The following is a 143,874-nucleotide window of genomic DNA, read 5'->3' as shown; positions in this document are numbered from 1 at the left end:
TCATATGAAACCATTTTACTGTAGCATTTTTGAGATATGGGACATTATTACATTTTAACGGGGTTTATTGACCCCATTTCTAATAAGTAGAAAAAAACAATGATCAGTTCTTATTCAGGACGTCCCATATTATATGCACACCTCATATGAAACCATTTTACTGTACCATTTTTGAGATAAAGGACATTATTACACTTTACAGGGGTATACTGACCCCATTTCAAATAAGTAGAAAAAAACAATGATCATCTCTTATTCAGGACATCCCATATTATATGCACACCTCATATGAAACCATTTTACTGTAGCATTTTTGAGATATGGGTCACTATTACACTTTAGAGGGGTATATTGACCCCATTTCTAATAAGTAGAAAAAACAATGATCAGTTCTTATTCAGGACGCCCCATATTATATGCACACCTCATATGAAACCATTTTACTGTACCATTTTTGAGATATGGGACATTATTACATTTTAACGGTGTTTATTGACCCCATTTCTAATAAGTAGAAAAAAACAATGATCATTTCTCATTCAGGACGTCCCATACTATATGCACACCTCATATGAAACCATTTTACTGTAGCATTTTTGAGATATGGGTCACTATTACACTTTAGAGGGGTATATTGACCCCATTTCTAATAAGTAGAAAAAAACAATGATCAGTTCTTATTCAGGAGGTCCCATATTATATGCACACCTCATATGAAACCATTTTACTGTACCATTTTTGAGATAAAGGACATTATTACACTTTACAGGGGTATACTGACCCCATTTCTAATAAGTAGAAAAAAACAATGATCAGTTCTTATTCAGGACGTCCCATATTATATGCACACCTCATATGAAACCATTTTACTGTAGCATTTTTGAGATATGGGTCACTATTACACTTTAGAGGGGTATATTGACCCCATTTCTAATAAGTAGAAAAAAACAATGATCAGTTCTTATTCAGGACGTCCCATATTATATGCACACCTCATATGAAACCATTTTACTGTACCATTTTTGAGATATGGGACATTATTACATTTTAACGGGGTTTATTGACCCCATTTCTAATAAGTAGAAAAAAACAATGATCATTTCTCATTCAGGACGTCCCATACTATATGCACACCTCATATGAAACCATTTTACTGTAGCATTTTTGAGATATGGGTCACTATTACACTTTAGAGGGGTATATTGACCCCATTTCTAATAAGTAGAAAAAAACAATGATCAGTTCTTATTCAGGAGGTCCCATATTATATGCACACCTCATATGAAACCATTTTACTGTACCATTTTTGAGATAAAGGACATTATTACACTTTACAGGGGTATACTGACCCCATTTCTAATAAGTAGAAAAAAACAATGATAATCTCTTATTCAGGACATCCCATATTATATGCACACCTCATATGAAACCATTTTACTGTAGCAGTTTTGAGATATGGGACATTATTACATTTTAACGGGGTTTATTGGCCCCATTTCTAATAAGTAGAAAAAAACAATGATCATTTCTCATTCAGGACGTCCCATACTATATGCACACCTCATATGAAACCATTTTACTGTAGCATTTTTGAGATATGGGTCATTATTACACTTTAGAGGGGTATGAAAAACCCATTTCTAATAAGTAGAAAAAAACAATGATCAGTTCTCATTCAGGACGTCCCATACTATATGCACACCTCATATGAAACCATTTTACTGTAGCATTTTTGAGATATGGGTCATTATTACACTTTAGAGGGGTATAAAAAACCCATTTCTAATAAGTAGAAAAAAACAATGATCAGTTCTCATTCAGGACGTCCCATACTATATGCACACCTCATATGAAACCATTTTACTGTAGCATTTTTGAGATATGGGTCATTATTAAATTTTAAAGGGGTATATTGACCCCATTTCTAATAAGTAGAAAAAAACAATGATCATCTCTTATTCAGGACGTCCCATACTATATACACACCTCATATGAAACCATTTTACTGTACCATTTTTGAGATATGGGTCATTATTACACTTTAGATGGGTATATTGACTCCATTTCTAATAAGTAGAAGAAAACAATGATCATCTCTTATTCAGGACGTCCCATATTATATACACACCTCATATGAAACCATTTTACTGTAGCGTTTTTGAGATATGGGTCATTATTACATTTTAAAGGGGTATATTGACCCCATTTCTAATAAGTAGAAAAAAACAATGATCAGTTCTTATTCAGGACGTCCCATACTATATGCACACCTCATATGAAACCATTTTACTGTAGCATTTTTGAGATATGGGTCACTATTACACTTTAGAGGGGTATATTGACCCCATTTCTAATAAGTAGAAAAAAACAATGATCAGTTCTTATTCAGGACGTCCCATATTATATGCACACCTCATATGAAACCATTTTACTGTACCATTTTTGAGATATGGGACATTATTACATTTTAACGGGGTTTATTGACCCCATTTCTAATAAGTAGAAAAAAACAATGATCATTTCTCATTCAGGACGTCCCATACTATATGCACACCTCATATGAAACCATTTTACTGTAGCATTTTTGAGATATGGGTCACTATTACACTTTAGAGGGGTATATTGACCCCATTTCTAATAAGTAGAAAAAAACAATGATCAGTTCTTATTCAGGAGGTCCCATATTATATGCACACCTCATATGAAACCATTTTACTGTACCATTTTTGAGATAAAGGACATTATTACACTTTACAGGGGTATACTGACCCCATTTCTAATAAGTAGAAAAAAACAATGATAATCTCTTATTCAGGACATCCCATATTATATGCACACCTCATATGAAACCATTTTACTGTAGCAGTTTTGAGATATGGGACATTATTACATTTTAACGGGGTTTATTGGCCCCATTTCTAATAAGTAGAAAAAAACAATGATCATTTCTCATTCAGGACGTCCCATACTATATGCACACCTCATATGAAACCATTTTACTGTAGCATTTTTGAGATATGGGTCATTATTACACTTTAGAGGGGTATGAAAAACCCATTTCTAATAAGTAGAAAAAAACAATGATCAGTTCTCATTCAGGACGTCCCATACTATATGCACACCTCATATGAAACCATTTTACTGTAGCATTTTTGAGATATGGGTCATTATTACACTTTAGAGGGGTATAAAAAACCCATTTCTAATAAGTAGAAAAAAACAATGATCAGTTCTCATTCAGGACGTCCCATACTATATGCACACCTCATATGAAACCATTTTACTGTAGCATTTTTGAGATATGGGTCATTATTAAATTTTAAAGGGGTATATTGACCCCATTTCTAATAAGTAGAAAAAAACAATGATCATCTCTTATTCAGGACGTCCCATACTATATACACACCTCATATGAAACCATTTTACTGTACCATTTTTGAGATATGGGTCATTATTACACTTTAGATGGGTATATTGACTCCATTTCTAATAAGTAGAAGAAAACAATGATCATCTCTTATTCAGGACGTCCCATATTATATACACACCTCATATGAAACCATTTTACTGTAGCGTTTTTGAGATATGGGTCATTATTACATTTTAAAGGGGTATATTGACCCCATTTCTAATAAGTAGAAAAAAACAATGATCAGTTCTTATTCAGGACGTCCCATACTATATGCATACCTCATATGAAACCATTTTACTGTAGCATTCTTGAGATATGGGTCATTATTACACTTTAGAGGGGTATAAAAAACCCATTTCTAATAAGTAGAAAAAAACAATGATCAGTTCTTATTCAGGACGTCCCATATTATATGCACACCTCATATGAAACCATTTTACTGTACCATTTTTGAGATAAAGGACATTATTACACTTTACAGGGGTATACTGACCCCATTTCAAATAAGTAGAAAAAAACAATGATCATCTCTTATTCAGGACATCCCATATTATATGCACACCTCATATGAAACCATTTTACTGTAGCATTTTTGAGATATGGGTCACTATTACACTTTAGAGGGGTATATTGACCCCATTTCTAATAAGTAGAAAAAAACAATGATCAGTTCTTATTCAGGACGTCCCATACTATATGCACACCTCATATGAAACCATTTTACTGTAGCATTTTTGAGATATGGGTCATTATTACATTTTAAAGGGGTATATTGACCCCATTTCTAATAAGTAGAAAAAAACAATGATCAGTTCTTATTCAGGACGTCCCATACTATATGCACACCTCATATGAAACCATTTTACTGTACCATTTTTTAGATATGGGTCATTATTACACTTTAGAGGGGTATAAAAAACCCATTTCTAATAAGTAGAAAAAAACAATGATCAGTTCTTATTCAGGAGGTCCCATACTATATGCACACCTCATTTGAAACCATTTTACTGTACCATTTTTGAGATATGGGTCATTATTACACTTTAGAGGGGTATAAAAAACCTATTTCTAATAAGTAGAAAAAAACAATGATCAGTTCTCATTCAGGACGTCCCATACTATATGCACACCTCATATGAAACCATTTTACTGTAGCATTTTTGAGATATGGGTCATTATTACACTTTAGAAGGGTATATTGACTCCATTTCTAATAAGTAGAAAAAAACAATGATCATCTCTTATTCAGGACGTCCCATATTATATGCACACCTCATATGAAACCATTTTACTGTAGCATTTTTGAGATATGGGTCATTATTACATTTTAGAGGGGTATATTGACCCCATTTCTAATAAGTAGAAAAAAACAATGATCAGTTCTTATTCAGGACGTCCCATATTATATGCACACCTCATATGAAACCATTTTACTGTACCATTTTTGAGATAAAGGACATTATTACACTTTAGAGGGGTATATTGACCCCATTTCTAATAAGTAGATAAAACAATGATCATCTCTTATTCAGGACGTCCCATATTATATGCACACCTCATATGAAACCATTTTACTGTAGCGTTTTTGAGATAAAGGACATTATTACACTTTAGAGGGGTATATTGACCCCATTTCTAATAAGTAGAAAAAAACAATGATCATCTCTTATTCAGGACGTCCCATATTATATGCACACCTCATTTGAAACCATTTTACTGTAGCATTTTTGAGATATGGGTCACTATTACACTTTAGAGGGGTATATTGACCCCATTTCTAACAAGTAGAAAAAAACAATGATCAGTTCTTATTCAGGACGTCCCATATTATATGCACACCTCATATGAAACCATTTTACTGTACCATTTTTGAGATAAAGGACATTATTACACTTTAGAGGGGTATATTGACCCCATTTCTAATAAGTAGAAAAAAACAATGATCATCTCTTATTCAGGACGTCCCATATTATATGCACACCTCATTTGAAACCATTTTACTGTAGCATTTTTGAGATATGGGTCACTATTACACTTTAGAGGGGTATATTGACCCCATTTCTAATAAGTAGAAAAAAACAATGATCAGTTCTTATTCAGGACGTCCCATATTATATGCACACCTCATTTGAAACCATTTTACTGTAGCATTTTTGAGATATGGGTCACTATTACACTTTAGAGGGGTATATTGACCCCATTTCTAATAATTAGAAAAAAACAATGATCAGTTCTTATTCAGGACGTCCCATATTATATGCACACCTCATTTGAAACCATTTTACTGTAGCATTTTTGAGATATGGGTCACTATTACACTTTAGAGGGGTATGAAAAACCCATTTCTAATAAGTAGAAAAAAACAATGATCAGTTCTTATTCAGGACGTCCCATATTATATGCACACCTCATATGAAACCATTTTACTGTACCATTTTTGAGATAAAGGACATTATTACACTTTACAGGGGTATACTGACCCCATTTCTAATAAGTAGAAAAAAACAATGATCAGTTCTTATTCAGGACGTCCCATATTATATGCACACCTCATATGAAACCATTTTACTGTAGCATTTTTGAGATATGGGACATTATTACATTTTAACGGGGTTTATTGACCCCATTTCTAATAAGTAGAAAAAAACAATGATCAGTTCTTATTCAGGACGTCCCATATTATATGCACACCTCATATGAAACCATTTTACTGTACCATTTTTGAGATAAAGGACATTATTACACTTTACAGGGGTATACTGACCCCATTTCAAATAAGTAGAAAAAAACAATGATCATCTCTTATTCAGGACATCCCATATTATATGCACACCTCATATGAAACCATTTTACTGTAGCATTTTTGAGATATGGGTCACTATTACACTTTAGAGGGGTATATTGACCCCATTTCTAATAAGTAGAAAAAAACAATGATCAGTTCTTATTCAGGAGGTCCCATATTATATGCACACCTCATATGAAACCATTTTACTGTACCATTTTTGAGATAAAGGACATTATTACACTTTACAGGGGTATACTGACCCCATTTCTAATAAGTAGAAAAAAACAATGATAATCTCTTATTCAGGACATCCCATATTATATGCACACCTCATATGAAACCATTTTACTGTAGCAGTTTTGAGATATGGGACATTATTACATTTTAACGGGGTTTATTGGCCCCATTTCTAATAAGTAGAAAAAAACAATGATCATTTCTCATTCAGGACGTCCCATACTATATGCACACCTCATATGAAACCATTTTACTGTAGCATTTTTGAGATATGGGTCATTATTACACTTTAGAGGGGTATGAAAAACCCATTTCTAATAAGTAGAAAAAAACAATGATCAGTTCTCATTCAGGACGTCCCATACTATATGCACACCTCATATGAAACCATTTTACTGTAGCATTTTTGAGATATGGGTCATTATTAAATTTTAAAGGGGTATATTGACCCCATTTCTAATAAGTAGAAAAAAACAATGATCATCTCTTATTCAGGACGTCCCATACTATATACACACCTCATATGAAACCATTTTACTGTACCATTTTTGAGATATGGGTCATTATTACACTTTAGATGGGTATATTGACTCCATTTCTAATAAGTAGAAGAAAACAATGATCATCTCTTATTCAGGACGTCCCATATTATATACACACCTCATATGAAACCATTTTACTGTAGCGTTTTTGAGATATGGGTCATTATTACATTTTAAAGGGGTATATTGACCCCATTTCTAATAAGTAGAAAAAAACAATGATCAGTTCTTATTCAGGACGTCCCATACTATATGCATACCTCATATGAAACCATTTTACTGTAGCATTCTTGAGATATGGGTCATTATTACACTTTAGAGGGGTATAAAAAACCCATTTCTAATAAGTAGAAAAAAACAATGATCAGTTCTTATTCAGGACGTCCCATATTATATGCACACCTCATATGAAACCATTTTACTGTACCATTTTTGAGATAAAGGACATTATTACACTTTACAGGGGTATACTGACCCCATTTCAAATAAGTAGAAAAAAACAATGATCATCTCTTATTCAGGACATCCCATATTATATGCACACCTCATATGAAACCATTTTACTGTAGCATTTTTGAGATATGGGTCACTATTACACTTTAGAGGGGTATATTGACCCCATTTCTAATAAGTAGAAAAAAACAATGATCAGTTCTTATTCAGGACGTCCCATACTATATGCACACCTCATATGAAACCATTTTACTGTAGCATTTTTGAGATATGGGTCATTATTACATTTTAAAGGGGTATATTGACCCCATTTCTAATAAGTAGAAAAAAACAATGATCAGTTCTTATTCAGGACGTCCCATACTATATGCACACCTCATATGAAACCATTTTACTGTACCATTTTTTAGATATGGGTCATTATTACACTTTAGAGGGGTATAAAAAACCCATTTCTAATAAGTAGAAAAAAACAATGATCAGTTCTTATTCAGGAGGTCCCATACTATATGCACACCTCATTTGAAACCATTTTACTGTACCATTTTTGAGATATGGGTCATTATTACACTTTAGAGGGGTATAAAAAACCCATTTCTAATAAGTAGAAAAAAACAATGATCAGTTCTCATTCAGGACGTCCCATACTATATGCACACCTCATATGAAACCATTTTACTGTAGCATTTTTGAGATATGGGTCATTATTACACTTTAGAAGGGTATATTGACTCCATTTCTAATAAGTAGAAAAAAACAATGATCATCTCTTATTCAGGACGTCCCATATTATATGCACACCTCATATGAAACCATTTTACTGTAGCATTTTTGAGATATGGGTCATTATTACATTTTAGAGGGGTATATTGACCCCATTTCTAATAAGTAGAAAAAAACAATGATCAGTTCTTATTCAGGACGTCCCATATTATATGCACACCTCATATGAAACCATTTTACTGTACCATTTTTGAGATAAAGGACATTATTACACTTTAGAGGGGTATATTGACCCCATTTCTAATAAGTAGATAAAACAATGATCATCTCTTATTCAGGACGTCCCATATTATATGCACACCTCATATGAAACCATTTTACTGTAGCGTTTTTGAGATAAAGGACATTATTACACTTTAGAGGGGTATATTGACCCCATTTCTAATAAGTAGAAAAAAACAATGATCATCTCTTATTCAGGACGTCCCATATTATATGCACACCTCATTTGAAACCATTTTACTGTAGCATTTTTGAGATATGGGTCACTATTACACTTTAGAGGGGTATATTGACCCCATTTCTAACAAGTAGAAAAAAACAATGATCAGTTCTTATTCAGGACGTCCCATATTATATGCACACCTCATATGAAACCATTTTACTGTACCATTTTTGAGATAAAGGACATTATTACACTTTAGAGGGGTATATTGACCCCATTTCTAATAAGTAGAAAAAAACAATGATCATCTCTTATTCAGGACGTCCCATATTATATGCACACCTCATTTGAAACCATTTTACTGTAGCATTTTTGAGATATGGGTCACTATTACACTTTAGAGGGGTATATTGACCCCATTTCTAATAATTAGAAAAAAACAATGATCAGTTCTTATTCAGGACGTCCCATATTATATGCACACCTCATTTGAAACCATTTTACTGTAGCATTTTTGAGATATGGGTCACTATTACACTTTAGAGGGGTATGAAAAACCCATTTCTAATAAGTAGAAAAAAACAATGATCAGTTCTTATTCAGGACGTCCCATATTATATGCACACCTCATATGAAACCATTTTACTGTACCATTTTTGAGATAAAGGACATTATTACACTTTACAGGGGTATACTGACCCCATTTCTAATAAGTAGAAAAAAACAATGATCAGTTCTTATTCAGGACGTCCCATATTATATGCACACCTCATATGAAACCATTTTACTGTAGCATTTTTGAGATATGGGACATTATTACATTTTAACGGGGTTTATTGACCCCATTTCTAATAAGTAGAAAAAAACAATGATCAGTTCTTATTCAGGACGTCCCATATTATATGCACACCTCATATGAAACCATTTTACTGTACCATTTTTGAGATAAAGGACATTATTACACTTTACAGGGGTATACTGACCCCATTTCAAATAAGTAGAAAAAAACAATGATCATCTCTTATTCAGGACATCCCATATTATATGCACACCTCATATGAAACCATTTTACTGTAGCATTTTTGAGATATGGGTCACTATTACACTTTAGAGGGGTATATTGACCCCATTTCTAATAAGTAGAAAAAACAATGATCAGTTCTTATTCAGGACGTCCCATATTATATGCAAACCTCATATGAAACCATTTTACTGTACCATTTTTGAGATATGGGACATTATTACATTTTAACGGTGTTTATTGACCCCATTTCTAATAAGTAGAAAAAAACAATGATCATTTCTCATTCAGGACGTCCCATACTATATGCACACCTCATATGAAACCATTTTACTGTAGCATTTTTGAGATATGGGTCACTATTACACTTTAGAGGGGTATATTGACCCCATTTCTAATAAGTAGAAAAAAACAATGATCAGTTCTTATTCAGGAGGTCCCATATTATATGCACACCTCATATGAAACCATTTTACTGTACCATTTTTGAGATAAAGGACATTATTACACTTTACAGGGGTATACTGACCCCATTTCTAATAAGTAGAAAAAAACAATGATCAGTTCTTATTCAGGACGTCCCATATTATATGCACACCTCATATGAAACCATTTTACTGTAGCATTTTTGAGATATGGGTCACTATTACACTTTAGAGGGGTATATTGACCCCATTTCTAATAAGTAGAAAAAAACAATGATCAGTTCTTATTCAGGACGTCCCATATTATATGCACACCTCATATGAAACCATTTTACTGTACCATTTTTGAGATATGGGACATTATTACATTTTAACGGGGTTTATTGACCCCATTTCTAATAAGTAGAAAAAAACAATGATCAGTTCTTATTCAGGAGGTCCCATATTATATGCACACCTCATATGAAACCATTTTACTGTAGCATTTTTGAGATATGGGTCATTATTACACTTTAGAGGGGTATGAAAAACCCATTTCTAATAAGTAGAAAAAAACAATGATCAGTTCTCATTCAGGACGTCCCATACTATATGCACACCTCATATGAAACCATTTTACTGTAGCATTTTTGAGATATGGGTCATTATTACACTTTAGAGGGGTATAAAAAACCCATTTCTAATAAGTAGAAAAAAACAATGATCAGTTCTCATTCAGGACGTCCCATACTATATGCACACCTCATATGAAACCATTTTACTGTAGCATTTTTGAGATATGGGTCATTATTAAATTTTAAAGGGGTATATTGACCCCATTTCTAATAAGTAGAAAAAAACAATGATCATCTCTTATTCAGGACGTCCCATACTATATACACACCTCATATGAAACCATTTTACTGTACCATTTTTGAGATATGGGTCATTATTACACTTTAGATGGGTATATTGACTCCATTTCTAATAAGTAGAAGAAAACAATGATCATCTCTTATTCAGGACGTCCCATATTATATACACACCTCATATGAAACCATTTTACTGTAGCGTTTTTGAGATATGGGTCATTATTACATTTTAAAGGGGTATATTGACCCCATTTCTAATAAGTAGAAAAAAACAATGATCAGTTCTTATTCAGGACGTCCCATACTATATGCATACCTCATATGAAACCATTTTACTGTAGCATTCTTGAGATATGGGTCATTATTACACTTTAGAGGGGTATAAAAAACCCATTTCTAATAAGTAGAAAAAAACAATGATCAGTTCTTATTCAGGACGTCCCATATTATATGCACACCTCATATGAAACCATTTTACTGTACCATTTTTGAGATAAAGGACATTATTACACTTTACAGGGGTATACTGACCCCATTTCAAATAAGTAGAAAAAAACAATGATCATCTCTTATTCAGGACATCCCATATTATATGCACACCTCATATGAAACCATTTTACTGTAGCATTTTTGAGATATGGGTCACTATTACACTTTAGAGGGGTATATTGACCCCATTTCTAATAAGTAGAAAAAAACAATGATCAGTTCTTATTCAGGACGTCCCATACTATATGCACACCTCATATGAAACCATTTTACTGTAGCATTTTTGAGATATGGGACATTATTACATTTTAACGGGGTTTATTGACCCCATTTCTAATAAGTAGAAAAAAACAATGATCATTTCTCATTCAGGACGTCCCATACTATATGCACACCTCATATGAAACCATTTTACTGTAGCATTTTTGAGATATGGGTCACTATTACACTTTAGAGGGGTATATTGACCCCATTTCTAATAAGTAGAAAAAAACAATGATCAGTTCTTATTCAGGACGTCCCATATTATATGCACACCTCATATGAAACCATTTTACTGTACCATTTTTGAGATAAAGGACATTATTACACTTTACAGGGGTATACTGACCCCATTTCAAATAAGTAGAAAAAAACAATGATCATCTCTTATTCAGGACATCCCATATTATATGCACACCTCATATGAAACCATTTTACTGTAGCATTTTTTAGATATGGGTCACTATTACACTTTAGAGGGGTATATTGACCCCATTTCTAATAAGTAGAAAAAAACAATGATCAGTTCTTATTCAGGACGTCCCATATTATATGCACACCTCATATGAAACCATTTTACTGTAGCATTTTTTAGATATGGGTCACTATTACACTTTAGAGGGGTATATTGACCCCATTTCTAATAAGTAGAAAAAAACAATGATCAGTTCTTATTCAGGACGTCCCATATTATATGCACACCTCATATGAAACCATTTTACTGTACCATTTTTGAGATAAAGGACATTATTACACTTTACAGGGGTATACTGACCCCATTTCTAATAAGTAGAAAAAAACAATGATCATCTCTTATTCAGGACATCCCATATTATATGCACACCTCATATGAAACCATTTTACTGTAGCATTTTTGAGATATGGGACATTATTACATTTTAACGGGGTTTATTGGCCCCATTTCTAATAAGTAGAAAAAAACAATGATCATTTCTCATTCAGGACGTCCCATACTATATGCACACCTCATATGAAACCATTTTACTGTACCATTTTTGAGATATGGGTCATTATTACACTTTAGATGGTTATATTGACTCCATTTCTAATAAGTAGAAGAAAACAATGATCATCTCTTATTCAGGACGTCCCATATTATATACACACCTCATATGAAACCATTTTACTGTACCATTTTTGAGATATGGGTCATTATTACACTTTAGATGGGTATATTGACTCCATTTCTAATAAGTAGAAGAAAACAATGATCATCTCTTATTCAGGACGTCCCATATTATATACACACCTCATATGAAACCATTTTACTGTAGCATTTTTGAGATATGGGTCATTATTACATTTTAAAGGGGTATATTGACCCCATTTCTAATAAGTAGAAAAAAACAATGATCAGTTCTTATTCAGGACGTCCCATATTATATGCACACCTCATATGAAACCATTTTACTGTACCATTTCTGAGATATGGGTCATTATTACACTTTAGAGGGGTATAAAAAACCCATTTCTAATAAGTAGAAAAAAACAATGATCAGTTCTTATTCAGGAGGTCCCATACTATATGCACACCTCATTTGAAACCATTTTACTGTACCATTTTTGAGATATGGGTCATTATTACACTTTAGAGGGGTATACTGACCCCATTTCAAATAAGTAGAAAAAAACAATGATCAGTTCTCATTCAGGACCTCCCATACTATATGCATACCTCATATGAAACCATTTTACTGTAGCATTCTTGAGATATGGGTCATTATTACACTTTAGAGGGGTATAAAAAACCCATTTCTAATAAGTAGAAAAAAACAATGATCAGTTCTTATTCAGGACGTCCCATATTATATGCACACCTCATATGAAACCATTTTACTGTACCATTTTTGAGATAAAGGACATTATTACACTTTACAGGGGTATACTGACCCCATTTCTAATAAGTAGAAAAAAACAATGATCAGTTCTTATTCAGGACGTCCCATATTATATGCACACCTCATATGAAACCATTTTACTGTAGCATTTTTGAGATATGGGACATTATTACATTTTAACGGGGTTTATTGACCCCATTTCTAATAAGTAGAAAAAAACAATGATCAGTTCTTATTCAGGACGTCCCATATTATATGCACACCTCATATGAAACCATTTTACTGTACCATTTTTGAGATAAAGGACATTATTACACTTTACAGGGGTATACTGACCCCATTTCAAATAAGTAGAAAAAAACAATGATCATCTCTTATTCAGGACATCCCATATTATATGCACACCTCATATGAAACCATTTTACTGTAGCATTTTTGAGATATGGGTCACTATTACACTTTAGAGGGGTATATTGACCCCATTTCTAATAAGTAGAAAAAACAATGATCAGTTCTTATTCAGGACGTCCCATATTATATGCACACCTCATATGAAACCATTTTACTGTACCATTTTTGAGATATGGGACATTATTACATTTTAACGGTGTTTATTGACCCCATTTCTAATAAGTAGAAAAAAACAATGATCATTTCTCATTCAGGACGTCCCATACTATATGCACACCTCATATGAAACCATTTTACTGTAGCATTTTTGAGATATGGGTCACTATTACACTTTAGAGGGGTATATTGACCCCATTTCTAATAAGTAGAAAAAAACAATGATCAGTTCTTATTCAGGAGGTCCCATATTATATGCACACCTCATATGAAACCATTTTACTGTACCATTTTTGAGATAAAGGACATTATTACACTTTACAGGGGTATACTGACCCCATTTCTAATAAGTAGAAAAAAACAATGATCAGTTCTTATTCAGGACGTCCCATATTATATGCACACCTCATATGAAACCATTTTACTGTAGCATTTTTGAGATATGGGTCACTATTACACTTTAGAGGGGTATATTGACCCCATTTCTAATAAGTAGAAAAAAACAATGATCAGTTCTTATTCAGGACGTCCCATATTATATGCACACCTCATATGAAACCATTTTACTGTACCATTTTTGAGATATGGGACATTATTACATTTTAACGGGGTTTATTGACCCCATTTCTAATAAGTAGAAAAAAACAATGATCATTTCTCATTCAGGACGTCCCATACTATATGCACACCTCATATGAAACCATTTTACTGTAGCATTTTTGAGATATGGGTCACTATTACACTTTAGAGGGGTATATTGACCCCATTTCTAATAAGTAGAAAAAAACAATGATCAGTTCTTATTCAGGAGGTCCCATATTATATGCACACCTCATATGAAACCATTTTACTGTACCATTTTTGAGATAAAGGACATTATTACACTTTACAGGGGTATACTGACCCCATTTCTAATAAGTAGAAAAAAACAATGATAATCTCTTATTCAGGACATCCCATATTATATGCACACCTCATATGAAACCATTTTACTGTAGCAGTTTTGAGATATGGGACATTATTACATTTTAACGGGGTTTATTGGCCCCATTTCTAATAAGTAGAAAAAAACAATGATCATTTCTCATTCAGGACGTCCCATACTATATGCACACCTCATATGAAACCATTTTACTGTAGCATTTTTGAGATATGGGTCATTATTACACTTTAGAGGGGTATGAAAAACCCATTTCTAATAAGTAGAAAAAAACAATGATCAGTTCTCATTCAGGACGTCCCATACTATATGCACACCTCATATGAAACCATTTTACTGTAGCATTTTTGAGATATGGGTCATTATTACACTTTAGAGGGGTATAAAAAACCCATTTCTAATAAGTAGAAAAAAACAATGATCAGTTCTCATTCAGGACGTCCCATACTATATGCACACCTCATATGAAACCATTTTACTGTAGCATTTTTGAGATATGGGTCATTATTAAATTTTAAAGGGGTATATTGACCCCATTTCTAATAAGTAGAAAAAAACAATGATCATCTCTTATTCAGGACGTCCCATACTATATACACACCTCATATGAAACCATTTTACTGTACCATTTTTGAGATATGGGTCATTATTACACTTTAGATGGGTATATTGACTCCATTTCTAATAAGTAGAAGAAAACAATGATCATCTCTTATTCAGGACGTCCCATATTATATACACACCTCATATGAAACCATTTTACTGTAGCGTTTTTGAGATATGGGTCATTATTACATTTTAAAGGGGTATATTGACCCCATTTCTAATAAGTAGAAAAAAACAATGATCAGTTCTTATTCAGGACGTCCCATACTATATGCATACCTCATATGAAACCATTTTACTGTAGCATTCTTGAGATATGGGTCATTATTACACTTTAGAGGGGTATAAAAAACCCATTTCTAATAAGTAGAAAAAAACAATGATCAGTTCTTATTCAGGACGTCCCATATTATATGCACACCTCATATGAAACCATTTTACTGTACCATTTTTGAGATAAAGGACATTATTACACTTTACAGGGGTATACTGACCCCATTTCAAATAAGTAGAAAAAAACAATGATCATCTCTTATTCAGGACATCCCATATTATATGCACACCTCATATGAAACCATTTTACTGTAGCATTTTTGAGATATGGGTCACTATTACACTTTAGAGGGGTATATTGACCCCATTTCTAATAAGTAGAAAAAAACAATGATCAGTTCTTATTCAGGACGTCCCATACTATATGCACACCTCATATGAAACCATTTTACTGTAGCATTTTTGAGATATGGGTCATTATTACATTTTAAAGGGGTATATTGACCCCATTTCTAATAAGTAGAAAAAAACAATGATCAGTTCTTATTCAGGACGTCCCATACTATATGCACACCTCATATGAAACCATTTTACTGTACCATTTTTTAGATATGGGTCATTATTACACTTTAGAGGGGTATAAAAAACCCATTTCTAATAAGTAGAAAAAAACAATGATCAGTTCTTATTCAGGAGGTCCCATACTATATGCACACCTCATTTGAAACCATTTTACTGTACCATTTTTGAGATATGGGTCATTATTACACTTTAGAGGGGTATAAAAAACCCATTTCTAATAAGTAGAAAAAAACAATGATCAGTTCTCATTCAGGACGTCCCATACTATATGCACACCTCATATGAAACCATTTTACTGTAGCATTTTTGAGATATGGGTCATTATTACACTTTAGAAGGGTATATTGACTCCATTTCTAATAAGTAGAAAAAAACAATGATCATCTCTTATTCAGGACGTCCCATATTATATGCACACCTCATATGAAACCATTTTACTGTAGCATTTTTGAGATATGGGTCATTATTACATTTTAGAGGGGTATATTGACCCCATTTCTAATAAGTAGAAAAAAACAATGATCAGTTCTTATTCAGGACGTCCCATATTATATGCACATCTCATATGAAACCATTTTACTGTACCATTTTTGAGATAAAGGACATTATTACACTTTAGAGGGGTATATTGACCCCATTTCTAATAAGTAGATAAAACAATGATCATCTCTTATTCAGGACGTCCCATATTATATGCACACCTCATATGAAACCATTTTACTGTAGCGTTTTTGAGATAAAGGACATTATTACACTTTAGAGGGGTATATTGACCCCATTTCTAATAAGTAGAAAAAAACAATGATCATCTCTTATTCAGGACGTCCCATATTATATGCACACCTCATTTGAAACCATTTTACTGTAGCATTTTTGAGATATGGGTCACTATTACACTTTAGAGGGGTATATTGACCCCATTTCTAACAAGTAGAAAAAAACAATGATCAGTTCTTATTCAGGACGTCCCATATTATATGCACACCTCATATGAAACCATTTTACTGTACCATTTTTGAGATAAAGGACATTATTACACTTTAGAGGGGTATATTGACCCCATTTCTAATAATTAGAAAAAAACAATGATCAGTTCTTATTCAGGACGTCCCATATTATATGCACACCTCATTTGAAACCATTTTACTGTAGCATTTTTGAGATATGGGTCACTATTACACTTTAGAGGGGTATGAAAAACCCATTTCTAATAAGTAGAAAAAAACAATGATCAGTTCTTATTCAGGACGTCCCATATTATATGCACACCTCATATGAAACCATTTTACTGTACCATTTTTGAGATAAAGGACATTATTACACTTTACAGGGGTATACTGACCCCATTTCTAATAAGTAGAAAAAAACAATGATCAGTTCTTATTCAGGACGTCCCATATTATATGCACACCTCATATGAAACCATTTTACTGTAGCATTTTTGAGATATGGGACATTATTACATTTTAACGGGGTTTATTGACCCCATTTCTAATAAGTAGAAAAAAACAATGATCAGTTCTTATTCAGGACGTCCCATATTATATGCACACCTCATATGAAACCATTTTACTGTACCATTTTTGAGATAAAGGACATTATTACACTTTACAGGGGTATACTGACCCCATTTCAAATAAGTAGAAAAAAACAATGATCATCTCTTATTCAGGACATCCCATATTATATGCACACCTCATATGAAACCATTTTACTGTAGCATTTTTGAGATATGGGTCACTATTACACTTTAGAGGGGTATATTGACCCCATTTCTAATAAGTAGAAAAAACAATGATCAGTTCTTATTCAGGACGTCCCATATTATATGCACACCTCATATGAAACCATTTTACTGTACCAATTTTGAGATATGGGACATTATTACATTTTAACGGTGTTTATTGACCCCATTTCTAATAAGTAGAAAAAAACAATGATCATTTCTCATTCAGGACGTCCCATACTATATGCACACCTCATATGAAACCATTTTACTGTAGCATTTTTGAGATATGGGTCACTATTACACTTTAGAGGGGTATATTGACCCCATTTCTAATAAGTAGAAAAAAACAATGATCAGTTCTTATTCAGGAGGTCCCATATTATATGCACACCTCATATGAAACCATTTTACTGTACCATTTTTGAGATAAAGGACATTATTACACTTTACAGGGGTATACTGACCCCATTTCTAATAAGTAGAAAAAAACAATGATCAGTTCTTATTCAGGACGTCCCATATTATATGCACACCTCATATGAAACCATTTTACTGTAGCATTTTTGAGATATGGGTCACTATTACACTTTAGAGGGGTATATTGACCCCATTTCTAATAAGTAGAAAAAAACAATGATCAGTTCTTATTCAGGACGTCCCATATTATATGCACACCTCATATGAAACCATTTTACTGTACCATTTTTGAGATATGGGACATTATTACATTTTAACGGGGTTTATTGACCCCATTTCTAATAAGTAGAAAAAAACAATGATCATTTCTCATTCAGGACGTCCCATACTATATGCACACCTCATATGAAACCATTTTACTGTAGCATTTTTGAGATATGGGTCACTATTACACTTTAGAGGGGTATATTGACCCCATTTCTAATAAGTAGAAAAAAACAATGATCAGTTCTTATTCAGTAGGTCCCATATTATATGCACACCTCATATGAAACCATTTTACTGTACCATTTTTGAGATAAAGGACATTATTACACTTTACAGGGGTATACTGACCCCATTTCTAATAAGTAGAAAAAAACAATGATAATCTCTTATTCAGGACATCCCATATTATATGCACACCTCATATGAAACCATTTTACTGTAGCAGTTTTGAGATATGGGACATTATTACATTTTAACGGGGTTTATTGGCCCCATTTCTAATAAGTAGAAAAAAACAATGATCATTTCTCATTCAGGACGTCCCATACTATATGCACACCTCATATGAAACCATTTTACTGTAGCATTTTTGAGATATGGGTCATTATTACACTTTAGAGGGGTATGAAAAACCCATTTCTAATAAGTAGAAAAAAACAATGATCAGTTCTCATTCAGGACGTCCCATACTATATGCACACCTCATATGAAACCATTTTACTGTAGCATTTTTGAGATATGGGTCATTATTACACTTTAGAGGGGTATAAAAAACCCATTTCTAATAAGTAGAAAAAAACAATGATCAGTTCTCATTCAGGACGTCCCATACTATATGCACACCTCATATGAAACCATTTTACTGTAGCATTTTTGAGATATGGGTCATTATTAAATTTTAAAGGGGTATATTGACCCCATTTCTAATAAGTAGAAAAAAACAATGATCATCTCTTATTCAGGACGTCCCATACTATATACACACCTCATATGAAACCATTTTACTGTACCATTTTTGAGATATGGGTCATTATTACACTTTAGATGGGTATATTGACTCCATTTCTAATAAGTAGAAGAAAACAATGATCATCTCTTATTCAGGACGTCCCATATTATATACACACCTCATATGAAACCATTTTACTGTAGCGTTTTTGAGATATGGGTCATTATTACATTTTAAAGGGGTATATTGACCCCATTTCTAATAAGTAGAAAAAAACAATGATCAGTTCTTATTCAGGACGTCCCATACTATATGCATACCTCATATGAAACCATTTTACTGTAGCATTCTTGAGATATGGGTCATTATTACACTTTAGAGGGGTATAAAAAACCCATTTCTAATAAGTAGAAAAAAACAATGATCAGTTCTTATTCAGGACGTCCCATATTATATGCACACCTCATATGAAACCATTTTACTGTACCATTTTTGAGATAAAGGACATTATTACACTTTACAGGGGTATACTGACCCCATTTCAAATAAGTAGAAAAAAACAATGATCATCTCTTATTCAGGACATCCCATATTATATGCACACCTCATATGAAACCATTTTACTGTAGCATTTTTGAGATATGGGTCACTATTACACTTTAGAGGGGTATATTGACCCCATTTCTAATAAGTAGAAAAAAACAATGATCAGTTCTTATTCAGGACGTCCCATACTATATGCACACCTCATATGAAACCATTTTACTGTAGCATTTTTGAGATATGGGACATTATTACATTTTAACGGGGTTTATTGACCCCATTTCTAATAAGTAGAAAAAAACAATGATCATTTCTCATTCAGGACGTCCCATACTATATGCACACCTCATATGAAACCATTTTACTGTAGCATTTTTGAGATATGGGTCACTATTACACTTTAGAGGGGTATATTGACCCCATTTCTAATAAGTAGAAAAAAACAATGATCAGTTCTTATTCAGGACGTCCCATATTATATGCACACCTCATATGAAACCATTTTACTGTACCATTTTTGAGATAAAGGACATTATTACACTTTACAGGGGTATACTGACCCCATTTCAAATAAGTAGAAAAAAACAATGATCATCTCTTATTCAGGACATCCCATATTATATGCACACCTCATATGAAACCATTTTACTGTAGCATTTTTTAGATATGGGTCACTATTACACTTTAGAGGGGTATATTGACCCCATTTCTAATAAGTAGAAAAAAACAATGATCAGTTCTTATTCAGGACGTCCCATATTATATGCACACCTCATATGAAACCATTTTACTGTAGCATTTTTTAGATATGGGTCACTATTACACTTTAGAGGGGTATATTGACCCCATTTCTAATAAGTAGAAAAAAACAATGATCAGTTCTTATTCAGGACGTCCCATATTATATGCACACCTCATATGAAACCATTTTACTGTACCATTTTTGAGATAAAGGACATTATTACACTTTACAGGGGTATACTGACCCCATTTCTAATAAGTAGAAAAAAACAATGATCATCTCTTATTCAGGACATCCCATATTATATGCACACCTCATATGAAACCATTTTACTGTAGCATTTTTGAGATATGGGACATTATTACATTTTAACGGGGTTTATTGGCCCCATTTCTAATAAGTAGAAAAAAACAATGATCATTTCTCATTCAGGACGTCCCATACTATATGCACACCTCATATGAAACCATTTTACTGTACCATTTTTGAGATATGGGTCATTATTACACTTTAGATGGTTATATTGACTCCATTTCTAATAAGTAGAAGAAAACAATGATCATCTCTTATTCAGGACGTCCCATATTATATACACACCTCATATGAAACCATTTTACTGTACCATTTTTGAGATATGGGTCATTATTACACTTTAGATGGGTATATTGACTCCATTTCTAATAAGTAGAAGAAAACAATGATCATCTCTTATTCAGGACGTCCCATATTATATACACACCTCATATGAAACCATTTTACTGTAGCATTTTTGAGATATGGGTCATTATTACATTTTAAAGGGGTATATTGACCCCATTTCTAATAAGTAGAAAAAAACAATGATCAGTTCTTATTCAGGACGTCCCATATTATATGCACACCTCATATGAAACCATTTTACTGTACCATTTCTGAGATATGGGTCATTATTACACTTTAGAGGGGTATAAAAAAACCCATTTCTAATAAGTAGAAAAAAACAATGATCAGTTCTTATTCAGGAGGTCCCATACTATATGCACACCTCATTTGAAACCATTTTACTGTACCATTTTTGAGATATGGGTCATTATTACACTTTAGAGGGGTATACTGACCCCATTTCAAATAAGTAGAAAAAAACAATGATCAGTTCTCATTCAGGACCTCCCATACTATATGCATACCTCATATGAAACCATTTTACTGTAGCATTCTTGAGATATGGGTCATTATTACACTTTAGAGGGGTATAAAAAACCCATTTCTAATAAGTAGAAAAAAACAATGATCAGTTCTTATTCAGGACGTCCCATATTATATGCACACCTCATATGAAACCATTTTACTGTAACATTTTTGAGATAAAGGACATTATTACACTTTACAGGGGTATACTGACCCCATTTCAAATAAGTAGAAAAAAACAATGATCATCTCTTATTCAGGACATCCCATATTATATGCACACCTCATATGAAACCATTTTACTGTAGCATTTTTGAGATATGGGTCACTATTACACTTTAGAGGGGTATATTGACCCCATTTCTAATAAGTAGAAAAAAACAATGATCAGTTCTTATTCAGGACGTCCCATATTATATGCACACCTCATATGAAACCATTTTACTGTACCATTTTTGAGATATGGGACATTATTACATTTTAACGGGGTTTATTGACCCCATTTCTAATAAGTAGAAAAAAACAATGATCATTTCTCGTTCAGGACGTCCCATACTATATGCACACCTCATATGAAACCATTTTACTGTAGCATTTTTGAGATATGGGTCACTATTACACTTTAGAGGGGTATATTGACCCCATTTCTAATAAGTAGAAAAAAACAATGATCATTTCTCATTCAGGACGTCCCATACTATATGCACACCTCATATGAAACCATTTTACTGTAGCATTTTTGAGATATGGGTCACTATTACACTTTAGAGGGGTATATTGACCCCATTTCTAATAAGTAGAAAAAAACAATGATCATTTCTCATTCAGGACGTCCCATACTATATGCACACCTCATATGAAACCATTTTACTGTAGCATTCTTGAGATATGGGTCATTATTACACTTTAGAGGGGTATAAAAAACCCATTTCTAATAAGTAGAAAAAAACAATGATCAGTTCTTATTCAGGACGTCCCATATTATATGCACACCTCATATGAAACCATTTTACTGTACCATTTTTGAGATAAAGGACATTATTACACTTTACAGGGGTATACTGACCCCATTTCAAATAAGTAGAAAAAAACAATGATCATCTCTTATTCAGGACATCCCATATTATATGCACACCTCATATGAAACCATTTTACTGTAGCATTTTTGAGATATGGGTCACTATTACACTTTAGAGGGGTATATTGACCCCATTTCTAATAAGTAGAAAAAAACAATGATCAGTTCTTATTCAGGACGTCCCATATTATATGCACACCTCATATGAAACCATTTTACTGTACCATTTTTGAGATATGGGACATTATTACATTTTTACGGGGTTTATTGACCCCATTTCTAATAAGTAGAAAAAAAAACAATGATCATTTCTCATTCAGGACGTCCCATACTATATGCACACCTCATATGAAACCATTTTACTGTAGCATTTTTGAGATATGGGTCACTATTACACTTTAGAGGGGTATATTGACCCCATTTCTAATAAGTAGAAAAAAACAATGATCATTTCTCATTCAGGACGTCCCATACTATATGCACACCTCATATGAAACCATTTTACTGTAGCATTTTTGAGATATGGGTCATTATTACACTTTAGAGGGGTATGAAAAACCCATTTCTAATAAGTAGAAAAAAACAATGATCAGTTCTCATTCAGGATGTCCCATACTATATGCACACCTCATATGAAACAATTTTACTGTAGCATTTTTGAGATATGGGTCATTATTACACTTTAGAGGGGTTTATTGACCCCATTTCTAATAAGTAGAAAAAAACAATGATCAGTTCTTATTCAGGACGTCCCATACTATATGCACACCTCATATGAAACCATTTTACTGTACCATTTTTGAGATATGGGTCATTATTACACTTTAGAGGGGTATAAAAAACCCATTTCTAATAAGTAGAAAAAAACAATGATCAGTTCTTATTCAGGACGTCCCGTACTATATGCACACCTCATATGAAACCATTTTACTGTAGCATTTTTGAGATATGGGTCATTATTAAATTTTAAAGGGGTATATTGACCCCATTTCTAATAAGTAGAAAAAAACAATGATCATCTCTTATTCAGGACGTCCCATACTATATGCACACCTCATATGAAACCATTTTACTGTACCATTTTTGAGATATGGGTCATTATTACACTTTAGATGGGTATATTGACTCCATTTCTAATAAGTAGAAGAAAACAATGATCATCTCTTATTCAGGACGTCCCATATTATATACACACCTCATATGAAACCATTTTACTGTACCATTTTTGAGATGTGGGTCATTATTACACTTTAGATGGGTATATTGACTCCATTTCTAATAAGTAGAAGAAAACAAAGATCATCTCTTATTCAGGACGTCCCATATTATATACACACCTCATATGAAACCATTTTACTGTAGCATTTTTGAGATATGGGTCATTATTACATTTTAAAGGGGTATATTGACCCCATTTCTAATAAGTAGAAAAAAACAATGATCAGTTCTTATTCAGGACGTCCCATATTATATGCACACCTCATATGAAACCATTTTACTGTACCATTTCTGAGATATGGGTCATTATTACACTTTAGAGGGGTATAAAAAACCCATTTCTAATAAGTAGAAAAAAACAATGATCAGTTCTTATTCAGGAGGTCCCATACTATATGCACACCTCATTTGAAACCATTTTACTATACCATTTTTGAGATATGGATCATTATTACACTTTAGAGGGGTATACTGACCCCATTTCAAATAAGTAGAAAAAAACAATGATCAGTTCTCATTCAGGACCTCCCATACTATATGCATACCTCATATGAAACCATTTTACTGTAGCATTCTTGAGATATGGGTCATTATTACACTTTAGAGGGGTATAAAAAACCCATTTCTAATAAGTAGAAAAAAACAATGATCAGTTCTTATTCAGGACGTCCCATATTATATGCACACCTCATATGAAACCATTTTACTGTACCATTTTTGAGATAAAGGACATTATTACACTTTACAGGGGTATACTGACCCCATTTCAAATAAGTCGAAAAAAACAATGATCATCTCTTATTCAGGACATCCCATATTATATGCACACCTCATATGAAACCATTTTACTGTAGCATTTTTGAGATATGGGTCACTATTACACTTTAGAGGGGTATATTGACCCCATTTCTAATAAGTAGAAAAAAACAATGATCAGTTCTTATTCAGGACGTCCCATACTATATGCACACCTCATATGAAACCATTTTACTGTAGCATTTTTGAGATATGGGACATTATTACATTTTAACGGGGTTTATTGACCCCATTTCTAATAAGTAGAAAAAAACAATGATCATTTCTCATTCAGGACGTCCCATACTATATGCACACCTCATATGAAACCATTTTACTGTAGCATTTTTGAGATATGGGTCACTATTACACTTTAGAGGGGTATATTGACCCCATTTCTAATAAGTAGAAAAAAACAATGATCAGTTCTTATTCAGGACGTCCCATATTATATGCACACCTCATATGAAACCATTTTACTGTACCATTTTTGAGATAAAGGACATTATTACACTTTACAGGGGTATACTGACCCCATTTCAAATAAGTAGAAAAAAACAATGATCATCTCTTATTCAGGACATCCCATATTATATGCACACCTCATATGAAACCATTTTACTGTAGCATTTTTGAGATATGGGTCACTATTACACTTTAGAGGGGTATATTGACCCCATTTCTAATAAGTAGAAAAAAACAATGATCAGTTCTTATTCAGGACGTCCCATATTATATGCACACCTCATATGAAACCATTTTACTGTACCATTTTTGAGATATGGGACATTATTACATTTTAACAGGGTTTATTGACCCCATTTCTAATAAGTAGAAAAAAACAATGATCATTTCTCATTCAGGACGTCCCATACTATATGCACACCTCATATGAAACCATTTTACTGTAGCATTTTTGAGATATGGGTCACTATTACACTTTAGAGGGGTATATTGACCCCATTTCTAATAAGTAGAAAAAAACAATGATCATTTCTCATTCAGGACGTCCCATACTATATGCACACCTCATATGAAACCATTTTACTGTAGCATTTTTGAGATATGGGTCATTATTACACTTTAGAGGGGTATGAAAAACCCATTTCTAATAAGTAGAAAAAAACAATGATCAGTTCTCATTCAGGACGTCCCATACTATATGCACACCTCATATGAAACAATTTTACTGTAGCATTTTTGAGATATGGGTCATTATTACACTTTAGAGGGGTTTATTGACCCCATTTCTAATAAGTAGAAAAAAACAATGATCAGTTCTTATTCAGGACGTCCCATACTATATGCACACCTCATATGAAACCATTTTACTGTACCATTTTTGAGATATGGGTCATTATTACACTTTAGAGGGGTATAAAAAACCCATTTCTAATAAGTAGAAAAAAACAATGATCAGTTCTCATTCAGGACGTCCCGTACTATATGCACACCTCATATGAAACCATTTTACTGTAGCATTTTTGAGATATGGGTCATTATTAAATTTTAAAGGGGTATATTGACCCCATTTCTAATAAGTAGAAAAAAACAATGATCATCTCTTATTCAGGATGTCCCATACTATATACACACCTCATATGAAACCATTTTACTGTAGCATTTTTGAGATATGGGTCATTATTACACTTTAGATGGGTATATTGACTCCATTTCTAATAAGTAGAAGAAAACAATGATCATCTCTTATTCAGGACGTCCCATATTATATACACACCTCATATGAAACCATTTTACTGTAGCATTTTTGAGATATGGGTCATTATTACATTTTAAAGGGGTATATTGACCCCATTTCTAATAAGTAGAAAAAAACAATGATCAGCTCTTATTCAGGACGTCCCATATTATATGCACACCTCATTTGAAACCATTTTACTGTACCATTTTTGAGATATGGGTCATTATTACACTTTAGAGGGGTATAAAAAACCCATTTCTAATAAGTAGAAAAAAACAATGATCAGTTCTCATTCAGGACGTCCCATACTATATGCACACCTCATATGAAACCATTTTACTGTAGCATTTTTGAGATATGGGTCATTATTACACTTTAGAGGGGTTTATTGACCCCATTTTTAATAAGTAGAAAAAAACAATGATCAGTTCTTATTCAGGACGTCCCATACTATATGCACACCTCATATGAAACCATTTTACTGTACCATTTTTGAGATATGGGTCATTATTACACTTTAGAGGGGTATAAAAAACCCATTTCTAATAAGTAGAAAAAAACAATGATCAGTTCTCATTCAGGACGTCCCATACTATATGCACACCTCATATGAAACCATTTTACTGTAGCATTTTTGAGATATGGGTCATTATTAAATTTTAAAGGGGTATATTGACCCCATTTCTAATAAGTAGAAAAAAACAATGATCATCTCTTATTCAGGACGTCCCATACTATATACACACCTCATATGAAACCATTTTACTGTACCATTTTTGAGATATGGGTCATTATTACACTTTAGATGGGTATATTGACTCCATTTCTAATAAGTAGAAGAAAACAATGATCATCTCTTATTCAGGACGTCCCATATTATATACACACCTCATATGAAACCATTTTACTGTAGCGTTTTTGAGATATGGGTCATTATTACATTTTAAAGGGGTATATTGACCCCATTTCTAATAAGTAGAAAAAAACAATGATCAGTTCTTATTCAGGACGTCCCATATTATATGCACACCTCATATGAAACCATTTTACTGTACCATTTTTGAGATATGGGTCATTGTTACACTTTAGAGGGGTATAAAAAATCCATTTCTAATAAGTAGAAAAAAACAATGATCAGTTCTTATTCAGGAGGTCCCATACTATATGCACACCTCATTTGAAACCATTTTACTGTACCATTTTTGAGATATGGGTCATTATTACACTTTAGAGGGGTATAAAAACCCCATTTCTAATAAGTAGAAAAAAACAATGATCAGTTCTCATTCAAGACGTCCCATACTATATGCACACCTCATATGAAACCATTTTACTGTAGCATTTTTGAGATATGGGTCATTATTACACTTTAGAGGGGTTTATTGACCCCATTTTTAATAAGTAGAAAAAAACAATGATCAGTTCTTATTCAGGACGTCCCATACTATATGCACACCTCATATGAAACCATTTTACTGTACCATTTTTGAGATATGGGTCATTATTACACTTTAGAGGGGTATAAAAAACCCATTTCTAATAAGTAGAAAAAAACAATGATCAGTTCTCATTCAGGACGTCCCATACTATATGCACACCTCATATGAAACCATTTTACTGTAGCATTTTTGAGATATGGGTCATTATTAAATTTTAAAGGGGTATATTGACCCCATTTCTAATAAGTAGAAAAAAACAATGATCATCTCTTATTCAGGACGTCCCATACTATATACACACCTCATATGAAACCATTTTACTGTACCATTTTTGAGATATGGGTCATTATTACACTTTAGATGGGTATATTGACTCCATTTCTAATAAGTAGAAGAAAACAATGATCATCTCTTATTCAGGACGTCCCATATTATATACACACCTCATATGAAACCATTTTACTGTAGCGTTTTTGAGATATGGGTCATTATTACATTTTAAAGGGGTATATTGACCCCATTTCTAATAAGTAGAAAAAAACAATGATCAGTTCTTATTCAGGACGTCCCATATTATATGCACACCTCATATGAAACCATTTTACTGTACCATTTTTGAGATATGGGTCATTGTTACACTTTAGAGGGGTATAAAAAACCCATTTCTAATAAGTAGAAAAAAACAATGATCAGTTCTCATTCAGGACCTCCCATACTACATGCATACCTCATATGAAACCATTTTACTGTAGCATTCTTGAGATATGGGTCATTATTACACTTTAGAGGGGTATAAAAAACCCATTTCTAATAAGTAGAAAAAAACAATGATCAGTTCTTATTCAGGACGTCCCATATTATATGCACACCTCATATGAAACCATTTTACTGTAGCATTTTTGAGATATGGGACATTATTACATTTTAACGGGGTTTATTGGCCCCATTTCTAATAAGTAGAAAAAAACAATGATCATTTCTCATTCAGGACGTCCCATACTATATGCACACCTCATATGAAACCATTTTACTGTAGCATTTTTGAGATATGGGTCATTATTACACTTTAGAGGGGTATGAAAAACCCATTTCTAATAAGTAGAAAAAAACAATGATCAGTTCTCATTCAGGACCTCCCATACTACATGCATACCTCATATGAAACCATTTTACTGTAGCATTCTTGAGATATGGGTCATTATTACACTTTAGAGGGGTATAAAAAACCCATTTCTAATAAGTAGAAAAAAACAATGATCAGTTCTTATTCAGGACGTCCCATATTATATGCACACCTCATATGAAACCATTTTACTGTAGCATTTTTGAGATATGGGACATTATTACATTTTAACGGGGTTTATTGGCCCCATTTCTAATAAGTAGAAAAAAACAATGATCATTTCTCATTCAGGACGTCCCATACTATATGCACACCTCATATGAAACCATTTTACTGTAGCATTTTTGAGATATGGGTCATTATTACACTTTAGAGGGGTATGAAAAACCCATTTCTAATAAGTAGAAAAAAACAATGATCAGTTCTCATTCAGGACGTCCCATACTATATGCACACCTCATATGAAACAATTTTACTGTAGCATTTTTGAGATATGGGTCATTATTACACTTTAGATGGGTATATTGACTCCATTTCTAATAAGTAGAAGAAAACAATGATCATCTCTTATTCAGGACGTCCCATATTATATACACACCTCATATGAAACCATTTTACTGTAGCATTTTTGAGATATGGGTCATTATTACATTTTAAAGGGGTATATTGACCCCATTTCTAATAAGTAGAAAAAAACAATGATCAGTTCTTATTCAGGACGTCCCATATTATATGCACACCTCATTTGAAACCATTTTACTGTACCATTTTTGAGATATGGGTCATTATTACACTTTAGAGGGGTATAAAAAACCCATTTCTAATAAGTAGAAAAAAACAATGATCAGTTCTCATTCAGGACGTCCCATACTATATGCACACCTCATATGAAACCATTTTACTGTAGCATTTTTGAGATATGGGTCATTATTACACTTTAGAGGGGTTTATTGACCCCATTTTTAATAAGTAGAAAAAAACAATGATCAGTTCTTATTCAGGACGTCCCATACTATATGCACACCTCATATGAAACCATTTTACTGTACCATTTTTGAGATATGGGTCATTATTACACTTTAGAGGGGTATAAAAAACCCATTTCTAATAAGTAGAAAAAAACAATGATCAGTTCTCATTCAGGACGTCCCATACTATATGCACACCTCATATGAAACCATTTTACTGTAGCATTTTTGAGATATGGGTCATTATTAAATTTTAAAGGGGTATATTGACCCCATTTCTAATAAGTAGAAAAAAACAATGATCATCTCTTATTCAGGACGTCCCATACTATATACACACCTCATATGAAACCATTTTACTGTACCATTTTTGAGATATGGGTCATTATTACACTTTAGATGGGTATATTGACTCCATTTCTAATAAGTAGAAGAAAACAATGATCATCTCTTATTCAGGACGTCCCATATTATATACACACCTCATATGAAACCATTTTACTGTAGCGTTTTTGAGATATGGGTCATTATTACATTTTAAAGGGGTATATTGACCCCATTTCTAATAAGTAGAAAAAAACAATGATCAGTTCTTATTCAGGACGTCCCATATTATATGCACACCTCATATGAAACCATTTTACTGTACCATTTTTGAGATATGGGTCATTGTTACACTTTAGAGGGGTATAAAAAATCCATTTCTAATAAGTAGAAAAAAACAATGATCAGTTCTTATTCAGGAGGTCCCATACTATATGCACACCTCATTTGAAACCATTTTACTGTACCATTTTTGAGATATGGGTCATTATTACACTTTAGAGGGGTATAAAAACCCCATTTCTAATAAGTAGAAAAAAACAATGATCAGTTCTCATTCAAGACGTCCCATACTATATGCACACCTCATATGAAACCATTTTACTGTAGCATTTTTGAGATATGGGTCATTATTACACTTTAGAGGGGTTTATTGACCCCATTTTTAATAAGTAGAAAAAAACAATGATCAGTTCTTATTCAGGACGTCCCATACTATATGCACACCTCATATGAAACCATTTTACTGTACCATTTTTGAGATATGGGTCATTATTACACTTTAGAGGGGTATAAAAAACCCATTTCTAATAAGTAGAAAAAAACAATGATCAGTTCTCATTCAGGACGTCCCATACTATATGCACACCTCATATGAAACCATTTTACTGTAGCATTTTTGAGATATGGGTCATTATTAAATTTTAAAGGGGTATATTGACCCCATTTCTAATAAGTAGAAAAAAACAATGATCATCTCTTATTCAGGACGTCCCATACTATATACACACCTCATATGAAACCATTTTACTGTACCATTTTTGAGATATGGGTCATTATTACACTTTAGATGGGTATATTGACTCCATTTCTAATAAGTAGAAGAAAACAATGATCATCTCTTATTCAGGACGTCCCATATTATATACACACCTCATATGAAACCATTTTACTGTAGCGTTTTTGAGATATGGGTCATTATTACATTTTAAAGGGGTATATTGACCCCATTTCTAATAAGTAGAAAAAAACAATGATCAGTTCTTATTCAGGACGTCCCATATTATATGCACACCTCATATGAAACCATTTTACTGTACCATTTTTGAGATATGGGTCATTGTTACACTTTAGAGGGGTATAAAAAACCCATTTCTAATAAGTAGAAAAAAACAATGATCAGTTCTCATTCAGGACCTCCCATACTACATGCATACCTCATATGAAACCATTTTACTGTAGCATTCTTGAGATATGGGTCATTATTACACTTTAGAGGGGTATAAAAAACCCATTTCTAATAAGTAGAAAAAAACAATGATCAGTTCTTATTCAGGACGTCCCATATTATATGCACACCTCATATGAAACCATTTTACTGTAGCATTTTTGAGATATGGGACATTATTACATTTTAACGGGGTTTATTGGCCCCATTTCTAATAAGTAGAAAAAAACAATGATCATTTCTCATTCAGGACGTCCCATACTATATGCACACCTCATATGAAACCATTTTACTGTAGCATTTTTGAGATATGGGTCATTATTACACTTTAGAGGGGTATGAAAAACCCATTTCTAATAAGTAGAAAAAAACAATGATCAGTTCTCATTCAGGACCTCCCATACTACATGCATACCTCATATGAAACCATTTTACTGTAGCATTCTTGAGATATGGGTCATTATTACACTTTAGAGGGGTATAAAAAACCCATTTCTAATAAGTAGAAAAAAACAATGATCAGTTCTTATTCAGGACGTCCCATATTATATGCACACCTCATATGAAACCATTTTACTGTAGCATTTTTGAGATATGGGACATTATTACATTTTAACGGGGTTTATTGGCCCCATTTCTAATAAGTAGAAAAAAACAATGATCATTTCTCATTCAGGACGTCCCATACTATATGCACACCTCATATGAAACCATTTTACTGTAGCATTTTTGAGATATGGGTCATTATTACACTTTAGAGGGGTATGAAAAACCCATTTCTAATAAGTAGAAAAAAACAATGATCAGTTCTCATTCAGGACGTCCCATACTATATGCACACCTCATATGAAACAATTTTACTGTAGCATTTTTGAGATATGGGTCATTATTACACTTTAGAGGGGTTTATTGACCCCATTTCTAATAAGTAGAAAAAAACAATGATCAGTTCTTATTCAGGACGTCCCATACTATATGCACACCTCATATGAAACCATTTTACTGTACCATTTTTGAGATATGGGTCATTATTACACTTTAGAGGGGTATAAAAAACCCATTTCTAATAAGTAGAAAAAAACAATGATCAGTTCTCATTCAGGACGTCCCATACTATATGCACACCTCATATGAAACCATTTTACTGTAGCATTTTTGAGATATGGGTCATTATTAAATTTTAAAGGGGTATATTGACCCCATTTCTAATTAGTAGAAGAAAACAATGATCATCTCTTATTCAGGACGTCCCATATTATATACACACCTCATATGAAACCATTTTACTGTACCATTTTTGAGATATGGGTCATTATTACACTTTAGATGGGTATATTGACTCCATTTCTAATAAGTAGAAGAAAACAATGATCATCTCTTATTCAGGACGTCCCATATTATATGCACACCTCATATGAAACCATTTTACTGTACCATTTTTGAGATATGGGTCATTATTACACTTTAGATGGGTATATTGACTCCATTTCTAATAAGTAGAAGAAAACAATGATCATCTCTTATTCAGGACGTCCCATATTATATACACACCTCATATGAAACCATTTTACTGTACCATTTTTGAGATATGGGTCATTATTACACTTTAGATGGGTATATTGACTCCATTTCTAATAAGTAGAAGAAAACAATGATCATCTCTTATTCAGGACGTCCCATATTATATACACACCTCATATGAAACCATTTTACTGTACCATATTTGAGATATGGGTCATTATTACACTTTAGATGGGTATATTGACTCCATTTCTAATAAGTAGAAGAAAACAATGATCATCTCTTATTCAGGACGTCCCATATTATATACACACCTCATATGAAACCATTTTACTGTACCATTTTTGAGATATGGGTCATTATTACACTTTAGATGGGTATATTGACTCCATTTCTAATAAGTAGAAAAAAACAATGATCATCTCTTATTCAGGACGTCCCATACTATATACACACCTCATATGAAACCATTTTACTGTACCATTTTTGAGATATGGGTCATTATTACACTTTAGATGGGTATATTGACTCCATTTCTAATAAGTAGAAGAAAACAATGATCATCTCTTATTCAGGACGTCCCATATTATATGCACACCTCATATGAAACCATTTTACTGTACCATTTTTGAGATATGGGTCATTATTACACTTTAGAGGGGTTTATTGACCCCATTTCTAATAAGTAGAAAAAAACAATGATCAGTTCTTATTCAGGACGTCCCATATTATATGCACACCTCATATGAAACCATTTTACTGTAGCATTTTTGAGATATGGGACATTATTACACTTTAGAGGGTATTATTGACCCCATTTCTAATAAGTAGAAAAAAAAAACAATGATCAGTTCTTATTCAGGACGTCCCATACTATATGCACACCTCATATGAAACCATTTTACTGTAGCATTTTTGAGATATGGGTCATTATTACACTTTAGAGGGGTATAAAAAACCCATTTCTAATAAGTAGAAAAAAACAATGATCAGTTCTCATTCATGACGTCCCATACTATATGCACACCACATATGAAACCATTTTACTGTAGCATTTTTGATATATGGGTCATTATTACACTTTAGATGGGAGTATTGACCCCATTTCTAATAAGTAGAAAAAAACAATGATCAGTTCTCATTCATGACGTCCCATACTATATGCACACCACATATGAAACCATTTTACTGTAGCATTTTTGATATATGGGACATTATTACATTTTAACGGGGTTTATTGGCCCCATTTCTAATAAGTAGAAAAAAACAATGATCAGTTCTTATTCAGGACGTCCCATATTATATGCACACCTCATATGAAACCATTTTACTGTAGCATTTTTGAGATATGGGTCATTATTACACTTTAGAGGGGTGTATTGACCCCATTTCTAATAAGTAGAAAAAAACAATGATCAGTTCTTATTCAGGACGTCCCATACTATATGCACACCTCATATGAAACTATTTTACTGTACCATTTTGGAGATATGGGACATTAATACATTTTAACAGGGTATGTAGACTCCATTTCTAATAAGTAGAAAAAAACGTCTCAGGTTATGTATGTAACCCTAGTTCCCTGAAGGGAACGAGACGCTGCGTTGAAATGCTTTGGGAACGCCTCCAGCGTGACCACGCTCTGAATCATGTGTGCAATCAGTCCAATGGAATCGTGGGACGTCACCAGCGTGATGATGTCACCGACCAGGAAGCTTAAAAGCAAGTGCGGATAGAACAGCATCAGCTTCTGGAAGTAGCAAGCGCTGCAGGGAATGCCGGAAGTATAGCCTCGAGACGCAGCGTCTCATTCCCTTCAGGGAACTAGGGTTACATACGTAACCTGAGACGTTCCCTTCCAGGTAACTTCGAGCTGCGTCGAAACGCTTTGGGAACGAGAATGCCCACGCCGCCATACTGGAGAAGTGTCCCTGCCAATTAGGGCGAGAGAACGAAGGAGCCAGGAGAGGCTCGGAAATCTAGGCCATAGAACCTAGCGAATATTAGGCCTCAACCTCAGCGCACCGTGGAGGAAATGTGTAACCAGGGGGTTTCTGCCCACTGAGGAGCCACCAAGAGCGGCGTGGTAAGCAGAAATGGCTGCCACGTAGACCTTCAAGGTGGAGTGGGTCAACCAGGTGGAGAGACAGCCCTGTAAGAACTCCAGTACTGTACCAACTGGGCAGTTAACTGGGTCAAACTGGCGGTCTCCGCACCATGAAGTGAAGAGTCTCCAGTTCAGGGCATACAGTTTCCTCATGGAGGCAGCTCTGGACTGGAGGATGGTCTCAACAACCTCAGTTGGGAGACCGGAAGCTACAAGTTGTGCCCCCTCAGGGTCCAAACCCATAGTTTCCATAGCTCCGGGCGGGGGTGAATGATGTCGCCTCCCGCCTGTGAGAGGAGATCTGTCCTGACAGGAATCCCCCAGAGGGAGCCGTCTAGGAGGAAAATCAGGTCTGAGAACCAAACTCGACCCGGCCAGTACGGGGCAACTAAAAGAAGTCAAACCCCGTCCCGGCGCACTCTCGCCAGAACTCCCGGGACAGAGCGATCGGGGAAAAAGCGTACAGATGTAGCCTCGGCCATGTCTGTACCATGGCATCCAGCCCCAAGGGAGCTGGATGACTCAGAGAGAACCAGAGGGGACATTGCGCATTCTTGTGAGTTGCGAAGAGGTCCACCTGAGCCTGGCCAAAGATTCTCCAGATCTGCTTCACCACTAAGGGGTGAAGCATCCATTCACCGGGCCTCGGCCCCTGCCTCGAAAGGACGTCTGCTCCCACATTGAGATGCCCAGGGATGTGAACTGCTCTCAGCGAGAGGAGTTTCCCCGGGGACCACACAAGTATCTGGTGCGACCGCTTGTACAAGGGGCGCAAACGCAGACCTCCTTGGTGGTTGATGTAAGAGACCACCGCTATGTTGTCAGTGTGCACCAACACATGGTGATCTCTTAGGTCTGGGAGAAAGTGTAACAGAGCCTGAAACACGGCCAACATCTCCAGGCAATTGATGTGCGAAGTGAGATGATGGCCCCTCCACAGACCACGGGCCACTCATGACCGCTCCCCAGCCAGTGAGGGATGCATCCATCGCAAACGTGACATGGCGGCAAGGAGCTCCCAACACCGGGCCCTGATTCAGAAACCAAGGTTTCCTCCACATGTCTAAGGCACGAAAGCATAGCCATGTGACCTTGATCATGCAAAACCGGTTTCCCCTCGGGGAGAACCCCTTGGTTTTGAGCCACCACTGAAGGGGTCTCATGTACAGCAGGCCAAAAGGAATTATGTTAGACGCAGCTGCCATCAGACCCAGCAGTTTCTGGAACCGCTTTACAGTGAGTGACCGGCCTTCTATGACTTTCGCGACTTCTGTGAGGATTGACTCGACACGAGCAGGAGAAAAACGTGCCTGCATCGTGGAGGAATCCCACACCACGCCTAGATAAGTGGTTCTCTGTAATGGAGAAATCACACTCTTCTTGGCGTTTAGTCTTAACCCCAGCACTTTCATGTGTGACAGAACAACATCTCAATGTTGAACCGCCATCTGATCGGACTGGGCCAAAATCAGCCAGTCGTCGATGTAGTTGAGTATGCGGATGCCCTGGAGTCTCAGAGGAGCCAGAGCTGCATCCACACACTTCGTGAAAGTGCGGGGTGAGAGTGCAAGGCCGAAAGGAAGAACCCGATATTGGTATGCTTCACCCCTGAAAGCAAACCTCAAGAACTTCCTGTGTTCGGGAAGGATGGATTTGTGAAAATATTCGTCCTTCAGATCTATTGTCACAAACCAGTCCTCGGACCTGATTTGAGACACAACCTGCTTGACCGTAAGCATACTGAACTTGAGGCGCATGACTGTACGGTTCAGCAAGTGTAGATCTAAGATTGGCCTGAGGCCCCTATCCTTCTTGGGAACAATGAAGTACCGGCTGTAGAACCCGGCATCTCGCTCGAGAAGAGGGACCACCTCGATGGCCTCCTTCCTCAGGAGGGTGTTTACTTCTTGTTCCTTAACCAGAGCCTGCTCGTGACCCACAAGTGTGGGAAAAACTTAGCTGAAGCGCGTAGGAGGGGCACCGAACTGAATAGGGTAGCCCTTTTCTACAGTCTGCAGGACCCAATGAGAGACATTCGGCAGAAGTTTCCACGCTGCCAGAAAGTCTACTAAGGGAATCAGCCTCTCGAGGCTGACCTCTGGTGTTAGAGGAACAGTTAACTCGGGGTCCTGAAGCAGCAGACCGGCAGGAACACACCCAGTTAGCAGATGTCGGGCGGTGACTGAGAGGTATGCTCGCTGGGGACCGCTGCGCCCTGAAGCACCAGAGGTGGCAGGGTTGGCAAAGCGATCCCCTGGGGACACTGAGGAGATATGGGCACCATATTATGAGGTGTTAACCGCTCTTCCCCAGAGGGGACTGTCCCCATCGGCCCTCCATAATGGTCAGGGCTTTTTGGCCGAACTCTTCTTAGCCTGCAAGACCACCCTCAGGTCAGTCTTGGGCTTAGAAGAGCCCGGCCTAGAGCGTCGACGTGGCCCTCAGTCCTTACCACTGGGGGGAGCATGAGAGGCGACGCTCTGCTTTTGGGCCTTCCTGTATGAGGAGCTAGATTGCGGTGAGGGCTGCTGAACATCAGCAGCCCCCTGAGCTGGAGCAAGGCGAGGGAGGAACCGCTGAAACGCCGCTGCTTGTCGTCGCGCCTCCTGGTGTCTGTCGACGATTGTATCGACAGCGCCAATGAACAGACCCGAAGGCACGAGCGGGGCGTCCATGTGGAAGACCCTGTCCTTTTCTTTGATGCTGGACAGGGTCAGCCACAGGTGCCTCTCCGCAGCTACCACAGCTACCATAGACCTGCCGATGGCACGGGCGGTCTCATTGGTGGCGCGGAGAGACAAATCAGCGGTTCTACGGAGCTCGGCGATGTCATCAGGCCATGCCCCCTCGCCTTCAATTAGCTCCTTGAGCAGGTCGGCTTGGTAAGCCTGCAACACACCCATAGTGTGGAGGCACGCACCAGCCTGATCTGCTGCCGCATACCCCTTGCCCAACAGAGCCAACGTGGTCTTAAGCGGTCTGGAGGGCAAGGTCGGAGTCTTCAAAGACGATGCCGCACCGGGGGACAGATAGCTCGCAAGCATCTGTTCCACCCGGGGCATCGCTTTGTATGCGAGCTCTGAAAACCCGCCACGTTGGTGTAATGAGCGGCGGACAGGCTGAAGAGACGCGCAGAGAAAGGTTTTCCCCATGACCTCGACACCTCGGTGTGGAGGTCAGGGAAAAACGGAAGACTCGGGCATGGAGGTGGTGGCCGAGACCGCAGAAAGCGCTCATCCAATTTGCTTCTCTGCAGTTCGGCCTGTCTCTCGGTCGGCCACTCCAGATTTAGAGTAGCCACGGCGCGAGTGACCACCTCCAGCAGCTCCTCATACTGGGGAGAATGAGGGGGTGAATCCTCATCGACGCCCTCCACATCCACCTCCTCGGAGGTGGATAGAAGGAGCACCGCGTCCTATCTCCGGGGGTAAGAATCCGCTGAGCGGGCTTCCGATCCCAGAGAGCGGGCAGCGGATCTGGCTGGTGAGGCAGAAGATAGGGACTCGCCCGTCTCCATACCCTCAGCCAGATCCAATTGCGATCCCCACGAGTGCAAAGAGAGCCTTACGGGAGCGGAGCAAACACAAAGGCATGCGCTCACAATGCGGGCAACCAGCCCCCTCGAGGGCTGATGCCGCATGCTCCACTCCCATGCAGACAACACACAAGCTGTGTGTATCCTCACCTGTGATGAAACGAGAGCAAGGAGGGACACACCGCTTGTAATGTTGCTGCTTATTTTCACCCTTCTTAGACATTTTGACAGACAGACAAACAATCACTCTCAAAAAGAAAGTTGTGCAAACTGGCACGAAAAATGGAGAATGACATGCACACAGAGCGCTTGCTGAAAACAGAAAGCTGACGCTGTTCTATCCAGACGTGCTTTTAAGCTTCCTGGTCGGTGACGTCAAGACCAGAGAGGGCAGTCCAAATAGTAACCAATAAACAAGGCAAAGAAACAAGGCAAACAAAACAAAACCATGGCAAATCTATGACAAGAAACCAAGTTGTGAAAATAACAAAAACAAGGCAAGGAAATCTGAAAAATGTTGAGTAGATTCCACACAGCAGAACAATGCTTTGCACTCTCTGTTTGGTAATGGCTTCGTTTTATGGCCACCAAACAGGAAGTAACCAACGAGGCAGCAGAGGGAGCAGCAACAATCAGTTCATGGGTGAGGGCTCCCTCTGCTGCCTTTTGGCATTACAATATCCCATAAAAATATAAAGAATTAATCTTCTATACATATTTCTAAGGAAAACGCTTTACTGTATAATTTTTAAGGAGCATTCAGTTATTGACGTGGGAGGGCTGTTGTTCCCACGTCTGGCCCAGGGAAGGCAGCAGAGCTTGAATCAAACACAGGGAACGCTGTTGTTTCCATGTCTGGCCAGAGAAGACCATAAATCCAGAGTCAATGCCAGGGTGTTGTTCCTAAATGCAGTTTAGGGAGGCCTCCAGCCCAGAGCCTGTTCCAGCCAAGGAACCCAGAATTTTCAGTTTTTTAGGGGGCTACATGACCAAGACTGCTCCCCCATGGCCCACCATGGCCTCTTCAGTTGCCTGCTCTGCCATGGCTCCCTGAGCTGCCTGCTTTGCCAAGGCTCCTACCCTCCCACCCCTTGATTGTATGTGGTGCAAAAACGCGTCTTTTGGAAGAGGGTCGATATGTCATACCTCCTGAAAGGCAATATGTCATGCCTCCCGTGCCATTGGACGGTCTATGGCAGCAATGGTGGCAGCGGAGAGGCACCTGTGGTTGACCCTATCTGGCATGAAAGAGAACTACAGGGTATCTTCCTACAGGATGCCCTGCTTGTGCCTTCTGGCCTGTTTGGCTATGCAGTCGATTATGTCATCAGCAGGTACCAGGAGGCACGAAAGCAAGCGGTGGCTTTTCATTGGTATCTTCCTCACCGCATCATAGCTGTGGCTGCTGGGCATGAACAGCCCCTCCCGTGTACCAGCTCCTCTTACCACGAAGCACAAACAGTAATCGTCGCTATTTGGGCCCCTCCACAGCGGGATAGAAACCAGCGGCGCTCTTAGCCAGGGGCTTCTAATGTGAGGCCTGACCTGACGGTCATGCTTCAGTCAAGGAAGTCCACAGCTAAGCGGTCCTGACTATTTCTCAGGACAACTGAGGGCAGCCCCTATTGGGGACTAGTGGATAGCACCGCATTCCACGGTGTCCATCTTCCCCCAATGCCCTCAGGTGATCAGTCTGCTACCCCTGCCAGGGCTACAGGGCACGGTGGTCTCCTGTGAGTCAAAAACTTTTTCCACCTGCTTGCATATTGGAGCCAAGGGGCTCGCCATCCCTATGGGGGTCCCTAGAGCAGTTAGTTCAGAAATATCCTGCCGGTCAGTGGTTACAGGATACCAAGCTAGCAGTTCAGGCAACATCAGAGACCAGCCTCGAGAGGCTGGTTCCCTTAGTAGACTATTTAGCAGCTTGGAAACTACTGCCAACCGTGTCTGTGTGGGTTCTGCATACTGTAGAGAAATAAAATTAGATCCAATTAGGCGATCCACCACCACCTTTCCACGGGGTCTTTCCCACCAAGAAAAGTGTGCTATCTCCATTACAGAGGACCACTTATCTAGGTGAGGTGTGGGATTTGACCATGATGCAGACACATCTGTCACCTGCTCGAATCGAGTCGATCCTCACTGCAGTCACGAGAGTCAGAGAAGGTCAGTCACTTGTTGTAAAAGAGTTTAAAAAACTATTGGGTCTGATGGCAGCTGCGTCCAATGTGATACCTTTTGGCCTGCTGCACATGAGGCCCCTACAGTGGTGGCTCAAGACCAAGGGGTTCTCCTCTAGGGGAAACCTGCTTCCAATGATCAAGGTCACGCAGGGATGCCTACGTGCTTTAGACATGTGGAGGAAACCTTGGTTCTTGTCTCAGGGCCCGGTGCTGGGAGCTCCTTGTCGCCGTGTGACACTAGAGACAGATGCGTCCCTCACCGGTTGGTGAACGGTCATGAGTGGCTGGTCAGCCCGTAGTCTGTGAAGTGGTTGCCATCTCGCATGGCCTATCAATTGTCAAAAGAGATGCTGGCCATGTTTCAATCAGTGAGACACTTCGTCCCGGACCTAAGAGATTGCCATGTGTTGGTGCGCACTGACAACACAGCAGTGGTCTACTACATCAACCACCAGAGAGGTCTAAGTTCGCGCCCCTTGAACAAGCTGGCGCAGCAGATACTTGTGTGGTCCCTGGACAAACTCGTTTTAGCTGAAAGCAATACACATTCCTGGGCATCTCAATTTGGGAGCAGACATCCTGTTGAGGCAGGGGCTGAGGCACGGGGAATGGATGCTTCACCCTAAGGTGGTGAAGCAAATTTGGAGAGTGTTTTTTGACCAAGCTCAGGTGAACCTCTTTGGAACTCGGGAGACATCGCAATGTCCCCTCTGGTACTCTGGTACACAGGAGTTCTGGAGAGAGTTTGCCCAGATGGGGAACATCTACTCCTAGTAGCCCCGTACTGGCCTGGGCCAAGTTTGATTCTCTGACCTGATTTCCCTTCTCGGCGGCTCTCCATGGGAGATTCCTGTCAGGAGGGATCTCCTCTAACAGATGGGGGCACCATTCTCCACCCCCGCCCGGAGCTGTAAAAAATGTGGGAAGACTCATAGTGTATGGTCTCTCAACTTGGGCTGTTGAGACCATCCTCCAGTCCAGAGCTCCCTGAGAAAAGTGTACACCCTGAGGTGGAGTCTCTTCTCTTCATGGTGTGCAGACCCCAAGTTAGGCCCACTACAGTCAGTACAGTTGTACAGTGGACTTCATGCAGGCTCATTTTGTTCACAGGGATTTCCCACTCCACTTTGAAGCTGCTCGTAGCGGCAATCCTGGCCTAACACACCCCTCTTGGTGGCTTCTAAGTGGGCAAAAATCCCCTGGTTACACACTTTCTCAGTGGTGTGCTGAGGCTGAGGTCTCCTTAGCCTTGTCTTACCTAAAGAGAGTGGGGGACCTGCAGGCCCTTTCCGTGGCCCCTTCCTATCTTGACATTGCGCCTAGTATGGCCTAATTTTTTCTTTACCCTAGAGCAGGATATGTACCCAAAGTCTCTACCTCTACACCACAGCCCATCATGCTTCAGGCATTCTGTCCTCCTCCCTTTACAGATCCAGACCATCAGAAGCTTAATGTGCCCAGTCCGAGCACTGGACACCTATGTCCACAGAGCTGCCCTTGGGCGTAGGTCGGACCAGTGGCTAGTATGTTACGGTAAACCCAAGAGAGAGTTTGCCGGCTTCCAAACAAACTCTGAGCAGATGGATTATAGATGCTGTTTATGAGTCCTCTGGTCTCCCCTTACCTTTGGGGGTCAAGGCTCACTCTACTTGCGCTATGGCTGCTTACAAAACTGCTCTTTCGGGTGTCCCAATTCAGGACATCTGCAACGCAGCGAGATGGTCCACGCCCCTCACCTTCATCAGGTTCTATGACCTAGACCTCCATGCCACTCCTGGCGCCTTTATTCTCTTGTCCTAGCTAATCCTAGGCAGGGATTTGGAATTCTGGAGACATGTGCATCTCGTTCCCCATATCGTTTTTGGATGGAGACTATGCATCTCGAACAATACTTCCTGAATCCCTGCTAGCGCTCGTGTCAGTCTCCGAAAATAACGCTGTTTTTCTCTCGCACATGCTTTTATTGCTTCCTGACTGCTTTCGTCACCAGCCTATGATGTCAATCCCTTCTATTGAACAGTTTACAGGTATATCAGAGCGTGGTCGTTCCCCATAGACTTTTTACCCCTCTAAAGTGTAATAATGTCCCGTATCTCAAAAATGCTACAGTAAAATGGTTTCATATGAGGTGTGCATATAGTATGGGACGTCCTGAATAAGAACTGATCATTGTTTTTTTTCTACTTATTAGAAATGGGGTCAATACACCCCTCTAAAGTGTAATAATGACCCATATCTCAAAAATGCTACAGTAAAATGGTTTCATATGAGTTGTGCATATAATATGGGATGTCCTGAATAAGAACTGATCATTGTTTTTTTCTACTTATTAGAAATGGGGTCAATAAACCCCTCTAAAGTGTAATAATGACCCATATCTCAAGAATGCTACAGTAAAATGGTTTCATATGAGGTATGCATGTAGTATGGGAGGTCCTGAATGAGAACTGATCATTGTTTTTTTCTACTTATTAGAAATGGGTTTTTTATACCCCTCTAAAGTGTAACAATGACCCATATCTCAAAAATGGTACAGTAAAATGGTTTCATATGAGGTGTGCATATAATATGGGACGTCCTGAATAAGAACTGATCATTGTTTTTTTCTACTTATTAGAAATGGGGTCAATATACCCCTTTAAAATGTAATAATGACCCATATCTCAAACACGCTACAGTAAAATGGTTTCATATGAGGTGTGTATATAATATGGGACGTCCTGAATAAGAGATGATCATTGTTTTCTTCTACTTATTAGAAATGGAGTCAATATACCCATCTAAAGTGTAATAATGACCCATATCTCAAAAATGGTACAGTAAAATGGTTTCATATGAGGTGTGTATATAGTATGGGACGTCCTGAATAAGAGATGATCATTGTTTTTTTCTACTTATTAGAAATGGGGTCAATATACCCCTTTAAAATTTAATAATGACCCATATCTCAAAAATGCTACAGTAAAATGGTTTCATATGAGGTGTGCATATAGTATGGGACGTCCTGAATGAGAACTGATCATTGTTTTTTTCTACTTATTAGAAATGGGTTTTTTATACCCCTCTAAAGTGTAATAATGACCCATATCTCAAAAATGGTACAGTAAAATGGTTTCATATGAGGTGTGCATATAGTATGGGACGTCCTGAATAAGAACTGATCATTGTTTTTTTTCTACTTATTAAAAATGGGGTCAATAAACCCCTCTAAAGTGTAATAATGACCCATATCTCAAAAATGCTACAGTAAAATGGTTTCATATGAGGCGTGCATATAGTATGGGACGTCCTGAATGAGAACTGATCATTGTTTTTTTCTACTTATTAGAAATGGGTTTTTTATACCCCTCTAAAGTGTAATAATGACCCATATCTCAAAAATGGTACAGTAAAATGGTTTCAAATGAGGTGTGCATATAGTATGGGACCTCCTGAATAAGAACTGATCATTGTTTTTTTCTACTTATTAGAAATGGGTTTTTTATACCCCTCTAAAGTGTAATAATGACCCATATCTAAAAAATGGTACAGTAAAATGGTTTCATATGAGGTGTGCATATAATATGGGACGTCCTGAATAAGAACTGATCATTTTTTTTTTCTACTTATTAGAAATGGGGTCAATATACCCCTTTAAAATGTAATAATGACCCATATCTCAAAAATGCTACAGTAAAATGGTTTCATATGAGGTGTGTATATAATATGGGACGTCCTGAATAAGAGATGATCATTGTTTTCTTCTACTTATTAGAAATGGAGTCAATATACCCATCTAAAGTGTAATAATGACCCATATCTCAAAAATGGTACAGTAAAATGGTTTCATATGAGGTGTGTATATAGTATGGGACGTCCTGAATAAGAGATGATCATTGTTTTTTTCTACTTATTAGAAATGGGGTCAATATACCCCTTTAAAATTTAATAATGACCCATATCTCAAAAATGCTACAGTAAAATGGTTTCATATGAGGTGTGCATATAGTATGGGACGTCCTGAATGAGAACTGATCATTGTTTTTTTCTACTTATTAGAAATGGGTTTTTTATACCCCTCTAAAGTGTAATAATGACCCATATCTCAAAAGTGGTACAGTAAAATGGTTTCATATGAGGTGTTCATATAGTATGGGACGTCCTGAATAAGAACTGATCATTGTTTTTTTTTCTACTTATTAGAAATGGGGTCAATAAACCCCTCTAAAGTGTAATAATGACCCATATCTCAAAAATGCTACAGTAAAATTGTTTCATATGAGGTGTGCATATAGTATGGGACGTCCTGAATGAGAACTGATCATTGTTTTTTTCTACTTATTAGAAATGGGTTTTTCATACCCCTCTAAAGTGTAATAATGACCCATATCTCAAAAATGCTACAGTAAAATGGTTTCATATGAGGTGTGCATATAATATGGGATGTCCTGAATAAGAGATGATCATTGTTTTTTTCTACTTATTTGAAATGGGGTCAGTATACCCCTGTAAAGTGTAATAATGTCCTTTATCTCAAAAATGGTACAGTAAAATGGTTTCATATGAGGTGTGCATATAATATGGGACGTCCTGAATAAGAACTGATCATTGTTTTTTTCTACTTATTAGAAATGGGGTCAATAAACCCCGTTAAAATGTAATAATGTCCCATATCTCAAAAATGCTACAGTAAAATGGTTTCATATGAGGTGTGCATATAATATGGGACGTCCTGAATAAGAACTGATCATTGTTTTTTTCTACTTATTAGAAATGGGGTCAGTATACCCCTGTAAAGTGTAATAATGTCCTTTATCTCAAAAATGGTACAGTAAAATGGTTTCATATGAGGTGTGCATATAATATGGGACGTCCTGAATAAGAACTGATCATTGTTTTTTTCTACTTATTAGAAATGGGTTTTTCATACCCCTCTAAAGTGTAATAGTGACCCATATCTCAAAAATGCTACAGTAAAATGGTTTCAAATGAGGTGTGCATATAGTATGGGACGTCCTGAATAAGAACTGATCATTGTTTTTTTCTACTTATTAGAAATGAGGTCAATATACCCCTTTAAAGTCTAATACTGTCCCATATCAGAAAAGAACCATCAAAGACACCAATAAATAACACGGATATTAAAGCAGAAATGCAAATAAATAAGTAAGTAAAAATTCACGAGTATTTTGTAGTATTATTTCTCAGTCCTGGGCGTCTAAATGAAAAGCGCTCTGCAAGCGCGTTCTCTCTGGGCTGTTTCTGAAACTACCGTAATGACTGTAATATGCGCGCACTTTTAAAGTCAATCGCGGCTGGCTTGACCGTGTTTTTCTGAACCGCGGCTGGCTTTACCGCAGTGAATTACACCCGCCTATGCCTGGCCGATCCTTTTTAGATCTAGATTTATGAGGCCGACGTTCTGTTCACGGGCCGACGTCGGCCCGACGTATGTGTGCTGTCTGGGTATACACACATTCCATATTTAGACATTTATGTATTTATGTTTACATTTGTTCTTTAAAGGTTTGTTGATCACTTTTAGAACTATATGTTTTTCCCAAAACAAATTAGCCACAGTAATCAATTCGGAACTTTTTAAAACAATGAAAACATGGTTAAATTTCGTATGGGGAATAGGGATGGGAAGATTCCCCGATTCACTCGGTGCATCGGTTTAAAATGTTAACGATGCAATTCATCGGTTTAAAAAGTGCGCATCGGATACAAATTGGCATTTGTGTCGCGATGCATCGTTTCTAACATATCTGCATCTGTAAATCCCGATTTATATCTTTATAATTATTAGTAGACATACAATACTTTTATTATTTAGAAAGTAGAAAATATTGTTAGATTGTTTTCTCCCCTCTGAACTGTTTCGCAAGCACGTCTCCCTTCACTGCTGCGTGAACGACGTAGACTATCACAACACTACAGAGACCGGGGCGTGTCCAGAAAGTCACATAGAGCAGGGATTCTCAACCGGTGGCCCGCGAGATGGCTTAAAATTAATTTAAATTTTATCCTAAAATGGTTTAAAGCACGGCCTCTTTCGTGTTCTGTGATTGATTGCTTTGGACTCGGCGCAGCAAGTCTCATCGCATACAGACTGAACGGCGGCTCAAAACTTTCAACCGCGGCACGCAAACATCATCAGAGACCTGCAAGGGACTGTTTTTTTGGTCCGCTCCTGCAGAAATGTATGTTATTATGTCCCACTCCCACCTGCAAAAGCCTACATAAAAGTAACCTATACCCCCGCGGAAAAACGGGTCTCTACTTCATCTCTTGACTGCATGAAACAAACCCTCGCACTAATGTGAAAGTAAAGACGATCAGAGTAATAGTAACAATGACACTCTTGCATATCGGATTTTAGGTACGCATAAGTCCGCTGTTGATTCATAAACTAGTCATACTTTCGGGGCTCTGATCCATAGTGTTTTTGTGTGAAATTTCAAAATATTTGCATAGTTCTCAAAATGAATGTCTTGTGGGTGTTTTATAATGGATGCTCACCCATAGAGGTGGATCTTGTGAGGGTCAGTGGTGTTTATGCACATATGAGCACCAGCATCAACATATATAGAATGTATTTGCTGTATTTTTCATTTGTATGTTCATTTTATGATGGAAACAAACAGTAGATATTCAGTCAGTCCAGTTCAAATGGACAGGTTTAGTGAGTGGTATTTTGGCATCTCCCTGTTGTTCTGTTTGGCAGGTTCACTTACTTTAGAAAAAGTACTCTGTAGTTGTTTAGAATGTCTGAATTAAAGAATTCAGGAGCTTTAAATCTGTCTAATATATATACATAATCAAAAAGTCTTGGTTTTACTTGGTTAATAAATAATCAAACTGATTCAATGGCACCGCATCCTCTTTCACATCATCACATAAACTTGATCTAATTAGTTAGTGCTGAGTTATCGCATCGTATCGTGATATCGGTGTGAATCGTATCGTATTGCATCGCAATATGTCACAAATGTATCGTTAATATATCGGATCGGATACTTTGTATCGAGATGCGTATCGGATCGGCATTATACCTTAGATGTCCAACCCTAATGGGGAAACAATACACCACAATCAACCTCGTAGAGTTATTACTGTATTAATTTCTCAGTGATCTTTTTTTGAAATGGGAGTAATATGACAGACAATATTCACGATGTAAAGCAGAGGTGTTTTGAACAGAGTCAAATTCTCTTACACAGCTTTACACAAACACTAATATAAAATCAGTCTTAATTTTAAAGTTTGTGTATAGTTCATGTTACTAATAAAGTTACTAATGTGTTCAAGTTCAAGTTACTAATAAAATCAATAACACTAGTATTCAGGGGCAGAAATTGAATAATTCATTGTAAAATTGCATGAAAGCGCATGAAAAAGGAAACCAATGTGAAAACAGCACTGAGAAACACATGACAAGACTCAGCGCAGAGGAACAACAAAGCTCAGACTTAAGTCCAAATCCAAGATTATGTACCCCAACTCTAACGGTGCTACAAAGCACCTTCTCAGAATACAGGGTGGGCCATTCATATGGATACACCTTAATAAAATGGTAATGGTTTGGTGATATTAATGTCTTGTTTGTGGCACATTAGTATATATGAGGGGGCAAACTTTTCAAGATTCGTTAAAACCAAGCACGCCATTGTTTTTCTTGTGAAATTCCCAATAAGTTTGACGTGGCACATGACCCTCTTCCTATTGAAAACAAAAAAACTAAAGTTGGATCCAAGATGTCCCACTTCAAAATGGCCAGCATGGTCACCACCCATCTTGAAAAGTTTGCAGGAAGACTGGTTTGTTTTCAACATAATTCTACAGGGTGGGCCATTTATATGGATACACCTTAATAAAATGGTAATGGTTGGTGATATTAATGTCTTGTTTGTGGCACATTAGTATACGTGAGGGGGCAAACTTTTCAAGATACGTTAAAACCAAGCACGCCATTGTTTTTCTTGCAAAATTCCCAATAAGTTGGATGTGTCACATGACCCTCTTCCTATTGAAAACAAAAAAACTAAAGTTGGATCCAAGATGGCCCACTTCAAAATGGCCAGCATGGTCACCACCCATCTTGAAAAGTTTGCAGGAAGACTGGTGTGTTTTCAACAGGATTCTACTTCTACAGGGTGGGCCATTTATTTGGATACACCTTAATAAAATGGGAATGGTTGGTGATATTAACGTCCTGTTTGTGGCACATTAGTATTTGTGAGGGGGCAAACTTTTCAAGATGGGCGGTGACCATGCTGGCCATTTTGAAGTCGGCCATCTTGGATCCAACTTTTTTTTTTCAATAGGAAGAGGGTCATGTGACATATCAAACTTATTGGGAATTTCACAAGAAAAACAATGGTGTGCTTGGTGTTACCGTATCTTGAAAAGTTTGCCCCTAATGTGCCACAAACAGGACGATAATATCACCAACCATTCCCATTTTATTAAGATGTATCCATATAAATGGCCCACCCTGTAGAATCTGGTTGAACCAGTCTCCTGTTTTTAAGATATGCAGTGCATTTTTTTCATGTGCTTGTTAAGGTTTCCTTTTTGAGTAAAAGTTTTTCCACACTGTTTACAGGTGTAAGGCTTCTCTCGAGTGTGAACTCTCATGTGCACTTCGAGGTATCCATATTGGCCGAAACTCTTTCCACACTCAGGACAGGAGTAAGGCTTTTCTCCAGTGTGAACCCTCATATGCTTGGTAAGGTATCCTTTTTGGTGGAAACTTTTTCCACACTGTTGGCAGACGTAACACTTCTTCTCAGTGTGGATTCTCATGTGTCTTTTAAGGAATCCTTTTTTAATGAAGCTAACGCCACACAATTGGCAGGTAAAATTATCTGTAATGTGAACTCTCATGTGAACTTCAAGGCCTCCTTTTTGAATGAATCTCTTTCCACACTGTTTGCAGATGTAAGGCTTGTCTCCAGTGTGAATTCTTATGTGTTTGTTGAGGCCCGCTTTTTGAGTAAAACTCTTTCCACACTGTTGGCAGGTGAATGGGCACTCCCCAGTGTGAACTCTCATGTGCCCTTTAAGGCTTACTTTTTGAGTGAAACTCTTTCCACACACTTGACAGGTGAACAGGCTCTTCCTTGTGTGAACTATCATGTGGTTACTAAGGTTTACTTTTGTACAGAATATTTTCCCACACTGTTGGCAGGAGAAAGGCATCCCTTCAGTGTGAACCCTCATGTGCCTGTGAAAGTTTCCTTCATGGTTGAAACTCTTTCCACAATGTTGGCAGGTGTAAGGCTTGTCTCCAGTGTGAATTCTCATGTGTCTGTTGAGGCTAACTTTTTGAGTAAAACTCTTTCCACACTGTTGGCAGGTGAATGGGCACTCCAAAGTGTGAGTTCTTATGTGCATGGTAAGGTCTCCTTTTCCATTGAAACTTTTTCCACACTGTTGGCAGGTAAAAGGCTTCTCTCTAGTGTGAATTCTCTTGTGGACTTCAAGGTTTCTTTTCCGTGTTAAAGTCTCTTTAGTCTGTTGCCAACTGAAAGATTCTTCTCCAGTTATAAAATCATGATGAGTCTCATATTGTTCTTTCTCTTCTGTTTTATTCGGTACTATGCACTCCTCTTTTAGCGGCATGAGGTCTATGGTGAAAAAAGGTAAATAAAAGTTAGCCCAGTTAAATAGCTCAGAAACAGACGTCAAAACATTTACCAACATGTGTGCTAAAAAAATCCAGAAAAATGCATTTATATAGTATTAAAAATAAGTATTTGATCCCCTATCAATCAGCAAGATTTCTGGCTCCCAGGTGTCTTTTTTAAAAGGGAGTGCTCCTAATCTCAGTTCGTAACCTGTATATCATGTGCACTAATTGCAAATTACATCACCTGTCCTAGTTTCATTTAACCCTCTCTTTATAAGTCGGTTTGTGTTTAGTCTTTGTTGTGCAATTTTAATGTTATGTTGGATTTGAGTTCACCTGTGTAGCGTCTGGACCAATCAGACACACTTATTTATTACATTTAACAAATAATCCTTAAAACCAATAAGCCAACTTTAGGTTGGCGTTCTTGAAACAACCCCCAATGTGACCAACATTAAGGCAACTGGCCCTTAAGGGCAACTGATAACACCAGTTTTACGATCCAAAGGAATGCAGCAACTATACCAATCTTAGTACACATGCAAAGTACCTTGCTCTCAGACAAAGAGTCATAAAAGCCCACATTATTTCAAAACCTCCCGCTTAGAATTTCAGCCTCTCTAATTGGTCAGGCCCATCCTGAGTGGTCTTACTCTTCACAGACATAGAAGGGATCACACACAGCTCCGCCTTCGCTCTTCTAAAAATCTTGATTGCTGCCTGTGTGGAGGGCCTCCCCTGAGCCCATGCGTCGGGCCCAGAGGGGGGCCTCAACATATAGAGCTGCGTGGACTCCCCCCAGCCTGGGAAGTCTCTGGATCCCCATCTCTCAACTGCGGCCTGCGGTTCCTCAGAACTGCTCACTCGGGAGAGAGGACTCTCTCAACCAGAATAGAGTCAAGAACAACCTCGGAGTACTTCAGCCATCAAATGGAACCATCCAGGACTTCTTCAGAGGCTCCACGAGACTCTCGGTCGAATGCAAGTATCGTTTCTTCCACTAAACAGATGTTTTGTGTAAGCTATCGTATGCTGTGCTTTGCGTTAGAAACTGATGGTTCTTTCAGATGGTCAACTCAGCCTCACACCCCTTTTCTTGTAATCTTCTAGCTATCCTTATCTTTCCCTGTAACGTGTATGAGTGATGGTATGTTTGTTTGTTTAGATTAGTTATGTCTTAAGGCGGCCGTACACGGTGCGAATTCGGACAGTCGGAAGACCGTATGGTCACGCACACGTCACAAGTGACTTTTTTTTACGGACGCAGTGGTACACGGCACGATTTTAAAACCTGCCGATTTCCGAGGCAATCACATTCTGAGAGGAAGGCTGTGTATAATAAACTGTGTATGTAATGTTCAATACAACTGCTCTCTGTCTATCTCATAACTGCATATAAAAATTATGAGCTTTGACACTTTGCTACACATGCAGGAACCGTGTGATCACCATTGCGTGTGTACACTCGTTGCAAACTTGACAAAACTTCACCTCTACAGCAGTGCTAACAAGCATATGCATTAAAGACACTAGAACTGCAATGCTACAGCAACGTAGTATTATGCACGTCGAGGGTGTTAGTTGGCCACCACTATAGCTAGCAATAGCTGTAGCAAACAATAGGTGATCGATCACCGATCGATACCTCATACAGCGCTCGCTGTTCTTGCCAAAGTTCAGCGAGTTTATCCTCTGTGGCGCTGTCATGTTCATCTTCTTCTGTGGTTTTCTTTAGCTTCTGATTGGTCATTTGCAGTTTGCTCAACAAATCAGCTCGTTCAACAGCACACATGTCACGTCTTCAGTCGGACAGCTCCCGAAGTTTTTTGACATGTTTAAAAATGATAGTGAGGTCGTGAAGTGCTCGTAAAGCACTCTTGCTCGTCTCGTAAGTTGTCATACACCATACGAGCCCCAACCATACGAGAAGAGGCGATTCCCTCCGATAACCACAAAAATCGCATGCGAGCTCGTACGACCTCAAAAATCGCACCGTGTATGCCCGCCTGTAGTCTTAAGTAAATAAAACTCTTGTGCACAAATTACATGAGTCTCTGATTCTTCCTTGCAAATAAATGTCCCTTTATGATTTCCGATCAAGCTAAATGCTCTTATGCATTAATACTGTATGAATGTTATTTTTCTGTGGCCAAGAAAATATCATTGCTTAGAGTTGATATAAAATTACCCTGAATGTTCGCTAGACGAACAGATTAATTGATGGTGATTTGATTCCGCTACAGTTACTACTGGCGGCCGATATAAATAATAGTAATTATTTATATACATTTCCTTTTTGAGCTAAATTCGTTACACCTGCCTTCCCTGTCTGGATTTCCCTGTGTAAATTTTATTAACAAACTTTCGTTGAATCCTCGTCTCCATGCTTTTCACATATGCATCTGTGACAGATCGCAACCTGCAAATTTAGCAGCTTGTTTTCCCCCACGTTATGGATCTCATCTCCATTAATGTTATTCCAAGAAGGGGCAACACCATCCTACATGAAAAAAACATTTTCATCTTTCAGTGGGGCAGGGACCTGGAGGTCTATGTTGAGGAGTTCCTTAACGCCTGCACCATGCTAGCAGCGACAACGTCTGCCTGATGGAAGAATTTGGGTGTGGGCTGGACAATGAACTCTGCTTTGCCTTACCTGACTGGATCCTTCAGCACTACATCAACCAAGTCATGTGATCACGCGGGTTGGTGTACAAAGTAGGCGAAGCAGAGGAAGAGGACAACCTCGTCTAGTTACACCTATCAGATGTCTCGCAGCAAGACCCACAGCCAAGCATCACCCAAACTCGTGGAGCCCGAGCCCCCACTTCAGACAGAGCCAGTGTCAATGAGAGCGACAGCGCTAAAGATCGCTAGAGCACCTGAGCCAAGCCAGTCCAACCAGGTGCTGCCACAATCCCTGCGACGGTGGATGTTTCATTGGGGCTTGAGGGTGCTCAGGATAGTAAAACCTGGACCTGGGTCATTTAGATTTGGAACAAAATTTGACTGATTTCACTGAGGATATACAAATTGAACTTCCTGCCTACCCCGAAGAATCTATCTGTTCCCACCCACCCTCGCTCAGTTGTCTCTGTCCAGCAGCCCTGCTGCTTCAGCTCTAACATCCCTGTGTCCTGACAGCCCCTCAACCCACCATCTATGCGGTGGGCTTACCACGGGTGTCTGCCAGTCTCCACCAGCTCTGGCAGGCTCCAATATCACACTGGCTCCGCGTTGGTCAGTCGTCGTCCCGCCATCGCCTCAGGACTCCACTCCTCCGGCTGCACCTTGTCGCTCTGTCCCACCCGCTCAGTTGGGCTGCTCTCTTCCTCCGGCTCCACCTTTGTTTTCTGTTGCACAAGCTCTACCACGGACATCCGAATCTCCACCTCGGTCGCCAGGGCTCTGTCTTGGCCCTCTGGATTCTCTGTATTGTCCAGGATCATGGGCTCTACCGCCACCTGTTCTGCCTCCGTTGGTCAGCCCCATGGAGTCATCAGCCCTTCCTCCACCATGGCTCCTCCCTCCTTCGGCTCCGCCGTGGGCTACCATCATGGCTACGGCTTGGGTCTCGCCTGACTCCTCCTGCTCTGGGTCCCTTCTGTTTTCCCCATGGTTCCTCCCTTCGTCCAAAACAATCTGGAACACACTCATCGTCCTCCTCTCGGGGGTCTGTCCTCTGCCGAAGTTTCCTCCTTCATAGACTTTATGTGTTAATTTCTTTTTTACGGCACGAGGTTGCGCCTCCCGAGAGGGGGAGTAATGTCACGCCCCTATGGACTGTCTGTGTTGGTTTTGCCCATTGTCCCAACCCCTCTGTTGCCCATATTTGGTCCTTCCTGTTCCTGTGCTCATCATGTGCACTAATTGCAAATTACTATCACCTGTCATATTGTCATTAAGCCTGTTTATATAAGTTGGTTTGTGTTTAGTCTTTGTTGTGCAATCCTAATGCTATGTCGAATGTTTGTTCACCTGCCTTTCTGTCTCTGTGCATTTTTATATATGCATACATGATCATTTCTAATCTTTTTATTTATGAAATAAAGAGAATACTTCATGGTATCATGACTCTTCAGCTGGTTAGTATTGTTTTGGACTGATAATTTCTTTGTCAGTGGGTAAAAAAATCAGCAGGGGATCAAATAATTTTTTTCCCACTGTATACTGTGTATGATTATTTGCAAATTGCCTTTCCTTTTCCACAGAAGCGAGGGGCAAAGTGAGCAGTGCTCATTATTCATTTAATATAGTCAGTGGCTCCAATACTGCTCTAAACTGTAGAAATGGTAAAATGGTGCCACAGTTTTCATTAGTATGTATTGCATGTTTGAAACCCTCATGCCATTACAAAAATTTTCATTTTTGGGTGGACTATCCAGATAATGAGCCAGTTGAAGAATGTTTGTTGAATTAATTATGACTGACAGAATTAAACCTTTCTGAAAAAGCCACTTTTGTGTTGTGTATTCAATACCCATTGCTAAAATAATAAACTTTTAAATATTTATTTAGAGCATTTAGGGTTTATTGATAAGTAATTATTTGTGATTCATTCAATCAAATCATGTAATAATTTTTATTACAGAACAATTCACTGACAGCCCTACTCAATATCATCCCTTTATCCACTCCCTGGTAAGATGATCACTAAACTTTAATTATAAATTTTTTTTTTTTTTTTTGGAGAATTGTAACATTTATAATGAGAAAAATAAAGCGATATAAAGTGCCATATTTAACATGTTACTTTTTTCTTCTATTTTACAAGTATTTCTCAAGCTGAAATTGTATTAAATTTAAAAAGTTTACATTTAAATCATACTAAGTGCATTAAGTAATAAAGATACTTTCCTCAAGTATCTAACACCCCTGGACATGCTTCAAAATTATCATCGAGCTTGGCTTTTTAATAAGGATCAAATGAGAATTAAAACCAACCTGTTTGTTCCACAGTATCTTCATGTTTGACCGTGTACGTTTCTTCAATTTTCAGGTCTTCGCTCTCCTCCTTAATAAATGCCATCTTTATAATAGTGTGTGGATCTCAGCAGGAATTATCTGGACAACAATTAACAAAGACAAATCAATCCAAAGTAAATCTCAGTGTTGGATCTCAATCAGCTCCCTAGTTCAGTAGTCGGCTCACTGGTAAGGGACAGCTAACAATTTTTAGTTTCCAGAACGTTTCCCATTGGTGAGCCAAGAAAGTTTTCTTTACGTAACTAGAACGTTCCCTTTAGGTTAGGGAAACGCTCTGGGAACGTTAGTTTTTGGTTCCCAGAATGTTCCCAAAAACGTTCCCTATTGGCGAGCCAGTAAAGTTTTCTTTACGTAACTAGAATGTTCCCTTAAGTTTAGGGAAACGTTCTGGGAATGTTACAACGTTCCCAAGAATGTTCCCTATTGGTGAGCCAGGAAAGTTTTCTTAACGTAACTAGAACGCTCCCTTTAGGTTAGGGAAATATTCTGGGAACATTAGTTTTTGGTTCCCAGAATGTTCCCTATTGGTTAGCCAGAAAAGTTTTCTTTACGTAACTAGAACGCTCCCTTTAGGTTAGGGAAACATTCTTGGAACGTTAGTTTTTGATTCCCAGAACGTTCACAAGAACGTTTCCTATTGGTGAACCAGAAAGTTTTCTTTACATAACTAGAACGTTCCCTTTAGGTTAGGGAAACGTTCTGGGAATTTAGTTTTTGGTTCCCAGAACGTTCACAAGAACGTTTCCTATTGGTGAGCCATAAAAGTTTTCTTTACATAACTAAAACGTTCTCACAGGCAACACAGGGTCACAAGTTCACACAGGCAACACAGGGTTACAAGTTCACACAGGCAACACAGGGTCACAAGTTCACACAGGCAACACAGGGTCACAAGTTAACACAGGCAAATTCAAAGAATCATAGACTGAAGCTACCTTATGCAACAGTGTAAAGAGGGGCTAGTACATATACCAGTGTGGTTGAATAGCTCGCTGTGATTGCATCTGCTATAATACTATGTGCAGTCTATTACATATAGGTTGAAATCCTGTGTCGAGCTTTTTAGCTATTTCATTTTTGCAATCAAATATTAGCAGACACCCATTATATAAAGGTGCTACACAATGTGTTATTTGCAGGCCTAAATATCTAAATATATTTGTAAATTAAAGTAGTACATAAGGCAAGGTAAAAGGTTAGTAAGGTAAAAACACACTCCGAAAATTGATCTAAGTTTGTAACTAGAGGGATTTCTCATTAAAAAACATACCTTGGGCCTAATTGGTACCACATTGAGTAATGGTGAAAAAGAAAACAATGTTTTCCTTTAAAAAATTATAAGATATCTTTACAAAGACATGCATGAAGCTTAAATATATTGTGGACTAAGCATCATAGTAATTTTTTAATTGTGCCCACTTTAAGAAATGCTTTTTTTTTTTTTTTTCTTCATTCAAGAGAAGCTTGTGTTTGCGGCACTGTATAAGCCTATCTTTACAAAAAAAAGTGAATTTAGTGATTTTATTACACAATTGGGGCTAACTCAACATTGCCAAATGTGTCAGGGAACTAACAAATCACTGAATTGGTTAAAATCATAATTTGCGTAAAATATGTTTTTCCCTTGGCCTTTTCTATTTGACTTTAAAGCTGAAAGTGGGCTTAATGGGTACATTTACCCCAGCATTTACATGCAGCTTGTTGTCTATAGAAAAGGCTATATTTTATATATTGTTTACTTAAAAAAAATAAATTAAAAATATATTAAAAAAAAACAGCTATCGAACCCAAATCACAATTTAACACGTTTACAAAGTAACATCCCAGATAGCAGACCAACACTGAATCGACATTGAATCAATGCTAATGCATCAATCATATTATCATTGAATCAATGTTGAAATTTAACATTGTTTTTTCATCAGTTTTGCACCCTGAAATAATGTTACTTCAATGATGAAAAATCGATCAAGATGGTCATTAAATCAACATTTCTTCAACTTAAATTAAATCACTTATTTAACATTGAATTAACATAGAAACATTATCAAATCAATCATGCTTTTACTTTTTTCAATCAGAGAACATGCATGACTGTAATTAATATGGTTTTGAATCAATAAGTCACTCAAAGTAAACAACATCCTTCAGTTTACATGCAAATGTGTTTATTTTTGCCCCACACTGTTTGAACAAGAAAATAACATTGAATTCAGGTAAAACAAATTATTTAAAAAAATCAAAACAACAAAAAACTTTGTGGTAACTTAAAAAGATATAGGCCCTGATTCGCAGACAGGGCTTAGCTTAAATCAGGACTAGACCTTAGTTAAATTAGGCTATTTAAACAGCTTTTATAAAATGCAAGGGAAAAACACATTACTAGTGTGCATCTGAGACAAAGCAATGGCAATGGCATTTAAATATCTGTCAGAGTAAGTTATTTTCAGTTAAGAGAGCTTAAACATGAGTTTAGTTTGGGACTAGCCTTGTGAAATGGGGGACAGAGCTTAAAATACAATGTACATACAGGATATGATAAAATGAAAGACAAAGTGGCCTTAATACATGGAACAGTTAATTCTGAATTTATAAAACAAATGCCAGGAGAAGAGCCTGTAAAAACTGACAGCATATAACAAATGCAACCTGCATCTGCAAAATGGAAGTAAATGGAAATTAAAACCATCAAAGCTAGAAACACTAAAATACCACAGACTGAGACATTACCAGTTTGCTGTTCAGGTCTTGAAGTTTGAAGTTTTTCCATGGATTGAAGCTACTTTTCTTATTAAAAAAAGATGTCCTTCATTAAACAGTCTGATAAACTTAGGGCTTTCCACAATAAGGCAATGTCCCCAAGCCATACAGGACCACAATGGAGCCAATGTTGCACTGTCACAGAAATGATGATATCTGAGGCCTTCCTTTTCTCAGCTTTCACTTGTTGTAAGGCATCTAAAGTATAAAAACAAACAGGATGTTAAAACTGCATAATGTTGTAAAACATTTGATTAGTAGTGTGCAACTGAAAGAAGGTGGGTCCTAAATATTTGGAAATGTGACTTAATGTACTACAAAATTATGTGCAAATTGTAATTAGAATTTAATATGGCAGATGAGTGCGCTTAAAATAAATATTTTTTTTCTCCAAAGTTAAGATCTATTGAAAACATAATTGTGGTGTATTGAGATAATGTGTATGGTGATTACTTGATTACTTGGTTTATGTCTGGTTTTCATTGGTTCCTTGTTTAGGAGCCAGTATATAAGTCACGTGATGTATTGCTGTGATGACGCGTGTATTCACTTAAGTAAAGTGTGCTTGATGGCATTTTGTTGGTGGTTTTGCCTCGTTAATACATAACATAAATTGGCGACGAGGAAACATTATGTGAAGGAACATGGCACAAATTGGAAGACTGGATGAATATAAACCAGAAAATGAATCCTGGTCTGCATATATTGAACGAGTGGAACTGTTCATGATTGCTAATGATGTAGATGAGGCGAAGCAAGTGGCGACTCTGCTTAGTGCTATGGGAGCTTCCACTTATGGATTGCTACGGAATTTGGTTCAACCTTTAAAGCCGAAGGATAAAACATTTAAAGAAATCGTTGATATCCTACAAGCCCATTTTGAGCCCAAGCCGTTGATAATAGCTGAACGCTTCCGATTTCAGCGTTGTGTGCAAAAGCCCCATGAAACTGTGTCCCAGTATGTTGCTGAACTTAAACAGTGTGCGTCGAAATGTGATTTTGGTGCAAGTTTGGATGAAGCTTTACGTGATCGCTTTGTGAGCGGAATTCAAAGTGAAGCATGCCAACGAAGATTGCTTTCTGAAGACGCTCTTACGTTTGCACGAGCATTTGAAATTGCTCTTAGCATGGAAACAGCTGCCCGGGACACGCTTCAGCTGAGGAAAACGGAGGATTCAGCGGCAACTGTGCATAAGGTAAATGAAAAAACTACTCACCACCAAAGATATACATGCTATCGTTGTAAAGGAAGAAATCATAGTGCCCAGGAATGTTATTTTAAAAATTCGAAATGCCATAATTGTGGAAAGATGGGTCATGTAAAGAAAGCATGCAGAGTTAAAGAGAAGTCACATGTGAATAAATCCGCTGGGCCACAGAACAAGCATAAAGTTACAGCTTATATGTATGCTGAAGAGCCAGAACTGGAGATGTTCTCGGTGTTAAGTGATATTGAGAAACAGACATTCCGAGCGAATTTTACTGTGAATCAGCAAGATTTATTGATGGAAGTCGACACAGGAGCTGCTGTGAGCATTATTTCGCAAGAAATGTACAAGCAGTCATTTGCTCATTTACCACTGGAGGGAGCTCACGTAAAGCTAAAGACGTACACAGGTGAAAACATTCCAGTTTTGGGCCAACTCACTGTTATTGTGCAATACGAAGATCAAGTAAATAAGTTACCGCTGATCGTAGTGGAAGGGAATGGACCAAATTTGTGTGGTAGGAACTGGCTCCAGAAAATTAAGTTGAATTTGAAAGAAATTCGATATGTGAATCAAATGAGACAGCCCAGGTCTATCCAGGAGGTGCTTGAAAAGTATGATGAAGTTTTCAAAAATGAGTTGGGCACTTTGAAGGATATTAAAGCTAACATTTCAGTGAAACCGGATGTGCCACCAAAGTTTTATAAAAGTCGTCCACTACCTTTTACCATGAAAGAACGGGTGGAGAAGGAAATTGATCGATTGGAGAAGGCAAAAATTATATCTCCAGTAACGTATAGTGAGTGGGCTGCTCCAGTTGTCCCTGTAATTAAAAAAGATTCAACAATTCGTTTATGTGGAGACTATAAGGTCACTGTCAATCAAGCTGCCAACACTGAAGTGTATCCTCTACCACGAATGGAGGACATTTTAGCCACTCTAAGTGGAGGCAAGGTATTCTCCAAGATTGATCTAGCTCAGGCTTATCAGCAGGTCTTGTTGGATGATGACTCCAAGAGATATACAACAATTAACACACACAAGGGACTTTATGTCTATAATCGTCTGGCATTCGGCATCAGTTCGGCCCCTTCTATTTTTCAACGGATAATGGAACAACTGATGAAGGATCTGAAAGTTGTTGTCTATTTGGATGATTTGTTGATCGTGGGTAAAGATGAGGAAGAACATCTAGTAACTCTCTGTCAAGTTCTGCAGCGTCTACAAGACTCTGGATTAAGAGTGAAGAAATGTAAGTGTGAATGGGGTCAGACACAAATCGAATATCTGGGTCATGTGATAGATGGAAGAGGAGTGTACCCAACTAAGGACAAAGTGAGGGCTATTCAGGATGCACCAGCACCTTCAAATGTGAAAGAGCTGCGAGCCTTTTTAGGCCTGGTAAATTATTATGGACGTTTTGTACCACACCAGAGCACTGTGTTGGCACCACTATATAGGCTGTTAAAAGAGCAAGTGGTTTGGCAATGGGGGAAGAAAGAACAAAGTGCTTTCAATAAGTGTAAAGAACTGTTGACCAGTGATAAAGTGTTAGTACACTATGATCCACAGTTACCTCTGACTTTAGCATGTGATGCTTCAGCTTATGGAATTGGCGCAGTGTTGCAGCATACAATGCCAAATGGTGAGGAGCATCCTATTGCTTATGCTTCACGTACATTGTCCCCTGCTGAAAAGAAATATTCACAGATTGAGAAGGAAGCACTGAGCATCATTTATGGAGTTAAGAAATTCCATCAATATCTGTGGGGAAGGTCGTTTAATTTGATGACTGATCATAAACCTTTAGTGACCTTGTTTGGTGAACATAAGCATTTCCCAATGATGGCTGCTGCTCGCATTCAGCGATGGGCTTTAATCTTGTCAGCATATGATTACCACATTCGTTACCGTAAGGCAGAAGATCACGGAAATGCTGACGGCTTGTCACGAATTCCTTTACCTGAAATCACAGATGTGGGCACAGAAGCCATTTCAGCGCATATCAACACCCTCCTGATGAATCACCTTCAAGAGGCACCTCTAAATGCATCACAGATTGCCAGAGCAACTAGAACAGACCAAAAGCTTCCTAAAGTTTTCAAGTATGTAATGGAAGATTGGCCAAGTAAAGTGTCTGAAGATTTGAAGATTGAAGATTTGATTTTTATGCTAAAAGAGATGAATTGTCAATGGAACAGGGATGTGTGTTATGGGGCACACGAGTGATCGTACCCATCAAATTTCAGAAAGCTGTGTTGCGTGAACTTCATTCAGGACACCCTGGCATTGTTAAAATGAAAGCCCTGGCACGCAAATATGTATGGTGGCCAAAAATTGATATGGATGTAGAGGGAAGTTGTAAAGAATGTGAAATCTGTCAGCAAGAACAACGAATGCCGACTCAAGTCCCTCTTCATCCATGGGAATTTCCGGGTGAGTGCTGGAGACGGTTGCATGTAGATTTTGTTGGACCTTTCCTGAGTAATATGTTCATGATCGTAGTGGATGCTTATTCCAAATGGTTGGAAGTCTTCCGTATGCCACAGATTACGTCTCAAGCTACAATTACCAGATTGAAGAGAGTGTTTTCTGCATATGGATTACCTGAACAAATGGTGACTGATAATGCAACTACTTTTACTTCTGATGAATTTCAAAGATTTGTGAAGCAGAATGGCATTTTCCATACTACCAGTGCACCTAGACATCCAGCCACCAATGGATTGGCAGAGAGATATGTCCAAACATTTAAGCTGGGCATGAAAAAATTGAAGAATGAACAAATGTGCATTGATGATAAAATATCTTTGTTTTTATTGCGCTATCGTACCACCCCAAATTGTACTACAGGTCAGTCACCATCTGATTTATTTCTGAAAAGACATGTCCGCACCAGATTGGATTTCCTAAAACCAAACATTCATGAAGCTGTTCGCAGAAAACAGTATTTGCAAAAAAATCAACATGATTATCAGGCACAAGAAAGATCCTTTGCTGTGGATGATGCTGTTTTCTTGCGCAGCACAGTGGGAGGAGATCCAAAGTGGTTATCTGGAGTGGTGGTACAGCAGACTGGACCTGTGTCGTACAAGGTGTGTGATCCAGTATCGACCACTGTGTACAGACGACATGGTGATCAATTGAGACCACGTCATTCTTCCTCAGAGGCTTATGATGATCAATTAAAGTTGCGTAGCTCATTACCGACTCAGAAGCCTGAAAAGGAGAAGCCTGAAACTGGCAGCCCAGATTCAGGGTTAGATGGAACATCAACAGCTGTATGTGAGCCTGAATCATCAGTTGAACCACCTGAATACTTGGCAAGTCCGGTGGGTCTGCGGCGTTCTAAACGGACTATTAAAGTACCACAACGTTTCAGAGATTGAGTAGAAATTAATGTTTTTATTAATGAAGTTAATGTGGTGTTAATTTAAATGGGGAAGGTGATGTGGTGTATTGAGATAATGTGTATGGTGATTACTTGATTACTTGGTTTATGTCTGGTTTTCATTGGTTCCTTGTTTAGGAGCCAGTATATAAGTCACGTGATGTATTTCTGTGATGACGCATGTATTCACCTGAGTAAAGTGTGCTTGATGGCATTTTGTTGGTGGTTTTGCCTCGTTAATACATAACAATAATTAAGGCTTTTCTCATTAAAGTTAAGATATTTAAGACTCTTAATGGATTTAAATTTGATCAAACTAAATTTAGGACAAAAGGACCCATGTGGACCCTGACTTACCATGCACACCCTGGAGCCTGGTGTCTGTAAATAGAGTTTTTTTTTGTTCACGCTGATCTTTCAGTCTTCTACTGCCCAGTTCATCCGAGAAGCCGGCTCACAGCATCCTGACACGTGCCTGCAACAGCAAAACAGCCGACCTAAAAGGGTGTCAGGAACATATTTGCACAAAAAAAAAACATGGAGAGGTTACAAATAATTGTCATGGGAATGTATATATATATTTTTTATTAAGTTATAAAACATTAAAAACAGTATTCACTTGGTAGATGCGTATTGAATGAAAAACTTGCTTTTGTCAATAAATAAACAAATAGAATAAAAATAAATTAATCTTAAAATGTAAATTACCATCACACATCTGGCATCTTCACATTAAAGAGTCCACTCTGGTAGCTGCCATCTCTTGAAGCCTCAGACACTGGTTCAGCCAGTTCTTCAGTCCTGATGTGAGCAAAGCTGTGAAATGTCCTTCTGATGAGCCTATAAAAAGGAAAAAAATGGAGGGTGAAAAACACTGTTATTAGGTTAAGCAAATTCGTTTTGTGACATACTGACTTAAGGTGTTAAAAAAAACCTAAAGTATTAACGTTATATCAAACTAATATATAAAAATATATTAAATTAAATAATCAAATGTATTAAACTAATTACATAAAAATTTAGAAAAATCAAACAATGCAAGGTTTCCCCTATTTATCAGTCAAAGAAGGAGCTGAGAGAAATTAAAATTAGGTCGGTAGGACGAATAAGAAATTTGTAAACATATTTATTAACGTACATTAAAATTTTCCATTCATATATTTTTTCAGGATAGAATGTCAAAATCGCGATCAGTCTGCTTGTGCTGTCACATAGTGTTGAAACACAAACATTTAAACAACACTCTCATTATTGTATCTGGTAGAGGTTGGTGGAAAAACAAACCGAAATGTAATATATTTAACAAAAATTCTTACCTGGCCGGTCGTTGGTCCGGACGGCGCGCGTTCATGTGACTCATCGCAGACTCGCACTCACTCGGACTTGTCCAGATAAAAACACACAAGTTGTAAGGAAGATGAATAGTGAAATACACGCGAAATGAAATAAAGTCCATGTAACGGTAACTTACTTCTTTTCTCTGAGGTGAATCAATAAACATCTGTCAACTGTCGTCAAATAAAGGGAACTCTCTGTAACAAAAGTAAATGAAGTTACACGGATTATTTTATTATTATTTCTAAGCGTTATATTTTATGTCAATTTTTAGAAATATTTTATTACTTACCTCTAATAAAACAGTTTGACGTTGCCTCGTCTGCGTCCGTTTCGCATTTGAAATCTTGAATACCGCGCTTTGATTTGATTGGCGGTTGGCAGCCAGCTTTAAGTTGCATTACTGCCACCTAATGGATTGGATTGTGGCGCATAAAAAACCCTCTGAATTCTCTCTATTAACCTGTATTCTTAGGTGATTCATTAAATGTATGCAAATTCTATATGATTTGAATCATAATTATAAAGAATATAAAATCATAAATCATATAAATAATTATAATTTAAATATTTAATTATAATTTGAAAGTACTTTGCTTTAAAAAAAAATAAAAAATAATTTAATATCAAATATATATCTGGATGACCACAATAATTATAAAGACATTCATTGGAGCATTTATTCATTATCAGTCTCTGGCTGAATGTGCTCCTCTAGCTATAGCCAAAAACAGCTAGCTAATGAACACATTATTAGCAGCAGTAATAGTAGTAGTATGTTTTTAATGATTAAATGCAACAACTACTACTGTTACTGCTGCTAATAATATCCTGCTGGTTTATCTGACTTCTATCTAATGGTAACAGTTCTATGTTAATCTACACACTCTGCAAACAGTTTTATTTGTTTATTTATTGGTGCTGCTAGTGGTGATGAGTTCACAAAATTAACAGAATTTATTGTTTGATGTGCTCAATACATTTCAGGAAAATGTGCCAAGTATTGAATGAGGGATTGACAGTCTAAGTTCCACTAGTGAAATGCTGACCAAAAATCAACATTGATTCAATATTTTTTATTTCAACACAGAAAAGCATTGAATTATCAACATTGATCCAATATTATTTAGCACTGATTTTTCAACCTCAACCAAAATGATGATTCTGATGGAATTTCAACATTGAATCAATGTCACCTTGCTATCTGGGATACATATAAGCAGACTAGAATTTATGTTACATTTCATTCGCTACAATCAAGAAATCAAGTCTAATGTTTCCAAAGTATTTATAGTAGAAAAACTGCAAAAAACAACCTGAAATAATGTCAAGTTTTATATTAATCAAATGAGAGCTTGTCTATTAAGAAAATATATCATGTTTTTACTATAGTAAATATAGTTTAACAGTAGCGTTTTCTAATTAAACAACAGTAGCCTCACATTTACAATTGTCAGTGACTCCATGAAATGTACTTTAACATCATAAAACCATAACATGTAATATACTTTCAGTACAATATTCGAAATTAGTGATTCGAAACAGACAAATGATTCAATTGACTCGGAGTTTCTGATAAAATGATTCTTGATTCTGATACTCGCTCAAAATAACCTGCATACACGTTAGATAAGGCATAACAATGTTCCGGTCAATGTTAATGAATCAACTTCATATCGTTCGTAAAACTACAAAACAGACTCGACTGGTTGCATTGATGTAAACACTGTAAATGTTTAAAAACACCAACCTTTCTTCAGCAGAATCACAACAGATCCAGTGGAGCAGCGCAGGCGTGTGACGTCACATGGCCACTCCAAAATAAAAGTCCCATTCATTCGGCTATACACATACATGTTGGCTAGAACCATTTCTAACCATTTATTAATACAAAAATCATGTAGAACATTTTTTTTTTCAAAAACAACAAATTAACCATAGTTTTAAAACAAATAAAACCAAAAACATGGTTACTATAATTAAACGGTAGCCACAAATTAACCATAGTTTAACCATGATTACAGCTGGAGATAACAGCTGGAGAGCTAAGCACAGAGGCTGCCATCTGCGGGGCCATCTTGATTTGAAGTGTTATAAATGTGCATTAAAAAAAACAGAATAATATTAATAGATTTACAATGTTAATAGCTTTTGAAATGCATCATTATATGGGTACGAAATTATATTCTATATACAACATTTCTATTATGTGTGTTTGTAATTCTAGAGAGAAGTGCACCAATGGACTTTTATTTGCTCTGGTGATGTGACGTCATAAAGATGTGCTCCTCATCTGTTGTGATTCATGTGAAGAAAGGTTTGTGGTTTTAATGTTTTTTATTCTTTGGACATTGTTGCATCAATAAAGCGTTTTTACAAGCTATGTAAAATAAATGTGATGCTTTATTTAGTGTTAGTGAAAACGTAGCCTTTCAGTAACAGAGAAGGTGCATCTCAGTTCGCTATCAAATTCCTATTTAAGCATTTATAAACCATTTGATTAAGGATTTAAATATATCTGTATTTTAAAGTCTTTTAAAAAGTGTTTAAAAGGACGATATCAACAGTTACTTTCACTTTCATTAATGACGACAGTAGGTTGCCAGATCCCGGTTCTGCACATCACAGATAGCACTCTTTCATTAAACAGACGTCTGATGTGCGTGTTAATATGGAAGACATATTTATTGTTCATCCAGAATATATACGCTGAAAATTTCCAACCATTTCAGCTAAAACGTTAAACTTTCACCTGTAAAAGGAGTCAAGAAAAAAAAAGGTATATTGTTCTTTAAATTAGTATTATTGGACATAAAAATGACCAAACATTTTTTTTACATCACTGCTTGTATAATCGATTTTAATAACTGGAAATGCATCAACATATGGGTACGAAATTCGATTTTATATACAACATTTCTATGTGTTTGTGATTTTGGAGAAGGGTGTACGAATGGGACTTTTAATTTGCTCTGGTGATGTGACGCCATAAAGACGCGCCCCGCTCTTCATCTGTTGTGATTCATCTGAAGAAAGGTTTGTAGTTTTCTGTTTTTAATTAATGCCAACTGTTAGATCAATTAAAGCGTTTTTACACGATATACAAAATAAATGCAGTATTCTTGAATGTAATAGTGTAATGTTTTATTTAGTGTTATTTAAATAAAGCGTTATAGCCTTCAGTAACAGAGAAGGTGCGTCTCATTTCTCTCTCTATATCATGAATCAATCGTGTGATGATAAGAAGTGATGAGAGAAACTGAGAATCCGATTCATTTGAATCAAATCATTTGTGAAATGATTCAGTGATTCGATTCAGCGGCACGCGGACTACAAACGACTACAACAAACACAAACGAGTGAATCACAACCGAGAATGGGTTCATGAAAGGGTAATATATTAGATATGATGTATAAATAATTACTAAATGTAAATTAACAATAGCCTACCTAAATGTAAACGGCTGTGTAATTTGTATATATTTATAATCAAGTCTATTAACTCTCACTTTGACTGTCTAAATCTTAGATTTAGTTTGCTTTGATTTTTCTTTCTATTAATTATTCTCATCTTAAACAGGACAGAGTGTTCAAACACAGAAAAACTCCTGGAGATTCAACAGAGATCCATGTGACACTTTTATAAAGATGGCGTTTATTAAAGAGGAGAGAGAAGACATGAAGATTGAAGAAACATTCAGAGTCAAACATGAAGATACTGAGGAACAAAGAAAGATGGAGTTTATTAAAGAGGAGAATGAAGACATGAAGATTGAGGAAACATTCAAAGTCAAACATGAAGATACTGAGGAACAAAGAAAGATGGATTTTATTAAAGAGGAGAGTGAAGACATGAAGATTGAAGAAACATTCAGAGTCAAACATGAAGATACTGAGGAACAAACAGGTTGGTTTTTTATTCTCAAAGCTGAAATGAATTGTTTTTGTGAATAATGTCACACAAGTGTAAAAATGTTTTGACATTTGACAGAAGTGTTGAGACCACATGACAAATACTAACGCTGCTTTCACACTGGCCATATGTTATTATAGCATCATGTACTTAAGTTGTAACAATAATATGGAATTAGCCTAAACAATATTTGAAAGTTAGTTTATTTTTGTAAAATTAAACCCAATATCTGCTTCTAATATTAAAAACATTTGATTTCTAGCACTTCAAGCAAACCTTGAAATGTGAGTAATATTTGGCTACTGCATGCTGTCTACATTTGTTCATTTAAAGGTATTTGGTAATCAAATAAAACGCCAGTGGACACTAAAGCTACATCTTAATTAATTCCCATACAACTGAAAAGTATTTGTTTAAACATTTTCTCTGTCCACACCACTGATCTATATAATGACTGGATTGCTCATTGCGTTCTAAACTGCCGTTAGGCAGTGAAGCCACCGGAAGTGTTCGATCCGCCATCTTACTATTCCCTACCTGCAGAGAGCGCCATTGAGTCACATGTAAATTGCTGACCTAAAATCACCCAATTTGAAGCGTATCTTTCATACATGATTAGTTTTTAGGATATGTGTATGTAAATTCATTTTTACTTAAGATGTTTTCTGGAATGTTTATGGTCTTTTCAGGCTGGATAAGCGATATATTGAAATCGTTCAGGTGGGTGTGTCAGCTGCGTACTTACAGAGATATATCTGGTATTAGTATCTGAAATTGATTTGATTATACAGTAAATAATACAATACAAATCTCTGTTACTATATTGCTCATTGTATTGAAATTCAAATCTATGAAATAAAGCTTTTGTCTTTCCGTACCATTTGTAGTCAGTGGTATATTCTCCGAGTTGTGTATTTTTAATGTGCCTGATTGAGCAACATCTATTTCAGACTCTTCAGATAAGCAAATTCTGTAATGATTTACTAACATTACCGTTTCCATCTGAGTAAAATGCTGTGTATGTTGAATTAATTATTAATTTAACGAACAAAGCATTACCTGCTTCGAAATGAATACTGTTAAGTATTTTTGAAACATGCAGTTAGTCTACTGTACGAATATAAACAACAAAACGACATAAACCGTGAATAACTGTACTAAGATCGTCCGATGTTTATGTTTAACTATGTATGTGACTGTAATGTAGGCTATGAACGTACATTTTTAATAAGCAGAGGGAATTCCCAACAGTAAACAAATAACCGTTTACATGCTTAGGGTGTTTGCATTGTGAAAATGTACAGTGAGACTTCAGATATAAAAACGTTGACTTGTTATGCGATGTTTTCTCAATGAAATATTATAATTTCCTATTTACTCAATAGAATGTATGCGAATACTAGGGAATACTAATATGGCGGCGCGGTGGCTTCACTTTTATGACGTCATGAGCAATCCAGTTCTCTATTATAGATCAGTGGTCCGCACTAGTGTTGTCAAGCATTTTCCAAAAGTTTCTCATCCACACTGAAATGTCAGAAAATGTTAAATTCGCCTTACTGCGAATGCGTAAAAACTCATAAAAGCTCACTGAGACTGTACAAGTGGAACCGATTATATATTTTCCTGCAATTCTTCTCGTGAGATCATTTATTTTTAGTAAAATATCTATTTTTGGTTATTTTTAGAACAAGACCATGTAGGCCATACAGAAAAACTGTACAAAATAAGGGGAAAATGTAAATGCTGTAAATATAAAGCACAAAAAGAAACAAAAACAAACATATAGGTTAAATTTAGATGCATTTATGTGAGGTGTTGATTGTAATGTCTAAGTTGTACACCTTTATATCTTATATAAAGTAGTTTTTTTTTTTTCCAAAAAGAAGGGGAAAATTAGGAAGAACATAAACTTCTCTCTCTTTCAACTCGCTCCCTTTTTTAGTGGAGTGATCCACACAGCCGATTTAGCACGTTTTACGCCGGATGCCCTTCCTGCCGCAACCCATCCCTGAGAGTGCATTAACTCATGCAACCCCAGTGCTGGGACACACTCACTCAGTCAGGAAAGAAGATAAAACAAAATATATAAAATAAATAGATAAAGAGAGGAAATATAGAAAATAATTCAAATTATATTAATACAATCAGGTGAATAAATTGATGACCGCTCATCAGGAGCATCAGAGTGGAGCATAGTTATAAAGGCGGTACTGTATTTTAACACTAGAATGATATAAACTGTGAGGTGATGGAAGGGGTATGTAAACAAAATGCTGTGCTTTGGCATTTGATTAACTGTACCCCACATTTTTAAAGTGACATTAAAAAAAGCAAGTACTTCTGACCAGCCAAATTTACTTTTAGTATAAAAACCCTTAAATGTGAGTAAACTGTCAAATGACATCAAGTTAACAAACATTTTGTGGTCCAAACTTACTGCATCCACTCCAACTTTCGTGGCCGATTCTGATTTTTCAGAAAGTGTGACTTGCCGATTCAGATTTTTGCCAATTCAGAAAAAAAAAAAAAAACTGTAATCAAAGCATATACAAAAATATTTTCTTCAGTTATAAATAAAATATTACTAACAAAAATGTACTCTTCTTCAATGAATTTTGTTATTGAAGAATTTTTTAAACATTAATTACAGGATCGTCTCACAACAATAACTGTAATAACAGGTAGAAATAACAATGCCAGTACTAAATGCTATTATTTGAGCATTAATGGCACATTTTTCTTTATAAAGATAAGCATTTCTGCCTTGTCAACAGTTAATCCAGCGGTACTACACTTCGGAGCGTTCATTCACATATTTGCCAATACATACAGCGTCTTTACACACAGATGAAATTTCACGTCTCGCACGCTTTAATGACCTTCAAATAGAACATATACGCTCGCTGTGAACTATTAGATTGAAGTGAGCATATACAGTATGTTTAATTTGAAGCTGTGTGTGAAGACGCTGTATGCGGTGACGTATCGCAAATATGTGAATGAATGTTCTGAAGTGTAGTAAACTTCAACTGATTTCCCCTGCTCAGAGAGTAGGGAGCAATGTGCAGTCGTGGCCAAAAGTTTTGAGAATTACATAAATATTGGAAATTGGAAAAGTTGCTGCTTAAGTTTTTATAATAGCAATTTGCATATACTCCAGAATGTTATGAAGAGTGATCAGATGAATTGCATAGTCCTTCTTCGCCATGAAAATTAACCTAATCCCGAAAAAAACCTTTCCACTGCATTGTTAAGAAGGCTTCTGGGCGTCCAAGAAAGTCCAGCAAGCCCCAGGATGGTCTCCTAAAGAGGATTCAGCTGTGGGATCGGAGTGCCACCAGTGCAGAGCTTGCTCAGGAATGGCAGCAGGCAGGTGTGAGCGCATCTGTGCGCACAGTGAGGCCAAGACTTTTGGAAGATGGCCTGGTGTCAAGAAGGGCAGCAAAGAAGCCACTTCTCTCCAAAAAAAACATCAGGGACAGATTGATCTTCTGCAAAAAGTATGGCGAACGGACTGCTGAGGACTGTGGCAAAGACATATTCTCAGATGAAGCCTCTTTCCGATTGTTTGGGGCATCTGGAAAAAGGCTTGTCCGGAGAAGAAAAGGTGAGCGCTACCATCAGTCCTGTGTCATGCCAACAGTAAAGCATCCTGAGACCATTCATGTGTGGGGTTGCTTCTCATCCAAGGGAGTGGGCTCACTCACAATTTTGCCCGAAAACACAGCCATGAATAAAGAATGGTACCAAAACACCCTCCAACAGCAACTTCTTCCAACAATCCAACAACAGTTTGGTGAAGAACAATGCATTTTCCAGTTAGTTGAGAGCATGCCCAGTCGAATTGCAGAGGTCCTGAAAAAGAAAGGCCGACACTGCAAATACTGACTCTTTGCATAAATGTCATGTAAGTAAGGGATAATGTACAGGCAGCCGGTAGTTATCGCAGAAATAAGCCCCGACAGTGTGATCAGGGTCTTGTATCACACTGAAGGGGCTTATTTCGCGATAACTACAGGCTGCCTGTACATTATCCCGCTTATTCCACGGCTACTTGCCACATGAGGAAAAAAACTGGACATGAATATGAATTTGAAACCTTTTATTGGCATATTTGTTTTAAATTAACATTTTTATCCTTCCCCGAAACAATATAGTACCTCGTGACTAACTTTCAAACTATGTAAGTTAGTAAGACAATTTAAATAGTTTAATGTCTAAATTTTCCATTGTTAATTGTGGTTGTCCAGTGTTTGTCACAAGATGGCGCCAAACGGTAATCTTTGTTGGCACGGAGGGATTTTAAACATACAAGTAGTACCGGCTATGCGTTATTACTTTGGAGCGGTGATTATTTGAAAAGAACGAACCTGCAAATGTCTCAACTGACCAATCAGAATCAAGCATTCCAAAGAGCCGTGTAATAATTGTCGATAAAAGCCTTTGATTATATTTCAGTACATCACAGAAACAACTGAAACAAAGATCTAAAAGCAGTTTAGCAGCAAACTTTGTGAAAACTAATATTTGTGTCATTCTCAAAACTTTTGGCCACGACTGTACACTATTCAGGGACCATGTCAATCGGAACACAGTTCATTCAAGGAGCTTACTTCTAATGAGTTGGTCATCTGAATCAGGTGTGTTAGCTAAGAGAGATGCATATTCAGCTGAGTGATGGTGTTTTAAGTGTCTTGTTAGATTTGTTGTTCCGAACGTTTTTGTGGTTGTTTCCCCACTTTATTATTTGACTACGGTCACGATCCGGGCCGATCATGCAAAAAATTGGCCGATTTCGATCACTAGCCAGTCAATTGGTGCATCTCTACTCTATACTTGTGTTTGATAAGATTGCTTCATTTACATAAGCACAGTGCTAACAGTCAGATATTCAAGACTTAGTTCACCCAAAAATGAAAATCAAAAATACGGTGACCCATACTCGAAATTGGTGCTCTGCATTTAACCCATCCAAGTGCACACACACAGCAGTGAGAAGTGAACAAACACAATTAGGTTTCCGGTGCCTTATTTAAGGGCACCTCAGTCATGGTATAGACCTTTTTCCTGAGAAAACGATGAGCGCCGCCATTACGAATTCTAACGTCAGATTGAATGCTTTTCTGTTCCGGTTTCCATAGGAACCCATTCAAATAGCGTCCATGTGTTTTTAATGTAGCTACCTTCCGCTGCTTCGTGTCGTCTACACACTCATTAAAGTGAGGCACTGACAAATGACGGTCATTGCAACATTGCCAAGTGATGGCGCTATGGAGCCATGTGCTTTTTAAAAACATTTTAATAGGTTTAACATTAGTTTATTAGCTCGGAATATACCCTAATTTGACTAGAAACAATGCAGACCGGAAATGCAAAGCATTCTTTCAGTTAAGAGTCGGACTTACTTCTGTGTTCAGGAAAAAGGTATATAGATGGTAGAAAGAGCACTGTTCGTTAAAAATCCCCACCTTCAATTCCTGCTGGTGCGAGAATCAAACCAGCGACCTTCGGGTTACAAGCCCGACTCTCTAACCATTAGACAGGTGTGTTAAATAAGAGACATGCAAAACTTGTAGAGCAGGGGATTAACTTGTATTGGTCTCTTTCTGCTTTAGACCTGATGCTGCTGAAAGAGGAAAGTGAAGAACTAAATGAAATAGAAGACAAATATCAGTACAAGAAACATGATTTCACTGGAGAAAATGTGTTTGGTTGCTCACAAACTAAAGAGACTACACAAAAGAGAGCTCAAAAGAAAGGATCTAGAAGTAATTTCATCTGCCAACAGTGTGGAACAATTTTCACAAATAAAGAAAGCCTTGAAATCCATTTAAGAATTCACACTGGAGAGAAGCCTTACACCTGCCATCAGTGTGGAAAGAATTTCTCTCAACAGAGAAACCTCAAAGCCCACATGAGCGCTCACACTGGAAGGAGAGATTTCAGCTGCCAACAATGTACCAAACGTTTCACAAGAAGAGGAACTCTTAATAGGCACAACAGAATTCACACTGGAGAGAAACCTTACACCTGCTCTCAATGTGGACTAAGTTTCACTCAAAATGGAACCCTTAGCAGACACATGAGAATTCACACCGGAGAAAAGCCTTACACCTGCAAACTGTGTGGAAATAGTTACAATCAAAAAGGAGCCCTTATAACCCACATGAGAATCCATAACGGAGTCAAGCCTTACACCTGCCAACATTGTGGAAAGAGTTTCTCCCTAAAGAGAAATCTTGAAGCCCACATGAAAATTCACACTGGAGAGAAACCTTACACCTGCCCTCAATGTGGACTAAGTTTCACTCAGAAAGGAAGCCTTAACAGACATGAGAATTCACACTGGAGAAAAGCCTTACACCTGCAAACTGTAGAGATAGTTTCAATCAAAAAGGAGCCCTTATAACCCACATGAGAATCCATACTGGAGAGAAGCCTTACACCTGCAAACTGTGGAAATAGTTGACCCATACTCAAAATTGAACTCATCCAAGGGCACCTCAGTCATGGTATTGAAAGTGTAAAGAGTGCTGTTCGTTCACAATCCCCACCTTCAATTCCTGCCGGTGTGGGAATCGAACAACGACCTTCAGGTTACAAGCCCAACTCTCTTACCATCTTAGGCCATGACTGCCTCATTAGAATTCACACAAGATAGAAGCCTTAAAGGGTTAGTTCACCCAAAAACAAAGACCTTCATTCATCTTCAAAACACAATTTAAAATATTGCTGACGAAATCCCAGAGGTCTCTGACTCTCTCATAAACAGCAAGGGTTCTACCACGATCAAGACACAGAAAAGTACTTAGTAGTCCATGTGACATCAATGGTCCAACTGTAATTGTACAAAAACTTTATTCTAATATTTTCATCTCTACTGCGTCACTTGTGGATGCAAGTTGATGAGAGTCCCACGATGCGCGTGGCAGCACCAGCACTGACCCAGATCCAGCATTATGATGAGGAACATGTTACATGTGGAGAGACTCATGCTGTATAAAAGCTATTGAAATCTAATGATTTGCATCAGTGGCACCACACAAATGTGTCTGAGTATACTTGTGAAAGTGCATCGACAAGTGATGCATTAGAGACGAAAATGTGGAATAAAGTCTTTATTTTAGTTTTATTTGCACAAAAAATTATTCTCGTAGCTTCCTAAAATTACAGTTGAACCACTGATTTCCCATGAACTACTTTGTCGATCGTCTTGGTACTTTTCTGGGCTTTTAACGTGGTAGTACCCTTGCTGTCTATGGGAGAGTCTGAGACATCTTAAAATATATCTTAAAATGTGTTCCAAAGATGAAAGAAAGTCTTACAGGTTTAAAACAATATGAGGGTGAGTAATTAATGACAGAATTTTAATTTTTGGGTGAACTAAACCTTTAAGCCTATATTATACTTTTGGCACATTTGAAGAAGTTTGTCGCATCCCGTACCAACACAATCCTTCTTTAAAACAATATAAAGGCAGCCAAATGTGCAATAATTGCTGGAGGGAAATTGCTCAGAGTTTGGACAAAGAAAAAAAGTGTGATAATGCGATTCAGAGTTATGCTTTTTGAGAATGAATGTAGTATTTGTTTTCCTAATGTTGTGTTAAATGTCCTGTGACTGTATGTTTGTTCAGTTGGCCCTATGAAAGTTTTTTTTTTTTTTTTTTTTTTTTTTTTCAAAATTGTTTTTTTTTCTGTTAAATTTTTTATTGACTGCTTTTAAATTTTTTTATGGTTAAATAAAATTGTATCAATAAAAAAAAATATGGCTAATTAATTAAAATCATGAAAATCTATACTATTTAACATTAATTTATTAAAGGTTTAACAAAAATTACATGTTAAGAGCCCTATGAAATGTACTTTTTTCTTGGTTAATTAAATAATTCTAATTCTTTGAATGCATACAAATGGCTTTCATTTACTCTTACAATAGGTTTGTTTTGTTTGTTTTTTTCCTCAGAAATTCTGCATTGTGTATTTACATTTTTCTATTTATCAAATAAAGGCATAAAATTAATTAATCATTTAATTAATTAAATTTGGCAAGTAATGGGGATTTAGTATTCAAATTAAAACCTGAAAGAAATATTGTGACTGTGCCTAAGTTTTATTAATTTGTCAATGGTAGTAGTATTAGTATAATGTACATTTTAAATATTAGTAATATACAGTATGTCACAAAAATGAGTACACACCTCACATTTCAGCCACCATTTTAGTATATCTTCTCAAGGGACAATACTATAGAAATGAATATTTATTATATTTTAGAGTAGTCTATGCACAGCTTGTATAGCAGTATAGATTGAAAATGAACATACAACCATTATTGTTAAAATAGCTGGCAAGTGAGTACACCTTAAGTAAACTTGTCCAAAGTGTCAATATTTTGTGTTAGCACCATTGTTATATGGCAGTGCCTTAATCATCCTGGGCGTGGAATTGACCAGAGCTGCTGGACATTAGACATTTACATTTACATTTAGGCATTTGGCAGACATATGGTGCTTGTCCACTTTCTGCTTGAGGATGCCCCTCAGCTGCTTAGGTTCAGGTCTGGAGACATACTTGGCCACCCCATCACCCCAGACCATGATGCACCACCACTATGCTTGACTGTAGGCAAGACACAATTTTCTTGGTACTCCTCACCAGGTCATCGCCACACATGCTGGACACCATCTGAGCCAAACAAGTTCATCTTAGTCTCATCAGAAAACAGGACATGGTTCTAGTAATTTATGCTCTTGGACAGGTTGTCTTCAACAAACTCTTTGTGGGCTTTCTTGTGAGCCAGCTTCAGATGAGGCTTCCTTCTGGGACGACGCCTATGTATATTGTGTGAGCACTGACAAGCTGACTTTCTACTTCTGCAACCTTTAATGCAATGCTGGCAGCACTCATGCATCTGTTTTTTGAAGCCAAGTTCTGCACCTGACGCACAGAACGAGTGCTCAGCTTCGTTGATCTACCCTTGCAAGGCATGTTCCGAATGAAACCCATCTTTGAAAACCTCTGTATGACCCTGACCAGTGTAGTGTAACTTGGTTTCAGGGTGTTACTGAACCTTTAATAGCCTTGGCCATCTTTGTGGAGAGCAACATTTCTAATTCTGTAATTCTCAGAGAGTTCTGCCATGAGGTACTTTTACCTGCTCTAGTACAAGATACACAACTTTGTATTGTCCTGTCAAGCAGACAAAAACAGAAACATGATGAATAGGACATGTAGCTTTGCATGGTTAAACAACATACTGCTGCACTCAAAAAAATAGCACTTTGGTTGAACATGATTTAATCATGGACAGTGTTTCCATGTGATTCCACCACATTATCTTAACAACAATGGATGATATTAAACCAACTTGAAAAATTTGTTTTCATTTAACATGAACGGATTACATTCACTAAACATGATCTAAATACTAATTTTTAACTTGAATTAATGGTTTTTATTGAACAGAAGTTAAAGTTAATGATATAATTAGTGATTAATTAAGTGATGATTGATCATTATTGAAGACACCTGATGTTAATAAGCAGAATCACCAAATGAGAAAATCACATTTTTTAGGAAACCATTACAGTGGTCAGTGTTTGCATTAGTTGGGGTCTTGAGTTTAACGTTTGTAAAAGCAGATTTTGTTTGGCTGCTGTAGCAGTGTTATAACAGCCAGACACACCAGACTAAAGGCAATCATGTTTTCAAGAAATGTTTGTGAAGTAATAGACCATGGGTTTTATCACTGGTTACATAAACTCTATAATTGAGAGTCGCATATATAGTCAGACAGATATGTAAAAAAAAAAAAAAAAAAAAAATAGTTTTATTAAGACACACAAACATGAAGAATCAGTGTGAGAATCACAACAATGGTGACCATCAGAAAAAGTGTGTTGTAGCCAATCAGAACTCATCCATGATTCCCATCATGCATTGCGGCATGAATAAATTATGGGCTGAATTGTCTTCATAATTTATTTTATTCTTACTATTTTCATTTGTTTTTGTTGTTTTTATGTGACTTTTTAATAACTTGTTTTGTGATGTTCAGAGTTGATATGTTTATCTGAATACATCATTTGTCACCGTTGCTGAGATTCATACGCTGGTTCTTGATGTCTGTGTGTGTCTAAACAAACAAGTTTTAATTTGTGAGAAATTCTTCCAAAGTATATTTTAACAATAGATGGAGAGTATTGTTTGTTGTGGACTCATGAGACTAAATATTTACAACAGTTATTTGACTGAACACTTTTAGAAACTTATCTCTGAGTTACAGTTCCTTTAATGGAAAATAACTCAGAGATTTGACTCTAAATTGAGTTCAATGATTCAGGTCAAGCAATGATTACATTAAACCATAACCATCATGGTTATGAGAGACCAACTAATGCAAACCCTAGAACTAAACGGGAGGACCTGGTCAGTGACCTGAAGAGAGCTGGGACCACAGTCTCATCGGTTACCATTAGTAACACACTACACCGTCATGGATTGTAATCCTGCAGCGTGTGCAAGGTCTCCCTGTTCAAGTCAGCACATGTCCAGGCCCGTCTGAAGTTTGCCAAAGACCATCTGTATGATCCTGGAGTAGGCATGGGAGAAGGTCATGTGGACAGATGAGACCAAAATATAATTCTTTGGTATAAACTCCACATGCCGTGTTTGGAGGAAGAAGAAGGATAAGTACAATCCAAAGAACACCATCCCAATTTTCATCCCCTGATGACTTGTGGTCTTGGCTTGTCTGGTTGTTTTCTCCCAAACAAAGCAGCCCAGCAAGATCTAATGTTAAAGATGTAAGGGTCAAGAGACCAACTAATGCAAACACTGACCACTGTAATGGTTTCTTAAAATTTTTTAGATTTTCTCCTTTGGGGATTCTGCTTGTTAACATCAGGTGTCTTCAATAATGATCAATCATCACTTAACTAATTACTAATTATCTCATTAACTTTAACTTCTGTTCAATAAAAAACATTAATTCAAGTTAAAAATTAGTTTTTAGATCATGTTTAGTGAATGTAATCCGTTCATGTTAAATGAACACAAATTTTTCAAGTTGGTTTAATATCATCCATTGTTGTTAAGATAATGTGATAATGATAATACTCAGGTTCAGTTGTTAATGCTGGGTTTTTTTTGCGTGTATAAAATTAATACTTAGAAAACCAATGTAGGTATTTTTAATGGATCACAGTGTAGCAAATTTAGCTCAAAAGGAAAATATATATAAATAATTACAATTAATTATGATTAATTACAATTATTTATATCAACCGTCAGTAGTAACTGTAACAGGATTAACTCGCCATCGACTAATCCATTCGTCCAGCGAACATTTGAGTAATTTCAAATCAATTTCATATTGGCCACAGACAAATAACATTCTTACAGTATTAATGCATTAGAGCATGTAGCTTAATCTTAAATCGTAAAGGGACATCAATTTGCAAGGCAGAATCAGAGACTCACGTAATTTGCGCAGAAGAGTTTTATTATCTAAGGACTAACACATAACTAGTCTAAACGAACACGTACAGACGCAAATCACACATACATGGTATCTAGGAAGGGTGAGAGGTGATGGCTAGAAACAGACAAGGAAAGGGGTATGAGGCTGAGTTGACCATCTGAAAGAACCATCAGTTTCTATCTCAAAGCACAGTATACAATAGCTTACACAAAACCTCTGTTTAGTGGAAGGAACGATACTTGCATTTGACTTAGCTGTTAAACAAGAGTCTTGTGAAGCCTCTGAAGTAGTTCTGGATGGTTCCATTTGATGACGAGGTTGCAATTTCTTGAAACTCTGTTGTGGTTAGGAGAGTCCTCTCTCCTGAGTAAGCAGTTCTGAAGGACTACAGACCAGAATTCAGAGATGGGGGTACAGGGACGGCCAGGAGTAAAGAGAGAGAAGTGTCTGATCATTGACATTTCCATGATGATAAGTTCCAGGGTTGAGGGCAACAAACTCCAGCGGTATCAGTCTGACTTTGTGTAGTCGAGAGCCATCTTCCCAGGTTGGGGAGACCACACACGGCTCTGTATGTTGAGGCCCGCTCTGGGTCATGTGAGTTCTCTCACACAGACAGCAATCAAGATTTTTCAGAAGAGACAGACAGAACTGTGGAGGAGCCTTTTAAAGTCTAGGAAGAGTCACGCCTCTCAGGATGGACTTGACCAATGAAAAAGGCTGAATTTACAAACGGGAGGTTGTAAATAATGTGGGTTTTATGACCATTTGTCTGAAAGCATGGTTCGAATGGTTGTGGCATTTTATATTTGGATTAAAGTACGAACACACATGGCATTCTATGAGGAGGTGGCATTCACCAAAGTGTGCATCATTAAATGAGCATTAGTTTGATAGGAGACACATAGTTATAGGTAGGTCACATTGACTAGTGCTTCACGCATTAAGCATACATACAATAAAAAAATACAATTCCAAAGACATTATACAAGATAGTTATAGTACACACAATGACCTAAAGGATTTGTGTGTTCATTCAAAGAAGTTTTCCTATGAATTAGGGACGAGTCCATTTCTATGAGCATAAAGTCTTTCCTATAGGAAAGAATAGGAAAAGTTTTTCTGCCTGCATTTCTTTGTGTCGTAAAACTGGTGTCATCAGATGGTTGCCCTGGTGACTGAGCTCCTTTTGGATGTTAGTCGCTTTCAAGGGTTGTTTCCAGAATTCCAACATATACCTGGCTTGTTGGTTTTAAAGATTATTTGTTATAAGTAACAAATAATAGTGTGTCTGATTGGTCAAAACATTACAACAGCCACATAATTTTAATTTAAAGTTAATCAGAAAAATAATCATAACACAACTTCACCTGTTTATGTATATTGCTAAATAAATAAAAAATAAATAATACATTTTTATTATTATTATTTATTATTATAATCATGAGTTTCATGTTGGCTTATACAATTAAATAATAGCCTATATAATACAGTTTTGTTTCAAGCCTATGTATTTTGTGCGATAGGTGAAATTATTAACGGAAACAGCTATGCAACAATTGCATTTTTTAGGGATATCATCATCCAGCACAGTTTTTTTGGTAAAAAGCCAGTTGGATGGAGACAGCAAATTTTACAGTTTTTTAATGCATATTCTCTTTGTCAATAACAAAACATTGCAAAAAACTGGATGGAAACTTGCCCATTGGGCGACAGAGTTGTTGTCAGCTTAGTGTTAGCAGTAGTGTGTGACCCACTGTTGCGGATCATTTACATTGTGTCACGTAGTGTGAAAAGCACAATGACCTAATGACAGACAGGATGTCATGTAGTCTGAACAGCACAGTTTTTTCGCCGATTAAGTCGTAGGTATGCCTCAACTGTGAGAGACAAAATCTCAAAAAAAAGAAAAAAAAAAAAAAAGAAAATCACATTGTATGATTTTTAAATAATTAATTTCCCTTTTATTGCATGAAATAAGTATTTGATCACCTACCAACTAGCAAGAATTCTATCTCTCACAGACCTGTTAGTTTGTCTTTAAGAAGCCCTCCTATCCTCCACTCATTACCTGTAGTAATTGCATCTGTTTGAACTTGTTACCTGTATAAAAGACACCTGTCCACACACTCAATCAGACTCCAACCTCTCCACTATGGGCAAGACCAAAGAGCTGTCTAAGGACACTAGGGACAATCAATGATCCTGAGAAAGGTGAGGGATCACCCTAGAACTAAACGGGAGGACCTGGTCAGTGACCTGAAGAGAGCTGGGACCACAGTCTCATCGGTTACCATTAGTAACACACTACACCGTCATGGATTGTAATCCTGCAGCGTGTGCAAGGTCTCCCTGTTCAAGTCAGCACATGTCCAGGCCCGTCTGAAGTTTGCCAAAGACCATCTGTATGATCCTGGAGTAGGCATGGGAGAAGGTCATGTGGACAGATGAGACCAAAATATAATTCTTTGGTATAAACTCCACATGCCGTGTTTGGAGGAAGAAGAAGGATAAGTACAATCCAAAGAACACCATCCCAACTGTGAAGCATGGGGGAGGAAACATCATGCTTTGGGGGTGTTTTTCTGCAAAGTGGACAGGACGACCGCACCGTATTGAGGGGAGGATGGATGGGGCCATGTATCACAAGATTTTGGGCAACAACAACCTTCCCTCAGTAAGGGCCTGTTGCCCAAGCTACAGTCCCAAAACCTGAAAGATCTGCAGAAGACCTGTATGGAGGAGTGGGACAAAATCCCCGCTGCAGTGTGTGCAAACCTGGTCAAGAACTACAGAAAACATCTGACCTCTGTAACTGTAAACCAAATACTAAGTTCTATTTTTCTAGTGTATCATAGACGTGTTTCATGCAATAAAATGGAACTTAATTATTTAAAAATTAAACAATGTGACTGGATTTGTTTTAGATTCTGTCTCTCACAGTTGAGGTGTACCTATATTGAAAATTACAGATTTTACCATTATTTGTAAATGGGAAAACTTGAAAAATCGGCAGTGTATTAAATACTTATTTGCCCCACTGTACTTGTTGAAATTCATGCCAGACTTGTTAGCCCACTATTTCTTGGCACAAGTGGACAGTTCAGTAAGAAGGAACTTTTACGTACACACAACATAACTCACTTGAGAATTTATATTTAATATTTGTCACGGTTTCAGTCAATAATTTCAGCCTTCAAATTATTTTTGCTATTTCAGGCAAAAAATCTTTGAAGTAGAACTTTTTTCTGGTGCCATTTTATATCTGCAGAGCTATTTGAAACTATTTACGTACAAAAACAGAAATACGGTCTTGTTTATACATAACTGTTCTAGGTCTATATGTGATGGCAAAATCACATATAGACAAAAATTATTCCATTGCGCCGCCTTCAGAGTGATTTTAAAAATTGCTCCTTCTAAACTTGTCAGTGTGTTTCCAGAATGCGTTTGCAAATTATCTTTCAGGTTTCTCTGATATGTGAAACTTATGTTGCAGAAGGTCTGTCTCCAGTGTGAAGCCTCATGTGAGCGGTAAGGTTTCCTTTAAGTGTGAAACTCTTTCCACATGAAAGGCAACTAAAAGGTTTTTCTTCACTGTGAACTCTCATGTGAGCCCGAAGGTTTCCTCTAAATCTGAAAGTCTTTCCACAATAAGGGCAGATATAATCCTTCTCTCCAGTATGAATTCTCATGTGTAGATTTAGGTTTGTCTTGTTTGAGCAAGTTTTTCCACAGTGATTGCACATGAACGGCTTCTCTCCAGTGTGAGATGTTACATGATTTTTAAAATGATCACTGTCTGAGAAACTCATTCCACACTGATGGCATATAAAACTGAGAGAGGGAGCTCCTGAGTGAACCACCATGTGCTTTTTAAGGGTTCCCTTATGACTGAACTTCTTTTCACACTGATCGCATGCATATGGCTTCTCACCAGTGTGAATGTTCATGTGATACTCAAGGTTTGGTTTGGTTGTAAAACCTATTCCACAAAGTTTGCAAAGGTACGGCTTCTCTCCAGTGTGAGTTCTCATGTGCCTGTTAATGCTTCCTTGTTGACTGAAATGTTTTCCACACAGAGGGCATGTGAAGGGCTTTTCACCTGTGTGGACGTTCATGTGGCTTTTGAGGGCTGCTTTTTTAGTGAAAGATTTTCCACACTCTTGGCAGGTGAAAGGCTTCTCTCCAGTGTGAATCCTCATGTGGACTTTAAGATTTCCATGTTCACTGAAATGTTTTCCACACTGTTGGCAGGTAAAAGGCTTCTCTCCAGTGTGAATCCTCATGTGGACTTTAAGATTTCCATGTTCACTGAAATGTTTTCCACACTGTTGGCAGGTAAAAGGCTTCTCTCCAGTGTGAATCCTCAAGTGGACTATAAGGTTTCCATGTTGACTGAAACTCTTTCCACAATACTGGCAGGTGAAATGAGTTTTACTTGAAGTATTTTCTGTCTGAGAGCAACTAATTGATTCTCGTCCAGTTATAAAATACTGATCTTCATCTTGCATTTCATCTAGTACTTCACTCTCCATTCTGGGCACCACCAGTTCTAAAAAGAGACAAATACAAGTTAACCCCTGTTTAAAAGCAACAGTAGAACAGAGTGCAACAATGGCCCAGATCTGGCATTTATTCTGGAGAGTCACAGTCCTGCAGAGTAAAGCTCCAACACACCTCTAATAAGTTAACCTTGAAGACCATGATTCAGGTGTGTTCAGTTAGAATTGGAGTTAAACTCTGCAGAGCTGAGCTTGACACCCCAGTTTACATTTATAGAAAGTCTTGGATATGTGAAAACATCAAAATGTGTTCTACTGGGGATGTTTGAAGTGTTTGATGTTTGACTACTGTTTTAATTCCTCATTGAAAACTTGGAATCAAGTTTTTTTTTTTTAAATGCAGCATTACATAGACGTAAAGGTATGCTTGGGATTTTGGGGGAAACTTCTGTAATTTTTAACTAAGATTAATAGTGTCATGTATGTAAACCACATTTGGGCAGCATGAAAATCACAATTGTGAGAGATTTGAGAAATGCACATTTCAGAACAAAAATTTACAGATAATGTACTCACACACTTGTCATCCAAGATGTTCATGTCCTTCTTTCTTCAGTCGTAAGGAAATTATGTTTTTTGAGTAAAGCATTCAGGATTTATATGGTTTGAACTTCTAAAATGCAGCTTCAAAGGGCTCTAAATGATCGCAGCCAAGGAAAGAAGGGTTTTATTTAGCAAACAATGTTATTTTCTAAAAAAAAAAAAAAAAAATTACAAATTATATACTTTTTAACCTCAAAGTCTTGTCTAGCTCAGCAAGACAAGCATTTGAGATTAAAAAGTATATATCTGATCGTTTCGCTAGATAATAAACTTCTTCCTCGGCTGGGATCATTAAAAGCCCTTTGACGCCACATTTAAACTGCATTTTGGAAGTTCAAACTTGGGGGCACCATAGAAGTCCACTATATGGAGAGAAATCCTGAAATGTTTTCCTCAAAAAACATTTCTTTACGACTAAAGAAAGTAAGACATGAACAACAAAGCAGGAGGAAAGCAAACAAGATTACAAAAAAATCACTTGCCAACAGCAACCGAACTGAGAAAATGCACAGGCCAAAATATTGCTTACCAGCCATTAACCAGTATTTGGATTTTAAAAATCCCTAAACGCTCCAAACCCCCTTTTTCTGTTTCATTGTCAACAAACAATAATACAAAAATTGGGTGGGGGATGAGAAACATACAGTATCTCACAAAAGTAAGTACACCTCTTACATTTCAGCAACCATTTTAGTATATCTTCCCAAGGGATAATACTATAGAAATGAAACTTGGATATATTTTAGAGTAGTCAGTGTCCAGCTTGTATAGCAGTATAGATTTACTGTCCTCTAAAAATACAGCCATTATTGCCAAAATAGCTGGCAACAAAAGTGAGTACACCCTAAGTGATAACAGCAGTATGTTGTTTAGCCATGTAAAGCCACATGTCCTATTCATTATGTTTATGTTTTTGTCTGCTTGACTGTTCTGTGCATCAAGTGCAGAACCTGGCTTCAAAAAAAAAAAAAAAAAAAAAAAAAACAGATGCATGAGTGCTGCCAGCTTTGCTTTAAAGGTTGCAGAAGTAAAAGGTCAGTTTGTCAGTGCTCACACCATACGCTGCACAGTGCTAAAAGTCAGTTTGCACAGGCGTCATCCCACATGAAAGCCTCTTCTGAAGCTGGCTCATAAGAAAGCCCGCAAACAGTTTGCTGAAGACAACCTGTCCATGAGCATGAATAACTGGAACCATGTTCTGTGGTCTGATGAGACTATAAGATCAACTCAGATGGTGTCCAGCATGTGTGGTGATGCCCTGGTTAAGAGTACCAAGAAAACTGTGTCTTGCCTACAGTTAAGCATGGTGGTGGTAGCATCATGGTCTGGGGCTGCATGAGTGCTGTTGGTTCTGGGGAGTTGCAGTTCATTGAGGGAAACATGGAGTCCATTATGTACTGTACATTCTGTAGCAGAACACGGTGCCTTCCCTCCAGAAACCAGGCAGATCGGCAGTTTTCCATGATAACGATCCCAATCACACCACCAAAATGATAGCCGCCTTGCTGAGGAAGCTGAAGGTGAATGAGTGGCCAAGTTTGTCTCCAGACCTGAACCCTGTGGGGCATCCTCAGATGGAAGGTAAAGAAGCACAATGTGTCTAATGTACTGCAGCTATGTGATGCCATTATATGGAAGAGGATCCCAGCAACAACCTGTGCAGCTCTGGTCAATTCCATGCCTTGCAGGATTAAGGCAGTGCTGGATAACAATGGTGCTAACATAAAATATTGACACTTTGGACACAGTTTTGACAAGTTCACTTAGGGTGTACTCACTTTTGTTGCCAGCTATTTTGACAATAATGGCTGTATGCTGAGTTATTTTCATAGGACAGTAAATCTATACTGCTATACAAGCTGCACACTGACTATAAAATATATCCAAGTTAAATTTCTATAGTATTATCCCTTAAGACAATATACTAAATTTGTGTGAGGGGTGTACTCACTTTTGTGGGACACTCTATAGCACTTGTTCTCAAACTGGGGTATGCGAGGTGACGGAAGGGAGTTGCCAAAAAAATGCTGAGCTTTGCCATTCATTTAGTTCTACCCCAATTTAAAGTAACATTAAAACAGAGCATGTATTTCTGACAAGCAAAATGCCGCTTTTATGCTGAAACAGGAAAATGGGAGTGCCGTAAACAATCAAAGACATCAAATTACCTCATCTCTTGCAGTCAAAACTGACTGTATCCATACCAGCAGTGTGCATATGATAGGATGCCTGCAAAGTATGCTACTTTAGCAAACAGCGCTGCATGTACTTAATTCAGGTCATGAGGGGAGGCCTCAGCAAACTGACAGCTTATCACCCTGGACCCTCAGATTAAAACTCTGATGCTCTACCGACTGAGCTATCCGGGCCACCTGCATGACAGCAGAAAATGTGCATTCTCTGTCTGCTTACAGTTTGTGGCACTACAGGATGAAGGCCACAGACTATTAGGCTTGGTGTGTCCGGGCCTTTAGGTTTACGAAAGCTTGTCTTCCCAATGACATGTAATTTCATTTCATCGAATGCCAGCATTATACTAACCTCAAGAAAGCCTCACAAGGACACGGCCACATGTTACATGATTATGAATGCTATTACTGCATTCATTCAGCATTAGCCCAGCATCAACACTGAATTTCGATTACACTGTATATCAACGGTTGGTCTAGGACTGGGTGGAAGTCAGGGAATTTACCTGGAACCTCACAGTTTCTCACAAAACATCATGTCGCACGCCCTCCAGAGGAGCTGTGGCCTTTTGACTCGGGAGAAAAGGGACAAGCAGGCGGAAGGGATCCTTCAGATTATGAGACTGACACGCTGCCCAACTGCGTCAATGAGGCCGGTGGGTTGACCGGTCTGAACAGCGAAGAACTAGCTTCTCTGTCCTTGCCTGTAGGTGTAGCCGCAATGGGTCAGCAATGCGACGTCACTCCTTCCCCGATACCAAGTTGCAGGCACTTTTAAAGAATGCCTTGAAAGACTATGTCAAGTCGTAATAGAATCGAGTCAATAGGCGCTGCGTTCAGGTCGCAGTCTCCCCTGGAGGCGTGGGTTCGAATCCCACTTCTGACAGACTTAAGTTTCTGCTACGGACAACAGCTACGGTCTTCAGCCGCAAGGCTGTAACTTTGCCAACTTTGCCTTGTGTCAGGGCATTAACTTTGCCAAAGCACCACATTTCAGTCGACGTCAGAATTAGTATAAAGTGGCAGTAACGCCGACGGGCGTTCCGTTAAACTTGAGAATTACTCCGTTTTATCGTTTGTGCGACGTCACTCCTTCCCCGATACCAAGTTGCAGGCACTTTTAAAGAATGCCTTGAAAGACTATGTCAAGTCGTAATAGAATCGAGTCAATATTTCCTTAAGATGAAGGCAACATTGCTTTAAGGTTCACGAAAGCTTGCCCTCCCATTAATAGGGAATTTCCTTTCCAATGCCAGCATGATATTACCCTTAAGAAAACCTCACAAGAACACCGCCACATGTTACATGAATACGACAGGGATGGTATTCCTGCATTCATTCAGCATTAGCCCAGCGTGAACACTGAATTTCGATTATATTGCATGTCAAAGGGTGGCCTAGGACTGAATGCAATGTCGCTGGATGGGATTTAGGGAATTTACCTGGAAACTCACAGTTTCTCCCGCAATGTCATGTCGTCCACCCTTCAGATGAGCTGTGGCCTTTTTCCCTCAGGCGAAGGAGACAAGCAGGCGGACGGGAACAGAGAAGCCCGCTCTGTTGTGTAAGCGCTCTCAGCTATCAAAAGGCACCACGCTGCCCCCTGTGAGGCACGACCTTCAGATTATGAGACTGACGCGCTGCCTAACTGCGCCAACGAGGCCGGCGGGATGACCGGTCTGAAATGCGAAGCGCTAGCGTGTCGGTGCCTGCCTGCAGGGCGTAGATCCAAAAGCTGCGTTCAGGTCGCAGTCTCCTCTGGAGGTGTGGGTGCGAATCCCACTTTTCCGACAGAACTGTCCTTTGTCCTTTGGCTTCGGATAACAGCTACAGTCTTCAGCGCTTGGCAGAACATGTGGAGCTATATTTGAATCGAATCAACATTTCGTTAGGGATTCAGACCACAAGCTGGGTGTAGCCGCAACGGGTCAGCTCCCACCACGCAAGCGTGTCAGGATGGCCGAGCGGTCTAAGGCGCTGCGTTCAGGTCGCAGTCTCCCCTGGAGGCGTGGGTTCGAATCCCACTTCTGACAGACTTAAGTTTCGGCTACGGACAACAGCTACGGTCTTCAGCCGCAAGGCTGTAACTTTGCCAACTTTGCCTTGTGTCAGGGCATTAACTTTGCCAAAGCACCACATTTCAGTCGACGTCAGAATTAGTATAAAGTGGCAGTAACGCCGACGGGCGTTCCGTTAAACTTGAGAATTACTCCGTTTTATCGTTTGTGCGATGTCACTCCTTCCCCGATACCAAGTTGCAGGCACTTTTAAAGAATGCCTTGAAAGACTATGTCAAGTCGTAATAGAATCGAGTCAATATTTCCTTAAGATGAAGGCAACATTGCTTTAAGGTTCACGAAAGCTTGCCCTCCCATTAATAGGGAATTTCATTTCCAATGCCAGCATGATATTACCCTTAAGAAAACCTCACAAGAACACCGCCACATGTTACATGAATACGACAGGGATGGTATTCCTGCATTCATTCAGCATTAGCCCAGCGTGAACACTGAATTTCGATTATATTGCATGTCAAAGGGTGGCCTAGGACTGAATGCAATGTCGCTGGATGGGATTTAGGGAATTTACCTGGAAACTCACAGTTTCTCCCGCAATGTCGTGTCGTCCACCCTTCAGATGAGCTGTGGCCTTTTTCCCTCAGGCGAAGGAGACAAGCAGGCGGACGGGAACAGAGAAGCCCGCTCTGTCGTGTAAGCGCTCTCAGCTATCAAAAGGCACCACGCTGCCCCGTGTGAGGCACGACCTTCAGATTATGAGACTGACGCGCTGCCTAACTGCGCCAACGAGGCCGGCGGGATGACCGGTCTGAAATGCGAAGCGCTAGCGTGTCGGTGCCTGCCTGCAGGGCGTAGATCCAAAAGCTGCGTTCAGGTCACAGTCTCCTCTGGAGGTGTGGGTGCGAATCCCACTTTTCCGACAGAACTGTCCTTTGTCCTTTGGCTTCGGATAACAGCTACAGTCTTCAGCGCTTGGCAGAACATGTGGAGCTATATTTGAATCGAATCAACATTTCGTTAGGGATTCAGACCACAAGCTGGGTGTAGCCGCAACGGGTCAGCTCCCACCACGCAAGCGTGTCAGGATGGCCGAGCGGTCTAAGGCGCTGCGTTCAGGTCGCAGTCTCCCCTGGAGGCGTGGGTTCGAATCCCACTTCTGACAGACTTAAGTTTCGGCTACGGACAACAGCTACGGTCTTCAGCCGCAAGGCTGTAACTTTGCCTTGTGTCAGGGCATTAACTTTGCCAAAGCACCACATTTCAGTCGACGTCAGAATTAGTATAAAGTGGCAGTAACGCCGACGGGCGTTCCGTTAAACTTGAGAATTACTCCGTTTTATCGTTTGTGCGACGTCACTCCTTCCCCGATACCAAGTTGCAGGCACTTTTAAAGAATGCCTTGAAAGACTATGTCAAGTCGTAATAGAATCGAGTCAATATTTCCTTAAGATGAAGGCAACATTGCTTTAAGGTTCACGAAAGCTTGCCTTCCCATTAATAGGGAATTTCATTTCCAATGCCAGCATGATATTACCCTTAAGAAAACCTCACAAGAACACCGCCACATGTTACATGAATACGACAGGGATGGTATTCCTGCATTCATTCAGCATTAGCCCAGCGTGAACACTGAATTTCGATTATATTGCATGTCAAAGGGTGGCCTAGGACTGAATGCAATGTCGCTGGATGGGATTTAGGGAATTTACCTGGAAACTCACAGTTTCTCCCGCAATGTCGTGTCGTCCACCCTTCAGATGAGCTGTGGCCTTTTTCCCTCAGGCGAAGGAGACAAGCAGGCGGACGGGAACAGAGAAGCCCGCTCTGTCGTGTAAGCGCTCTCAGCTATCAAAAGGCACCACGCTGCCCCGTGTGAGGCTCGAACTCACGACCTTCAGATTATGAGACTGACGCGCTGCCTAACTGCGCCAACGAGGCCGGCGGGATGACCGGTCTGAAATGCGAAGCGCTAGCGTGTCGGTGCCTGCCTGCAGGGCGTAGATCCAAAAGCTGCGTTCAGGTCGCAGTCTCCTCTGGAGGTGTGGGTGCGAATCCCACTTTTCCGATAGAACTGTCCTTTGTCCTTTGGCTTCGGATAACAGCTACAGTCTTCAGCGCTTGGCAGAACATGTGGAGCTATGTTTGAATCGAATCAACATTTCGTTAGGGATTCAGACCACAAGCTGGGTGTAGCCGCAACGGGTCAGCTCCCACCACGCAAGCGTGTCAGGATGGCCGAGCGGTCTAAGGCGCTGCGTTCAGGTCGCAGTCTCCCCTGGAGGCGTGGGTTCGAATCCCACTTCTGACAGACTTAAGTTTCGGCTACGGACAACAGCTACGGTCTTCAGCCGCAAGGCTGTAACTTTGCCTTGTGTCAGGGCATTAACTTTGCCAAAGCACCACATTTCAGTCGACGTCAGAATTAGTATAAAGTGGCAGTAACGCCGACGGGCGTTCCGTTAAACTTGAGAATTACTCCGTTTTATCGTTTGTGCGACATCACTCCTTCCCCGATACCAAGTTGCAGGCACTTTTAAAGAATGCCTTGAAAGACTATGTCAAGTCGTAATAGAATCGAGTCAATATTTCCTTAAGATGAAGGCAACATTGCTTTAAGGTTCACGAAAGCTTGCCTTCCCATTAATAGGGAATTTCATTTCCAATGCCAGCATGATATTACCCTTAAGAAAACCTCACAAGAACACCGCCACATGTTACATGAATACGACAGGGATGGTATTCCTGCATTCATTCAGCATTAGCCCAGCGTGAACACTGAATTTCGATTATATTGCATGTCAAAGGGTGGCCTAGGACTGAATGCAATGTCGCTGGATGGTATTTAGGGAATTTACCTGGAAACTCACAGTTTCTCCCGCAATGTCGTGTCGTCCACCCTTCAGATGAGCTGTGGCCTTTTTCCCTCAGGCGAAGGAGACAAGCAGGCGGACGGGAACAGAGAAGCCCGCTCTGTCGTGTAAGCGCTCTCAGCTATCAAAAGGCACCACGCTGCCCCGTGTGAGGCACGACCTTCAGATTATGAGACTGACGCGCTGCCTAACTGCGCCAATGAGGCCGGCGGGATGACCGGTCTGAAATGCGAAGCGCTAGCGTGTCGGTGCCTGCCTGCAGGGCGTAGATCCAAAAGCTGCGTTCAGGTCGCAGTCTCCTCTGGAGGTGTGGGTGCGAATCCCACTTTTCCGATAGAACTGTCCTTTGTCCTTTGACTTCGGATAACAGCTACAGTCTTCAGCGCTTGGCAGAACATGTGGAGCTATGTTTGAATCGAATCAACATTTCGTTAGGGATTCAGACCACAAGCTGGGTGTAGCCGCAACGGGTCAGCTCCCACCACGCAAGCGTGTCAGGATGGCCGAGCGGTCTAAGGCGCTGCGTTCAGGTCGCAGTCTCCCCTGGAGGCGTGGGTTCGAATCCCACTTCTGACAGACTTAAGTTTCTGCTACGGACAACAGCTATGGTCTTCAGCCGCAAGGCTGTAACTTTGCCAACTTTGCCTTGTGTCAGGGCATTAACTTTGCCAAAGCACCACATTTCAGTCGACGTCAGAATTAGTATAAAGTGGCAGTAACGCCGACGGGCGTTCCGTTAAACTTGAGAATTACTCCGTTGTATCGTTTGTGCGACGTCACTCCTTCCCCGATACCAAGTTGCAGGCACTTTTAAAGAATGCCTTGAAAGACTATGTCAAGTCGTAATAGAATCGAGTCAATATTTCCTTAAGATGAAGGCAACATTGCTTTAAGGTTCACGAAAGCTTGCCTTCCCATTAATAGGGAATTTCATTTCCAATGCCAGCATGATATTACCCTTAAGAAAACCTCACAAGAACACCGCCACATGTTACATGAATATGACAGGGATGGTATTCCTGCATTCATTCAGCATTAGCCCAGCGTGAACACTGAATTTCGATTATATTGCATGTCAAAGGGTGGCCTAGGACTGAATGCAATGTCGCTGGATGGTATTTAGGGAATTTACCTGGAAACTCACAGTTTCTCCCGCAATGTCGTGTCGTCCACCCTTCAGATGAGCTGTGGCCTTTTTCCCTCAGGCGAAGGAGACAAGCAGGCGGACGGGAACAGAGAAGCCCGCTCTGTCGTGTAAGCGCTCTCAGCTATCAAAAGGCACCACGCTGCCCCGTGTGAGGCTCGAACTCACGACCTTCAGATTATGAGACTGACGCGCTGCCTAACTGCGGCAACGAGGCCGGCGGGATGACCGGTCTGAAATGCGAAGCGCTAGCGTGTCGGTGCCTGCCTGCAGGGCGTAGATCCAAAAGCTGCGTTCAGGTCGCAGTCTCCTCTGGAGGTGTGGGTGCGAATCCCACTTTTCCGATAGAACTGTCCTTTGTCCTTTGGCTTCGGATAACAGCTACAGTCTTCAGCGCTTGGCAGAACATGTGGAGCTATGTTTGAATCGAATCAACATTTCGTTAGGGATTCAGACCATAAGCTGGGTGTAGCCGCAACGGGTCAGCTCCCACCACGCAAGCGTGTCAGGATGGCCGAGCGGTCTAAGGCGCTGCGTTCAGGTCGCAGTCTCCCCTGGAGGCGTGGGTTCGAATCCCACTTCTGACAGACTTAAGTTTCTGCTACGGACAACAGCTATGGTCTTCAGCCGCAAGGCTGTAACTTTGCCAACTTTGCCTTGTGTCAGGGCATTAACTTTGCCAAAGCACCACATTTCAGTCGACGTCAGAATTAGTATAAAGTGGCAGTAACGCCGACGGGCGTTCCGTTAAACTTGAGAATTACTCCGTTGTATCGTTTGTGCGACGTCACTCCTTCCCCGATACCAAGTTGCAGGCACTTTTAAAGAATGCCTTGAAAGACTATGTCAAGTCGTAATAGAATCGAGTCAATATTTCCTTAAGATGAAGGCAACATTGCTTTAAGGTTCACGAAAGCTTGCCTTCCCATTAATAGGGAATTTCATTTCCAATGCCAGCATGATATTACCCTTAAGAAAACCTCACAAGAACACCGCCACATGTTACATGAATATGACAGGGATGGTATTCCTGCATTCATTCAGCATTAGCCCAGCGTGAACACTGAATTTCGATTATATTGCATGTCAAAGGGTGGCCTAGGACTGAATGCAATGTCGCTGGATGGTATTTAGGGAATTTACCTGGAAACTCACAGTTTCTCCCGCAATGTCGTGTCGTCCACCCTTCAGATGAGCTGTGGCCTTTTTCCCTCAGGCGAAGGAGACAAGCAGGCGGACGGGAACAGAGAAGCCCGCTCTGTCGTGTAAGCGCTCTCAGCTATCAAAAGGCACCACGCTGCCCCGTGTGAGGCTCGAACTCACGACCTTCAGATTATGAGACTGACGCGCTGCCTAACTGCGCCAACGAGGCCGGCGGGATGACCGGTCTGAAATGCGAAGCGCTAGCGTGTCGGTGCCTGCCTGCAGGGCGTAGATCCAAAAGCTGCGTTCAGGTCGCAGTCTCCTCTGGAGGTGTGGGTTCGAATCCCACTTTTCCGACAGAACTGTCCTTTGTCCTTTGGCTTCGGATAACAGCTACAGTCTTCAGCGCTTGGCAGAACATGTGGAGCTATATTTGAATCGAATCAACATTTCGTTAGGGATTCAGACCACAAGCTGGGTGTAGCCGCAACGGGTCAGCTCCAACCACGCAAGCGTGTCAGGATGGCCGAGCGGTCTAAGGCGCTGCGTTCAGGTCGCAGTCTCCCCTGGAGGCGTGGGTTCGAATCCCACTTCTGACAGACTTAAGTTTCGGCTACGGACAACAGCTACGGTCTTCAGCCGCAAGGCTGTAACTTTGCCAACTTTGCCTTGTGTCAGGGCATTAACTTTGCCAAAGCACCACATTTCAGTCGACGTCAGAATTAGTATAAAGTGGCAGTAACGCCGACGGGCGTTCCGTTAAACTTGAGAATTACTCCGTTTTATCGTTTGTGCGACGTCACTCCTTCCCCGATACCAAGTTGCAGGCACTTTTAAAGAATGCCTTGAAAGACTATGTCAAGTCGTAATAGAATCGAGTCAATATTTCCTTAAGATGAAGGCAACATTGCTTTAAGGTTCACGAAAGCTTGCCTTCCCATTAATAGGGAATTTCATTTCCAATGCCAGCATGATATTACTCTTAAGAAAACCTCACAAGAACACCGCCACATGTTACATGAATACGACAGGGATGGTATTCCTGCATTCATTCAGCATTAGCCCAGCGTGAACACTGAATTTCGATTATATTGCATGTCAAAGGGTGGCCTAGGACTGAATGCAATGTCGCTGGATGGGATTTAGGGAATTTACCTGGAAACTCACAGTTTCTCCTGCAATGTCGTGTCGTCCACCCTTCAGATGAGCTGTGGCCTTTTTCCCTCAGGCGAAGGAGATAAGCAGGCGGACGGGAACAGAGAAGCCCGCTCTGTCGTGTAAGCGCTCTCAGCTATCAAAAGGCACCACGCTGCCCCGTGTGAGGCTCGAACTCACGACCTTCAGATTATGAGACTGACGCGCTGCCTAACTGCGCCAACGAGGCCGGCGGGATGACCGGTCTGAAATGCGAAGCGCTAGCGTGTCGGTGCCTGCCTGCAGGGCGTAGATCCAAAAGCTGCGTTCAGGTCGCAGTCTCCTCTGGAGGTGTGGGTTCGAATCCCACTTTTCCGACAGAACTGTCCTTTGTCCTTTGGCTTCGGATAACAGCTACAGTCTTCAGCGCTTGGCAGAACATGTGGAGCTATATTTGAATCGAATCAACATTTCGTTAGGGATTCAGACCACAAGCTGGGTGTAGCCGCAACGGGTCAGCTCCAACCACGCAAGCGTGTCAGGATGGCCGAGCGGTCTAAGGCGCTGCGTTCAAGCTGGGGAACAATAGTCCGTCAAAGACGGGGAAGAAGGGAAGAAAAGGGGGAAGGAAGAAAAGGAGAAAGGGAAGAAGAAAGAGAAAAAATGACGAAAAGAAAGAGTGAAATGTGACGTTGGAACATAATACTTCCTTAGCATGCACGCTACGATACATTTTCAGGTTTCTTTGTGCGTGAAAATCGCGCATTTATATTACACTGTTTCCTATTGTAGGCGATCACCAAGACCGGGGTTCGAATCCAGATAAAGGCACCTTTTTGTATTGTTATTGTTATATTGTTAATTTCATTAAATAAATGCAATTTTGAAGGTTAATGAAATGTACATATGTACAATTCTTTCATGAAAAATAAAGAATGCCAATGGAACTGTGGTATTGTTGATGTTGATGTTATTATTACTTATTATTTTGTAGTTGTTGTATTAATATTATTTATTCTGATTAAGCATAATATTATTCTTTGTTTAATTGATATTACTTATTCTGATTAGGAGTTTTGTATGTTACATTCATTCAAGACACTTATAAATCTGTTATTTTTAATGAAAAAAAGATAGTATTTAGAATAAAATAGTCATTAATATGCTGAAAATTATAATTTACAATCATGCCAACAGAACAGTAATGAATATTAAATGAATACAATTATACTAACTATTAAATAAGTTTTCAAACAACAATAAATGAAAAGGGAAATAAAATGAAAATAAAAGTAAAAAACAAAAAGCAATAATTTCCCAGTTTGTTTTTATTTTACAATTATTCCAACAATACAGTAATGAATATTAAATAAATAAAATGAAATATTAAATAAGTTTTCAAACAACAATAAATGAAAAGGGAAATAAAATGAAAATAAAAGTAAAAAACAAAAAGCAATAACTTTCCAGTTTGTTTTTATTTTACAATTATTCCAACAATACAGTAATGAATATTAAATAAATAAAATGAAATATTAAATAAGTTTAAACAACAATAAATGAAAAGGGAAATAAAATGAAAATAAAAGTAAAAAACAAAAAACAATAACTTTCCAGTTTGTTTTGATTTTGCAATTGTGCCAACAGAATGGTAATCAATATTAAATAAATAAAATAAAATATTAATTAAGTATTCAAAGAACAATAAATGAAAAGGGAAATAAAAGTAAAAAACAAAAAGCAATAATTTCCCAGTTTGTTTTTATTTTACAATTATTCCAACAATACAGTTATGAATATTAAATAAATAAAATTAAATATTGAATAAGTTTTTAAACAACAATAAATGAAAAGGGAAATAAAATGAAAATAAATGTAAAAAACAAAAAACAATAACTTTCCAGTTTGTTTTTATTTTACAATTATCCCAACAATACAGTAATGAATATTAAATAAATAAAATGAAATATTAAATACGTTTTCAAACAAAAATAAATGAAAAGGGAAATAAAATGAAAATAAAAGTAAAAAACAAAAAAACAATAATTTTCCAGTTTGTTTTTATTGTGCAATTGTGCCAACAGAATGGTAATCAATATTAAATAAATAAAATAAAATATTAAATAAGTATTCAAAGAACAATAAATGAAAAGGGAAATAAAAGTAAAAAACAAAAAGCAATAATTTCCCAGTTTGTTTTTAATTTTACAAATATTCCAACAATCCAGTAATGAATATTAAATAAATAAAATGAAATATTAAATAAGTATTCAAACAAGTATTTTTGACCTCTGACACGCCCCCTGAGGATGTGTCATTCTTTCGTACACCTTCGGCTCGGTTCGGCAATTTGATTGACACCTGACTAGAACGCTGACTCCTCCGCCTAGCGGCAATACGCGAAAACGTGCCGTCGACATTCTCTTCTACTCTGATTGGTCAAATGTCGAAAATGTTAAGAAAATGTTAAGAATAGCGCTTTATGATTGGCTGGAAATGTTGAAGCGCTTCGACGCGATTGGCCCAAATGTTATAGTGCTTCGACGTGATTGGCTGCACAGTTCAACATTGCTCGACATTTCCAAAATAATGTCGGACTATCCTTCGGCAGCTGGCGTTCAGGTCGCAGTCTCCCCTGGAGGCGTGGGTTCGAATCCCACTTCTGACAGACTTAAGTTTCTGCTACGGACAACAGCTACGGTCTTCAGCCGCAAGGCTGTAACTTTGCCAACTTTGCCTTGTGTCAGGGCATTAACTTTGCCAAAGCACCACATTTCAGTCGACGTCAGAATTAGTATAAAGTGGCAGTAACGCCGACGGGCGTTCCGTTAAACTTGAGAATTACTCCGTTTTATCGTTTGTGCGACGTCACTCCTTCCCCGATACCAAGTTGCAGGCACTTTTAAAGAATGCCTTGAAAGACTATGTCAAGTCATAATAGAATCGAGTCAATATTTCCTTAAGATGAAGGCAACATTGCTTTAAGGTTCACGAAAGCTTGCCTTCCCATTAATAGGGAATTTCATTTCCAATGCCAGCATGATATTACTCTTAAGAAAACCTCACAAGAACACCGCCACATGTTACATGAATACGACAGGGATGGTATTCCTGCATTCATTCAGCATTAGCCCAGCGTGAACACTGAATTTCGATTATATTGCATGTCAAAGGGTGGCCTAGGACTGAATGCAATGTCGCTGGATGGGATTTAGGGAATTTACCTGGAAACTCACAGTTTCTCCTGCAATGTCGTGTCGTCCACCCTTCAGATGAGCTGTGGCCTTTTTCCCTCAGGCGAAGGAGATAAGCAGGCGGACGGGAACAGAGAAGCCCGCTCTGTCGTGTAAGCGCTCTCAGCTATCAAAAGGCACCACGCTGCCCCGTGTGAGGCTCGAACTCACGACCTTCAGATTATGAGACTGACGCGCTGCCTAACTGCGCCAACGAGGCCGGCGGAATGACCGGTCTGAAATGCGAAGCGCTAGCGTGTCGGTGCCTGCCTGCAGGGCGTAGATCCAAAAGCTGCGTTCAGGTCGCAGTCTCCTCTGGAGGTGTGGGTGCGAATCCCACTTTTCCGATAGAACTGTCCTTTGTCCTTTGGCTTCGGATAACAGCTACAGTCTTCAGCGCTTGGCAGAACATGTGGAGCTATGTTTGAATCGAATCAACATTTCGTTAGGGATTCAGACCACAAGCTGGGTGTAGCCGCAACGGGTCAGCTCCCACCACGCAAGCGTGTCAGGATGGCCGAGCGGTCTAAGGCGCTGCGTTCAGGTCGCAGTCTCCCCTGGAGGCGTGGGTTAGAATCCCACTTCTGACAGACTTAAGTTTCGGCTACAGACAACAGCTACGGTCTTCAGCCGCAAGGCTGTAACTTTGCCAACTTTGCCTTGTGTCAGGGCATTAACTTTGCCAAAGCACCACATTTCAGTCGACGTCAGAATTAGTATAAAGTGGCAGTAACGCCGACGGGCGTTCCGTTAAACTTGAGAATTACTCCCTTTTATCGTTTGTGCGACGTCACTCCTTCCCCGATACCAAGTTGCAGGCACTTTTAAAGAATGCCTTGAAAGACTATGTCAAGTCGTAATAGAATCGAGTCAATATTTCCTTAAGATGAAGGCAACATTGCTTTAAGGTTCACGAAAGCTTGCCTTCCCATTAATAGGGAATTTCATTTCCAATGCCAGCATGATATTACCCTTAAGAAAACCTCACAAGAACACCGCCACATGTTACATGAATACGACAGGGATGGTATTCCTGCATTCATTCAGCATTAGCCCAGCGTGAACACTGAATTTCGATTATATTGCATGTCAAAGGGTGGCCTAGGACTGAATGCAATGTCGCTGGATGTTATTTAGGGAATTTACCTGGAAACTCACAGTTTCTCCCGCAATGTCGTGTCGTCCACCCTTCAGATGAGCTGTGGCCTTTTTCCCTCAGGCGAAGGAGACAAGCAGGCGGACGGGAACAGAGAAGCCCGCTCTGTTGTGTAAGCGCTCTCAGCTATCAAAAGGCACCACGCTGCCCCGTGTGAGGCTCGAACTCACGACCTTCAGATTATGAGACTGACGCGCTGCCTAACTGCACCAACGAGGCCGGCGGGATGACAGGTCTGAAATGCGAAGCGCTAGCGTGTCGGTGCCTGCCTGCAGGGCGTAGATCCAAAAGCTGCGTTCAGGTCGCAGTCTCCTCTGGAGGTGTGGGTTCGAATCCCACTTTTCCGACAGAACTGTCCTTTGTCCTTTGGCTTCGGATAACAGCTACAGTCTTCAGCGCTTGGCAGAACATGTGGAGCTATATTTGAATCGAATCAACATTTCGTTAGGGATTCAGACCACAAGCTGGGTGTAGCCGCAACGGGTCAGCTCCCACCACGCAAGCGTGTCAGGATGGCCGAGCGGTCTAAGGCGCTGCGTTCAGGTCGCAGTCTCCCCTGGAGGCGTGGGTTCGAATCCCACTTCTGACAGACTTAAGTTTCTGCTACGGACAACAGCTACGGTCTTCAGCCGCAAGGCTGTAACTTTGCCAACTTTGCCTTGTGTCAGGGCATTAACTTTGCCAAAGCACCACATTTCAGTCGACGTCAGAATTAGTATAAAGTGGCAGTAACGCCGACGGGCGTTCCGTTAAACTTGAGAATTACTCCGTTTTATCGTTTGTGCGACGTCACTCCTTCCCCGATACCAAGTTGCAGGCACTTTTAAAGAATGCCTTGAAAGACTATGTCAAGTCGTAATAGAATCGAGTCAATATTTCCTTAAGATGAAGGCAACATTGCTTTAAGGTTCACGAAAGCTTGCCTTCCCATTAATAGGGAAATTCATTTCCAATGCCAGCATGATATTACCCTTAAGAAAACCTCACAAGAACACCGCCACATGTTACATGAATACGACAGGGATGGTATTCCTGCATTCATTCAGCATTAGCCCAGCGTGAACACTGAATTTCGATTATATTGCATGTCAAAGGGTGGCCTAGGACTGAATGCAATGTCGCTGGATGGGATTTAGGGAATTTACCTGGAAACTCACAGTTTCTCCCGCAATGTCGTGTCGTCCACCCTTCAGATGAGCTGTGGCCTTTTTCCCTCAGGCGAAGGAGACAAGCAGGCGGACGGGAACAGAGAAGCCCGCTCTGTCGTGTAAGCGCTCTCAGCTATCAAAAGGCACCACGCTGCCCCGTGTGAGGCACGACCTTCAGATTATGAGACTGACGCGCTGCCTAACTGCGCCAACGAGGCCGGCGGGATGACCGGTCTGAAATGCGAAGCGCTAGCGTGTCGGTGCCTGCCTGCAGGGCGTAGATCCAAAAGCTGCGTTCAGGTCACAGTCTCCTCTGGAGGTGTGGGTGCGAATCCCACTTTTCCGACAGAACTGTCCTTTGTCCTTTGGCTTCGGATAACAGCTACAGTCTTCAGCGCTTGGCAGAACATGTGGAGCTATATTTGAATCGAATCAACATTTCGTTAGGGATTCAGACCACAAGCTGGGTGTAGCCGCAACGGGTCAGCTCCCACCACGCAAGCGTGTCAGGATGGCCGAGCGGTCTAAGGCGCTGCGTTCAGGTCGCAGTCTCCCCTGGAGGCGTGGGTTCGAATCCCACTTCTGACAGACTTAAGTTTCGGCTACGGACAACAGCTACGGTCTTCAGCCGCAAGGCTGTAACTTTGCCTTGTGTCAGGGCATTAACTTTGCCAAAGCACCACATTTCAGTCGACGTCAGAATTAGTATAAAGTGGCAGTAACGCCGACGGGCGTTCCGTTAAACTTGAGAATTACTCCGTTTTATCGTTTGTGCGACGTCACTCCTTCCCCGATACCAAGTTGCAGGCACTTTTAAAGAATGCCTTGAAAGACTATGTCAAGTCGTAATAGAATCGAGTCAATATTTCCTTAAGATGAAGGCAACATTGCTTTAAGGTTCACGAAAGCTTGCCTTCCCATTAATAGGGAATTTCATTTCCAATGCCAGCATGATATTACCCTTAAGAAAACCTCACAAGAACACCGCCACATGTTACATGAATACGACAGGGATGGTATTCCTGCATTCATTCAGCATTAGCCCAGCGTGAACACTGAATTTCGATTATATTGCATGTCAAAGGGTGGCCTAGGACTGAATGCAATGTCGCTGGATGGGATTTAGGGAATTTACCTGGAAACTCACAGTTTCTCCCGCAATGTCGTGTCGTCCACCCTTCAGATGAGCTGTGGCCTTTTTCCCTCAGGCGAAGGAGACAAGCAGGCGGACGGGAACAGAGAAGCCCGCTCTGTCGTGTAAGCGCTCTCAGCTATCAAAAGGCACCACGCTGCCCCGTGTGAGGCTCGAACTCACGACCTTCAGATTATGAGACTGACGCGCTGCCTAACTGCACCAACGAGGCCGGCGGGATGACAGGTCTGAAATGCGAAGCGCTAGCGTGTCGGTGCCTGCCTGCAGGGCGTAGATCCAAAAGCTGCGTTCAGGTCGCAGTCTCCTCTGGAGGTGTGGGTTCGAATCCCACTTTTCCGACAGAACTGTCCTTTGTCCTTTGGCTTCGGATAACAGCTACAGTCTTCAGCGCTTGGCAGAACATGTGGAGCTATATTTGAATCGAATCAACATTTCGTTAGGGATTCAGACCACAAGCTGGGTGTAGCCGCAACGGGTCAGCTCCCACCACGCAAGCGTGTCAGGATGGCCGAGCGGTCTAAGGCGCTGCGTTCAGGTCGCAGTCTCCCCTGGAGGCGTGGGTTCGAATCCCACTTCTGACAGACTTAAGTTTCGGCTACGGACAACAGCTGCGGTCTTCAGCCGCAAGGCTGTAACTTTGCCAACTTTGCCTTGTGTCAGGGCATTAACTTTGCCAAAGTACCACATTTCAGTCGACGTCAGAATTAGTATAAAGTGGCAGTAACGCCGACGGGCGTTCCGTTAAACTTGAGAATTACTCCGTTTTATCGTTTGAGCGACATCACTCCTTCCCCGATACCAAGTTGCAGGCACTTTTAAAGAATGCCTTGAAAGACTATGTCAAGTCGTAATAGAATCGAGTCAATATTTCCTTAAGATGAAGGCAACATTGCTTTAAGGTTCACGAAAGCTTGCCTTCCCATTAATAGGGAATTTCATTTCCAATGCCAGCATGATATTACCCTTAAGAAAACCTCACAAGAACACCGCCACATGTTACATGAATACGACAGGGATGGTATTCCTGCATTCATTCAGCATTAGCCCAGCGTGAACACTGAATTTCGATTATATTGCATGTCAAAGGGTGGCCTAGGACTGAATGCAATGTCGCTGGATGGTATTTAGGGAATTTACCTGGAAACTCACAGTTTCTCCCGCAATGTCGTGTCGTCCACCCTTCAGATGAGCTGTGGCCTTTTTCCCTCAGGCGAAGGAGACAAGCAGGCGGACGGGAACAGAGAAGCCCGCTCTGTCGTGTAAGCGCTCTCAGCTTTCAAAAGGCACCACGCTGCCCCGTGTGAGGCACGACCTTCAGATTATGAGACTGACGCACTGCCTAACTGCGCCAACGAGGCCGGCGGGATGACCGGTCTGAAATGCGAAGCGCTAGCGTGTCGGTGCCTGCCTGCAGGGCGTAGATCCAAAAGCTGCGTTCAGGTCGCAGTCTCCTCTGGAGGTGTGGGTGCGAATCCCACTTTTCCGACAGAACTGTCCTTTGTCGTTTGGCTTCGGATAACAGCTACAGTCTTCAGCGCTTGGCAGAACATGTGGAGCTATGTTTGAATCGAATCAACATTTCGTTAGGGATTCAGACCACAAGCTGGGTGTAGCCGCAACGGGTCAGCTCCCACCACGCAAGCGTGTCAGGATGGCCGAGCGGTCTAAGGCGCTGCGTTCAGGTCGCAGTCTCCCCTGGAGGCGTGGGTTCGAATCCCACTTCTGACAGACTTAAGTTTCGGCTACGGTCTTCAGCCGCAAGGCTGTAACTTTGCCAACTTTGCCTTGTGTCAGGGCATTAACTTTGCCAAAGCACCACATTTCAGTCGACGTCAGAATTAGTATAAAGTGGCAGTAACGCCGACGGGCGTTCCGTTATACTTGAGAATTACTCCGTTTTATCGTTTGTGCGACATCACTCCTTCCCCGATACCAAGTTGCAGGCACTTTTAAAGAATGCCTTGAAAGACTATGTCAAGTCGTAATAGAATCGAGTCAATATTTCCTTAAGATGAAGGCAACATTGCTTTAAGGTTCACGAAAGCTTGCCTTCCCATTAATAGGGAATTTCATTTCCAATGCCAGCATGATATTACCCTTAAGAAAACCTCACAAGAACACCGCCACATGTTACATGAATACGACAGGGATGGTATTCCTGCATTCATTCAGCATTAGCCCAGCGTGAACACTGAATTTCGATTATATTGCATGTCAAAGGGTGGCCTAGGACTGAATGCAATGTCGCTGGATGGTATTTAGGGAATTTACCTGGAAACTCACAGTTTCTCCCGCAATGTCGTGTCGTCCACCCTTCAGATGAGCTGTGGCCTTTTTCCCTCAGGCGAAGGAGACAAGCAGGCGGACGGGAACAGAGAAGCCCGCTCTGTCGTGTAAGCGCTCTCAGCTTTCAAAAGGCACCACGCTGCCCCGTGTGAGGCACGACCTTCAGATTATGAGACTGACGCGCTGCCTAACTGCGCCAACGAGGCCGGCGGGATGACCGGTCTGAAATGCGAAGCGCTAGCGTGTCGGTGCCTGCCTGCAGGGCGTAGATCCAAAAGCTGCGTTCAGGTCGCAGTCTCCTCTGGAGGTGTGGGTGCGAATCCCACTTTTCCGACAGAACTGTCCTTTGTCGTTTGGCTTCGGATAACAGCTACAGTCTTCAGCGCTTGGCAGAACATGTGGAGCTATGTTTGAATCGAATCAACATTTCGTTAGGGATTCAGACCACAAGCTGGGTGTAGCCGCAACGGGTCAGGATGGCCGAGCGGTCTAAGGCGCTGCGTTCAGGTCGCAGTCTCCCCTGGAGGCGTGGGTTCGAATCCCACTTCTGACAGACTTAAGTTTCGGCTACAGACAACAGCTACGGTCTTCAGCCGCAAGGCTGTAACTTTGCCAACTTTGCCTTGTGTCAGGGCATTAACTTTGCCAAAGCACCACATTTCAGTCGACGTCAGAATTAGTATAAAGTGGCAGTAACGCCGACGGGCGTTCCGTTAAACTTGAGAATTACTCCGTTTTATCGTTTGTGCGACGTCACTCCTTCCCCGATACCAAGTTGCAGGCACTTTTAAAGAATGCCTTGAAAGACTATGTCAAGTCGTAATAGAATCGAGTCAATATTTCCTTAAGATGAAGGCAACATTGCTTTAAGGTTCACGAAAGCTTGCCTTCCCATTAATAGGGAATTTCATTTCCAATGCCAGCATGATATTACCCTTAAGAAAACCTCACAAGAACACCGCCACATGTTACATGAATACGACAGGGATGGTATTCCTGCATTCATTCAGCATTAGCCCAGCGTGAACACTGAATTTCGATTATATTGCATGTCAAAGGGTGGCCTAGGACTGAATGCAATGTCGCTGGATGGGATTTAGGGAATTTACCTGGAAACTCACAGTTTCTCCCGCAATGTCGTGTCGTCCACCCTTCAGATGAGCTGTGGCCTTTTTCCCTCAGGCGAAGGAGACAAGCAGGCGGACGGGAACAGAGAAGCCCGCTCTGTCGTGTAAGCGCTCTCAGCTATCAAAAGGCACCACGCTGCCCCGTGTGAGGCTCGAACTCACGACCTTCAGATTATGAGACTGACGCGCTGCCTAACTGCACCAACGAGGCCGGCGGGATGACCGGTCTGAAATGCGAAGCGCTAGCGTGTCGGTGCCTGCCTGCAGGGCGTAGATCCAAAAGCTGCGTTCAGGTCGCAGTCTCCTCTGGAGGTGTGGGTTCGAATCCCACTTTTCCGACAGAACTGTCCTTTGTCCTTTGGCTTCGGATAACAGCTACAGTCTTCAGCGCTTGGCAGAACATGTGGAGCTATATTTGAATCGAATCAACATTTCGTTAGGGATTCAGACCACAAGCTGGGTGTAGCCGCAACGGGTCAGCTCCCACCACGCAAGCGTGTCAGGATGGCCGAGCGGTCTAAGGCGCTGCGTTCAGGTCGCAGTCTCCCCTGGAGGCGTGGGTTCGAATCCCACTTCTGACAGACTTAAGTTTCGGCTACGGACAACAGCTACGGTCTTCAGCCGCAAGGCTGTAACTTTGCCAACTTTGCCTTGTGTCAGGGCATTAACTTTGCCAAAGCACCACATTTCAGTCGACGTCAGAATTAGTATAAAGTGGCAGTAACGCCGACGGGCGTTCCGTTAAACTTGAGAATTACTCCGTTTTATCGTTTGTGCGACATCACTCCTTCCCTGATACCAAGTTGCAGGCACTTTTAAAGAATGCCTTGAAAGACTATGTCAAGTCGTAATAGAATCGAGTCAATATTTCCTTAAGATGAAGGCAACATTGCTTTAAGGTTCACGAAAGCTTGCCTTCCCATTAATAGGGAATTTCATTTCCAATGCCAGCATGATATTACCCTTAAGAAAACCTCACAAGAACACCGCCACATGTTACATGAATACGACAGGGATGGTATTCCTGCATTCATTCAGCATTAGCCCAGCGTGAACACTGAATTTCGATTATATTGCATGTCAAAGGGTGGCCTAGGACTGAATGCAATGTCGCTGGATGGTATTTAGGGAATTTACCTGGAAACTCACAGTTTCTCCCGCAATGTCGTGTCGTCCACCCTTCAGATGAGCTGTGGCCTTTTTCCCTCAGGCGAAGGAGACAAGCAGGCGGACGGGAACAGAGAAGCCCGCTCTGTCGTGTAAGCGCTCTCAGCTTTCAAAAGGCACCACGCTGCCCCGTGTGAGGCACGACCTTCAGATTATGAGACTGACGCGCTGCCTAACTGCGCCAACGAGGCCGGCGGGGTGACCGGTCTGAAATGCGAAGCGCTAGCGTGTCGGTGCCTGCCTGCAGGGCGTAGATCCAAAAGCTGCGTTCAGGTCGCAGTCTCCTCTGGAGGTGTGGGTTCGAATCCCACTTTTCCGACAGAACTGTCCTTTGTCCTTTGGCTTCGGATAACAGCTACAGTCTTCAGCGCTTGGCAGAACATGTGGAGCTATATTTGAATCGAATCAACATTTCGTTAGGGATTCAGACCACAAGCTGGGTGTAGCCGCAACGGGTCAGCTCCCACCACGCAAGCGTGTCAGGATGGCCGAGCGGTCTAAGGCGCTGCGTTCAGGTCGCAGTCTCCCCTGGAGGCGTGGGTTCGAATCCCACTTCTGACAGACTTAAGTTTCGGCTACGGACAACAGCTACGGTCTTCAGCCGCAAGGCTGTAACTTTGCCAACTTTGCCTTGTGTCAGGGCATTAACTTTGCCAAAGCACCACATTTCAGTCGACGTCAGAATTAGTATAAAGTGGCAGTAACGCCGACGGGCGTTCCGTTAAACTTGAGAATTACTCCGTTTTATCGTTTGTGCGACGTCACTCCTTCCCCGATACCAAGTTGCAGGCACTTTTAAAGAATGCCTTGAAAGACTATGTCAAGTCGTAATAGAATCGAGTCAATATTTCCTTAAGATGAAGGCAACATTGCTTTAAGGTTCACGAAAGCTTGCCTTCCCATAAATAGGGAAATTCATTTCCAATGCCAGCATGATATTACCCTTAAGAAAACCTCACAAGAACACCGCCACATGTTACATGAATACGACAGGGATGGTATTCCTGCATTCATTCAGCATTAGCCCAGCGTGAACACTGAATTTCGATTATATTGCATGTCAAAGGGTGGCCTAGGACTGAATGCAATGTCGCTGGATGGGATTTAGGGAATTTACCTGGAAACTCACAGTTTCTCCCGCAATGTCGTGTCGTCCACCCTTCAGATGAGCTGTGGCCTTTTTCCCTCAGGCGAAGGAGACAAGCAGGCGGACGGGAACAGAGAAGCCCGCTCTGTCGTGTAAGCGCTCTCAGCTATCAAAAGGCACCACGCTGCCCCGTGTGAGGCTCGAACTCACGACCTTCAGATTATGAGACTGACGCGCTGCCTAACTGCGCCAACGAGGCCGGCGGGATGACCGGTCTGAAATGCGAAGCGCTAGCGTGTCGGTGCCTGCCTGCAGGGCGTAGATCCAAAAGCTGCGTTCAGGTCGCAGTCTCCTCTGGAGGTGTGGGTTCGAATCCCACTTTTCCGACAGAACTGTCCTTTGTCCTTTGGCTTCGGATAACAGCTACAGTCTTCAGCGCTTGGCAGAACATGTGGAGCTATATTTGAATCGAATCAACATTTCGTTAGGGATTCAGACCACAAGCTGGGTGTAGCCGCAACGGGTCAGCTCCCACCACGCAAGCGTGTCAGGATGGCCGAGCGGTCTAAGGCGCTGCGTTCAAGCTGGGGAACAATAGTCCGTCAAAGACGGGGAAGAAGGGAAGAAAAGGGGGAAGGAAGAAAAGGAGAAAGGGAAGAAGAAAGAGAAAAAATGATGAAAAGAAAGGGTGAAATGTGACGTTTAAACATAATACTTCATTAGAATGCGCGCTACGATACATTTTCCGGTTTCTTTGTGCGTGAAAATCGCGCATTTATATTACACTGTTTCCTATTGCAGGCGCTCACCAAGACCGGGGTTCGAATCCAGCTAAAGGCAACTTTTTGTATTGTTATTGTTATATTGTTAATTTAATTAAATAAATGCAATTTTTAAGGTTAATAAAGTGTACATATGTACAATTCTTTCATGAAAAATAAAGAATACCAATGGAACTGTGGTATTGTTGATGTTGTTGTTATTATTACTTATTTTGTATTTGTTGTATTAATACTGTTTATTCTGATTAAGCATATTATTATTATTATTCTTTGTTTAATTGATATTACTTATTCTGATTAGGAGTTTTGTATGTTACATTCATTCAAGACATTTACAAATCTGTTATTTGTAATGAAAAAAGATTATTAGTGATAATTAGAATAAAATAGTCATTAATATGCTGAAATATTTTGATTTACAATACAGTAATGAATATTAAATAAATACAATTATATTAACTATTAAATAAGTTTTCAAAGAATAATAAATGAAAAGGGAAATAAAATGAAAATAAAAGTAAAAATCAAAACGCAATCATTTCCCAGTTTGTTTTTATTTTGCAATTATTCCAACAATACAGTAATGAATATTACATAAATAAAATTAAATATTAAATAAGTATTCAAACAACAATAAATTAAAAGGGAAATAAAATGAAAATAAAAGTTAAAATCAAAAAGCAATAATTTCCCAGTTTGTTTTTATTTTACAATTATTCCAACAATACAGTAATGAATATTACATAAGTAAAATTAAATATTGAATACGTTTTTAACAGGAGAAACAGGAGAAAAGCAATCATTTCCAAGTTTGTTTTTATTTTGCAATTATTCCAACAATACAGTAATGAATATTACAGTTTTTTTCAATTGCTAACAAGTGTAGCTAACTGTATTTTCAGTTTTACATCTCTCACTGCTCCTGCTCCTCTCACTGCATCTCTCACTGCATCTCTCACTGCATCTCTCACTGCTCCTGCATCTCTCACTGCATCTCTCACTGCATCTCTCACTGCTCCTGCATCTCTCACTGCATCTCTCACTGCATCTCTCACTGCTCTTGCATCTCTCACTGCATCTCTCACTGCATCTCTCACTGCTCCTGCATCTCTCACTGCATCTCTCACTGCATCTCTCACTGCTCCTGCATCTCTCACTGCATCTCTCACTGCATCTCTCACTGCTCCTGCATCTCTCACTGCATCTCTCACTGCATCTCTCACTGCTCCTGCATCTCTCACTGCATCTCTCACTGCTCTTGCATCTCTCACTGCATCTCTCACTGCTCCTGCATCTCTCACTGCATCTCTCACTGCTCCTGCATCTCTCACTGCATCTCTCACTGCATCTCTCACTGCTCCTGCATCTCTCACTGCATCTCTCACTGCATCTCTCACTGCTCCTGCATCTCTCACTGCATCTCTCACTGCTCTTGCATCTCTCACTGCATCTCTCACTGCTCCTGCATCTCTCACTGCATCTCTCACTGCTCTTGCATCTCTCACTGCATCTCTCACTGCTCCTGCATCTCTCACTGCATTTCTCACTGCTCCTGCATCTCTCACTGCATCTCTCACTGCTCCTGCTCCTCTCACTGGGCCTGCTTTTCTCCCCGGGCCCCTTGCTCTTACTCTTCCTCATCCAGACATTACAGTATTTGTCTTTTTCTGTTTCCAAAAACATCACTCCTCAAAGTCCAGACTGGAATCAGCTGTGGTTGGCCCAGTTAACCCAACATAAATCAGCTGGGTGTCAATTATTCAATTGTTTGTTTATTATCAGCTGAGATATATTGATATTGTTTTTGAACTGATATCATTGCAGAAGCAGAGGTTTTTATACTGTATCTAAAGTTTGGAATATTGTTTTTGCTATTGTGGGATGTTGTGTGGTAACATTCGTAAATACTACAAAAATGATCCATAATTTTGTTGGGAGGTATAGCTTGTCTGTTAAGAAAATGTAAGCATTGTGAAAAGGCGTTCACTGACTGCATATTGGGTGAAAACGACATGAAATGTGTGAATGGTATGGCCACAAAAGACCGATGCTGTGCTAATTGTGTTTAAAGTTTTGAAAATGTGACAACTGGTTGGACAAACGCTTGTTAGCGACTGAAAAAAACTGTAAATAAATAAAATTAAAAATAAAAAAGTATTCAAAGAACAATAAATGAAAAGGGAAATAAAATGAAAATAAAAGTAAAAAACAAAAAGCAATCATTTCCCAGTTTGTTTTTATTTTGCAATTATTCCAACAATACAATAATGAATATTAAATAAATAAAATTAAATATTAAATAAGTTTTTAAACAACAATAAATGAAAAGGTAAATAAAATGAAAATAAAAGTAAAAAACAAAAAGCAATAACTTCCCAGTTTGTTTTTATTTTGCAATTATTCCAAAAATACTGTAATGAATATTACATAAATAAAATTAAATATTAAATACGTTTTCAAACAACAATAAATGCAAAGGCAAATAAAATGAAAATAAAAGTAAAAAACAAAAAGCAATCATTTGCCAATTTGTTTTTATTTTGCAATTGTGCCAACAGAATGGTAATGAATATTAAATAAATAAAATTAAATATTAAATAAGTATTCAAAGAACAATAAATTAAAAGGGAAATAAAATTACAAATATTAAGTTTTCAAAACCAATAAATAAGTTAAATGAAAAGTTAAGTTCTCAAAAACAAGAAATAAAAAGTTTAATAAAATATTAAATAATAGTTAAAAAAAACTATAAAAAGTTGAAAACACAATTTTTTTTTTTACACAAATATTAACAATAGTGAACTCTTTTCCCTATATACACCACATACACACAAATATGTACGTTATTTGGGAAGGGTTTTCCGCATTTCCTCCAGCCACTGTTCTTTTGTAACAGTTTCAGTCTGTGGGCAGTACACCCTGCCCCTGTACTGGCTATGCCCCGTTGCACTTGTTTTAAATTGCCCACACTTCTTACAAGTGTTTGCTTCTACAGTTCTCCTGTAGGGTCTCTTGGGCATGGTTTGCGGACTGGCAGTTGGTGCAGCAGGTTGTGAACTGGTACCCTGCACAACTGTAGGCTGAATTATTGGCATCCCCTGGACCAATGGGATTCCCTGAACCATCGGCATACCCTGGACCATCGCCATTCCCTGGACCATTGGCAGTCTTTGGACCACTTGCAGACCCTGTAGCACTGGCACACCCTGAAGCATTGGCACTCCCTGAAAACTTGGTCCTGTTGATACGACTATGTTGGGTACCATCTGCACTGATACTCCAGGTGCTGATGGCGTAACTGACACAGGACTCTGTGCTGGTGCCTTGGGTCTGAGAGGGGGTCGTCCAAAAGAAGTCTGCCTCTGCTTTGCCTGACCTGCTGTGCTCTCTGGTAGCTTGTACTGGTGCTGCTCCGCTGGTTGTTCTGTCTCAGTCCGTAGACGTTTGGCAGCCTGGAGAGGCTCCTGAGCTTCAGGGAGGGGCTGAGGCAACTGAATGCCCTGAAGCAGCACAGACAGCTCCTGCTTTTTCTGTCTGTTGTTGTGCCACTGAATCAGTGTGTTCTGGTTAACCTCCACCAGCTGCAGTGATGTTCCTCCCATCACCAAGCTGTTGCCCAGTACAAGCTGCCTTATCCTTCTGTAGTCTTGAAGGATCAGAGACCATCTTGACAGTGCTCCCTTGCCTTTTCTTTTGGGGCTTGGGTGAGCAGTGCAAAGCCTGATGAAGATGGTCTCCACCAGGCGGCAACAGTCAGGCCATTGTGCAGGTGCGCTGCTTGCACCCAGCACACATCTGGTGGTGCTCTCTACTCCAGGGGTTTGAGTGGGCCTCTTAGGTACTCTGAAGCGTCCACTCAGCAGTCTCTTCTGATGTCGAGCTGCATACACCACCCGTTGCTTGTCCTGGTCATCCAGGTTCTGCCAAAGTGCAATTATGGTGTTGGCTTCCTGGTTGGTCAGGCTGAGGGCTGTGTGACCACGGAGATCCACCAGATATTCTGCCAATCTGTCCACATGTTGATAACCAGGGACATTTTGGCTGTCAACGGCCTATTAAAAAACACCAAAACGTGGTACAATTATTACATTATCATATTTGTTTGATGTACAATTCCATAACAGATTATTATAATTTTTATCAGTGTGAAGCTGCTTTGGCACATTCTTTATAGTATAAAGCACAATGGAAAGAAAGCTGACTTGACTTGATGTGTATTTGCTGCTTACTAATGACTTTGATTCTTTTAAATGTTGTTTCATCTTGCACTTACCATCTCTTCATCATCTTCCTGACCAGCATCCTCTGGCTCTGAGGGAAGAGGTGAAACAGATGTTTCAGATGGGACAGGTGAGACAGCAGTCCCTGAGGGTCCAGGTGATGTGGGAGACTGTGAGAGGCCTTGTGTGGGGTCAGGGACTGGTGAAGGGGATGGAGAGCCCAGTACAGAAGTACCACTAAGTGTCAGTGTGGAAGAGGGTGGTGACAAGTCAGCCTCCAGATCAGTAATGGTCTGATCCTCGTTGATGTCACAGAAGCCCTCATCTTCATCTCGCTCCTCCACACTGAGGTCTTCAATGAGCTCTGCGTTCTGCTCGGAGTCTGGATTCATGTCCTGCAGTGCCTGACCTGTCTGCTGAAACAGATACTGGACTCCAATGAGCTCACCTGAAATAAAAATAATAAACAAACAGGAATTAAATACAATGTTGAATCATTGAGGAGGAAAAAACATATGCAAAAACACATAATGCAATACAATACAAATGATAATTGAGAGACGTACAAATAAATATTCCTCAAATACCTATTGTATCATATCCGATACTTACATGCAACATGATTTTCTTAATGCCTTTTTTGATGAAAAGTATAAACTATCAATAAAGTTTGGATAATGTCGATAATTTAGAAGCCTTAGAAATTTGCATATCAATCATGACAGTAGACTTTGTAGAGTTAAATACATAGACTGAGATTACACAGAAATTCTAAGTTCATTAACAATAACAATTTTTCTTACCGGTGTAGCATGCAGGGGAACAAAATGTTGGAACCACTTTCTTGCCAAACAGCTTTTCATAGTTGCTGTTCACACAGTGAACAAGTTCTCCTGTGTAGCTGCATAAAGCTGATGGTTCTGCTGACAATGAAGCAGACTCCCTGTCCTGGTTCCACCGGTGTAGTCCCTCCAACAGATAAATCTGAAAGTTCAGACTGTTTGCACTGGTCCCTGTAAATGGACACAACAGTGTTAAGGTGAGTGTTAAAGAAACACACAAAGACATGTAATGCTTTTTATATATATATGCACAGTGAGTGTGACAGAGACATACCTGGGATGAAACGGTTCAGGTGTAGGTGAAAGGACTCGAGAGAAGTGGAGCCTCTGGCACATCTGTATGTCTTTAGAAGCACACCTCCCTTGGTCAAGCTCCCTGTCTCTATATAGAGCACAACACCAGGGGGGTCTTGGATGCACTTAACATGCTTCTTCTGGACACTCCAGATGTGCTCCATCCTTTTTTGGTCCAGGAGAGGAACACCCAGGGAGTCATTGCCCTTGCTGCTCAGGAGCTCTGTAAACAGCCGTTCAAGGAGAAGGATGGTAATCTCCTCTCCACGGGTCCTCCTCCGGCAATGTAGAGCCAGCTCATCCCTGGTAAGATGCTTGTTGACATCTTCATCTGCCAGCGAAGGCCAACCCTGGGACATCAACAGAGCTCTCTTTGCTTTGCGAAGCACAGAGAGATCAGCCGCATCCCATTCAAAGATGCACGCTGATAGCCGTGACATGAAGATGGGGTACAGCTGATGGGCATCAGTTGTACACCCCAAGGCAATCCTGCGCATAAAATGCCAGATGTCCAAGCGTATCATGAGATCTGGCCAACCTCTGAATCTGTTTTTCAGCTTGGTCTCGCCCACCTCGGTGCAGCACCCACAGTCCACGTACAACACAGCAGGTGGATCCACACCAGCCTGTTGGTATCTTTTCACCAGACCGTCTACCATCATATCCAGTCCTGCTCCTTCCTGGGCTGTCAGCACACTTATGAGCACCTGACCAAACTCATTGCCAACAAAGGTAAGCCAGAGTCCCGTTCCCCTCGCTGTCCCAGCCAGCTTCTTGGTTATCTGTAATAAGACATGATATGAAACATGCTGAAAATGCAATCAAACATCACACCATGTAAAATACAGATATAGTGCTGTGTTGTGTGTATAAACAACAGCATTAATAAACAAAAATCCACAACTAACCTTTTTAGTAGAATCCATCTTCAAGACAGAGCCATAGGTGGATGTTATCTTTGCATGGATTTCATCCAGCCTTGTTAGGATGTCTTGGCTGTACACGGTGAGTAGCCACTTGCAGCTTGGCACCACTGTAGGCTGTGGGGGTTCCTGGAATTTTACTGGCAACACTCCGGGTCGATTTAGGAAGTCAACACACTGGGTGGTGTATCGGGCCAGACGCTGGAGCCACTCCTCGCTGTGGTTTTCACGCAGCTGCTTTATCACTCGCGTGGGGCTGTTGCCTAAGCTACGCTCACGCAGTAGCCGGATGACCCGCATATCACAGGCATACCTTAGAAAAAGCAAAATGCACACATTCATATATTTTACTTATTTGATTTGTAAAGTATTTGCATATGTATGTGATGATGGCCTAACAACAGGATGCAGAATGAAAGTGTGCTTACTTCCGCGTGAGGATGACCCGAAACTCAGAGCGATGACCCAGATCTAGCTGTTGCAGGACTGTCTGACTCCAGGACACATGCGAGGCTCTACACTTGGTACAGATGAGGGTTTCTGTGACCATGCTGTACATTCTGTCGATGTCCAGAACCTGCCGTGCCCTTTTGTGCAGACCACCTCCTGTCAGCTGATGCTGTCCGCAGGCAGGATTGGGACAGAGAATCTTGACCCTCCACAGCTTGTACGGCATCCACAGCAGAAGTGCATGACAAAAGAATCTGTCTGGAGCTGGAGCCTGATTGTAGGTAAGTGCTGGCTGTGGTGGGTAATACCAGAGCTGGAGGTCATCACGGAGCTCTGGCTTTCCCTTGGACCCCATTTTAAAAAGCCTTTTGCCAATCCACTTGTGATCTTCTGGTGGCAAGGTCTCTGACCACAAACGAGGAAGTGGAACTGCAGATGGAGCTTGCAATAATGTCCCAGAAGGAACCGTCTGTAAAGGAAAAAAGACAAACCATTTAGTCAAGTAAGGTTATTGATTTAATAAGCATTTTATTTAGGCATGGCTACTTTTACATAAAATGATCATTACAATTATTGTTTTCTTTTAAATACCTTTTGTATTACAATGATTATTATGACAATGAAACTGATAACTTTATATTACCCATTGCTGTCTTCCAAAAAAAGGAATGAAATATAAAATATTCTGAAATCTTGCTTGATATATAAAAAGAATACATTTTACAAACAATCTATCTTTATTTTGACACATGAATGTTAATGTCACGTATCTGGTCTATCTCATCATGAACTCTTGCACACACATTCTGGACTTCAATCCCCATAAGCCACTGCACCAATCACTGCACACAGCTGCTCCTCGTTTCCCACTGAACTGATTGCTGCATACACCTGTTTATCATTTACCCACATGCATTTAAGCCACTCACACACACAGCCACCTTGCGAAGTCTTATTGTTCCTATGGTCGTAATTCTAAGCGTTTCTCTCTGTGTTGGATTATCTGTGTATGACTCTGGACTGTGTACCCCGTTGACGATTCCTGCTTCCTGCCATTGCGACCATTCCCTGTCTATCGAACTGTTTCCCGGATTACCTACGTTGTTCCTGTTTTCTGGTGATTATTTTGACCCTGTCTGTTTGACCACGTCTGTTAAATAAATGCTGCGAATGGATCCGCACGTCTCAGTCTGACTCTCCTTGTGACAGTTAACATCTATAAATTGTTTATCATTAGTAAATTAGGATTAAGTCAGCTCAATTGACATTATTACCATAGTTTCATTGTTGTTGTTTTTTCAGCTTGAATGTGTTTTAAGAAACTACTGGTTAAAAAGTCAGGTAACACTTTATTTTAAGGTGTCCTTGTGACACATGTTACATGTACTTACTATTATAATAACAAGTAACCCTAAAACAAACCCTAATCCTAACATATAGTAAGAACATATAGGAAACTATATTATATTACTCGGTACTTAAATGTATAATTACACTGTAACAAAGACACCTTAAAATAAAGAGTTACACTTTATTTTAAGGTATCCTTGTTACAGTGTAATTACACATTTAAGTACTAAGTAATATAAATTAACTACATGTATTTACTATAGGGTTAGGGTTTGATTTAGGGTCACTTGCTTGTAATTAATTGTTATTATAATAGTAAATACATGTAACGTGTAACAAGGACACCTTGTGTAACCAAAAGTCATATTCAAAAATTCAGGGCATGTGAGCCTTTTCACATCTCTAGACATACTTTAAGTGAAAAAAAAACAGAATAAATAAATTTATTTCCAAAGTGTTAGGATTTTTTTCACCTAGCTGGTGACAGCTGATTAATTGACATTTTTAGACCAACAGAATATGAATCTACTTACTGAGACAATACTGCATGGCTCCGCGGCACTGGTCACATCTGCAGTGGCTTTGTGGACAGGGGATGGAATGTGAGGATCTTGTGTCTGTACAATCATGAAGTGAAATATAATAGATTTTTTTAATACACAACATTACAGCAACTTAAATGCACACATAAATGTATACATATATGTAATTTATTTCTGTCGTGGCAAGAGCATATTTTCAGCATTATTCTAGTCTTAAGTGTTACATGATCCTTCAAAAATATTTTTAATGAAAATAAACATTTATTCCTATTAGTTGAAAATGCTTCACATAAATGGTTACAAGAGAGACCAACTTTAGATAATTGATAGATGTGACCATAGATCGAAAAGATATTGGAAAAGATTTCTTACATTATTTGATGGAAATGATGGAAAGATTTAAAGTTTTTTTTTGGTTAATTTAAAGAAGGATGTGTTTCTAGGAAATGGGTTGAATATGTATAAAGAAGGTCTGATTTTGTTGTTACAAATAAATAGAAGATGATTATATATTTATATTTGTTTGCAAATATGCATGTACTCAGCATCTATATACATAATGAAGTTCATTTGAGGTTATTCTGGATAAAAGTAAATTAGGATATATAGATATATAGGATATATAGTTACCTCCCTCTTTTTCTTTTTTTTTTTAAATATATTGTTTTTAAACATATTTACAAAATATAATTTATAGTTAAAATAAATAATTGTACATATCTACATATTGTAAAGATACTCTATGGCTGCATCGAGCATTGCATATAGCTTGAAATATGCTATATGATTGTACTCAAATGAATGTTCACAATAAACAAAAATGAAGTAGAAAAGAAAGAAAATGGCTAATGCCTAATAAAACTGCATCATTTGAGTTTTTCAGAATTAAGTTTGAAGGACAGCATTACAGTTTTTTTTACAGATGCTAGGACACATTTCTCAATACTTAGGTCACTTTTGCAAAACTCTTCACACAGTGAGCACAACAGAAGTCTATGTGAGCTAAACTGAGGATCAATTATCATTGTTTTGGCACAAAATGCATTCAATGACTACATCTCTCAAATTTCATGAATTCTTTTCTCACTCAGACACAACAACTGACAAAAATCTTTGTACATACAGGACATTTTGCACATGCTTACATACTGTTTTCAAAACTGTTAAACTCATGTTCAAAACAATAACATAATGCAAAACTGAATAAGACAGCAACATTCAACAGCAATATTTTATTGAAACATATTTCAAATCTAAAAATGCGAGTAGATTAGCATTACTATTGTATCTGTATCAGTGGATGGTGTGTATACAAATTCTTGTATTTTGTGCAAAAAAATAAAAATAAATAAACAACATAAAATATTGACAAATTCTGCATCATGTCTGATTCATTTCAGTAACATATATTGCAGTTATAAACAATATATATTGCAATTATAAACAGATGTGTTCTTGTTTTACACAAGAAAACACTGTGTAATGCTGCATGTTGTTAGTGTTTTTTTAGCTCATTGTTTTGTGGGTGACAAAGTGTGTTTGTCGGCTGTCAACCTTTGCTAATGTTCTGGAAGAATGAGTTTATTTGAGACCTGAATAAAGTGTTTTGGTAGTTGTAGTGCATTTTGAATGTGAAATGAACTGCTTTGCCAAGCTGAAAGTCGGTTAGGAGAATTGTGTGAAGAGTTTTGCAAAAGTGACCTAAGTATTGAGACATGTGTCCTAGCATCTGTAAAAAACGGTAATGCCAAACAGAAATTTTTTGTAACATTAAATGTTTTTACTGAGATTTTTGAAGAATGCCATCCTGTTCAATAAAAGTATTAAAAAAAAAAACAACAAAAAAACACTTACTGACCCCAAACTTTTGAATGGTAGTGTGTATGAATTCTGTTTATTCTATATAATATCACTTTTCTTCATTAAAATGGTTTTGTGATATTAAAAAATATTTTTTTAAAGTGTAATAATTTGGATGTAACAGAACATGGAAAGTGTCGTCATAGAATACAATGTGAATTATGCCATTACTTACAGTGACAGTGGTGCTTGGTGTAGAGGCACTAGACACTGCTGCGCTGGGCTGGTGTCCAACCTGAGAAGGTCTCCTAGCCACACTAAGATTTGGCTTTGCTGCAGCGATGTGAGAACCAGTAAATCTTGGTTTGGTAAACTAAAAAGGGGTCAAGAAAATAGGCATTTTAGTGAAAGTACAAAATGTGTTTGAATAGGATAGGAAAAGTAGTCATGATACTGAACATTACTAAATAAATTACATTTTACAAATCATTTACATAGAAAACTATGAAACTAAAGCTATTTTAAACTAATAATTTTAAAAAATATTACTATTTTAAATAAATGGAGCCTTTAAAAAAACTTTCTGAATGATAGTGTAGTTCTTATAAGAGGAATTATTATTTATTAGCAGTATTGACCTAGGTTAATCTTAAAAATAAATACAAAGTGTTTGCATTATGGAATAAATATTAAAATGTGTAAAATTTAATAACAGCCAGTGTATATGTGGAATGTTACCTGAGATAGAGAATGGAAAAAAGAAAATGTAGCTTTAACACATGAAAACTATAGAGAGAGATGCCATGAGTCTCAGTGACCTTCAACCCAGGCAGAGCTCAGTTAGAGAGGAAGAGAGGACAATCCAAAAGTATAGGCCAAAGATGAAAGAGAGAAAGCACACAGGTTACATTCTTTTATCCTTGACCATGTGACTAAAACCAAATCTTAGACATTCAAACTGACCAATCAGGAGACTACAGCTACCCCCATTGTTCAAAAGGTGTGAAATTTAGCAGGTCACAGCCAACACTTCTAATCTTCTTGCTTTTATTTTTTTCTTCTGACTTTCTATACTTCCTCAGATTTGAACTGAACTTATACTTCAATGCTTAAAAAATGTTTTAATTCTTTTACCATTGGCAAATGTGGTGCTCTTCTTACTACAGGTGCAGTAGGCTGGGGCTGGGGGTCGGGATGAGGCTGGGGCTGGAGATGGGACTGGGGCCCAGGCTGACTCTGCTCCATGGCCTTCTTTGCTGTTCCAGAAGCAGCAGCAGGTTGTTCCACAACCTTTTGTGCTGGTCCAGCAGAGGCAGTGGGCTGCTTAAGACAACCACAAAAATACATGTAACAATTCAGAAAGGAAACAATTTCAGTAAATAATAATAACAAAAAAATACTTGCTACATTAATGTTACCTTTGGAGTGTGAAAGCCACAAATGCATTTCAGCACACCTCCAAGCAAGGTCATCTGGCCACGAGACTGCATCGGACATTTTTCAATCTGTATGCAATTATAACAAATTTATAACAAATGCAATGCACAATACAAGGGCATAAAATATGGCATAAAATGCTTCATTACATTTATTTATCTATTTATTAATCTCTAGAACATGAGTCATATTTTTCTTATATATATATATATATATAAAATAGTTACACACCATTCATTTACTATCCCTTCCCCCACCTTCTCAAATCTTTGTATCTAACAGTACTCAAAAGTCTTTAATGGAGCTTTTCTTTACCAGTATGACATAAATCTTAAAATACCGGCAACATTACCAACAAATATCTATAAACAATAATGACACCTGGTTTACATTAGTGTAAACCATAAAATAACGCAACCATCACATTACATTGTTCTAATGAATGAGATCAGGTACATGTTTGTATTGAGGCCTAAAATGTTGTTCTGTTATGCAAATACATTAAACAAATAGACTATATTAATGTTCAATAATGCAAGTCAACAAAAAACAACTTTTTATTGCTCTTTCAGGCAAAGGTAACAAACTCACACCTACCCTTTGATAAATCTCGTACCACTTCTTCTGTCGAGGGGCTGGCCTGTTACCTTCATTTGATGGCCAAATTCCTGTGCTGGCAAACTTTTTTAGACGTGAAACCCATTCAGCGTCCGACATCGCTTTATGCGATTTTGTTGGTTTGCCAGACATTTTTTCTCGCACTCGATGAAACAGTTTTAAAATAAAAATTAAAAATTATACACTCATTTGGAAAAATATATAAAACATAAAGAAGTTTTCAATTAGACCATGTTCTTACCTGTTGTAGTCCGTAATAATGCTGTACTTGGTTATAAAAATAAATTTCGCTATTCTCTGTAAAAATGATGATGAACTCCGTAGCAATGATGCTCGTCGTAGGTCATGAACTTCAATACTGAACTGTTTTGACCTCTGACACGCCCCCTGAGGATATGTCATTCTTTCGTACACCTTCGGCTCGGTTCGGCAACTTGATTGACACCTGACTAGAACACAGACTCCTCCACCTAGCGGTAAAACGCGAAAACGTGCCGTCGACATTCTCTTCTACTCTGATTGGTCAAATGTCGAAAATGTTAAGAAAATGTTAAGAATAGCGCTTTATGATTGGCTGGAAATGTTGAAGTGCTTCGACGCGATTGGCCCAAATGTTATAGTGCTTCGACGTGATTGGCTACGCAGTTCAACATTGCTCGACATTTCCAAAATATTGTCGGACTATCCTTCGGCAGCTGGCGTTCAGGTCGCAGTCTCCCCTGGAGGCGTGGGTTCGAATCCCACTTCTGACAGACTTAAGTTTTGGCTACGGACAACAGCTACGGTCTTCAGCCGCAAGGCTGTAACTTTGCCAACTTTGCCTTGTGTCAGGGCATTAACTTTGCCAAAGCACCACATTTCAGTCGACGTCAGAATTAGTATAAAGTGGCAGTAACTTCCGTTAAACTTGAGAATTACTCCGTTTTATCGTTTGTGCGACGTCACTCCTTCCCCGATACCAAGTTGCAGGCACTTTTAAAGAATGCCTTGAAAGACTATGTCAAGTCGTAATAGAATCGAGTCAATATTTCCTTAAGATGAAGGCAACATTGCTTTAAGGTTCACGAAAGCTTGCCTTCCCATTAATAGGGAATTTCATTTCCAATGCCAGCATGATATTACCCTTAAGAAAACCTCACAAGAACACCGCCACATGTTACATGAATACGACAGGGATGGTATTCCTGCATTCATTCAGCATTAGCCCAGCGTGAACACTGAATTTCGATTATATTGCATGTCAAAGGGTGGCCTAGGACTGAATGCAATGTCGCTGGATGGTATTTAGGGAATTTACCTGGAAACTCACAGTTTCTCCCGCAATGTCGTGTCGTCCGCCCTTCAGATGAGCTGTGGCCTTTTTCCCTCAGGCGAAGGAGACAAGCAGGCGGACGGGAACAGAGAAGCCCGCTCTGTCGTGTAAGCGCTCTCAGCTATCAAAAGGCACCACGCTGCCCCGTGTGAGGCACGACCTTCAGATTATGAGACTGACGCGCTGCCTAACTGCGCCAACGAGGCCGGCGGGATGACCGGTCTGAAATGCGAAGCGCTAGCGTGTCGGTGCCTGCCTGCAGGGCGTAGATCCAAAAGCTGCGTTCAGGTCGCAGTCTCCTCTGGAGGTGTGGGTTCGAATCCCACTTTTCCGACAGAACTGTCCTTTGTCCTTTGGCTTCGGATAACAGCTACAGTCTTCAGCGCTTGGCAGAACATGTGGAGCTATATTTGAATCGAATCAACATTTCGTTAGGGATTCAGACCACAAGCTGGGTGTAGCCGCAACGGGTCAGCTCCCACCACGCAAGCGTGTCAGGATGGCCGAGCGGTCTAAGGCGCTGCGTTCAGGTCGCAGTCTCCCCTGGAGGCGTGGGTTCGAATCCCACTTCTGACAGACTTAAGTTTAGGCTACGGACAACAGCTACGGTCTTCAGCCGCAAGGCTGTAACTTTGCCAACTTTGCCTTGTGTCAGGGCATTAACTTTGCCAAAGCACCACATTTCAGTCGACGTCAGAATTAGTATAAAGTGGCAGTAACGCCGACGGGCGTTCCGTTAAACTTGAGAATTACTCCGTTTTATCGTTTGTGCGACATCACTCCTTCCCCGATACCAAGTTGCAGGCACTTTTAAAGAATGCCTTGAAAGACTATGTCAAGTCGTAATAGAATCGAGTCAATATTTCCTTAAGATGAAGGCAACATTGCTTTAAGGTTCACGAAAGCTTGCCTTCCCATTAATAGGGAATTTCATTTCCAATGCCAGCATGATATTACCCTTAAGAAAACCTCACAAGAACACCGCCACATGTTACATGAATACGACAGGGATGGTATTCCTGCATTCATTCAGCATTAGCCCAGCGTGAACACTGAATTTCGATTATATTGCATGTCAAAGGGTGGCCTAGGACTGAATGCAATGTCGCTGGATGGTATTTAGGGAATTTACCTGGAAACTCACAGTTTCTTCCGCAATGTCGTGTCGTCCACCCTTCAGATGAGCTGTGGCCTTTTTCCCTCAGGCGAAGGAGACAAGCAGGCGGACGGGAACAGAGAAGCCCGCTCTGTCGTGTAAGCGCTCTCAGCTTTCAAAAGGCACCACGCTGCCCCGTGTGAGGCACGACCTTCAGATTATGAGACTGACGCGCTGCCTAACTGCGCCAACGAGGCCGGCGGGATGACCGGTCTGAAATGCGAAGCGCTAGCGTTTCGGTGCCTGCCTGCAGGGCGTAGATCCAAAAGCTGCGTTCAGGTCGCAGTCTCCTCTGGAGGTGTGGGTGCGAATCCCACTTTTCCGACAGAACTGTCCTTTGTCGTTTGGCTTCGGATAACAGCTACAGTCTTCAGCGCTTGGCAGAACATGTGGAGCTATGTTTGAATCGAATCAACATTTCGTTAGGGATTCAGACCACAAGCTGGGTGTAGCCGCAACGGGTCAGGATGGCCGAGCGGTCTAAGGCGCTGCGTTCAGGTCGCAGTCTCCCCTGGAGGCGTGGGTTCGAATCCCACTTCTGACAGACTTAAGTTTCGGCTACAGACAACAGCTACGGTCTTCAGCCGCAAGGCTGTAACTTTGCCAACTTTGCCTTGTGTCAGGGCATTAACTTTGCCAAAGCACCACATTTCAGTCGACGTCAGAATTAGTATAAAGTGGCAGTAACGCCGACGGGCGTTCCGTTAAACTTGAGAATTACTCCGTTTTATCGTTTGTGCGACGTCACTCCTTCCCCGATACCAAGTTGCAGGCACTTTTAAAGAATGCCTTGAAAGACTATGTCAAGTCGTAATAGAATCGAGTCAATATTTCCTTAAGATGAAGGCAACATTGCTTTAAGGTTCACGAAAGCTTGCCTTCCCATTAATAGGGAATTTCATTTCCAATGCCAGCATGATATTACCCTTAAGAAAACCTCACAAGAACACCGCCACATGTTACATGAATACGACAGGGATGGTATTCCTGCATTCATTCAGCATTAGCCCAGCGTGAACACTGAATTTCGATTATATTGCATGTCAAAGGGTGGCCTAGGACTGAATGCAATGTCGCTGGATGGGATTTAGGGAATTTACCTGGAAACTCACAGTTTCTCCCGCAATGTCGTGTCGTCCACCCTTCAGATGAGCTGTGGCCTTTTTCCCTCAGGCGAAGGAGACAAGCAGGCGGACGGGAACAGAGAAGCCCGCTCTGTCGTGTAAGCGCTCTCAGCTTTCAAAAGGCACCACGCTGCCCCGTGTGAGGCACGACCTTCAGATTATGAGACTGACGCGCTGCCTAACTGCGCCAACGAGGCCGGCGGGATGACCGGTCTGAAATGCGAAGCGCTAGCGTTTCGGTGCCTGCCTGCAGGGCGTAGATCCAAAAGCTGCGTTCAGGTCGCAGTCTCCTCTGGAGGTGTGGGTGCGAATCCCACTTTTCCGACAGAACTGTCCTTTGTCGTTTGGCTTCGGATAACAGCTACAGTCTTCAGCGCTTGGCAGAACATGTGGAGCTATGTTTGAATCGAATCAACATTTCGTTAGGGATTCAGACCACAAGCTGGGTGTAGCCGCAACGGGTCAGGATGGCCGAGCGGTCTAAGGCGCTGCGTTCAGGTCGCAGTCTCCCCTGGAGGCGTGGGTTCGAATCCCACTTCTGACAGACTTAAGTTTCGGCTACAGACAACAGCTACGGTCTTCAGCCGCAAGGCTGTAACTTTGCCAACTTTGCCTTGTGTCAGGGCATTAACTTTGCCAAAGCACCACATTTCAGTCGACGTCAGAATTAGTATAAAGTGGCAGTAACGCCGACGGGCGTTCCGTTAAACTTGAGAATTACTCCGTTTTATCGTTTGTGCGACGTCACTCCTTCCCCGATACCAAGTTGCAGGCACTTTTAAAGAATGCCTTGAAAGACTATGTCAAGTCGTAATAGAATCGAGTCAATATTTCCTTAAGATGAAGGCAACATTGCTTTAAGGTTCACGAAAGCTTGCCTTCCCATTAATAGGGAATTTCATTTCCAATGCCAGCATGATATTACCCTTAAGAAAACCTCACAAGAACACCGCCACATGTTACATGAATACGACAGGGATGGTATTCCTGCATTCATTCAGCATTAGCCCAGCGTGAACACTGAATTTCGATTATATTGCATGTCAAAGGGTGGCCTAGGACTGAATGCAATGTCGCTGGATGGGATTTAGGGAATTTACCTGGAAACTCACAGTTTCTCCCGCAATGTCGTGTCGTCCACCCTTCAGATGAGCTGTGGCCTTTTTCCCTCAGGCGAAGGAGACAAGCAGGCGGACGGGAACAGAGAAGCCCGCTCTGTCGTGTAAGCGCTCTCAGCTATCAAAAGGCACCACGCTGCCCCGTGTGAGGCTCGAACTCACGACCTTCAGATTATGAGACTGACGCGCTGCCTAACTGCACCAACGAGGCCGGCGGGATGACCGGTCTGAAATGCGAAGCGCTAGCGTGTCGGTGCCTGCCTGCAGGGCGTAGATCCAAAAGCTGCGTTCAGGTCGCAGTCTCCTCTGGAGGTGTGGGTTCGAATCCCACTTTTCCGACAGAACTGTCCTTTGTCCTTTGGCTTCGGATAACAGCTACAGTCTTCAGCGCTTGGCAGAACATGTGGAGCTATATTTGAATCGAATCAACATTTCGTTAGGGATTCAGACCACAAGCTGGGTGTAGCCGCAACGGGTCAGCTCCCACCACGCAAGCGTGTCAGGATGGCCGAGCGGTCTAAGGCGCTGCGTTCAGGTCGCAGTCTCCCCTGGAGGCGTGGGTTCGAATCCCACTTCTGACAGACTTAAGTTTCGGCTACGGACAACAGCTACGGTCTTCAGCCGCAAGGCTGTAACTTTGCCAACTTTGCCTTGTGTCAGGGCATTAACTTTGCCAAAGCACCACATTTCAGTCGACGTCAGAATTAGTATAAAGTGGCAGTAACGCCGACGGGCGTTCCGTTAAACTTGAGAATTACTCCGTTTTATCGTTTGTGCGACATCACTCCTTCCCCGATACCAAGTTGCAGGCACTTTTAAAGAATGCCTTGAAAGACTATGTCAAGTCGTAATAGAATCGAGTCAATATTTCCTTAAGATGAAGGCAACATTGCTTTAAGGTTCACGAAAGCTTGCCTTCCCATTAATAGGGAATTTCATTTCCAATGCCAGCATGATATTACCCTTAAGAAAACCTCACAAGAACACCGCCACATGTTACATGAATACGACAGGGATGGTATTCCTGCATTCATTCAGCATTAGCCCAGCGTGAACACTGAATTTCGATTATATTGCATGTCAAAGGGTGGCCTAGGACTGAATGCAATGTCGCTGGATGGTATTTAGGGAATTTACCTGGAAACTCACAGTTTCTCCCGCAATGTCGTGTCGTCCACCCTTCAGATGAGCTGTGGCCTTTTTCCCTCAGGCGAAGGAGACAAGCAGGCGGACGGGAACAGAGAAGCCCGCTCTGTCGTGTAAGCGCTCTCAGCTTTCAAAAGGCACCACGCTGCCCCGTGTGAGGCACGACCTTCAGATTATGAGACTGACGCGCTGCCTAACTGCGCCAACGAGGCCGGCGGGATGACCGGTCTGAAATGCGAAGCGCTAGCGTGTCGGTGCCTGCCTGCAGGGCGTAGATCCAAAAGCTGCGTTCAGGTCGCAGTCTCCTCTGGAGGTGTGGGTGCGAATCCCACTTTTCCGACAGAACTGTCCTTTGTCGTTTGGCTTCGGATAACAGCTACAGTCTTCAGCGCTTGGCAGAACATGTGGAGCTATGTTTGAATCGAATCAACATTTCGTTAGGGATTCAGACCACAAGCTGGGTGTAGCCGCAACGGGTCAGGATGGCCGAGCGGTCTAAGGCGCTGCGTTCAGGTCGCAATCTCCCCTGGAGGCGTGGGTTCGAATCCCACTTCTGACAGACTTAAGTTTCGGCTACGGACAACAGCTACGGTCTTCAGCCGCAAGGCTGTAACTTTGCCAACTTTGCCTTGTGTCAGGGCATTAACTTTGCCAAAGCACCACATTTCAGTCGACGTCAGAATTAGTATAAAGTGGCAGTAACTTCCGTTAACTTGAGAATTACTCCGTTTTATCGTTTGTGCGACGTCACTCCTTCCCCGATACCAAGTTGCAGGCACTTTTAAAGAATGCCTTGAAAGACTATGTCAAGTCGTAATAGAATCGAGTCAATATTTCCTTAAGATGAAGGCAACATTGCTTTAAGGTTCACGAAAGCTTGCCTTCCCATTAATAGGGAATTTCATTTCCAATGCCAGCATGATATTACCCTTAAGAAAACCTCACAAGAACACCGCCACATGTTACATGAATACGACAGGGATGGTATTCCTGCATTCATTCAGCATTAGCCCAGCGTGAACACTGAATTTCGATTATATTGCATGTCAAAGGGTGGCCTAGGACTGAATGCAATGTCGCTGGATGGTATTTAGGGAATTTACCTGGAAACTCACAGTTTCTCCCGCAATGTCGTGTCGTCCGCCCTTCAGATGAGCTGTGGCCTTTTTCCCTCAGGCGAAGGAGACAAGCAGGCGGACGGGAACAGAGAAGCCCGCTCTGTCGTGTAAGCGCTCTCAGCTATCAAAAGGCACCACGCTGCCCCGTGTGAGGCACGACCTTCAGATTATGAGACTGACGCGCTGCCTAACTGCGCCAACGAGGCCGGCGGGATGACCGGTCTGAAATGCGAAGCGCTAGCGTGTCGGTGCCTGCCTGCAGGGCGTAGATCCAAAAGCTACGTTCAGGTCGCAGTCTCCTCTGGAGGTGTGGGTTCGAATCCCACTTTTCCGACAGAACTGTCCTTTGTCCTTTGGCTTCGGATAACAGCTACAGTCTTCAGCGCTTGGCAGAACATGTGGAGCTATGTTTGAATCGAATCAACATTTCGTTAGGGATTCAGACCACAAGCTGGGTGTAGCCGCAACGGGTCAGGATGGCCGAGCGGTCTAAGGCGCTGCGTTCAGGTCGCAGTCTCCCCTGGAGGCGTGGGTTCGAATCCCACTTCTGACAGACTTAAGTTTTGGCTACGGACAACAGCTACGGTCTTCAGCCGCAAGGCTGTAACTTTGCCAACTTTGCCTTGTGTCAGGGCATTAACTTTGCCAAAGCACCACATTTCAGTCGACGTCAGAATTAGTATAAAGTGGCAGTAACGCCGACGGGCGTTCCGTTAAACTTGAGAATTACTCCGTTGTATCGTTTGTGCGACGTCACTCCTTCCCCGATACCAAGTTGCAGGCACTTTTAAAGAATGCCTTGAAAGACTATGTCAAGTCGTAATAGAATCGAGTCAATATTTCCTTAAGATGAAGGCAACATTGCTTTAAGGTTCACGAAAGCTTGCCTTCCCATTAATAGGGAATTTCATTTCCAATGCCAGCATGATATTACCCTTAAGAAAACCTCACAAGAACACCGCCACATGTTACATGAATATGACAGGGATGGTATTCCTGCATTCATTCAGCATTAGCCCAGCGTGAACACTGAATTTCGATTATATTGCATGTCAAAGGGTGGCCTAGGACTGAATGCAATGTCGCTGGATGGTATTTAGGGAATTTACCTGGAAACTCACAGTTTCTCCCGCAATGTCGTGTCGTCCACCCTTCAGATGAGCTGTGGCCTTTTTCCCTCAGGCGAAGGAGACAAGCAGGCGGACGGGAACAGAGAAGCCCGCTCTGTCGTGTAAGCGCTCTCAGCTATCAAAAGGCACCACGCTGCCCCGTGTGAGGCTCGAACTCACGACCTTCAGATTATGAGACTGACGCGCTGCCTAACTGCACCAACGAGGCCGGCGGGATGACCGGTCTGAAATGCGAAGCGCTAGCGTGTCGGTGCCTGCCTGCAGGGCGTAGATCCAAAAGCTGCGTTCAGGTCGCAGTCTCCTCTGGAGGTGTGGGTTCGAATCCCACTTTTCCGACAGAACTGTCCTTTGTCCTTTGGCTTCGGATAACAGCTACAGTCTTCAGCGCTTGGCAGAACATGTGGAGCTATATTTGAATCGAATCAACATTTCGTTAGGGATTCAGACCACAAGCTGGGTGTAGCCGCAACGGGTCAGCTCCCACCACGCAAGCGTGTCAGGATGGCCGAGCGGTCTAAGGCGCTGCGTTCAGGTCGCAGTCTCCCCTGGAGGCGTGGGTTCGAATCCCACTTCTGACAGACTTAAGTTTCGGCTACGGACAACAGCTACGGTCTTCAGCCGCAAGGCTGTAACTTTGCCAACTTTGCCTTGTGTCAGGGCATTAACTTTGCCAAAGCACCACATTTCAGTCGACGTCAGAATTAGTATAAAGTGGCAGTAACGCCGACGGGCGTTCCGTTAAACTTGAGAATTACTCCGTTTTATCGTTTGTGCGACATCACTCCTTCCCCGATACCAAGTTGCAGGCACTTTTAAAGAATGCCTTGAAAGACTATGTCAAGTCGTAATAGAATCGAGTCAATATTTCCTTAAGATGAAGGCAACATTGCTTTAAGGTTCACGAAAGCTTGCCTTCCCATTAATAGGGAATTTCATTTCCAATGCCAGCATGATATTACCCTTAAGAAAACCTCACAAGAACACCGCCACATGTTACATGAATACGACAGGGATGGTATTCCTGCATTCATTCAGCATTAGCCCAGCGTGAACACTGAATTTCGATTATATTGCATGTCAAAGGGTGGCCTAGGACTGAATGCAATGTCGCTGGATGGTATTTAGGGAATTTACCTGGAAACTCACAGTTTCTCCCGCAATGTCGTGTCGTCCACCCTTCAGATGAGCTGTGGCCTTTTTCCCTCAGGCGAAGGAGACAAGCAGGCGGACGGGAACAGAGAAGCCCGCTCTGTCGTGTAAGCGCTCTCAGCTTTCAAAAGGCACCACGCTGCCCCGTGTGAGGCACGACCTTCAGATTATGAGACTGACGCGCTGCCTAACTGCGCCAACGAGGCCGGCGGGATGACCGGTCTGAAATGCGAAGCGCTAGCGTGTCGGTGCCTGCCTGCAGGGCGTAGATCCAAAAGCTGCGTTCAGGTCGCAGTCTCCTCTGGAGGTGTGGGTGCGAATCCCACTTTTCCGACAGAACTGTCCTTTGTCGTTTGGCTTCGGATAACAGCTACAGTCTTCAGCGCTTGGCAGAACATGTGGAGCTATGTTTGAATCGAATCAACATTTCGTTAGGGATTCAGACCACAAGCTGGGTGTAGCCGCAACGGGTCAGGATGGCCGAGCGGTCTAAGGCGCTGCGTTCAGGTCGCAATCTCCCCTGGAGGCGTGGGTTCGAATCCCACTTCTGACAGACTTAAGTTTCGGCTACGGACAACAGCTACGGTCTTCAGCCGCAAGGCTGTAACTTTGCCAACTTTGCCTTGTGTCAGGGCATTAACTTTGCCAAAGCACCACATTTCAGTCGACGTCAGAATTAGTATAAAGTGGCAGTAACTTCCGTTAACTTGAGAATTACTCCGTTTTATCGTTTGTGCGACGTCACTCCTTCCCCGATACCAAGTTGCAGGCACTTTTAAAGAATGCCTTGAAAGACTATGTCAAGTCGTAATAGAATCGAGTCAATATTTCCTTAAGATGAAGGCAACATTGCTTTAAGGTTCACGAAAGCTTGCCTTCCCATTAATAGGGAATTTCATTTCCAATGCCAGCATGATATTACCCTTAAGAAAACCTCACAAGAACACCGCCACATGTTACATGAATACGACAGGGATGGTATTCCTGCATTCATTCAGCATTAGCCCAGCGTGAACACTGAATTTCGATTATATTGCATGTCAAAGGGTGGCCTAGGACTGAATGCAATGTCGCTGGATGGTATTTAGGGAATTTACCTGGAAACTCACAGTTTCTCCCGCAATGTCGTGTCGTCCGCCCTTCAGATGAGCTGTGGCCTTTTTCCCTCAGGCGAAGGAGACAAGCAGGCGGACGGGAACAGAGAAGCCCGCTCTGTCGTGTAAGCGCTCTCAGCTATCAAAAGGCACCACGCTGCCCCGTGTGAGGCACGACCTTCAGATTATGAGACTGACGCGCTGCCTAACTGCGCCAACGAGGCCGGCGGGATGACCGGTCTGAAATGCGAAGCGCTAGCGTGTCGGTGCCTGCCTGCAGGGCGTAGATCCAAAAGCTACGTTCAGGTCGCAGTCTCCTCTGGAGGTGTGGGTTCGAATCCCACTTTTCCGACAGAACTGTCCTTTGTCCTTTGGCTTCGGATAACAGCTACAGTCTTCAGCGCTTGGCAGAACATGTGGAGCTATGTTTGAATCGAATCAACATTTCGTTAGGGATTCAGACCACAAGCTGGGTGTAGCCGCAACGGGTCAGGATGGCCGAGCGGTCTAAGGCGCTGCGTTCAGGTCGCAGTCTCCCCTGGAGGCGTGGGTTCGAATCCCACTTCTGACAGACTTAAGTTTTGGCTACGGACAACAGCTACGGTCTTCAGCCGCAAGGCTGTAACTTTGCCAACTTTGCCTTGTGTCAGGGCATTAACTTTGCCAAAGCACCACATTTCAGTCGACGTCAGAATTAGTATAAAGTGGCAGTAACGCCGACGGGCGTTCCGTTAAACTTGAGAATTACTCCGTTGTATCGTTTGTGCGACGTCACTCCTTCCCCGATACCAAGTTGCAGGCACTTTTAAAGAATGCCTTGAAAGACTATGTCAAGTCGTAATAGAATCGAGTCAATATTTCCTTAAGATGAAGGCAACATTGCTTTAAGGTTCACGAAAGCTTGCCTTCCCATTAATAGGGAATTTCATTTCCAATGCCAGCATGATATTACCCTTAAGAAAACCTCACAAGAACACCGCCACATGTTACATGAATACGACAGGGATGGTATTCCTGCATTCATTCAGCATTAGCCCAGCGTGAACACTGAATTTCGATTATATTGCATGTCAAAGGGTGGCCTAGGACTGAATGCAATGTCGCTGGATGGTATTTAGGGAATTTACCTGGAAACTCACAGTTTCTCCCGCAATGTCGTGTCGTCCGCCCTTCAGATGAGCTGTGGCCTTTTTCCCTCAGGCGAAGGAGACAAGCAGGCGGACGGGAACAGAGAAGCCCGCTCTGTCGTGTAAGCGCTCTCAGCTATCAAAAGGCACCACGCTGCCCCGTGTGAGGCACGACCTTCAGATTATGAGACTGACGCGCTGCCTAACTGCGCCAACGAGGCCGGCGGGATGACCGGTCTGAAATGCGAAGCGCTAGCGTGTCGGTGCCTGCCTGCAGGGCGTAGATCCAAAAGCTGCGTTCAGGTCGCAGTCTCCTCTGGAGGTGTGGGTGCGAATCCCACTTTTCCGATAGAACTGTCCTTTGTCCTTTGGCTTCGGATAACAGCTACAGTCTTCAGCGCTTGGCAGAACATGTGGAGCTATGTTTGAATCGAATCAACATTTCGTTAGGGATTCAGACCACAAGCTGGGTGTAGCCGCAACGGGTCAGCTCCCACCACGCAAGAGTGTCAGGATGGCCGAGCGGTCTAAGGCGCTGCGTTCAGGTCGCAGTCTCCCCTGGAGGCGTGGGTTCGAATCCCACTTCTGACAGACTTAAGTTTCTGCTACGGACAACAGCTACGGTCTTCAGCCGCAAGGCTGTAACTTTGCCAACTTTGCCTTGTGTCAGGGCATTAACTTTGCCAAAGCACCACATTTCAGTCGACGTCAGAGTTAGTATAAAGTGGCAGTAACGCCGACGGGCGTTCCGTTAAACTTGAGAATTACTCCGTTTTATCGTTTGTGCGACGTCACTCCTTCCCCGATACCAAGTTGCAGGCACTTTTAAAGAATGCCTTGAAAGACTATGTCAAGTCGTAATAGAATCGAGTCAATATTTCCTTAAGATGAAGGCAACATTGCTTTAAGGTTCACGAAAGCTTGCCTTCCCATTAATAGGGAATTTCATTTCCAATGCCAGCATGATATTACCCTTAAGAAAACCTCACAAGAACACCGCCACATGTTACATGAATACGACAGGGATGGTATTCCTGCATTCATTCAGCATTAGCCCAGCGTGAACACTGAATTTCGATTATATTGCATGTCAAAGGGTGGCCTAGGACTGAATGCAATGTCGCTGGATGGTATTTAGGGAATTTACCTGGAAACTCACAGTTTCTCCCGCAATGTCGTGTCGTCCGCCCTTCAGATGAGCTGTGGCCTTTTTCCCTCAGGCGAAGGAGACAAGCAGGCGGACGGGAACAGAGAAGCCCGCTCTGTCGTGTAAGCGCTCTCAGCTATCAAAAGGCACCACGCTGCCCCGTGTGAGGCACGACCTTCAGATTATGAGACTGACGCGCTGCCTAACTGCGCCAACGAGGCCGGCGGGATGACCGGTCTGAAATGCGAAGCGCTAGCGTGTCGGTGCCTGCCTGCAGGGCGTAGATCCAAAAGCTGCGTTCAGGTCGCAGTCTCCTCTGGAGGTGTGGGTTCGAATCCCACTTTTCCGACAGAACTGTCCTTTGTCCTTTGGCTTCGGATAACAGCTACAGTCTTCAGCGCTTGGCAGAACATGTGGAGCTATATTTGAATCGAATCAACATTTCGGTAGGGATTCAGACCACAAGCTGGGTGTAGCCGCAACGGGTCAGCTCCCACCACGCAAGCGTGTCAGGATGGCCGAGCGGTCTAAGGCGCTGCGTTCAGGTCGCAGTCTCCCCTGGAGGCGTGGGTTCGAATCCCACTTCTGACAGACTTAAGTTTTGGCTACGGACAACAGCTACGGTCTTCAGCCGCAAGGCTGTAACTTTGCCAACTTTGCCTTGTGTCAGGGCATTAACTTTGCCAAAGCACCACATTTCAGTCGACGTCAGAATTAGTATAAAGTGGCAGTAACGCCGACGGGCGTTCCGTTAAACTTGAGAATTACTCCGTTGTATCGTTTGTGCGACGTCACTCCTTCCCCGATACCAAGTTGCAGGCACTTTTAAAGAATGCCTTGAAAGACTATGTCAAGTCGTAATAGAATCGAGTCAATATTTCCTTAAGATGAAGGCAACATTGCTTTAAGGTTCACGAAAGCTTGCCTTCCCATTAATAGTGAATTTCATTTCCAATGCCAGCATGATATTACCCTTAAGAAAACCTCACAAGAACACCGCCACATGTTACATGAATATGACAGGGATGGTATTCCTGCATTCATTCAGCATTAGCCCAGCGTGAACACTGAATTTCGATTATATTGCATGTCAAAGGGTGGCCTAGGACTGAATGCAATGTCGCTGGATGGTATTTAGGGAATTTACCTGGAAACTCACAGTTTCTCCCGCAATGTCGTGTCGTCCACCCTTCAGATGAGCTGTGGCCTTTTTCCCTCAGGCGAAGGAGACAAGCAGGCGGACGGGAACAGAGAAGCCCGCTCTGTCGTGTAAGCGCTCTCAGCTATCAAAAGGCACCACGCTGCCCCGTGTGAGGCTCGAACTCACGACCTTCAGATTATGAGACTGACGCGCTGCCTAACTGCGCCAACGAGGCCGGCGGGATGACCGGTCTGAAATGCGAAGCGCTAGCGTGTCGGTGCCTGCCTGCAGGGCGTAGATCCAAAAGCTGCGTTCAGGTCGCAGTCTCCTCTGGAGGTGTGGGTGCGAATCCCACTTTTCCGACAGAACTGTCCTTTGTCCTTTGGCTTCGGATAACAGCTACAGTCTTCAGCGCTTGGCAGAACATGTGGAGCTATGTTTGAATCGAATCAACATTTCGTTAGGGATTCAGACCACAAGCTGGGTGTAGCCGCAACGGGTCAGCTCCCACCACGCAAGCGTGTCAGGATGGCCGAGTGGTCTAAGGCGCTGCGTTCAGGTCGCAGTCTCCCCTGGAGGCGTGGGTTCGAATCCCACTTCTGACAGACTTAAGTTTCGGCTACGGACAACAGCTACGGTCTTCAGCCGCAAGGCTGTAACTTTGCCAACTTTGCCTTGTGTCAGGGCATTAACTTTGCCAAAGCACCACATTTCAGTCGACGTCAGAATTAGTATAAAGTGGCAGTAACGCCGACGGGCGTTCCGTTAAACTTGAGAATTACTCCGTTTTATCGTTTGTGCGACGTCACTCCTTCCCCGATACCAAGTTGCAGGCACTTTTAAAGAATGCCTTGAAAGACTATGTCAAGTCGTAATAGAATCGAGTCAATATTTCCTTAAGATGAAGGCAACATTGCTTTAAGGTTCACGAAAGCTTGCCTTCCCATTAATAGGGAATTTCATTTCCAATGCCAGCATGATATTACCCTTAAGAAAACCTCACAAGAACACCGCCACATGTTACATGAATACGACAGGGATGGTATTCCTGCATTCATTCAGCATTAGCCCAGCGTGAACACTGAATTTCGATTACATTGCATGTCAAAGGGTGGCCTAGGACTGAATGCAATGTCGCTGGATGGTATTTAGGGAATTTACCTGGAAACTCACAGTTTCTCCCGCAATGTCGTGTCGTCCGCCCTTCAGATGAGCTGTGGCCTTTTTCCCTCAGGCGAAGGAGACAAGCAGGCGGACGGGAACAGAGAAGCCCGCTCTGTCGTGTAAGCGCTCTCAGCTATCAAAAGGCACCACGCTGCCCCGTGTGAGGCACGACCTTCAGATTATGAGACTGACGCGCTGCCTAACTGCGCCAACGAGGCCGGCGGGATGACCGGTCTGAAATGCGAAGCGCTAGCGTGTCGGTGCCTGCCTGCAGGGCGTAGATCCAAAAGCTGCGTTCAGGTCGCAGTCTCCTCTGGAGGTGTGGGTGCGAATCCCACTTTTCCGATAGAACTGTCCTTTGTCCTTTGGCTTCGGATAACAGCTACAGTCTTCAGCGCTTGGCAGAACATGTGGAGCTATGTTTGAATCGAATCAACATTTCGTTAGGGATTCAGACCACAAGCTGGGTGTAGCCGCAACGGGTCAGCTCCCACCACGCAAGCGTGTCAGGATGGCCGAGCGGTCTAAGGCGCTGCGTTCAGGTCGCAGTCTCCCCTGGAGGCGTGGGTTCGAATCCCACTTCTGACAGACTTAAGTTTCTGCTACGGACAACAGCTACGGTCTTCAGCCGCAAGGCTGTAACTTTGCCAACTTTGCCTTGTGTCAGGGCATTAACTTTGCCAAAGCACCACATTTCAGTCGACGTCAGAATTAGTATAAAGTGGCAGTAACGCCGACGGGTGTTCCGTTAAACTTGAGAATTACTCCGTTGTATCGTTTGTGCGACGTCACTCCTTCCCCGATACCAAGTTGCAGGCACTTTTAAAGAATGCCTTGAAAGACTATGTCAAGTCGTAATAGAATCGAGTCAATATTTCCTTAAGATGAAGGCAACATTGCTTTAAGGTTCACGAAAGCTTGCCTTCCCATTAATAGGGAATTTCATTTCCAATGCCAGCATGATATTACCCTTAAGAAAACCTCACAAGAACACCGCCACATGTTACATGAATATGACAGGGATGGTATTCCTGCATTCATTCAGCATTAGCCCAGCGTGAACACTGAATTTCGATTATATTGCATGTCAAAGGGTGGCCTAGGACTGAATGCAATGTCGCTGGATGGTATTTAGGGAATTTACCTGGAAACTCACAGTTTCTCCCGCAATGTCGTGTCGTCCACCCTTCAGATGAGCTGTGGCCTTTTTCCCTCAGGCGAAGGAGACAAGCAGGCGGACGGGAACAGAGAAGCCCGCTCTGTCGTGTAAGCGCTCTCAGCTATCAAAAGGCACCACGCTGCCCCGTGTGAGGCTCGAACTCACGACCTTCAGATTATGAGACTGACGCGCTGCCTAACTGCGCCAACGAGGCCGGCGGGATGACCGGTCTGAAATGCGAAGCGCTAGCGTGTCGGTGCCTGCCTGCAGGGCGTAGATCCAAAAGCTGCGTTCAGGTCGCAGTCTCCTCTGGAGGTGTGGGTTCGAATCCCACTTTTCCGACAGAACTGTCCTTTGTCCTTTGGCTTCGGATAACAGCTACAGTCTTCAGCGCTTGGCAGAACATGTGGAGCTATATTTGAATCGAATCAACATTTCGTTAGGGATTCAGACCACAAGCTGGGTGTAGCCGCAACGGGTCAGCTCCCACCACGCAAGCGTGTCAGGATGGCCGAGCGGTCTAAGGCGCTGCGTTCAGGTCGCAGTCTCCCCTGGAGGCGTGGGTTCGAATCCCACTTCTGACAGACTTAAGTTTCGGCTACGGACAACAGCTACGGTCTTCAGCCGCAAGGCTGTAACTTTGCCAACTTTGCCTTGTGTCAGGGCATTAACTTTGCCAAAGCACCACATTTCAGTCAACGTCAGAATTAGTATAAAGTGGCAGTAACGCCGACGGGCGTTCCGTTAAACTTGAGAATTACTCCGTTTTATCGTTTGTGCGACATCACTCCTTCCCCGATACCAAGTTGCAGGCACTTTTAAAGAATGCCTTGAAAGACTATGTCAAGTCGTAATAGAATCGAGTCAATATTTCCTTAAGATGAAGGCAACATTGCTTTAAGGTTCACGAAAGCTTGCCTTCCCATTAATAGGGAATTTCATTTCCAATGCCAGCATGATATTACCCTTAAGAAAACCTCACAAGAACACCGCCACATGTTACATGAATACGACAGGGATGGTATTCCTGCATTCATTCAGCATTAGCCCAGCGTGAACACTGAATTTCGATTATATTGCATGTCAAAGGGTGGCCTAGGACTGAATGCAATGTCGCTGGATGGTATTTAGGGAATTTACCTGGAAACTCACAGTTTCTCCCGCAATGTCGTGTCGTCCGCCCTTCAGATGAGCTGTGGCCTTTTTCCCTCAGGCGAAGGAGACAAGCAGGCGGACGGGAACAGAGAAGCCCGCTCTGTCGTGTAAGCGCTCTCAGCTATCAAAAGGCACCACGCTGCCCCGTGTGAGGCACGACCTTCAGATTATGAGACTGACGCGCTGCCTAACTGCGCCAACGAGGCCGGCGGGATGACCGGTCTGAAATGCGAAGCGCTAGCGTGTCGGTGCCTGCCTGCAGGGCGTAGATCCAAAAGCTGCGTTCAGGTCGCAGTCTCCTCTGGAGGTGTGGGTTCGAATCCCACTTTTCCGACAGAACTGTCCTTTGTCCTTTGGCTTCGGATAACAGCTACAGTCTTCAGCGCTTGGCAGAACATGTGGAGCTATATTTGAATCGAATCAACATTTCGTTAGGGATTCAGACCACAAGCTGGGTGTAGCCGCAACGGGTCAGCTCCCACCACGCAAGCGTGTCAGGATGGCCGAGCGGTCTAAGGCGCTGCGTTCAAGCTGGGGAACAATAGTCCGTCAAAGACGGGGAAGAAGGGAAGAAAAGGGGGAAGGAAGAAAAGGAGAAAGGGAAGAAGAAAGAGAAAAAATGACGAAAAGAAAGAGTGAAATATGACGTTGGAACATAATACTTCCTTAGCATGCACGCTACGATACATTTTCAGGTTTCTTTGTGCGTGAAAATCGCGCATTTATATTACACTGTTTCCTATTGTAGGCGATCACCAAGACCGGGGTTCGAATCCAGATAAAGGCACCTTTTTGTATTGTTATTGTTATATTGTTAATTTCATTAAATAAATGCAATTTTGAAGGTTAATGAAATGTACATATGTACAATTCTTTCATGAAAAATAAAGAATGCCAATGGAACTGTGGTATTGTTGATGTTGATGTTATTATTACTTATTATTTTGTAGTTGTTGTATTAATATTATTTATTCTGATTAAGCATAATATTATTCTTTGTTTAATTGATATTACTTATTCTGATTAGGAGTTTTGTATGTTACATTCATTCAAGACACTTATAAATCTGTTATTTTTAATGAAAAAAAGATAGTATTTAGAATAAAATAGTCATTAATATGCTGAAAATTATAATTTACAATCATGCCAACAGAACAGTAATGAATATTAAATGAATACAATTATACTAACTATTAAATAAGTTTTCAAACAACAATAAATGAAAAGGGAAATAAAATGAAAATAAAAGTAAAAAACAAAAAGCAATAATTTCCCAGTTTGTTTTTATTTTACAATTATTCCAACAATACAGTAATGAATATTAAATAAATAAAATGAAATATTAAATAAGTTTTCAAACAACAATAAATGAAAAGGGAAATAAAATGAAAATAAAAGTAAAAAACAAAAAGCAATAACTTTCCAGTTTGTTTTTATTTTACAATTATTCCAACAATACAGTAATGAATATTAAATAAATAAAATGAAATATTAAATAAGTTTAAACAACAATAAATGAAAAGGGAAATAAAATGAAAATAAAAGTAAAAAACAAAAAACAATAACTTTCCAGTTTGTTTTGATTTTGCAATTGTGCCAACAGAATGGTAATCAATATTAAATAAATAAAATAAAATATTAATTAAGTATTCAAAGAACAATAAATGAAAAGGGAAATAAAAGTAAAAAACAAAAAGCAATAATTTCCCAGTTTGTTTTTATTTTACAATTATTCCAACAATACAGTTATGAATATTAAATAAATAAAATTAAATATTGAATAAGTTTTTAAACAACAATAAATGAAAAGGGAAATAAAATGAAAATAAATGTAAAAAACAAAAAACAATAACTTTCCAGTTTGTTTTTATTTTACAATTATTCCAACAATACAGTAATGAATATTAAATAAATAAAATTAAATATTAAATACGTTTTCAAACAAAAATAAATGAAAAGGGAAATAAAATGAAAATAAAAGTAAAAAACAAAAAAAACAATAATTTTCCAGTTTGTTTTTATTTTGCAATTGTGCCAACAGAATGGTAATCAATATTAAATAAATAAAATAAAATATTAAATAAGTATTCAAAGAACAATAAATGAAAAGGGAAATAAAAGTAAAAAACAAAAAGCAATAATTTCCCAGTTTGTTTTTAATTTTACAAATATTCCAACAATCCAGTAATGAATATTAAATAAATAAAATGAAATATTAAATAAGTATTCAAACAAGTATTTTTGACCTCTGACACGCCCCCTGAGGATGTGTCATTCTTTCGTACACCTTCGGCTCGGTTCGGCAATTTGATTGACACCTGACTAGAACGCTGACTCCTCCGCCTAGCGGCAATACGCGAAAACGTGCCGTCGACATTCTCTTCTACTCTGATTGGTCAAATGTCGAAAATGTTAAGAAAATGTTAAGAATAGCGCTTTATGATTGGCTGGAAATGTTGAAGCGCTTCGACGCGATTGGCCCAAATGTTATAGTGCTTCGACGTGATTGGCTGCACAGTTCAACATTGCTCGACATTTCCAAAATAATGTCGGACTATCCTTCGGCAGCTGGCGTTCAGGTCGCAGTCTCCCCTGGAGGCGTGGGTTCGAATCCCACTTCTGACAGACTTAAGTTTTGGCTACGGACAACAGCTACGGTCTTCAGCCGCAAGGCTGTAACTTTGCCAACTTTGCCTTGTGTCAGGGCATTAACTTTGCCAAAGCACCACATTTCAGTCGACGTCAGAATTAGTATAAAGTGGCAGTAACTTCCGTTAAACTTGAGAATTACTCCGTTTTATCGTTTGTGCGACGTCACTCCTTCCCCGATACCAAGTTGCAGGCACTTTTAAAGAATGCCTTGAAAGACTATGTCAAGTCGTAATAGAATCGAGTCAATATTTCCTTAAGATGAAGGCAACATTGCTTTAAGGTTCACGAAAGCTTGCCTTCCCATTAATAGGGAATTTCATTTCCAATGCCAGCATGATATTACCCTTAAGAAAACCTCACAAGAACACCGCCACATGTTACATGAATACGACAGGGATGGTATTCCTGCATTCATTCAGCATTAGCCCAGCGTGAACACTGAATTTCGATTATATTGCATGTCAAAGGGTGGCCTAGGACTGAATGCAATGTCGCTGGATGGTATTTAGGGAATTTACCTGGAAACTCACAGTTTCTCCCGCAATGTCTTGTCGTCCGCCCTTCAGATGAGCTGTGGCCTTTTTCCCTCAGGCGAAGGAGACAAGCAGGCGGACGGGAACAGAGAAGCCCGCTCTGTCGTGTAAGCGCTCTCAGCTATCAAAAGGCACCACGCTGCCCCGTGTGAGGCACGACCTTCAGATTATGAGACTGACGCGCTGCCTAACTGCGCCAACGAGGCCGGCGGGATGACCGGTCTGAAATGCGAAGCGCTAGCGTGTCGGTGCCTGCCTGCAGGGCGTAGATCCAAAAGCTGCGTTCAGGTCGCAGTCTCCTCTGGAGGTGTGGGTTCGAATCCCACTTTTCCGACAGAACTGTCCTTTGTCCTTTGGCTTCGGATAACAGCTACAGTCTTCAGCGCTTGGCAGAACATGTGGAGCTATATTTGAATCGAATCAACATTTCGTTAGGGATTCAGACCACAAGCTGGGTGTAGCCGCAACGGGTCAGCTCCCACCACGCAAGCTTGTCAGGATGGCCGAGCGGTCTAAGGCGCTGCGTTCAGGTCGCAGTCTCCCCTGGAGGCGTGGGTTCGAATCCCACTTCTGACAGACTTAAGTTTTGGCTACGGACAACAGCTACGGTCTTCAGCCGCAAGGCTGTAACTTTGCCAACTTTGCCTTGTGTCAGGGCATTAACTTTGCCAAAGCACCACATTTCAGTCGACGTCAGAATTAGTATAAAGTGGCAGTAACTTCCGTTAAACTTGAGAATTACTCCGTTTTATCGTTTGTGCGACGTCACTCCTTCCCCGATACCAAGTTGCAGGCACTTTTAAAGAATGCCTTGAAAGACTATGTCAAGTCGTAATAGAATCGAGTCAATATTTCCTTAAGATGAAGGCAACATTGCTTTAAGGTTCACGAAAGCTTGCCTTCCCATTAATAGGGAATTTCATTTCCAATGCCAGCATGATATTACCCTTAAGAAAACCTCACAAGAACACCGCCACATGTTACATGAATACGACAGGGATGGTATTCCTGCATTCATTCAGCATTAGCCCAGCGTGAACACTGAATTTCGATTACATTGCATGTCAAAGGGTGGCCTAGGACTGAATGCAATGTCGCTGGATGGTATTTAGGGAATTTACCTGGAAACTCACAGTTTCTCCCGCAATGTCGTGTCGTCCGCCCTTCAGATGAGCTGTGGCCTTTTTCCCTCAGGCGAAGGAGACAAGCAGGCGGACGGGAACAGAGAAGCCCGCTCTGTCGTGTAAGCGCTCTCAGCTATCAAAAGGCACCACGCTGCCCCGTGTGAGGCACGACCTTCAGATTATGAGACTGACGCGCTGCCTAACTGCGCCAACGAGGCCGGCGGGATGACCGGTCTGAAATGCGAAGCGCTAGCGTGTCGGTGCCTGCCTGCAGGGCGTAGATCCAAAAGCTGCGTTCAGGTCGCAGTCTCCTCTGGAGGTGTGGGTGCGAATCCCACTTTTCCGATAGAACTGTCCTTTGTCCTTTGGCTTCGGATAACAGCTACAGTCTTCAGCGCTTGGCAGAACATGTGGAGCTATGTTTGAATCGAATCAACATTTCGTTAGGGATTCAGACCACAAGCTGGGTGTAGCCGCAACGGGTCAGCTCCCACCACGCAAGCGTGTCAGGATGGCCGAGCGGTCTAAGGCGCTGCGTTCAGGTCGCAGTCTCCCCTGGAGGCGTGGGTTCGAATCCCACTTCTGACAGACTTAAGTTTCTGCTACGGACAACAGCTACGGTCTTCAGCCGCAAGGCTGTAACTTTGCCAACTTTGCCTTGTGTCAGGGCATTAACTTTGCCA

At 40.4% G+C, this 143,874-nt stretch overlaps 3 protein-coding genes and 43 non-coding genes across 46 annotated transcripts; 31 read left to right on the top strand and 15 right to left on the bottom strand.

Annotated features, from left to right (window-relative positions):
• Positions 1-48,849: 48,849 nt before the first annotated feature.
• On the bottom strand, positions 48,850-64,512 carry LOC141325601 (uncharacterized). Its single transcript, XM_073834379.1, has 5 exons — positions 64,395-64,512; positions 64,044-64,183; positions 59,058-59,285; positions 56,286-56,405; positions 48,850-51,339 (listed from the first exon to the last, which is right to left on the bottom strand). Exons 4-5 carry the CDS (start codon positions 56,368-56,370, stop codon positions 50,237-50,239), a joined length of 1,188 nt encoding a protein of 395 aa, XP_073690480.1. The 5' UTR covers positions 56,371-56,405; positions 59,058-59,285; positions 64,044-64,183; positions 64,395-64,512; the 3' UTR covers positions 48,850-50,236.
• Positions 64,513-68,625: 4,113 nt separating this feature from the next.
• On the top strand, positions 68,626-76,566 carry LOC141325603 (uncharacterized). Its single transcript, XM_073834380.1, has 2 exons — positions 68,626-68,928; positions 74,553-76,566. The coding sequence occupies exons 1-2, from the start codon at positions 68,670-68,672 to the stop codon at positions 75,344-75,346; spliced, it is 1,053 nt and encodes a 350-aa protein (XP_073690481.1). The 5' UTR covers positions 68,626-68,669; the 3' UTR covers positions 75,347-76,566.
• A 7,343-nt stretch (positions 76,567-83,909) lies between these two features.
• Positions 83,910-85,115, bottom strand: LOC141325987 (uncharacterized). The gene is made up of 2 exons (XM_073834704.1): positions 84,433-85,115; positions 83,910-84,258 (listed from the first exon to the last, which is right to left on the bottom strand). Exons 1-2 carry the CDS (start codon positions 84,957-84,959, stop codon positions 83,910-83,912), a joined length of 876 nt encoding a protein of 291 aa, XP_073690805.1. The 5' UTR covers positions 84,960-85,115.
• A 4,553-nt stretch (positions 85,116-89,668) lies between these two features.
• trnal-cag (transfer RNA leucine (anticodon CAG)) lies at positions 89,669-89,751 on the top strand. Its single transcript has one exon. It is a non-coding gene; the product is annotated as a tRNA-Leu (tRNA).
• Positions 89,752-90,815: 1,064 nt separating this feature from the next.
• Positions 90,816-90,898, top strand: trnal-cag (transfer RNA leucine (anticodon CAG)). Its single transcript has one exon. It is a non-coding gene; the product is annotated as a tRNA-Leu (tRNA).
• A 702-nt stretch (positions 90,899-91,600) lies between these two features.
• On the bottom strand, positions 91,601-91,674 carry trnam-cau (transfer RNA methionine (anticodon CAU)). Its single transcript has one exon. It is a non-coding gene; the product is annotated as a tRNA-Met (tRNA).
• Positions 91,675-91,961: 287 nt separating this feature from the next.
• trnal-cag (transfer RNA leucine (anticodon CAG)) lies at positions 91,962-92,044 on the top strand. Its single transcript has one exon. It is a non-coding gene; the product is annotated as a tRNA-Leu (tRNA).
• A 1,055-nt stretch (positions 92,045-93,099) lies between these two features.
• Positions 93,100-93,182, top strand: trnal-cag (transfer RNA leucine (anticodon CAG)). The gene has a single exon. It is a non-coding gene; the product is annotated as a tRNA-Leu (tRNA).
• Positions 93,183-93,893: 711 nt separating this feature from the next.
• trnam-cau (transfer RNA methionine (anticodon CAU)) lies at positions 93,894-93,967 on the bottom strand. Its single transcript has one exon. It is a non-coding gene; the product is annotated as a tRNA-Met (tRNA).
• Positions 93,968-94,254: 287 nt separating this feature from the next.
• Positions 94,255-94,337, top strand: trnal-cag (transfer RNA leucine (anticodon CAG)). The gene has a single exon. It is a non-coding gene; the product is annotated as a tRNA-Leu (tRNA).
• Positions 94,338-95,048: 711 nt separating this feature from the next.
• trnam-cau (transfer RNA methionine (anticodon CAU)) lies at positions 95,049-95,122 on the bottom strand. The gene has a single exon. It is a non-coding gene; the product is annotated as a tRNA-Met (tRNA).
• A 287-nt stretch (positions 95,123-95,409) lies between these two features.
• Positions 95,410-95,492, top strand: trnal-cag (transfer RNA leucine (anticodon CAG)). The gene has a single exon. It is a non-coding gene; the product is annotated as a tRNA-Leu (tRNA).
• Positions 95,493-96,203: 711 nt separating this feature from the next.
• trnam-cau (transfer RNA methionine (anticodon CAU)) lies at positions 96,204-96,277 on the bottom strand. Its single transcript has one exon. It is a non-coding gene; the product is annotated as a tRNA-Met (tRNA).
• A 3,129-nt stretch (positions 96,278-99,406) lies between these two features.
• On the bottom strand, positions 99,407-99,480 carry trnam-cau (transfer RNA methionine (anticodon CAU)). The gene has a single exon. It is a non-coding gene; the product is annotated as a tRNA-Met (tRNA).
• Positions 99,481-99,767: 287 nt separating this feature from the next.
• On the top strand, positions 99,768-99,850 carry trnal-cag (transfer RNA leucine (anticodon CAG)). The gene has a single exon. It is a non-coding gene; the product is annotated as a tRNA-Leu (tRNA).
• Positions 99,851-100,561: 711 nt separating this feature from the next.
• trnam-cau (transfer RNA methionine (anticodon CAU)) lies at positions 100,562-100,635 on the bottom strand. Its single transcript has one exon. It is a non-coding gene; the product is annotated as a tRNA-Met (tRNA).
• Positions 100,636-100,922: 287 nt separating this feature from the next.
• trnal-cag (transfer RNA leucine (anticodon CAG)) lies at positions 100,923-101,005 on the top strand. Its single transcript has one exon. It is a non-coding gene; the product is annotated as a tRNA-Leu (tRNA).
• Positions 101,006-102,069: 1,064 nt separating this feature from the next.
• On the top strand, positions 102,070-102,152 carry trnal-cag (transfer RNA leucine (anticodon CAG)). Its single transcript has one exon. It is a non-coding gene; the product is annotated as a tRNA-Leu (tRNA).
• Positions 102,153-102,854: 702 nt separating this feature from the next.
• trnam-cau (transfer RNA methionine (anticodon CAU)) lies at positions 102,855-102,928 on the bottom strand. Its single transcript has one exon. It is a non-coding gene; the product is annotated as a tRNA-Met (tRNA).
• Positions 102,929-103,215: 287 nt separating this feature from the next.
• Positions 103,216-103,298, top strand: trnal-cag (transfer RNA leucine (anticodon CAG)). The gene has a single exon. It is a non-coding gene; the product is annotated as a tRNA-Leu (tRNA).
• Positions 103,299-104,362: 1,064 nt separating this feature from the next.
• Positions 104,363-104,445, top strand: trnal-cag (transfer RNA leucine (anticodon CAG)). The gene has a single exon. It is a non-coding gene; the product is annotated as a tRNA-Leu (tRNA).
• Positions 104,446-105,473: 1,028 nt separating this feature from the next.
• Positions 105,474-105,556, top strand: trnal-cag (transfer RNA leucine (anticodon CAG)). Its single transcript has one exon. It is a non-coding gene; the product is annotated as a tRNA-Leu (tRNA).
• Positions 105,557-106,267: 711 nt separating this feature from the next.
• trnam-cau (transfer RNA methionine (anticodon CAU)) lies at positions 106,268-106,341 on the bottom strand. Its single transcript has one exon. It is a non-coding gene; the product is annotated as a tRNA-Met (tRNA).
• A 287-nt stretch (positions 106,342-106,628) lies between these two features.
• On the top strand, positions 106,629-106,711 carry trnal-cag (transfer RNA leucine (anticodon CAG)). The gene has a single exon. It is a non-coding gene; the product is annotated as a tRNA-Leu (tRNA).
• A 1,064-nt stretch (positions 106,712-107,775) lies between these two features.
• On the top strand, positions 107,776-107,858 carry trnal-cag (transfer RNA leucine (anticodon CAG)). Its single transcript has one exon. It is a non-coding gene; the product is annotated as a tRNA-Leu (tRNA).
• Positions 107,859-108,569: 711 nt separating this feature from the next.
• trnam-cau (transfer RNA methionine (anticodon CAU)) lies at positions 108,570-108,643 on the bottom strand. The gene has a single exon. It is a non-coding gene; the product is annotated as a tRNA-Met (tRNA).
• A 14,804-nt stretch (positions 108,644-123,447) lies between these two features.
• Positions 123,448-123,530, top strand: trnal-cag (transfer RNA leucine (anticodon CAG)). The gene has a single exon. It is a non-coding gene; the product is annotated as a tRNA-Leu (tRNA).
• Positions 123,531-124,571: 1,041 nt separating this feature from the next.
• Positions 124,572-124,654, top strand: trnal-cag (transfer RNA leucine (anticodon CAG)). Its single transcript has one exon. It is a non-coding gene; the product is annotated as a tRNA-Leu (tRNA).
• Positions 124,655-125,695: 1,041 nt separating this feature from the next.
• On the top strand, positions 125,696-125,778 carry trnal-cag (transfer RNA leucine (anticodon CAG)). Its single transcript has one exon. It is a non-coding gene; the product is annotated as a tRNA-Leu (tRNA).
• Positions 125,779-126,489: 711 nt separating this feature from the next.
• trnam-cau (transfer RNA methionine (anticodon CAU)) lies at positions 126,490-126,563 on the bottom strand. Its single transcript has one exon. It is a non-coding gene; the product is annotated as a tRNA-Met (tRNA).
• Positions 126,564-126,850: 287 nt separating this feature from the next.
• On the top strand, positions 126,851-126,933 carry trnal-cag (transfer RNA leucine (anticodon CAG)). Its single transcript has one exon. It is a non-coding gene; the product is annotated as a tRNA-Leu (tRNA).
• A 1,041-nt stretch (positions 126,934-127,974) lies between these two features.
• On the top strand, positions 127,975-128,057 carry trnal-cag (transfer RNA leucine (anticodon CAG)). The gene has a single exon. It is a non-coding gene; the product is annotated as a tRNA-Leu (tRNA).
• A 1,029-nt stretch (positions 128,058-129,086) lies between these two features.
• On the top strand, positions 129,087-129,169 carry trnal-cag (transfer RNA leucine (anticodon CAG)). Its single transcript has one exon. It is a non-coding gene; the product is annotated as a tRNA-Leu (tRNA).
• Positions 129,170-129,880: 711 nt separating this feature from the next.
• On the bottom strand, positions 129,881-129,954 carry trnam-cau (transfer RNA methionine (anticodon CAU)). The gene has a single exon. It is a non-coding gene; the product is annotated as a tRNA-Met (tRNA).
• A 287-nt stretch (positions 129,955-130,241) lies between these two features.
• trnal-cag (transfer RNA leucine (anticodon CAG)) lies at positions 130,242-130,324 on the top strand. Its single transcript has one exon. It is a non-coding gene; the product is annotated as a tRNA-Leu (tRNA).
• A 1,041-nt stretch (positions 130,325-131,365) lies between these two features.
• Positions 131,366-131,448, top strand: trnal-cag (transfer RNA leucine (anticodon CAG)). Its single transcript has one exon. It is a non-coding gene; the product is annotated as a tRNA-Leu (tRNA).
• A 1,029-nt stretch (positions 131,449-132,477) lies between these two features.
• On the top strand, positions 132,478-132,560 carry trnal-cag (transfer RNA leucine (anticodon CAG)). Its single transcript has one exon. It is a non-coding gene; the product is annotated as a tRNA-Leu (tRNA).
• A 1,064-nt stretch (positions 132,561-133,624) lies between these two features.
• trnal-cag (transfer RNA leucine (anticodon CAG)) lies at positions 133,625-133,707 on the top strand. Its single transcript has one exon. It is a non-coding gene; the product is annotated as a tRNA-Leu (tRNA).
• A 1,064-nt stretch (positions 133,708-134,771) lies between these two features.
• trnal-cag (transfer RNA leucine (anticodon CAG)) lies at positions 134,772-134,854 on the top strand. The gene has a single exon. It is a non-coding gene; the product is annotated as a tRNA-Leu (tRNA).
• Positions 134,855-135,565: 711 nt separating this feature from the next.
• Positions 135,566-135,639, bottom strand: trnam-cau (transfer RNA methionine (anticodon CAU)). The gene has a single exon. It is a non-coding gene; the product is annotated as a tRNA-Met (tRNA).
• A 287-nt stretch (positions 135,640-135,926) lies between these two features.
• On the top strand, positions 135,927-136,009 carry trnal-cag (transfer RNA leucine (anticodon CAG)). Its single transcript has one exon. It is a non-coding gene; the product is annotated as a tRNA-Leu (tRNA).
• A 1,064-nt stretch (positions 136,010-137,073) lies between these two features.
• On the top strand, positions 137,074-137,156 carry trnal-cag (transfer RNA leucine (anticodon CAG)). The gene has a single exon. It is a non-coding gene; the product is annotated as a tRNA-Leu (tRNA).
• Positions 137,157-137,867: 711 nt separating this feature from the next.
• trnam-cau (transfer RNA methionine (anticodon CAU)) lies at positions 137,868-137,941 on the bottom strand. Its single transcript has one exon. It is a non-coding gene; the product is annotated as a tRNA-Met (tRNA).
• A 287-nt stretch (positions 137,942-138,228) lies between these two features.
• On the top strand, positions 138,229-138,311 carry trnal-cag (transfer RNA leucine (anticodon CAG)). The gene has a single exon. It is a non-coding gene; the product is annotated as a tRNA-Leu (tRNA).
• Positions 138,312-142,560: 4,249 nt separating this feature from the next.
• On the top strand, positions 142,561-142,643 carry trnal-cag (transfer RNA leucine (anticodon CAG)). The gene has a single exon. It is a non-coding gene; the product is annotated as a tRNA-Leu (tRNA).
• A 1,053-nt stretch (positions 142,644-143,696) lies between these two features.
• Positions 143,697-143,779, top strand: trnal-cag (transfer RNA leucine (anticodon CAG)). Its single transcript has one exon. It is a non-coding gene; the product is annotated as a tRNA-Leu (tRNA).
• The last annotated feature ends 95 nt before the right edge of the window (positions 143,780-143,874 follow it).

The sequence above is a fragment of the Garra rufa genome, chromosome 2 (assembly GCF_049309525.1).
Source record: "Garra rufa chromosome 2, GarRuf1.0, whole genome shotgun sequence".
NCBI classification, from domain to species: domain Eukaryota; kingdom Metazoa; phylum Chordata; class Actinopteri; order Cypriniformes; family Cyprinidae; genus Garra; species Garra rufa.
The sequence above is the reverse complement of the archived record's forward strand: the minus strand, read 5'-3'. Positions and strand labels throughout refer to the sequence as shown.

Excerpts from the sequence above, each read along its gene's own strand:
- LOC141325601 (XM_073834379.1), bottom strand. The coding sequence starts at position 56,370 with ATGGCATTTATTAAGGAGGAGAGCGAAGACCTGAAAATTGAAGAAACG. Across the intron at positions 51,340-56,285 it reads AGATACTGTGGAACAAACAG|ACCTCATGCCGCTAAAAGAG; the intron begins GTTGGTTTTAAT and ends TTTTCACCATAG.
- LOC141325603 (XM_073834380.1), top strand. The coding sequence starts at position 68,670 with ATGGCGTTTATTAAAGAGGAGAGAGAAGACATGAAGATTGAAGAAACA. Across the intron at positions 68,929-74,552 it reads AGATACTGAGGAACAAACAG|ACCTGATGCTGCTGAAAGAG; the intron begins GTTGGTTTTTTA and ends TTTCTGCTTTAG.
- LOC141325987 (XM_073834704.1), bottom strand. The coding sequence starts at position 84,959 with ATGGAGAGTGAAGTACTAGATGAAATGCAAGATGAAGATCAGTATTTT. Across the intron at positions 84,259-84,432 it reads ACTCACACTGGAGAGAAGCC|TTTTATATGCCATCAGTGTG; the intron begins GTACCTTTGCAA and ends TCCCTCTCTCAG.